The 144,179-nt window shown below is 34.7% G+C and overlaps 6 protein-coding genes, 1 long non-coding RNA gene, 1 other non-coding gene and 3 pseudogenes across 15 annotated transcripts; 6 read left to right on the forward strand and 5 right to left on the reverse strand.

Moving 5' to 3' along the window:
- Window positions 1-1,445: 1,445 nt before the first annotated feature.
- LOC146957770 (uncharacterized) lies at window positions 1,446-2,602 on the forward strand. The gene is made up of 2 exons (XM_085738893.1): window positions 1,446-1,679; window positions 1,762-2,602. The coding sequence occupies exons 1-2, from the start codon at window positions 1,629-1,631 to the stop codon at window positions 2,389-2,391; spliced, it is 681 nt and encodes a 226-aa protein (XP_085595019.1). The 5' UTR covers window positions 1,446-1,628; the 3' UTR covers window positions 2,392-2,602.
- A 9,135-nt stretch (window positions 2,603-11,737) lies between these two features.
- On the forward strand, window positions 11,738-30,675 carry LOC146957771 (monooxygenase 2-like). Of its 2 annotated transcripts, XM_085738905.1 has the most exons (6): window positions 11,738-11,862; window positions 12,443-12,589; window positions 27,110-27,184; window positions 27,881-28,046; window positions 28,613-28,841; window positions 29,965-30,675. In XM_085738905.1, the coding sequence occupies exons 1-6, from the start codon at window positions 11,783-11,785 to the stop codon at window positions 30,492-30,494; spliced, it is 1,227 nt and encodes a 408-aa protein (XP_085595031.1). In that variant the 5' UTR covers window positions 11,738-11,782; the 3' UTR covers window positions 30,495-30,675. The 2 variants fall into 2 exon arrangements, with proteins under 2 accessions (XP_085595031.1, XP_085595039.1); XM_085738913.1 differs by lacking the exon at window positions 27,110-27,184.
- A 1,174-nt stretch (window positions 30,676-31,849) lies between these two features.
- LOC146957772 (protein PHR1-LIKE 3-like) lies at window positions 31,850-35,736 on the forward strand. The gene is made up of 6 exons (XM_085738921.1): window positions 31,850-32,231; window positions 33,816-33,892; window positions 33,999-34,053; window positions 34,271-34,340; window positions 34,443-34,512; window positions 35,139-35,736. Exons 1-6 carry the CDS (start codon window positions 32,009-32,011, stop codon window positions 35,547-35,549), a joined length of 906 nt encoding a protein of 301 aa, XP_085595047.1. The 5' UTR covers window positions 31,850-32,008; the 3' UTR covers window positions 35,550-35,736.
- A 1,648-nt stretch (window positions 35,737-37,384) lies between these two features.
- Window positions 37,385-44,994, forward strand: LOC146957773 (disease resistance protein RPM1-like; annotated as a pseudogene). Its single transcript, XR_015024043.1, has 3 exons — window positions 37,385-41,019; window positions 43,779-44,610; window positions 44,698-44,994. The product of XR_015024043.1 is annotated as a disease resistance protein RPM1-like (transcript).
- Window positions 44,995-49,764: 4,770 nt separating this feature from the next.
- Window positions 49,765-54,854, forward strand: LOC146957774 (uncharacterized). Its single transcript, XM_085738944.1, has 2 exons — window positions 49,765-54,412; window positions 54,505-54,854. Exon 1 carries the CDS (start codon window positions 49,916-49,918, stop codon window positions 53,882-53,884), a length of 3,969 nt encoding a protein of 1,322 aa, XP_085595070.1. The 5' UTR covers window positions 49,765-49,915; the 3' UTR covers window positions 53,885-54,412; window positions 54,505-54,854.
- Window positions 54,855-55,938: 1,084 nt separating this feature from the next.
- On the reverse strand, window positions 55,939-60,225 carry LOC146957775 (uncharacterized). 5 transcript variants are annotated; one of them, XR_015024063.1, is made up of 10 exons: window positions 59,951-60,225; window positions 59,827-59,871; window positions 59,644-59,681; window positions 59,459-59,530; window positions 58,392-58,632; window positions 57,980-58,049; window positions 57,295-57,357; window positions 56,962-57,047; window positions 56,760-56,830; window positions 55,939-56,242 (listed from the first exon to the last, which is right to left on the reverse strand). It is a non-coding gene; the product is annotated as an uncharacterized LOC146957775 (long non-coding RNA). The 5 variants fall into 5 exon arrangements; XR_015024066.1 differs by having other exon boundaries at window positions 57,295-57,379; XR_015024068.1 differs by having other exon boundaries at window positions 59,827-59,876.
- On the forward strand, window positions 58,432-58,504 carry TRNAR-UCU (transfer RNA arginine (anticodon UCU)). Its single transcript has one exon. It is a non-coding gene; the product is annotated as a tRNA-Arg (tRNA).
- A 3,330-nt stretch (window positions 60,226-63,555) lies between the features above and the next one.
- LOC146957777 (uncharacterized) lies at window positions 63,556-66,156 on the reverse strand (annotated as a pseudogene). The gene is made up of 2 exons (XR_015024084.1): window positions 66,035-66,156; window positions 63,556-65,925 (listed from the first exon to the last, which is right to left on the reverse strand). The product of XR_015024084.1 is annotated as an uncharacterized LOC146957777 (transcript).
- Window positions 66,157-71,018: 4,862 nt separating this feature from the next.
- Window positions 71,019-73,753, reverse strand: LOC146957778 (uncharacterized). The gene is made up of 2 exons (XM_085738963.1): window positions 73,554-73,753; window positions 71,019-73,428 (listed from the first exon to the last, which is right to left on the reverse strand). The coding sequence occupies exons 1-2, from the start codon at window positions 73,564-73,566 to the stop codon at window positions 71,267-71,269; spliced, it is 2,175 nt and encodes a 724-aa protein (XP_085595089.1). The 5' UTR covers window positions 73,567-73,753; the 3' UTR covers window positions 71,019-71,266.
- Window positions 73,754-79,600: 5,847 nt separating this feature from the next.
- LOC146957779 (uncharacterized) lies at window positions 79,601-80,549 on the reverse strand (annotated as a pseudogene).
- Window positions 80,550-80,760: 211 nt separating this feature from the next.
- Window positions 80,761-81,249, reverse strand: LOC146957780 (uncharacterized). Its single transcript, XM_085727629.1, has one exon. It carries the CDS (start codon window positions 81,247-81,249, stop codon window positions 80,761-80,763), a length of 489 nt encoding a protein of 162 aa, XP_085583755.1.
- Window positions 81,250-144,179: the final 62,930 nt, after the last annotated feature.

A 144,179-nucleotide genomic window follows, 5' to 3' on the forward strand; every position in this document is an offset into this window, starting at 1 on the left:
TAGTAAGAGGTTAACTCAAAATTGGCTAGAGATTTGAGTTAAAATTAAAGTTGATGTGTCACTATCATTTGACAAGAGAAGCATACAACATTGCATTATAGCGATTTGAGTGAGAACATGGAAATGAATCAATGATGGAGGGAATGATAATTTAGGAGGGAAAGGGAACAACAATATAAATACATATATGCTTTATTTAGTGTACTATTGTATGGTATATGGCGTGATATATAACAACTAATAAAGCCATAACAAAATCCTCTTTTTAGTCAAAAAGAAATCCAAAGCATATACACACAAAGCAAAAGGAATTACGATCGCATGCCTTTAATCATTTCTCAAACTAGACTCTATTTTTTTTATGTTAATTAGTCTTGACCATATATCAGAAAAAAAAATGATGGTTAACATTAATCCCTTATATATACTGTTGGGTTACAAGGGGAGCCAGTTATACTATTGGGTTATAAGGGGAGCCACCAGTTAACATTAATCCCCTCAAACTAGACTCTATTTTTTTTATGTTAATTAGTCTTGACCATATATCAGAAAAAAAAATGATGGTTAACATTAATCCCTTATAAATATATATTATATAAATATAAGTTGGGTTAATAAGGTTGGGTTACAAGGGGAGCCAGGGGGACCATCCACATCCAGGCAGAGCAATCATACAAGCGAGAGAGACACCACACTCTTACCCAAAACCTTAAGGCAATGAGTTTATGGGTCCTCTCACTTATAAAGTACTCAACCTCCACTTTTCTATCCGATGTGGGACATATAACTCACACTTGCACACAACATATACATCAACTTATCAAGATCACTTATTTTTTTTCCTTTCTGATAAATGAAAATATTAATGTGAAACAAAAACTAAACAAGGATACCACAACAGTTAAAAAAAAGATTTGTAAACACAAAAGTATTCATAGCAATGAGCCCTCTCATTAACAAATTTTTGTTAGCTAGATATTCTAGACGTCCAATTATAAAGATTTAATCTTTTAAGTCGTATAGGACTACAATATATGTTAAACTCTCTTGATGATTTTAATTTTGCTTTATTCTCATAATTGAATAAAAAATAAAACATTTGATTAAGGTAGAAGAGACCTAAATTATCTCAAACATTGTTGCTTAAATATACAATTTAATTAAAGTGGATAAACCAAAACCAAATGGAACACACACGAATTAATAATTTTATCATACTCAAATTTACTCTCAGTTTTACAAGTACAAAGTACAAACACACACACACGTGCCATAATACGCCGCTACCTAAAAGGTTTAATATGAAGAGGATTAGGGTACAAGTTGGACCTATATGAAATAAAATCACATTCCCTCTATGATTTAGTCCCTATCCCCACCGAATTATAGTCCTTGTGGAGACATGGTGCATATATTTGTAAAAAGTTAAATGCACTTCACTTACCATTTGGCCTTTGTGCTTTAAGTTTTTTGGCCTTTTGTGTCTTATTTTTCAACTCTTTGTCCCATGAAATAAAGTTAAGGCAAGAATATAAGGAGAGTAGGCACCATGATATACTCTACTGCAATATTATTCCTCACTTGAATATCCAATACAATATTCTTCTCCCATCTCTTGCTAAAACCAAATGGAATATGAATGTAGCCCTCTTACCTGGGAATTCTATAACCATGATGAGGTATTTATTTTCTTGGAAATTTCCCTATATTTTTTATTCACTTATTTGATTAATTTTGTTGTTTTCATTCTTGAAATTGCAGGGATTATTAGAGGACTTGAAGCATTCACTTCTTTACACAACTTTGGAGCTAGAAGCAACTATTGTGTCAACTAAGGAAGAGATTACAAGAAAAGAATGTGAATTGATTCATGCCAATGATCTTTTGAGCAAAGTTATCAAAGAAAGAGATGAAGCTAGAGCAAAATGCCAGAACCTAATGCTTGAAAAACAAGAGTTTCAAATAGACAACAAATCAGGAAGTGAAAATGAGTATTCAACACAAAATGCTTCTTCTGATTGTGAAGAAAATAGTTCAACCACACTTCCAACACCATTTCAAGCAGTGTTAGAATTAGCAGAAAAGAAACCATTGCCAGAGAAAGGGAAACTTTTGAAGGCAGTGGTAGAAGCTGGACCATTGTTGCAGACTCTTCTTCTAGCTGGACCATTACCACAGTGGCAACATCCACCTCCACAACTCAACTCTATTGAGATTCCTCCAATTTCAATTTCATCTCCCAATCCTTCATCTTTAAGCAAGAAAAGGGATCTTGTACTCTCTTCAGGTTCTGACTTTCCTGTTTCAAAGTGTAGAAAAGTTGTTCACCACTCACCAATAACACCTACCACTGCCACAAATCATTTCCTACCACATCCATCGTTTTCATAAAGTAGTGTTAGAACACTTACCCTAACACTCCTTTTCTAATACTCTCGGTGAAATTCAATGATGGAACCTACTTGAATTTCAAATTTTGAATTGTTATGTAATTGTGGTATGGATCTCAAACCAATGATAGAGATCATTAACGTTAATTTACCGATTGTGTAACATGAATGGGTCGGATCTTAAATTAATGGTTAAGTTTGATTATCGCATGTAACTGCATGATAATTTTACGGTAGCAAATCCAAATCTTTGAATTTTAGTATATAAAGAGTGTTGAAAAGAAAATTTTAAAGTTGTCGCTATTACTTTCCTTTTCGAAATGTTTTTATCCTCAAAGCAAATTACGATGAAACATGTGGCCTATGTGTATCACCTCAAACTTTGTCACCATATTAACAAACCCTGACCTACTTCTATGTATGCTGCAAAAGAAAGAATCAATTGTTGACAAACCCTGACCTACTTATATTTGGTCTCATCTCTCTATGTATATATTTGGTCAAATGAGGTTGAATTCTTAGAAAAAAACATTGTTAGGAATTGAAAAATCTCATTTTGAGTTGGTAGGAGGGTGGGGTAACCAAGCTTTTCAATTTAAGGTTATTGTTGTGCTCGTGTTATTTTTCCAAAAGTTGTTTGCTTTCACATGAAGCACACTTTATTTAATGGTAGTCTCTGCCTGCCATTGAAGAGTACATTTAATTAGGATTGCTGTTGACACATTCCATTTGGCTGGGACACACATGTAAAATACGTTTTTGCCCCCTCGGCAGTTAACTGCCGAGGAATTTGAAATCCGGCTGCAGTTAACTGCCGAGGAATTCCTCGGTAGTTAACTGCCGAGGAAAGCATTTATGCAGACAGCAGGTTCTGCATTAATGCTAAGCATTTCCAAGCCATTTTTCGGCCAGTTTTTACCTGTAATTTTACCAGAGCATTTCCATATGCAATTCAAATTATACAACAATGAAACTCGGTCATAAACAAGAAAAATACAATATCTTTTACATATGTCCATAATTAAATCAAACCGACATTTGGTTCAAACCACACAAAAGTTTGAAATTCATCAAAACGGAACATAGTGTCCATAATCAAACAACACATTACAAGTCATTACACATCATTACACATCATTAAATTAAATCCCTACTTACATTCATTACAATTGCATATGGAACGAACATATATATATAATACATTATTTTCCACCATATTCCTAAACATAAATCCGACGTCGCTATCGTCTTTAATAAGCCAAGGCATATAGCTTGCCGTTTTCCATGCGAATTCATCTCTATCTTCTCCTAGGTCTATCATTGGCATTAGAGCAGACAAGTGACGTGTATATTGATTTTCACCAAGATGCTCAAAATAAGTGTTAAGTTGTGTCTTCAAATCATCAATAGAGTCCGTCGGTGTTATCATAACCTTAACCGTCTTTTTAAACGCGCAATACCTAACACGACCTTCAATTCTTGCAACCTCTGACATGTTTCACTTGACAAAAGCTTTAACAAAATAATCATAGATTAGAACAAAATTAAATGGAATGTAATAACGAATAAATCAAATGCGTAAACATTAATAAGCTATAAATAAGTATTGCACTAGTTTCAAGTCAATAAAAGTCATATTATCATATATATCAATATCATTTACATAATGTTACTTATATATTGGCCACAAAAAATTGGCATTACAATTTTGACCCCAAAATATACGTCGGTGTAATTTCTACCAAAAAAAAGGACTAACACCGACAAAAAAATCCCTAGTTAATTGCCAAGTGATTGGAGAAGATCAAGTGACATAAAATCTTCCTCATCTTTCGCAATAACTTCAAATTGTTGCTTTGGTTTTTCGGGAGTGTCCAACAAAATAGGCGCCGCTTTGTTTGATTCCTTTTGTGGTTTCGGCGGTTTGTTTCCACTTTCAATAGCCATGAGCTTTCGGAACAACTCATGTTGATCCAAATACTCATCTTCCCAAGTCACCGCATCTTGTTTCTTGTGATTGTGCCACTCCGTAGATGATGGAGGTAGTGGACAACCATTCCTCAAGTAAATAAGCACAAAGTGATTAGGAATTACCCCAAGGCACATGATGGGAGTTTTTTGCTTACCCGGCGGTGGTGGCCCTCTTAGTGGAAAAAAAGATTCCGAGTTACCAAGTTCAAGATTTGTCAACACAACCACACACCTTTTGTAATAATTGGCAACAATGTGCCCCATGTCCGGAAAAGTCAACCACTTATCAACAAGATGTGCACAACTTTTTGTATTTGCGGGAGGATGTAAGCCATTTAAAATGTAGTTATAACGATCCTCACCCGCAAATACTTCAACATAATCATCTCTATGATCTTTTAATTCTTGAATAAGATGTGTACGAATCATGAGATGATTTTGTTCGGTTAAGCCCATGAACTCGGCTATAGCCCGGAATCCACAATGTCCATCGCCAATAACATCCACCACTTTTTCAATAAATGGAAGCATGAAGCGTGGCATATAATCAATAGGCCTCATAACCGGGATAGCCTTAGGCTTTGGATACCGAGAAGGTGGTGGAAGTGGGGAAATTGGTGCTTTACCAAGACGAGCACCTTTTTTCCTTTTATATGATGATGTTGTTGGTGATGGTGACGGTTGACTATCCGGATTTTGGGAATCAACAACCTCCCAAGAAGAAGGGATCCGGCTAGTGGATGTAATTCTTCCTTTAGACCTCGCAATGTCCACTTTTTTCTTGGCTCCCTTGGTTGTTGCTTTTTGTGGTGGTGGAGACATCATGGTGGTTTCAGGAAATGCCAATTGCCGCAAAGCCTCCTTGACTTCAAGCTTCATTTGGAAAGGGAGTTTCTTGAGACGTTCTACAATACCCTTCAACTCATCATCCACCGAAAAACCAAGTTCATTACTTTCTTCTCCCATGCGTAACCTTTGCCAATGGTGGTGTATCTCATCCAATAAAATTGGCTTTTCTTCAAGGAGTTTAGTTGCAATTTCGCATGCACATGGTAAGCCGTAAGATGTCCTTTGAACACAACCACAAATTTCCTTGTTCATGCACAACGTTTCCCTACAACGTGACTCTTCCATAGCAATGTTGTCCAAAGCATATCTAGACACATGACCACCTAAGCCGGAGTACAAAGTGACATCTTTGAATCTATGTTCCAACACGGTAACGCTCTGACCAAAGGCTGTTTGTATCGCAGTGTGTTGAAGCAACAACATGTTATGTATTTTCTCCCAACAAGTACCCAAATCACCCACACTATTGTCTAAATATTTCTTCACCAAAGCATGAGCCGATTCTACCCTATTGGTGGATCTACAACCAAGATGCAACACACGGTCTGTCCATACCCTCACTATTTTCTCCTTCACTTCATTCAAGGTGGTCATGGCATAGGCTAGGAAAGGTGGGAAATCACTACAAGCATCTTGGAACTCCACTAATGCATTTGCATATAACTCTTGAGTGGACGATTCAACCATATCTTTCCATGCCCTCATGATCTTCTTGACAACATCGCGATTACTCACCTCTTTCCCATCCTTTTTTCCCATAGGATATTTACAATCTAAGACGCACCTTTGTTTAACATTTGCTTGCACATGAAAGTAACAATTCATACCATAACTTTCTGGGAAAACAATTCCAACCGCTTTCATCAAAGACCCATCTCTGTCGGTAACAATCACCTTAGGCATATTCATCTTTGAAGTAAGAAGTTTACGCAACATTTTTAAAACCCAAACAAAGTTTTCCTCTTTCTCATGCATCAAGAATCCAAACCCAACCGAATATGTCAAATCGGTCGAAGTTACCCCAACTACCTCAAACATTGGCATCTTATACAAGTTGGTTTTGTAGGTGGAGTCCATAACCAAAACCGTTGGAAAATTGTTAAACAACTTAACGGATGTTGGATGAGCCCAAAAGATATCTTCGATTGTATTACTTTCACCATGTGTTCTTGAGTAATAAGTATAGTTGTGCTCCTCCAACTTCGAGATTAGATATTGCAACGGCTTCTTGTCACCTCTATTTGCCTTCCATATTTTTTGACGTTCATTGTACACTTGCTTCACATTTGTCATGCAATGTGGTCTTTTGTTCTTCAAGTGTATCAAAATATTTCTTGGAAGCATCTTGCTCTTGGTCAAGTCATGTACAATCTTCTTGTCATCCTCCTTTAATCTACCGGCAAGAATGTGTCCTTCTAAAGCCGGCTCCATCGCATGGTTGTGAACTCCATTAAGAATGTTCAATCCCCATTCCTTTGTTTGCGTACTTTGATATCCACTAATCATGAACAAGCACCCGCATTTTCTTGAGCCCGTTGTCGCATGCTTTGGTTTTTTTTTAGGCACTTTGTGAGCTCCACTCCTTTCACACACTAGGCGCAATATTGGATGGATCAAGCTTGATCTTTGTGTAACAATTGTAAATCCCGCCTTATTTGCTTGACACCGTACCCACCCAAGCAATTCTTCTCTATCTTGAAACTTAATGTCGTCAGAAAAAAACCTAGCCGTGTCCACTTCGTGGGCTTGAAGTGGGACGACACCGGGGCTAACATATTTAGAAGCTTGTTCAATGTTTGGTTTGACTTCAACCTTAGGCGGCTTGACATCTCCGGAAATTTGGACAAAATTATGTTTTGTCTCTTCCGAAACATCTTCCGCGTTCTCGGTCATTACTATAATTAAACAACACATAAATATGAATTAACAACTAACTAATGCATAAACATCAATGCCATAATGAACTAAAACAAAAAAAACAAAAAAAAAAACAAAGAAAAAAAAGTTTGGAAAAAATGGCAGTAGCTGCCATTTTTTCGCACCAAAATTTTTTCCCAAGAGTTCCTCGGTAGTTAACTACCGAAGTTTTCCTCGGCAGTAAGGTACCGAAGATTTCCTCGGCAGTAAACTGCCGAGATTCCCCATGCCAGTGTTACGTGACTGACGTTGTAAACCAACCATGACAGTGTAACATTTCCAAAAAATAAACCGAATAAAATGCACAATACCTGTTTTTTTACGTCAAAAGTGTGTTGAATCATCCTATGCTTGATGCTTGAATCATTTTGGAGCAAGATTTGATGGAAAAAAATTTAGGATTTTGGGTTGGATTGGAGTTGTATGGAAGGTGATGAGAAAATAGTGTGTAGGGGGAGCAGGTGACTGTTTCATCTGATGAAACAGCTTTCCTCGGCAGTTAACTACCGAGGAATTCCTCGGCAGTTAACTGCAGCCGGATTTCAAATTCCTCGGCAGTTAACTGCCGAGGGGGCAAAAGCGTATTTTACATGTGTGTCCCAGCCAAATGGAATGTGTCAACAGCAATTTTCTTTAATTAGACTCCCCATAATGAAGACTAAGAACCAGTTCTATGTGGAAATGATATTGCGGTTATTGTCTTATTGAATTGTTTGCAAATAACTTTTCTAATAAGGAAATAGTTACGCCAAATTGTAGTTGTAAAAAGATCTTCCCTAAAAAGGGTCGTAGAAAAAAAAAACCTTATATGGAGGTCTTCCCTAAAAAGGGTCGTAGAAGAAAAAAAAAATCCTTATACAGAGGTCTTCCTTAAAAATGATCGTAGAAGAAAAAAAAATTCTCATATAGAGGTGTTCCCTAAAAAGGGTCGTAGAAGAGAAAAAACCCTCATATAGAGGTCTTCCCTAAAAAGGGTCGTAGAAGGAAAAAAAAAAAAAAAACTCATATAGAGGTCTTCCATAGAAAGGGTCGTAGAAGGAAAAAAAAAACCTCATATAGAGGTGTTCCCTAAAAAGGGTCGTAGAAGGGAAAAAAAAAACCTCATATAGAGGTCTTCCCTAAACATGGTCATAGAAGAAAAGCCCGTCCGAGAAAAAAGGGCGAAATAACTGAGGAAGAAGTCAACCACAAAATTACGAAGTACAGAAAACTTTAGAAGAAAAAGGAAGAGGAATTCAAACCACTAAAGCAAATCAAAATAAAAACTGCATTGCCTCAAACAATAAATATTCCACCAGAAATTTAGAATGTGATGAGGGCACCTTGAAGGGCTCGCCCTGTTAAGGTTACATCAGAATTAGATCAACAAAGAACCACATTCATGACAAAAAATAAAGTTAAGCTACGAACAAGAGTATTACGACGCCATGAAAAGATCGCCCGATAAAAACATCAAAACAACAAAGGATAAGGCGCCATTAAAAGACATTGCCCACGCTCTATGATCAAGCCCTCAATATGGACCATCAAATTCATAATTAATCACTTCACCTTGTCTCAAGACTCGTGCTTGGGGGGCTGCGGAACGACAATTTCCCAATTCATCACTTCGCCTTGTCCGAAGACTCGTGCTTGGGAGGTTGTGGACCGTCAATTTATCCTTAAGGGCGCACATTCACTCCAGAGGCTCATGCGCCTTTCAGAAGGGCCCATAAGTCCTAGGTGTGTCCCCCTAAGGGCGCCACCTCATCAAGCTTCTAGAACGCTCTAAAGTGACTTAAGGCCCAAGTTGCTTGGGGATTAGAATTCTGCTCTTTACCCATATGGATTTGCTCATTCCCAAAGTAAATGACCAAAATGCCTCTGCGTGAGTTAACTCACGCTAGTGTTAAATTTGTGTTAATTAAGTCACGCTACGTGAGTTAAGTCACGCAGAGATTTACACAAGATTTACACTAGCGTGAGTTAACTCACGCTGAGATTTGCACTAGCGTGAGTTAACTCATGCTGCGGGAGTTAACTCACGCAGGGCCATTTTGGTCATTTACTTTGGGAATGAGCAAATCTATTTGGGTAAAGAGCAGAATTCTGGGGATTAAGTCACAGAATTACAAGCCCACGAAAGGTTATAAATACCCCTCTTGAGAGCATTATCAAGCCATGACCTAAATAATTTTAGACCCTAGTTTCAGATATTGTACTCACTGCAAGTACAATTAATTATAAAAAAAAAAAATCTCGTGCTTGACACGGGTATACACAGTAGTTAAGAAGTTCAAAATAATAAGTTTATTTTGAAACTTGTGTATTTTATATTAAACTAGATCCTGACCCGCACAACATGCGGGTGTTGTTATATTTTGTTTATATATTTGTATTTAGAATTTTTGCATATACATACAAATAAAACTAACAACTAACTTTTCATATATATAATATAGTGACTAACAAAAAAGAGTTAGAGTGCAAGACAACTCGTATCGGAAAAAATTATTATTAGAGATTTATGTGGATGAAAAAGTGAAAAAGAAATGATAAAAATAGCAAGCCTAGAGGAACTGTTATATAAACCAAGCTTGTAAATAAAATAACTAAAGACTTGACCAATAGAATAAAATAAAACACTTAAAAATAAGGGAGTTAATGGTTTTTGAAATTTCAATTCTTTAATTATTAAAAATTATAGATGTCATTGTACCCAAAAAAAATTATAGATGTCATCTAAAGCACAAGATTGATCCAATGGTCCACAACGAATGAAAGGTAGATCGACTTTGACACTAAAATTTTAAAAATAATATTATTTTGTTGTACGTCCTTTAAACACATTTATAAACAACCATTCTATTTCCAGATTCATTAAATAACTAATGTATTTTGAAATATGCAAGGTTCGGGGTTCAACCCCGGCCACCGCCAAAAAAAAAAAACTAATGTATTTTGACTATATTACATGTCATATACATCAATTATTCAATGAATTTTAAAAAACAATATTTGTTTATAAATGTGATCGAATAAATTATATATCTATATCTATCTCTTGTCAAAAAAAACCTATATATCCATCTTTAAATAGAAGTGTGAATTAAATTGAGAGGATCTAGACCTCAAAATGTTTTTTTTAGGTCTTGACCCCAAAATCTTAAACAATTCAGATCTCTTGTATCGGGGATGAGAGATGATTAATGGATTTTTTTTAAAGGTCATACTAAAGTTTAAGATGTTGAATGCATCATTTGATAAATTTTTAAACAAAAAATTATCAAATATTTTAAAAACTCATGTTAGCATTTTTTTAGGTAACATGAATGCAACTTGGAGCAATGTTTATATTACTCTTGTAATTTGTGGGTGCGTTTTATCTACACAAAGTAAATACAGAACATAATAGTACAAGATATAGCAACCCGATAAAACAACACATGATAAATTTTTATGGTATTGAATAATTTCTAATCTTATACGATTTTGGGTGGGCAAACTGTTATTTTTGTATTTTAAACAACTTATACGTGAGATAAAAAATTGTGATGTGGTTTGGTGAGAGACAAGAATTTTTATTTTTGTCATGTCTCTTACCTCTGGTTTGTCCTGTCTCTTAAACAGTTTTACAAATCAAACACTGTGCAACTTAAATTATCCTATCATGTTATTCAATTTTTTAGTAAATCAAGCGCACCATATATGTTTCAACATACATGGTCACTATTTAAGCAAAAATTATCATTTTAAATTCATTCAATAAATAACATGTACACCCTCCGGTCACTATTATAAGCAAAAATCTACTTTTTAGGTTCATTCAATAAATGATGTATGTGGTCCATTAAATAGACCACATACATCATTTATTGAATGAACCTAAAAAGTGAAATTTTGCTTATAATAGTGACCGGATGGTGTGTGTGTGATAAGTACTATAAAATACACATCCTTCTATTATCCTTTATTGTTAAAAAAACTTGCATTTAAAATGTACGCACTGAATAAGTCTGACACTTTTTTTGGCAATCTGGCATGTTCTTTAAAAAAATTAGCCGACAAGCACACGGTGAAACGGATCAAGGCTTAAGCTCACATTCTCACAGGGTAAAGCCGTCAAAAGACTACCAGTTTGTGAATAGAAATTAGAATTTTCAATTTCAACGGGTTTCTATTCGGTTTTTATTATAAGAAATTTTTAATGAGTGTCATAATACAATGTCATAATTTTTAAAGAGTGTCATAATACAATGGTTGTTTTATATACAATGTCATAATTTATACTAAAATACAACTTCAATGTCATAATACAATGTCATTAATTAATAATTTTTAAAGTTGTTATAACCGGTCTAACTTTGATCTAGCTTTTTTTTTTTTTTTTGAGGGAAACTTTGATCTAGCTTATAGTCATACTTTTGAACCTTTAATCTATAACCGAGTCGGTTCAATTATCTGAGCATCGTCATAGCCTTATTTTTTTTATCAGCAAAAATAATATATTAAAATGACTCCCTTTGAAGCACGAAGTGTGCCAAAAGGGTAAAAAAAAAACACAAACAAATCTCGTGATTGTTCGTGATTGTCCTTGCCTATTTAAGATAAGCTTTTGTCCACTCTATTGTAATATAAAAAAAAAACTCAAAGGATAGTGCTCTATATACTTAGTAATGGAGATTGCAGTTGAAGAAGATATTGTGATTGTGGGAGCTGGAATTGCTGGCCTCACAACATCCTTGGCACTTCATAGGTACTCTCTTTATTTCCCTAGATTTATCCTATTTCTATATATTGAACATCTATATTTTCTTTTGATAATCATTTCTTGATGTTAAGTATTTACATATTTTTTAATGGTGACATAATCTCTATGAAAAACCTCAAAGTTAGAGCTGTCCCAGATCGACCCATCTATATATCGATCATCCATATTTTTCTTTTGATAATCATATTCTTGATGTGAAGTATTACATATTTTTTTAAATGATGAATTGATCTCTATAGAAAACCTTATCGTTAGTGCTTTTAAAATAGGTTTTACCCATCAGGTCGACTTATCAAAATGGTTGTAAAAAAAAACATGAAAAAGGGATTGTATTTTTTTGGCCCGACCCACTAAATCTGTATTTAATATGGGTTGGCCCTCCAGATTTTGGTCCGACCTGTTTAAAGTATAAAAACTGAATTTTTTTGGACTGATATGCTTAAATAATAAATGGCGCAAACTAAAAAAAAATTCAAATTCCCATTTCTAAGTTGAGTGTGTGGCCCTCAACTCTTCTTGTTTGCACAAGTGAAATCAATCATTGATAGTGATGTTGAAATTGCAGATTGGGTGTAGGAAGTTTGGTATTAGAATCTTCAGATAGTTTGCGAGTCGGTGGATTTGCTTTAACTTTATGGGAAAATGCTTGGAAGGCCTTGGATGTTGTAGGTGTTGGTCATATCCTCCGCCTCCAACATCTACAACTTCATCGGTAAGTAGAAACTACTATTCCCTCCGTCCCTATATCTATTTAAGTACATCTCTTTCTTATTTTAGTTTTATATATAAATGATAATCTCTTTGTCTTTAATTATAAAATTCTTTTGCCGAAAAAAATTGTCACTAAATATAAACCCATATACAAATTATTAGGTGGTACTTTTTTTTTTTTTGAAAAGGCTAAAATGGAATATATTAACATCACAAATTGTCCTTCCTAGCACAAGGTGTGCCAAGGAAAAACAAAAGAGTCTGAACAATATTTACAAACTGGGAAAAGAAAAAACAACAAAAATAAAACCGAAAGAAATAACAAATTATCCGGTACCCAACATTACGAGGGGACTAAGCCACCAATTATGGTAATTGAGAGAGAACCGAGCAAATTTCTCCTTCAACCACGGGAAAGAACGTGACTTTATTTTGTCCACAATCCACGTAATCGAGCAGTCTTTAGCGTTGAAAATTCTGTTATTTCTTTCTTTCCATATTTCCCACACAGTAGCAAACCAAACGGCGATTAAAATAGTGAGCCGCACCTGAGATCCACCACCACCGAAACAGAATTGAGTAAAATGATCTGATACATCTAACGGGGCGGCGGTGGAAGAGCCAATCCAACGGAGAATACAGTTCCAAACCGTACTAAAGTAAGAGCAATGTAAAAATAAATGATTAACAGTTTCCGGAGAGCCGCACCCAGTAACACACAGGCAAGAATCAGAATTAAGAACACTACGTCGCAGCAAGTTATCTCTGGTTGGCAGTCTATTCCGAAACAGACGCCAAGCAAAAACCACAACCTTCAGAGGCACATTCTTTTGCCATATCATCTTCACATCCACCGGAGCGACAACAGGAAGCTGACAGACTGACAGTTGTAAGCACTACGAACAGTGTAAGCATTAGATTTTTCTAAATTCCATATCCATATGTCCTCCTTGTCAACCTGCAAAGTCACATTTTGAAGTAATAAACATAGTTCCCCCACCTGTTCCTCTTCCCATGCAAACAGCCTCCGCCTCCACTTCCAAGCCTCACCATTCCCACCCCAACCCAACTGAAACAAATCAAACACCGACACCCATTTATCCATCGACAACTCAAACAATCTGCTAAACCTTTCCCTAAAGGACACCCCACCCACCCACACATCCGACCAAAAATAAATATGTTTCCCATTCCCCACTGATCTACTGACATGAGTACTAAACCACGCCTCCCTACGCAAGACAGCAATGGTACGCCACCAAGCTGCGTACTAAAACATAACCCTAATTAATATTACTAACTTATCTTAAAATATGAAAAGTAAAATTAAATACACATTTAAACAAAGAACAATTTAGTAATATTCATATATAAAACAAACACATTAATTACTTACCAAATTTTTTTCTTCTAATATACGTGAAATTGGTCGGATAATAAAGTACGGCTGGAGTATTTTGACATCATAATTCAACAATAGTTTAGATGATTAAAGTAATTTAAATATGAGAAATGCTAACTTGTGATCATAAGGTACAAGTTAAGAAACTAAGGATAGAAACATTTTATTGAAAATTGTGTATTTCATATTTTAGAAATTTAAAATCTTATCTTTTTCAAGACAAAATTTATGTTTAATTTTCATTTTTAGCTTCTAGCATGATTCTTTAAATGTATTAGCTATGTTTTAATTTATGGTTACTAAAAGGAGTTTAAAGGAGATATTCTGACGATGTAAAATAATTTTACTACGTCATCCAATAAAAATTCACCATCTTATCATGTAAGCATATGTGTAACCGCTTTTTAAAATAACCAATATATTACTATATTTTTTATTTGCGTCTGTGTAAAACTAACTAATTTATATTGACAATGCATGTTTTCTTTTTTCCTTTTTTTTTTTGTAAGAGAGAGGGCACAAGCCTAAAAGAAAAAGAAAAAATTAGACAATTAAATGAATATTTCTAGGCATACAAGCCCCAAAGTTGTCATCAAAGAAGGGGCTTTGAGTTCACCTGGAGGGATCTCAAAAATAATAAAATTCCAAGAATCTATGACAAGGCTAAAATTTGCATGCTAATCAACACTTATCTTGCCTTCTCTCCAAGTATTTTGAAGCTATTAAGCCAATTACGATTCAAAATATTTTGAATATGTCGAATGAGCACAAAGGTTGTCTCGTTCATTTTGCAGTTATTTGTAAATATGTCAGTAAGCAATTTTGAATCACTTTCAACACATAAGCCAACTTCAGACCTAGGTGTAACACCCTGTTTTCCCAACTTGAAAATTTCATTTAAAATCAGAGTATTTAAATCATAAACGGGATGTCACATACTTATTGAAAATCATAAAATAGATAATAATAATTATCCTTCAAGTTCAACATCATAAAATCTGAAACTACGCAGCGGAAAATAGTTCAACATGAATAAACTCTTGGCACGCAGGCCTTATCAGAAAATCTCATAATTTGGTTCAATACTTATTCATAAAAAGTTCATAAAAGACACGTAAGGAATAGATATGAAAGCAAGCCCATCCCGTTACGTATCAGAGCACCTAGACACAAGTGAGGAGTCCACTCGCGAACACTCCTAGTCTTTAATACCTGCAAGTTACCCATACAAAGGGCAACATTTTCAAGCAGAAGGGGTGAGATTTCACAGTCAATAAATTAAGCATATAATTCATCAAATGCATTTAACAACATAAACATTATTAACATATCAAACATTTATAACTTAGCATCTTAACAAATCATAATTATTTATTATCATCAAATATCATCATTAGTTCGTAAACAAATATCATTCTTAATTCATAAGCAAAATCATCTTTAAATCATAACCAAGTATCATCATATATTTAACAACTTAAGACATCATAACATCAGCATCAATATTCATTTAGTATCATATTATTATCATCATCAATCATAAACAACGTCATCATCAAACATCATCATCAAAACATAACAACCATCATCATCAAAACATAATCAAACATCATCATCAGACATCATTTATCATCTTATTGTCATCATAACAGCTTCTTAACCAAATTCATCATCGACTTCATAATCAAAATCATAAACAACTTCATAATCGACTCGACTCTTGACTTGACAATGCGACACAACTTGACAATGCAACTCTTAACAACTTAACAACTTAAACCATCGTGAAACTTCTTGATGTGCAAATTCATGTGGTACCATTCAACAACATAAATGAGCGTAATTAGGCTCTTCAACATGTGAGCATAAAGCTGCCGGGCTTAAAGCCCCCCAACGTAGTTTGAGCACAAAGGCTGCCGGGCCTAAAGCCCCCAACTTTAATGAGCACAAGGCTGCCGGGCCTAAAGCCCCCAACTTTAATGAGTATGCAATGGACTCAACCTCTCCTACAACTTAGACAACAACGTGAACATCTTATACAACTCCATAATCATGGACAACTTCTTAAATTCTTGCAACTTAAACCGACTCATGCAACTTCAAGACTTTAACAATCAACAGCAGCAACCAACAACAATTACAGCATATAGTAGTGTTTAAAATAACATATCAACATTAAAGGAAATGAATCATAACAACTTATCATCATAAAGCATCATAAATAATTCTTATACATCATCACTACTAATCTCAGTCACTTAAACAGACTCCTGGAACTTCTGAAAGTATCCCAAACAACCCTCTTATTACTTCTAAGATCAACTCATGAATACACGTGCGAAGGGATCACATGGAAAACAACTTGGGCAACAAACAGTCTAGCTCGCAATGGCGAGTGACTTAGCTCGCAGTGGCGAGCTCAGAGGTCCAGCTCGCTGTGGCGAGCGATGCTGCTCGCAGTTACGAGTTCAGATCTTGCTCGCAGTGGCGAGCGGTCTGGGTTAGCTCGCAGTTGCGAGCGCTCTAGCTCGCAGTTGCGAGCGATGACAGTTCAGGCTCGGGCAGAAACCTAAAAACTTCAAATTTTCATCTCTCTTCATGATTCTAACACCAAAACAGCATCTAATTAACACCCTAATGTATATCTAAGGTCTGTACACTAATTTTGCATTAATCTAACATCTTTTCATGGTTTAATCATCAAATCGGTCGTTTAACCCTAATCCCAATTCTCACCAAAACTCAACCTAATCATGTTAAATTCATTCTACTGAATTATACCCTTAATAATATTGAAAGTTGGTCTCACCCTTACCTGGTTATTGTAGAAATCGACAGCCTCCTCTTGTTCTTCTCTCCTTCTGACTTTTTCTCCCTTTTCCTCCAAAAACGTTTCACGTTCGTTGTAAAACTTATTCTCTCAACCCAACCCTCTATTTATAACACTTGTATTACTCTTCTCACCATTAAACTTACTCATCTCACAACACAGCCCCACTTGTTAGTATTTTATTTTATTTTTCATATCTTATTTTATTTAATAATAAAATAAGTCACCCAACGTAACAACTTCACAAAATCATATACTCCTCATAATTCATTTATAAATCATATAAATCACTCAACTTCATGAATCATATAATTCACACATATCAATCATGTAAATCACTTAAATCATAAATCACATAAGCATATATTTATAAATATATTTAAAACCTCGCTAAATTAATTAAATAATTAAGACGGGCGTTACACTAGGTACATACCCCACATCTCTACATGAAGAGCATCACTAGTGTCAATCTTGCGAACAAAACCTTTGATCCATCCGCCGTTACCATCCCGAAGCATGCCACAATAACCCGAATGATCTCTATTTTTTTTTGCACGCCTCATCACAATTGAGTTTGATCATCCCTTTTGAGGATATTTTCAACCAATATAAATTGTTTTCGTGGGTCGAATATCCGTTTGAAAATGATTATTAGGGCAATCTTCAACATTACTAGTAAACTTTTGGACGATGGTTGTGTGATTATTTGGTATTTGAATAAAAAATTGAAAACTTTGTTGTCCTGCCACTTCCATAAATGGCAACAAGTAGTCATGGAAGTTGTCTTCCAATTGGAGTTGGGTGTAACACCCCGTTTTCCCAACGTAAAAATTTCATAATTAAAAATCAGACTAATTCAACTTTAACGGAATGCTACACTTCTTAAAAATTCATAAACTGAATAAATATCAATTTATTCTTCAAGATCATTTAACATAAGTAATTCAAAACTTCGCAGCGGAATTAGTTCATTTAACATAAAAAGTCTTTGGCACGCAGGCCTCATCATAAAAATCTCAAGTCTTGTTCAACATTTATTCATAAAAATCCATAAGTAATACGTAAGGAATAGAAATAGAAGACATAATCCCATCCCGTTACATATCAGAGCACCTAAGACACACTTGTGAGGAGTCCACTCACGACCGCAACTAATCCTTGTTACCTGCAAGTTACCCATACGAAGAGCAACATTTCCAAGCAGAGGAGTGAGATTTCTTAAACAATAATATTAAGCATATAAATCATATAAAGTACATTCAACAATTTAAACATCTTAATAATTCATTAATCATATCTAACAACTTAAACTTCCTTAGCTAGTGTCATTATTCTTCCTACATTAGTCATATACTTCATATTATATCATCATATAAATACCATCACATATCTACAGATATTAGTCATAAGCATTATCATATATCCTTTTTAATCATAGCATCATACATCAACTTAATCATAATAATAATCATAAGCATCAACATCTAACATCAATAATAATCATAAGCATTAACAGCTAACATCAATAATAATCTTAAGCATCAACAGCTAACATCAAATATAATCATAAGCATCATCATGTAATTCACATAAGTATCATTATCAAAACATCGTCATCAAATCATAAACAAACATCATCATCATCAAAACATCGTCATCAAATCATAAACAAACATCATCATCAAAACATCATAACAACTTCTTAATCAAACTCATAATCAACTTCATAATCATTCATAGACAACATTCTTAATCAAATTCATCATTCACTTCATATTCAATCTTAAACAACTTCATAGTCGACTCGACACTTGACTTGACAATGCGACCCAACTTGACAATGCAACCCAACTTGACAATGCAACTCTTAACAACTTAAATCATCGTAAACTTCTTGATATGCAAATGCATGTGGTACCATTCAGCAACATATATGAGCGTAATTAGGCTCTTCAACAAGTGAGCATAAAGCTGCCGGGCCTAAAGCCCCCAACGTAGTTTGAGCATTAAGCTGCCGGGCCTCAAGCCCCCATCTTTAATGAGTATGCAATGGACTCAATCTCCCTACAACTTGACAACTTAAACAACATCATGAACATCTATGACATCCTAACATCTTGACATCTTGACAACATAACATCTTAACAACTTGATGACTTCATAACGACTCGACGACTTAACAACTCTTATCATCTTAACGCCTTAACATCTTAACATCTTAGCATCTTGACAACATATGGATCACATAAATAATTCATGTCATATCATAATATAACAATATCAAATGATAATAAACAACATCTTAAAACATCATATTCATCAATCATAAACAACTTCATATAACATCGTATTTAAACATCGACAATAATTCACTAAGTATCTTTGTAAAAACATAATAAATTATCCACAACATATTTTCATGTCAAACCAAAGCTACTGGAAAGATATCACAAATATCAACAACTTTCATGTTTGCAACAAAGATCAATTCAAAACAGAAACATATGAACAAAACGCAAAAACATGAAACAGAGAATGCTGTCACCGTACAATTTTGCTAAGACCTCCCTGTAGTATTTTCATCATAACTCACAGACCAAACATTATTTTCACGTCAAACCAAAGCCACTAGAAAGCTAACAAAATTATCTAAAACTTTCATGTTTACGCGTAAGACCAATTCTGTACCGATCAATACCAGTTTTCATTTTAAATTCGGAAAAGTTGTGCTGAAAGTCCATAAAAATTCACTGTGACCTACGTGCAGTAATTAGACCATAACTCAAGTTCTATATATCATTTTGACGTGAGACCAATGGCATTAGAAAGCTAACATCCATACCTACAACTTTCGTGTTTACACCTAAGACCAATTCGGCACCGATCAATTCCAGTTTTAATATCAAAATTCGGGCTGAATGCAGATTTTCTCCAAGTTTCACCTAATCTCATGGTTCTAACCTCAAAACTACTTCCAATAATCATCCTATGGATTATCTAAGGACTGTACATAATTTCTACATCAATTCGACAAGTTTTCATCTTCTAATCATCAAATCACTCTCAAAACCCTAATTCTCAAATTCTCACAAACTCTCCCCAACTTGTTAGATGTAATCTAATGATTTAACAACTTAATATTAATGCAAGATAGTCTCACCCTCACCTTAGATTAATTCCTGAATCAGCAGCAGCGTTCTTCTTTCCTAAGGTATTCTCCTCTTCTCTTGACTTTTCTCTTCTCTTCTCTTCTTTCTTGTTCTCCTCTTTTCCAAAAAGCGGTTTAAGGTAAACTCTTTCCAAAAACCTAACTTCTCTATTTATAACACCTTCTTATTTCTCTTACACCTCAAAACTACTATTTTTCTCATAATCTTATTTATTTCTAAATTAAATATATCTCTCACAAATAACAAATATATTTCTACACCAAATAACAAATATATCTCTAACAAATAACAAATATATTTCTACACCAAATAACAAATATATCTCTAACAAATAACAAATATATTTCTACACCAAATAACAAATATATCTCTAACAAATAACAAATATATTATGCTAGTAAATACCAACATATAACATAACAAAATATCACTCATCAAAATAAATCGACTAAATCATAAAAAGACATCTAATCTCAAAACTACCTCCAAATCTACTTACTCTAATAATTCTCATATTCTTATAAATAATAGAATAATGTCACTTAATAAAATACTAACACCTCACATATTTAAATAAATCACATAAATAGACTCTAACTTAATAAAAATAATTAAATAAAATGAAGGGCGTTACATTGGGCACTCCGTTATAATGCTTGTTGAGGTTGGTAAAAACCCAGTTGCTGCAATCAAAGGGAAAAAAATGACATTTATACAACCATAAGGTATAAGTATGGTCTATACCTAAGTTGAATAAGTGCTGTCTCCGGACACATGAAGGGCAGTCTCATCCTCAGTCCTGCAACAAGGACAGGTTGGGGGTATGCCCATACCCCATCTACTGCGATAATAATTAGTTAAAATAAGATCACGAGCAACAAATCAAATGAATGCTTGAATACGACGAGGACCCTTCCAATTTCACAAATTTTTCCAATTCCCTCTAGTATTAGCATAATTCTCGTCTTTCATGTCATAAACAATTTTGATCGAGAATCGTCGTGTACTCGCGCCTCCTCGGTCAAAAATATCAGTGCATGTTTTCCTTTCTCTAACAAATATCATAAGAGTTTAATTATTGTACACTAACAGTGTAAACATATTTTTTTTTGTCAGGTAGCCTAGTGGCTAGAATTCACCTAATAAAGTGAAAAAGTGGGGTGTCCAGGGTTCGAACCCCGGCCCCTACATATAATAATGGACTGTCCTACCAACTGAGGTATGCTTACAGGACAATGTAAACATATTTTAAACATATATCAAGTGATATGTTGTCACGTCAATTAATAAATATCAAAACCTGTGTGTTTTTATTTATTTGACAACACATAATTGAATACATATATAAAATATAAAATATTATATACTTACAATGTATATTAATTAAAGGGTTAAATATGTTTTTGGTCCCTATAAAATTGCGACCTTCTAAGTTTAGTCCTTACTTAATTTTAATAGCTTTTTTAATCCATACAAAAAAAATTTACTTATAATTTTAGTCCCTGCTAAAATAAATTTTACATATATAAAATATAAAATATTATATACTTACAATGTATATTAATTAAAGGGTTAAATATGTTTTTGGTCCCTATAAAATTGCGACCTTCTAAGTTTAGTCCTTACTTAATTTTAATAGCTTTTTTAATCTATACAAAAAAAAATTACTTATAATTTTAGTCCCTGCTAAAATAAATTTTGTTTAATTATCCTTAAACTCTTAAATTTTTTAACGATTCTTTTTATACAAGTTTAGAGCACTATGAAATGTTCATTTACTATAATCTATAATTTTTTAACATGAAATAAATTAAATATGAATTTTTTAAAACGGCAAAAGTTTAAGATATAAGTAACAAAAATATGGACGTAGAAATCAAATTTTTGCGATATTTTTTCGGAGGACCTTTTAATAACGTTCTTAACACGCCTGTAAAAAATTGTTGAAAAACTTAAGAGTTTAAGCATAAATTAAACAAATTTGGATTGAGTAAGGACTAATATTGAATGCAGAAATTTTTTGTAGGGACTAAAAATGCTATTAAAATTAAGTAAGGACTAAACTTACAAGGTCGCAATTTTGTAGGGACCAAAAACATAATTAACCCTTAATTAAATTCATATAATAAAGTGTCGCAACTCATTGACAATGAAGTCATATACACCTTACAAATTATGTTCAAATATAATTTTTGTTCAAATATACATCCGTGCCTAGTTGCAATTTGAAATGTTTTATTTAATAGGTTTCAATTTAATAATTTGGTCTGACATATACATCCCTGCCCTGTTGCAATTTGAAATGTATTGACTTTTTTCGTTAAGGAAGGCTGTTTTGTTTGATAAGTTTTTTGTTTGATAAGTTACAATTTAATAATATGATCTGACATATATAGATCTGCCTTGTTGCAATTTGAAATATAATATTTGATAAGTTGCAATTTAATAATTTGATCTGACCTTGTTCAAAAAAATAATTTGATCTAACGTATGTATTAAAAAAGAGGTTGTACATTAAATTAGATTTTTATCAATAATTAGTTTCTATTTTAACTTTTTATAGATAGATGAGATAATAAATGATTGGTCCCTGTGAGCTTACCTCAGTTGACAGGGACATGCATTATTATATGCAGGGGTCGGGGTTCGAACCCGGACACCCCACTTATTCACCTTAAAAAAGGTGAATTCTAGTCACTCGGTTTCTTGACAAAAAAAAGACGGTAAATGATTATTAAAATTCACACATATAAGTAGATGAAACAGAGCGTTCGACCTAATAATTGAAGTAATTTAATTTATGATATATATTAAACCGTTTTTTAGGTTAAAACCAATTGATAACTACCACTTGAATCTTCCTCAAAAAAAAAAAAAAACTACCACTTGAATCAATTTTTGGTGTATATTAAATTAGCTTTTGTGCGTATAAATGGTTCGAAACATTTCTTTATTCAATAAATCAACATGTTGTTATAAATCCGTCAATCCTCGTGAGCTTAGCTCAATTGATAAAAACAATGCATAATATATGAATTTGGAGTTCAAACCCGACCATCACAAAAAAAAAAAAATAAGTCCGTCAGTTTTTTGACCGAATCCAACAATTTAGTTCATTCCTTAAAAAAAAGTTGTTCTTTCAAATTCGAAAAAAGGTCCTTTCAAATCAAAATCGAAAACGGTGAACAATGTAGTTTTTCTTACCCTCTTTAAAAAAACTTAGTTTGCTTTTGGTACAATAGTATTTTTTTTCTTTTACAGAACAACTTAGCTAATATTAATATTCAGGCAAATTCTTGATAAAAAAATATTTACGCAAATTTATGACAATTAATGTCTAAGATATTATAATATATATATATATATATATATATATATATATATATATATATATATATATATATATATATATATATATATGGGAACATATCAAGTGAGAATGGTATATTTATGTGAGAATGATAGGAATGATTTTCAGCCCTTGGATCAAAAATAAGTTGTTAGAGATTAAAAGATTATCATGTTCTATTCTCATTTGATTCACATTTCTCTCTCCAGCTGTTGACCCATTGCTCCGTCCAAGTTACATCCTATCATCTTCCTCCTCTCACAAATTCATCTTCTTCCTATCGCCCCAACCTTCCACCTCCGTTGAACCCACCTCTGTCGCCGGTAGTCACCGCCCACCAAACTGGTGCGACTTCGATGGTCCGTCTTTTACTCTCGTCACTCTTTCCATTTTCGTCCCTCTCTCTTACACTTGCTGGCTGCACGACGGAACGCCGACAAGGTGAGGCGGCGCTGCCCAGATCTGTTTCCCATTCTTCTTCCATTTGATAATTTAAAAGAAAACAAAGAATAACCACAAATTAAAACATGCAAATCTGAGCTTAATAAATATAAAATTGGCAATTGATAAAGGCAAGCGAGATTATGCAGGACCAAGATTGAATCAGGGAAGGTCAGGAAGAAGACAAAGGGTTTACACAGAGAAAGGGGGAAAAAAGAAACTGAGTGTGCACGTGAGTCATTTGAAAGTATTTTTTAATCTAAACCACTTATTTTTTATCTAAGGGATGAAAATCATTCTTATCATTCTCACATAAATATATCATTCTCACTTGATATGCTCCCTATATATATATATATATATATATATATATATATATTTGATTGTTAACCCTTTGATTTTTAGGGAAAATGGTCATAGTAATCTGAAGTTAGGTCGAAAGATAAGTAAAATCTGACTAAAAATCGTTCTACATAGGAATCAAACTCGACTCTCCAAAATAATTCTTTATTGATGAAACTTATTAACCATTTAAGACAATCGTTTAATTATAATTTCTATCAACATATAATTTATTTATTAATATTAAATTACTTTTATTAGTATCAACATAGTATGACACATTATATTTAAAATAATGAAGGTAGAAATAGAGAAAAACAATACACCATATGCTTAAACGCTACTAGAGGTGTTATCTTACTAATGATTGTTTTTGGACACTTTTTAAGGATTCATAATGAAGAAATTATTCTTTAAAAAGGTTAAAGATTTACTAATTTCCAATACAATAAACACAAATTTTTATAAAATTTTATCACTTCAGATGCTTAAAGAATGCGTCAGATACACTCGTTAGCATTTCAAAAAAAAAAAATGGTTGGCAAATGGTATGTCTGGTATGGATGAAATGGTGAGGAGGGAAATTGAAGAGATTAGAGATGTCATATTTGAAGAGAAATTGCAAAGAGAGAGAAAAAAATGGGCCCTACAACTTTTTCATTTCTACGTTGATACACGAAATATTCTATCTATCTCTATATCTAAGCACCCTTTTATTAGATGCAAATGGTGCTTACATATAGGAACGGAGGGAGTAAATAAGAAATTAAAGGGGACTAATCGGAGTTAAGATCCCCTTCATTTAAACTTTTTTTCATTTCTTCCACTTAGAGAGATAAAATACAAAAAAATTTAAAATAATTAATGTTGGTATGACTCATTTAATGATAGGACCCACCACTTATTTTATGTGTCTATATCTTTCATAATGACAATCTCCATTTAATTTTATAAATGGAGAGGATCTCAACTCGACTAATCGTGGGGGGAAAGAGAAAAACACTTCTTCCTTTCTATTTTTTTTTGTTCAATATTACATGTAAGACTTTTTTGGTGGTGTCTGGGTTCGAACCCCAGACCTTACATATATTATGCATATATTTCTTCCCTTCTATTTATTTTAGGGTTAAATATGTTTTTGGTCCTTATAAATACATCAACTTTTCGTTTTAGTCTCTCGAAAAAAATTTCTTCAACTTTTAGTCCCTAAAAATTTTTCCATCTCCACTTTTGGTCCATCTTTTAAAGTAAACTCATATGTAGAAATTATATTTTTGAATAAAATTTTGCACACAAATTCATAATATTATAAGAATCTCTCCAAAAAAATAGATATTTTTAACAAAACATGAATTTAATATGAATTTTTATATTTTTTACGGTTAAAAATTCATATTTAATTTTGTTTAGTTAAAAAATTCTATTTTTTTTTGGATTTTTTTTACAATATTCTATACATTTATGCACAATTTCATTAAAAAAAATATATAAAAATTAACTTAAAAATAGGGACCAAGAGTAGTGATTGAAAATTTTATTGGGATTAAAAGTTGAAGGAAAATTTTAGAGGGACTAAAATGAAAAGCTGATATATTTATAGGGACCAAAAACATATTTAACTCTTTCTTTTATAACTCCTTTATTTTCTAGGTCTCAATCCTTTAACCACCACTAAGCTACACCTTAGAAATTTTTTCTACCTCTCGTGCCAAACACCATCACAATTCTACTCTATTTATTTTCAACCTCAATTCTCTCTTAGGGTAATTTTAACTTGGACCAGTGAAACTTTGGGTCCAACTTAGACCAATTTTTTTCAAGCATTGATTAAATGAGACACACAAATTTTATAATAGACCAACTGCACGGAATTGTTCTCTCACTCTTCCATCCTCTCAATGGCATGCACATGCTCTCTCTCTCTCCCTCGGTTTCTTTTCACTCTTTCGTCATTTCTATCTTTTTCACCAACTCAATTTCAAACCCAATCTCCTCCTTTCCTTCATTTTTTATGTTTTTTTGGCAACCTTTTGTTTTAGCTTAATCACGTTCCTTTATTTGGGACAACATTTTCAGAAAAATTATCGATGGAGTTATTTGTTATGTTTTGTGAATTTAACCATCACCAAGAAGATTTTACTTTCATCTCATAGTCTCTGGCTTTTTCCTCTAGAAACAGTGCTAGTTTTTAAACAAAAGGAGGGTTATACAACCATTTTTTCTGCCACGAGATTGAACAATTTTGTCCAGATTATATTTTAAATCAATCAATTTTGAATTGGGTTCTAATTTTCAAACCAAGCTTTAGATCTGGGTATGTTGGAGATTAGCAGCATCGACAATGGCTTCCATTGTTGTATACATTTGTTATTTAATCCATTTCCATCATGTTCTAATTTCAATTTTATGTTCACTGTAACTTTGTATCCAATTACCAAAAAATGTTTGTCTACAATGACAATTTTTTTTTCTAGTTGGCTTGCTGAAACCTTTAGCTTGAAGAGACGATGGTGGAAGATTGAAGAAAAAGAAGATGAATTTTTAATATTAAAGTAAGAAAATGACAAGTTAAAATAATAATAATAATAATAATAATAATTTTTTTATTGTATAAACTACCAAAGCTTGACTAAGACATTCTCTTTTAGTGTGTTTATTTTAATTATTATTATTATTATTATTATTATTATTATTATTATTATTAATAATAAAATAAGCAATGAAAGTTTACGAAAAAGTTAAATAGAGAATGCAGAGAGAGGAGTGGGATGAGAGAGATATAATTGATGGTTGAATTTGGTGTGTATAGACTATGATAAGGTTTTGTGGGTGATATAATCTAAATGGTAGAAAAAATGGTCCAACTTGAACCCATATAGTTGGTGGTGCAAACTAAATGCACCCTCTCTCTTATCATCTTTCTCATGACAAATCATACTCTAAAGAGACCGAAACTAAAAACTTGAATTGGATTTGGAGTGCAGGCTTGTCACTACTACTTTGATTACAGGGCAACAAACTTCAACTACGTCTTTCAAGGACAGAAAATTCGGAAAGCAGTAAGTACATCGTATATTATATTATATTATATTATATTATATTATAATGTTAACCGGTAGCGGAGCCAGAAATTTTGAACAGTGGGGGCACCATTACACGAAATTTGTTGGTAGGAAAAGTTTGTGTGGTTGATTCTACGATTCCATGAAACAAGGAGAAAGGGTTTTCATTTTTCTCATTAAGAGAGAAAGAGATGATCATAGGTGGGTTTAGAAATAAAATCTCACAAAAACGGATACCATGTGAATATAGTCCTCACTTTTAAACATTTATCCATGTCATCTCTCAACTGATGTGAGACATTTTAACATATAGTGAGACGAGGTGTAATAAAAACTACTTATTTTAACTTAAAAATAAATAAATATATGAGAATGTAACATGTTTTGTTTGTGTGGATAAATTGCCTGCAAAATAAAGTGAATAAATTGAGTGAAAAATCTATGCGGGGTATATTCCAATTCATGTATTTAATTTACCTGCAAAATCTAGTAACGATGTATTAGAAGTATGGTGGGGGGAGATATATTTGTGCAGGCAGGAGCCCACACAACCTTGTGTGTGGCTCCGCCACTGATGTTAACATTCACTCCATTGCCTTTATAAATTGCTACTAAAAGTGTTACAAATTTTGTAAATACCCTGCTCAAACTCTATTATTCTTAGTATATATCATGTGTTTTTATGTCATGCAGTGGACCCTATGAGGTTCGTTGTGTTAGAAGGCAGTTATTGTTGGAAGCCCTTGCTAGTGAGCTTCCAAGTGGCACCCTTAGGTACTTGTCAAAGGTTGTTTCTATTCAGGAATCTAGCTTCTTTAAGATACTCCATCTTGCTGATGGAACAACCATCAAAACCAAGGTAAACAATATTAAGTGTGACATATACAACAAGGCAAGATACATATTTCTTGTGGTCTGTTGTCACAAGTATCACATATTCCTCACACTTGGTTTTAAACTAGGAAAATTAACGGAAAATACGAGTTGTTCATTCTTCATCTATTGTAATTAACTAAATGCGTGTCGACTATGTGGTGGCAAAAATTGATCGTGGGTGAATTTGTTTGTGAAGTTTTTAGTCCATTTTAGTTGAAACTTGAAAGCAAATTTAGCAATAAATTTAAAACTAAGTTCACCTTTTGAAAGCAAAAAGTTCAAATCTCAACTTTTAAGTTAGAAATCTTATAGACTATAGTAAATATATTTCTATACTCGAGAACATTCAAAGAATCAATTTTATGTCTCTAAAATTATATCGTGAATCTAAAGATGTACTTATATCGAAATCAATTTACTAATTGTGTGATATTTAGTAAATCAATTACCTTCATTGAATAATATTTACCTGTAAGAAGTAAACAATTTCAATTATGAAATCAAATTATTATAACTTCAATTGTTACGTGGATGCTTGCAATTCAAAAGGTATTGATCGGGTGTGATGGAGTTAACTCTGTGGTGGCAAAGTGGCTAGGCTTCAAGGAGGCCTCTTACACAGGGAGATATGCAGCCAGGGGCTATTCAGAGTGCAAGACCAATCATGAGTTGGAACCAATGTTCATGCAATACTTTGGTAAAGGTTTTAGAGCTGGAGCTCTTCCATGTAATGAGAAGGGTGTTTACTGGTTTTTTACATGGACTCCTACAAGCCAAGGTGAATACTTTCTCCAATCTTATTTCTAAATGAGCATGAATCTCACTCTCTCAAAAGCTAGCTAACACTTTGTTTGGTTGTGAAAATAAAGTGAGAGGAATGATAGTGAAAGGAAAGCTAACTCATAAGATGATGGTTCCCGAGCACTTACTTATACACATCTGACATCCTGAGAACCTTGACAATGTGAGACTCCAATACCTAGCTTCATGCCCAACATGGATTCTATGTGTCTGATTTCCATATTGTTGTCCTAAATTTGAGGGTGTCCTACCACATATATAAATCCTACAATCCAGAAACCTAGACAATGTTAGACTCTGATACAACTTCAATAGTCACACTCACGTATGTGGATCCTTGATCCAACTATCATGTTATCATCATTAACCCGACTTTGATACCATCTTAAATGAACCTGGATCTCACTCTCACAAGTTAGATCTAAGAATGAGGATACCCTGATACATATATATCATCTTGATAATATGAGACTCCAACATAGAACTTTAATACTTTTTTTTTGAAGAAAACTTTAATACTTATATAAGGAAAAAAAAACTAGTTCACACGTTATAAAATTTGTCTCATGGGAATTGTACCTATGAAACCACCGTAACCAACTTCATCTTCTTCATAGAAACCCTAATTTCAGTTTGCTTGCACAACAAGAAACCAACTGCTGCGCTAATATAATTGTGGATAATTTACTCATCAATCAATTAAAATTAATCAAATAAATATGCAAGTGGTGTTGTACCAAAAAATAAATAAATGCAAGTGGTACCCATAAACCAACTTCCACTTTCCTTACAAATTTGCTCAAGTGACTAATTTTAATTTTTTGATGGCTAAATTAGTTTACTCACTATTTGAACGGTAATTTAAAACTAATAACATAGCACTACCAAAAAAAAAAACTAATAACATTAAATATGGATTTTTTTTACTCAATATTAAATATAATTGAAGTAGTTAACATTTGTTTATATTTTAGATTAATACATATTTTTAATGTTGCTTGTATTCAAGAAGGGAGGTAGCACCCTTTTCTTTTGCATATCCAAATTAAATTATTTGTTTGAACCCGTAAAATGAAATATATATTTGACTTGCCTTACAGAAAAGGAGCTACTACAAGACCCGTCTAAACTGAAAGAATATGTGTTAAACAAGTTAGAGAAAATGCCAAGTGATGTTAGATCTTTCATAGAAAACACTGAGGTAGATGCTTTCCATTCAGCTCCATTGAGATATAGAAATCCATGGGAGCTCATAATGGGAAATATTAGCAAAGGAAATGTTTGTGTTGTTGGTGATGCTTTACACTCTATGGCACCTGATCTTGCCCAAGGGGGGTGTTCTGCTTTAGAAGATGGGGTGGTTTTAGCAAGGTGCTTAGCTGAGATATTCTCCAAGAGATTGAAGGAAGAAGATGAATACAAAATGATTGAGGAAGGTTTGAAGAAATATGCAAAGGAGAGAAGATGGAGATCCATTGATCTCATTGCTAGATCTTATATTGTGGGCTCTATTCAGCAAGGTGGTTCAAAATTGGTCAACTTCTTTAGAGATAAAATTTTGGCTACATTCTTAGCCCATCAGTTGTTGAAGAAGTCTGATTTTGACTGTGGACAATTAAAAGAGCTCTAATTAGTGACACAATCATCTTGTAATGATAAGAACCAATGTTATTTACTTTTGAAGATTTTATTTTTCCTTTTCAGCATGGTTTATGTTAATTGAGAATAACACATCAAATTCCATTCATATGTTGTAATGAATGATGGTAATAAGCAAACCGTGAAAGAATAAATCAGAAGCTTCTCATGAATGCCAAGACACCTAAATCAATTATTTGGTATCATATATTAGATTAATATATTGGTTTTATGTTTTAATAATACTTATTAGTTTAATTTTAATATTTTATTTCTATTTCATGTGTTTCAAACATGATTTATTATTATTTTGTAATGTTAATTTTTAGTATATTATATTATATTTTGTATCAAACCTAGTATGAACACTCTCTCTCTCTTATTATATCATTAAGACGAATGTCATGAATACTCTCTTTTTAACATCTATCATTTTATTTGATGAAACTTATGTGTGTTTCATATTTTGACAATAAGTTTCACATAAAACAGTAAGACCCAAATGAGAGTGTTAGAAAGAGAAGATTTTTAGCATTTCTCATATCATTAAATGTAAGTATAAATTATGTAAAAGTAACACATACTATTGTTAAAACAACTTTTCTTAATATCTATGAAATTTACGAGGAATCTTATAACAAGAGACAAAAAGAAAATTGTGTTTTACCGTATATTTATGATATTAATATAATTGTTTACAATTGTAATTTAAATATTTAAAAATAGGTTCCATTTAAATTAGATTATATCATGCAAACCGTACTTCAATCATCTCAATCCGTTCAATCATCTCAATCCGGTAACTAAGTGATTGAGATTAAGTGATTAATGAACTTTCACAAATCGTTCGAGAGAATCTAAATTTGACTCTTTGTAAAAATAACTCTTGGTCATACTTTATTTATTTTTCGATCGAATTCTGGAGTATTTGAACCATTTTTCCTAAGAACTAAATGGTTCACACAAAAACACTTCAACATTATTGTATTCCCTTCAATCTTAAACACAAGAGATTTTTTTTTTCTTTTCAAATTTATTAAACAAATTGTGTATCTAGTTCAGATTCTTAACCAAATATATCATCCATTGAATGAATCTGACAAAATAATCTTCTTTTATAATTCAAAACTATAGGAAATAATTTAAATTTATTACGTAATCCTCAAACACAATAATGAAAAGCCTAAACAAAACCCCACGGGAAAATGATTGGAGGGAAACACAAAGTAAGAAATGAATGTCATTGATTAAAAACTTTGTATTTTTATTATGAAAAAAGCAAAAAGAGAGCAGAAAGTGACAAAATCACAGTAAAGCGTGACAGTGGCAGCTCAATTTGCTTTCTTCCCAAAACCAAAGTCTTGTTCTTTTCACTTCACCACTTTCTCTTCCAAATGGGTCATCTCCATTTCCTTCATTTTCTCCTCTAATACTATAAAAATTTCATCTTTCTTCTTTTTCTTTAACTGGGTTGGTGTTGTTTTTCATCCATAGAAGAAAAATAACATGTTTTCTAGGTTGATACGTCCTCATAGTCATGACCATGAAGGAAGTGTTGTTGTTGTTCAGGAAGATACAAATCATCATCTTCACACTCACCTTGCTGCTGCTGCTGCTGCTGCTGACCCTTGTCTTGTTCTCACTTCTGATCCAAAACCTCGTCTTCGTTGGACTACTGACCTTCACCAACGTTTTGTTGATGCTGTCACTCAACTTGGTGGTCCTACCAGTAACTAACTCATTTCTCTCCATTTTTCTTACAAAATTTTGTTACTTTTCTGGTTTTGATGCACCCCATTTGGTTAATTTATTCATTTATTTTTGCCATTTTTAGTTTGACATTGATAGAGATAAATGGTTTTTGTTTTTGAGGAGTCTTGTTTAATAGTGTAAATTATTGAAGCTAGGAAAGGAATGAACTTTAGATTTTTTTTTAAATTGTGTGAGATTTGTGGTAAATTGCTGTTTGTTTGGGCTTGATTTTCATTAATTTGTAATCATTTTTATTTCATCTTGGATTTGTCAGAATCACGGCGAGCCTCGTAGCTTTTACAACATCACGTTGCTCATTGCGATTATGACAAATCTACGGTGATACCAAAAATGCACTTAAGAAGGTGTTAAATTCATGTATTGTGAATGTTGTATAAACCACTAGTAAATACAACCTCAAGGGTTTAACACAATTAGAATGTGGGAGGTTTGAGGTGTTAAACTTGTATGATGTGAAACTCTTCTGTTTGTCTTCAATTTCATGTTTGTACAATGTTTTGCATCATTCTTGTACTTTGTCACCATGTGAATAATTATGCACTTGTCATTATAATACATGCTTACTATCCATGTACATATGGTACTGTCCTTTCTTAGATAGATTTATTTGTACCTCTGGTCTCTCTATGGTAGCTAATGAGTGATTTTGGTCCCCGTTTTTTTGTTTTGTGAATTATCTCTCAATTTTTATCTGTTACAATTTAGTCTCTCTATAGCCGACCCTACTTAGTGGGATAAGACATGATTGTTGCTGTTGTTGTTGTTAGTATCTCTATAACTTTCCTAGTAAAAAATTTCAAATTTTCATTTTCAATTCAAAATTTTCTCAAATTTAACTGATCAAATTGTATTTTTACCACTTTTTCCACTAAAAACCAACCAACCAAAATATAAAGTTTCACTTAAAATACAAAATCTCAAGGTTTACCCTTTTCAAATTCTAATGTCACTTCATACAAAATCATTCAAATTTAATTGGTTTTCCTCTAAAATTGGTCTAACAGCTTTGCCAGACAGACTTTATTGACTCAATATAATTAAGGGACCAAATCAGTCATAATCCAAAGTCCAAATTAGGGTTTTTAAACGGTACTCCTTTGGTATTTTCTTAGCATGATACCATGGTCTACGATTGAGCCAAGGAGAATGCTATTAGTATTCGACACCTTGATCTTATTAAGTCCCCTGTGGGAGAAGGGTTCTTCATTTGTATGCCTTCAGAATTTTTCTGAAGATCATTGAATTTTATTATAGGGTTTCAGTCCTCATAGCTTTCTTGGTTGAGCTTCTTTTTGTTTAACATTGCCTTTTATTTTTTATGGTAGTTTTACGCTTATTTTCTCACTTTATGGTGGGGGTATGTTATGAATTATGATTTGTGAATATATCTAGCAATTCTAATAAAAACAACTAATATTATGATGTGAATAATATAGGCCTCTCTAACTCTAATTATTGGGAATTCCTCCATCTGATAAACTCTTCTAATGCATCTATTGGTCTTCTCAAATTTATTATAATTTGAAATTATCGTTTGCAGAAGCCACACCAAAAGCGATCATGAGGACCATGAATGTCAAGGGTTTGACACTCTATCATTTAAAGAGTCATCTTCAGGTTCATTTGTGTATCATCATTGTTGCAACCAGTTATAATATTTAGTGCAATAGAAACTTCATGCTGATTTCTTTTTTCATTTATACTATTTTTTGATGTATTGCAGAAGTATAGGCTTGGTAAGCAAGCTGGAAAAGATTTTGACGAGGGATGCAAAGATGGTACATTTATCAATTTGAATTACATGGCACTTATTTGACATTATTAATATGATTTTTGTTTAATTATGTATCACTGGTAAAATCCTTTTCAATAGACTCTGGTTGCATTACATCTTTAGTGTTTATCTATGTTTGTAATTTTAACCTGTTGGTTATTGTCTATGGCTCTATGCTTTAACTAATTGTTTTTTTTTTTTTTTTGTTGTTTTTTTGGAAGGGTCATATCTTCTAGAAAGCCCTGGTACTGAAAACTCATCCCCAAAGTTACCAGCTTCTGATGCAAACGAGTAAGAATTTCATTGTTTCTCTGGAAACAATTTACTTCTCCCTTTATGTCTGAATGACACTTGATGACCGAACTGAGAATTGCAATCTCATGTCATATATAGGGGCCATGAAGTCAAGGAGGCATTAAGAGCACAAATGGAAGTGCAAAGTAAGCTACATTTACTAGTGGAGGTAAATTTCTTTTTCATTGTGTACAGTGTATTATTTTGTTTTGTTTATATTTATTTTAGACCAATTTAATTGGCATCTTAAATTCTAGACGAGACATGTTTATGAGCAAAAGCAATATAACATTATAGAGTTAGGGAACCTATTGTCAAAAAATGATCGAATCTCAACTTAGGTGGTTTGGACATGTGTGGAGGAGTTATATAGATTCTGTAGTATGGAAAGTAGATCAGAGAAGGACAGCCCAATTGCCAAAGACAGAAAAAGGCAAATGAAAAAAAAAAAAAAACTATAAGCAAGTGAAACTGTGAAGAGTTAGAGGTTAATGGTATGCTGTAGACATGATTAATTATGAACTATTATGGTGTTGTTTGATCCGTGTATCCGGCCCATCAAGTGGATAATGCTTGGCTGTTTTTGTTGATTGGTATTGTAAGTAGATTGTGGGCCTGATTGTACAGCAATGATTGATTTTTTTTTTTTTTTACCGTAGTTTGTGGCATAGACTTCATCAACTTTAACAGCTGAGAATGATTAATAGAAGTTAAGAATTATTATGTTGGTAACTGGCAGCGATTGAATTTTCTTATTAGGTCTTGTAGAAGTTAAGAATTATTATGGTATTGCAGGCAGAGAAGCACTTGCAAATTCGCCAAGATGCAGAACGGAGGTATATGGCCATGCTAGAGAGAGCGTGTAAGATGTTGGCTGATCAATTTATCGGTGATACAACTATAGACACAGACATCCAAAAATTTCAAGAACTACCAAGTACCGAGCTAGGTGGAAATGGAATGCATGTTTCAGAAATACCATATATTCTCCAGCCTCAAGGGGCTAACTGTTCCACTGAAAGTTGCCTAACATCACTTGAGAGTCTCAAAGGATTGACACTAGAAGGATCACCTAGTGGGACAAAGAGGATGCTGGGCTTGGACTCCATGGTATCACCTTTGATCTGGAGTGAAACTAACATGAGAACTCAAGGCATTCATTTAACCCAAGTCAATCCTCAAGGAATAGCAAGGTATGGAATGTAGGTAGGACATTGTAAAGAGGGAACATTCTGTTTCACTCCTAGTTTGTAGGATTAATTAAATGCTTAAATCTTGTCTATTCCTGTCTTTTATCTAAGCTGATGGGAATGTAACTGGAATCAACTTGTCTAATTTTGTACATTGAAAATGCTTAGTAGCTTAATTTGGAACATTGCAACGTTTACAATCATTGCTGTGTTTTTTACGGGTTCCTTAATTACACGCCGCAATGCTTTGCAATCTCTTTTTAGATCGGCTAGCAGTTTATATTTGGATCCATTTAGATGTGAACAACTGCATCTTTTTAAAAGAAAAAAGGCCAAAATATTGTAAAAGCACTACCAAGAAACATAAGACATACAGAGGTTGGAAAAACTTATCAAACATAGGATCTTAGAAGAGTTATAACCTACGCCGTGCCCCTTTCCAGATCAACATTTCAAAGATGGCCAATTCTATGGTGCACAAGTGAGATTAGTTTTTAATCATGCACAAATTAGTTTTTACAATTGGATAAATAAATATCACCATATCACCTTTAGATCAAACGAGATACGACAAGACTTATTGATCTAATAGTAACAAATCAAATTTGTACATGGTGCAAAACTATTTTACTCGTGCACGTTACTCAAAGATTTCATGTTATATTATCTAACCGATTCTCCCAAGCTCCATTTCAACCCTCCTTTTGCAGCAGCCATGATAACACATATGTCGGTCTTTTTGGTCGAGTAACATATATGTCTCCTTGCATGTATCCATCGCGAAAGCAATGCCCTCTTGTCTCCTTGCATGCCCAGCCTCCATATTCTTTACACCCCTATGCCATTAGTCCTTCACTCACCACACCACACCCCAAATGATCAGGATATAAATTCCAGACATAGAAATCAGAAAAACTATCATGCTTCTGTTAGCACTCAAGTTTTCGATAACACAATACAACACAATAGAGGAAAATAACTTGTCCCAAAACTAATTACTGTCACAAACTATATTTGAATTCCACAATAAATTGAAGGAAAATAACATGTCCAGGTACTAATTCTGTGCAGAAAACAAGTCTGTATTTAAATGTGACCAGGAAACAAACTTTGAACTACATAACCTTGGACTAAAAACCAAAAGTTACCATCTTTTTATTCATCCACAACGATGATATAAGCAGTAGTTCAATTTACACGTGAAGACATAAATAGTGGAAATCAATGGGAAGACATAAATTTAAAAGTGACTTGTTAATGCCTGACAGAGCAATACTTAAAGGTTTCCTGTCTTATTGAAGTAATTCTGTTGCCAGCTTCATGCATACATCAATATCCTAACTTTTAAAATTTTATATTTAATATGTCGTAACAAAAATGTAATACGTAATTTTGAAAAAATATAACACAAAATGTCATGCCATCTCATTAATGAAAAAGCCAAATGTTCCAAATTATTTGATTTCTAGACTGTTATTAATATGATAGAAATGTTACTTACAAGGTAGCAGTACTGTCCCCTTAAAAAAAAAAAAAAAAAAGTAGCAGTACTGGTATAATTGGTATAATATACAGACACCACCCACAAATATCTCCGTCCATTAACAAAAGGTGCAAAAAGTAGGAATTCATATTACATGAAACAAAACTACGTCCATATGATTTGTGGACTGTTTTATTAGTTGGACCAACATGTTTTATCAAGTGCTTGTTCTTGTCATTTGTCAATTCTACCATCACCCAAAATATCTTCTTCCCAACTCCTGCAGATTAAAAAATACTCATCCTCTTCCAAGTCCAATCAAAGAAACAAACCAAACCAATTTACTTACTTTCATTCATTAAAAAAAGTGTGCAACTTCAAATTACATTCCCAAAGGAAGGTTAGAAGGAGAGCAAGAGTACATTCCTTACTACATTTGGAAAAACAAATAAAAAATATTAGTTAATTAGGCAGAGCTGAAGTCGCATGGCTAGCTTTGCAGTAGATTGGGTGGTATCAGGGGTTGCTAAAATCCTGATTGAAGAGTATGCGGTGTTGGGGGATGCAGCGAGACACGTAGAATGGATTGAGAAAGAGCTGAGGTCAATGATGGGATTGTTAGAGCAGATTGAACAACGCGGGGAAGGCGAACAGGAACAAGCGTTGCGAGAATGGGCAGAGAAGTTGAAAGACGTTGCTTTGGATGCAAAGGATGTGATAGATACGTTTGTGATAAAATCAGTGAAGAGAAGGAGGTGGGGAGTTTTGCATTGGTATGACAAATACAAGGTTGGAAAAGAGCTGGAGAAGATCAGAAAGAGGATGAGAGATATCTCTCAGAAAATAATGAACTTGAATTTGGATGTTAGTATCTCCGTTGAAACTCCAGTTGTAGGAGGAGAAGCACCAACACCTTCCAATCCGCCATCATAGTAGTAGCTATGGAGAAGCTTGATCACATTCTGAGATGTCAAAATTTAATAACCAGTAATAAGGTGATCAAGATGGTGGAGGAAGTAAAAGATGGGCTCAAAGACCTGCAAAATATTGTGTCTAAATTGAAGTCAACAAATGAAAGAGAAACCGTGTGGTTGGAAGAGGTGAATGAAATTTGTAATTACATGGCAGAAGTTGCTGGAAATTTCATTGCAAGAAGAGAAAAATGGTTCAAAATGAGCAGTCGTCGCTTTGGTCTTATGAGGAAGGTCCTTTATCATGATACTTCCTCATGGGAATTTAAGAAGCAGATGAAGCATGTTAGTATTCAAATTGGAGATGCACTTGGCAGAAGTTTGACTTACGAAGTTGTGGGAGTAGGAGACATGAATGAAACAACAAAAAGATCAACACCCGTTCAAGACTTGTCAATGGAGATTTTGATAATATCAGAACTCATCCCTTTCTCTATTGCTTATACTGCTGAATTGTTTCTTCTTAGTCATATTAGTAGTAAAACTGTTGGCTTGGCAGGGGTCGTCTTAATTGTAGTAATATCTCAAGCTTTCGGAATTGTTTCCATACGAGGACCAGTAAGAGCACGTAAACTGAATCAAAAAAGAGGAGCAATATTAAGGCTGCTGACCTCGAGCTTCTTCGTTTACACTTTACTTCTTTTAGTGATTTTCATCTTGTTATTTTTTATCCCGTACCAGATAGCACTCCTATTCCAATTGAGTTCCCCGCTGTATCAAGTTATTGTCTGGATTGTGAAGTTGTGCAGATCTATGGATAATAATTTGAAGTGTGTGCAAAGAGATTTAGATCTAATGCACGTGTTTCTCAGGGATACTGCTGAAAGTGCAGAAAGCATGAATGATAGACAGAGAATATGGGTTGATCAACTGAGAGTCGTGGCTCAAAATGGTCGCTCCCTTGTTGATGCTGCTGGTAATTGTGGTTGTTGGAGCAGAAAAACCAAGTTTGCCAAGGACATCAACTGCATGTTGGAGGAGATTCTTAATATCTCACACAGAAAGACTACTTATAGCATTGCAAATATTATTCAAGGAGCAACACGACAAGAGCTTGTACGTTCTGAGGAACATCCAGAACCAGCTGCCTCGTCCTCCTCATACCGACCTGTCACAGGGCTCAAACAGGAAGTCCAATCAATCAGAAGGGAAATGGAATTGATGGATGCGCTGCATCAAGATACACGAGACATGAGTGAAATAGATAGAAGATCTAGAATCTGGGTGGACCAAATGCAAGGTATTGCCGATGAAATTGCATCTGTCATTCACGACTATGATACCAAATTGAAGCATAGGTCGATTCTTGTTTACACTTTCAAGTACTGGACCTGACATGTTATTAGTAACAAGATCAATGCTATTCGAAACAAAATTGAAGATGCCTCCAGAAGAAGAAGGGCATATGGTTTGGGCAAGTCAATAGAGTCCTCCTCGTCCACCGTTCACATACTACGTGGAACCACACAATTGTCTCTCGTTGCTAAGGAATCCGATGTTGTTGGATTTGATGATGATGAACAAGTTCTGATGGCTCAGTTACTGTCAGATGAGAGACGTCGCTGCATTACTTGGATTGTTGGAATCAAAGGCACGGGCAAGACAACACTAGCCAAGTTGATATTTCAAGACAGCACTGTTATAAGTCATTTTGAGTGTCGCCTATGGGTGTCGCTACCATCAAATTCTAACTCAAATTGTACGGCACAACAACTTCTTGAAGAAATCGCCAAGGAGGCTACCAAGAAAATAAAGGGAAATTTGTCGAGTGATCCCACCGTGCTAGAAACCTTGGCGCGCACAAAGTATTTCATAGTTGTTGATGGCATAAAAGAAACTTCACAAGTGTACTTGTTGGATGCTTTGAAAGAGGCCATACCCGATATGTCAACCGGCAGCAGACTTCTTCTTACCACTCGCAATGCTAATGCAGCCCAACATAAAGCTGATGGTACTATAACATTTGTTCACCCACTACAGTTATTAGATGATGAAAGTAGTTGGGTTCTTTTTACAAGATATTTGAAGGTGGACAGTGCCCCGGAGCTAATCAAGGTTGGAAGAGAAATTGTGATAAAATGTGGTGGCCTGCCATCCCAAATATTAAAAATGAGCCGGTTACTTTCAAATAAAGATCACACCACACATGAGGAGTGGTCAACTGTGCTCAAGGAAGATCAAATACAGATTTGGTCTGAAACGCTTAAAGCAATCAAGAATCACTTACCTCTGTATCTAACAGGATGCCTATTTTACTTTGGGTTATTCCCTGTTGAATTTGGGATTCCCGTTAGAAGACTGGTTGCTTTGTTGGTAGCAGAGGAGCGTGTACATCACGGGGAACATCAAGAGCCCCCAGAGCAAGTGGCAAAACGGTACTTGACAGAGTTGATAGATCAGAACCTCGTTCAAATTGCCGAGAGAAAGCGCAATGGGAACGTCAAAACATGTCGTCTCCCTTATGCTTTGCAACAACTCTGGTGGACAAAAGCTAACGACTCCATATTTCTTAAATCCCAAAGTGCTTCCACCGATCCCAACGCAGACCCAAAAAACTCCATCATACGCTGGGTGACAGATCATCTTAATACCGATCATATCTGGTACGATCATATTCATGGTGAGACTGACAGCACTAGTAGGACTAATTCATCGTCCCTGAGAGCCTACTACAAAGATGTTCTCTCACTTTTGTCCTTCGATACACGAGAGGGAAGTAAACCTGGCCAAGAGATAGGATACTTCATGAAGGAATCTATTTCAAGGGATTGCTTCTTACTCCTACGGGTTCTTGATCTTGAACGCGTTTACAAGCCCAAATTGCCTAAAAGCATAGCAAGACTATCGCAGCTGAGGTACCTTGGTTTAAGATGGACTTACTTAGAGTCACTTCCGTCATTTATAAGTAAGTTGTTGAAGCTACAAACACTTGATCTTAAACATACTTACATACATACTCTACCACACTCCATTTGGGAGATGGAACTAAGACACTTGTTCTTGAGCGAGACTTTCCACAGCAGATTCCCACTGTAACACCCCGTTTTCCCAACATAAAAATTTCATATTAAATCAGAGTATTTAAATCATAAACGGAATGTTACATACTACTCTAAAGTCATAAAATAGATATTAATAAATATCCTTCCAGGTTCAACATCATAAAAGTCTGGAAATACGCAGCGGAAATAGTTCGACATGAATAAAGTCTTGGCACCCAGGCCTTATCAGAAAATCTCATAATTTGGTTCAATACTTATTCATAAAAAGTTCATAAAAGACACGTAAGGATTAGATATGAAAGTAAGTCCCATCCCGTTACGTATCAGAGCACCTAGACACAAGTGAGGAGTCCACTCACGAACACTTCTAATCTTTATTACCTGCAAGTTACCCATACGAAGGGCAACATTTTCAAGCAGAAGGGGTGAGATTTCTCAAACAATAATATTAAACATATAAATCATATAAAGTACATTCAACAACTTAAACATCATTAACATATATTATACTCCATTAACTAGCATCATTAATCTCCTACATTAGTTATACACTTTATCTTATATCATCTTAATTATAGACGTAAACATCATCATATAACATCAATTACTAATTCATAAACATCAGCATACATCATCAAATATTAATTACAAACATCAACACATATATTAATCACAAACATCAACACATATAATGATCATAAGCATCAACATCTAACACCAAATATAATCATAAGCATCATCATGTATTTCACATAAGTATCATTATCAAAGCATATCATTTATCGAAAACAACTTCATAATTAAGTTCGTAATCAACTTCTTAAACAAACATCATCATTAAATCATCATCAAATATAAGTTATGACGACTCTACAATGCAACAACATCTTCAACAACAACTTAGACAACTTCAACAACAACTTAGACAACTTCAATATGCATGTGGTACCACCAGGGCATTAAGCCCCCTTCGCTAAGGTCATATTTGGACCTGTCAGCATTAAGCCCCCATCGCTAAGGTCATAAAGAACTTGTCGGGCATTAAGCCCCCATCGCTAAGGTCATAAAGAACCTGTCGGGCATTAAGCCCCCATCACTGACTATGCAACGACACAATCTTCCTACAACTTGGACAACAACGTGAACATCTTATACAATTCCATTAAAATGGACAACTTCTTAAATCATGACAACTTAGACCGACTTATACATCTTCACTAAGATTCAGCAGCAACAAACAGCAAGAATTGCAGCATATAATAGTGCTAGAATATCATATCATCAATAAGAAATGAATCATATCAACTTAACATCATAGAACATCATAATATTATGTATCATACAATACTCACATAATGTATTCCAACATATCAACAACAATAACCACATATACATTAATCAATTACATTCATATCAAAGTCCAAAACATTCTTCAAAAGCAAATCAAGTTTAATCAATGAGACATTAGCCAAATACTCATAAAACACCTCAACTAAATCCCTAATACTTAAGTTGAAGTTGGGAAACCAACCATAAGTTTTTGGACTAACTTGGGATTAGTTATGCTAAGTTTTCTTAAAGTTTTCTGAAGACCCACTTGGACTATTTTTATCAAAACTCAAAATCTACACATAATTTTCTAGTCACTCCAAAGCCATTAGAAAGCTAACTCAATTATCTACAACTTTCATGTTTACACCGAGAGCTAATTCAACACGGAAACGGGTGAAAAAGACACAAGAACGCAAGAATCGAAGTTTTGACAGCACGCAACGAAAGCACAACAAGCAGTCACCCATGAGGGGCTGCCTTGCTGCGCTCAGGCGTGGAAAACTGCGCCCAGGCGTGGGAAGGCAGTAGCCCACCTGCGACGCAGCCCTGTGCAGTCCCATTTTTTTCGGTTTCACCGTTTCGTCCGTAAAAACCTAACCGTTACTCCGTTTTCGCCTACGCGTTCTATTCGACAAATCCTATCATATTTTACTGAAAAATCATATTTTTAAATCTCCAAAACAGCTTATCCTAGAATCACTTATTTCTTAAAAACACTTAAAATCACTTTTTCTCAGAATCTCAACTTTTCATTCATTCTCATGTTTCTAACCATCAAACTACTTCTAATAACATTCATATATGATATCTAAGGTTTGTTCATGATTCTCTCATCAATTCTACGGTTCTTCATCATCTAATCATCAAAATCGCTCATAAACCCTAATTCTTAAACTCACTGACTTCTCATCTAATCATATGTTTTAAACCTCAAAACTATTCCAATAATCATTCTACGGATTATCTAAGGACTGTTCACAGTTTCTACATCAATCTAACAATTTTCATCCATTAATCCTCAATTCTTCACTCAAACCCTAATCCTCTTAATCTCACAAACTCTCCCCAACTTTGTTAGATGTAATCTAATGATTTACAACTTAATATTAAAACAAGATAGTCTCACCCTTACCTTAATTTTGCAGAAATCGCAGCTCTCTCTTCTTCTCTTCTTCTCTTGGCTTTTCTCCTCTTTTCTCCAAAACTTGAACGTACGTTGTCAACTATTCTCTCAACCTACTTCCTCTATTTATAACCTTTCTATTCTTTCTAAATCTATTTGGGCCCAACAACTTAATCTCCTTTCTATTCTAACCCCCAATTCTACTTACACTAATAATTCTCATATTCTAATAAATAATAGAAATATGCCACGTAATAAAATACTAACACCTCTTATAAATAATTAAATCACATAAATAGATTCTAACTTAATAAAAATAATTAAATAAAAGGAGGGCGTTACACCCACCACAACAAAAAGATCATTTGTCCCACTTCAGATTTCTTTTACCTCAGCTAAGAGATAATTTCCTGTATGATCTCCAAACACTCTGGGGACTGTTTGTAGATGAGGAGACTCCGGTGAAGGATGGCTTGGACACATTGGTCAATATCACAAAATTGGGATTAGCATGCCAATCAATGTCATTACAGCCAGCGGCAATGATAACACAACTTGTGGCTGTGGCTGTGGCTGATTGGATTGCGAAACTAGAACACCTTCAATCACTGAGACTAAAATCAAGGGATGAACAAGGGAAACCTTGGATTTTATACTCGCAGTCCTTCAAGAATAATGTAAATCTCACTGACATGTATTTACTAGGAAGATTTAGTAGTTCATCTATTCTGTCCCAATTTCCGAAAAGCCTTGTTGAGCTTACCCTGTCACATTCCAAACTAGAGGAGGACCCCATGCAACTTTTGAAAGAATTATCGAATCTTCGGATACTATCTCTGCTCGCAGACTCTTACGTAGGACAAACCATGTTTTGCCAATCTCAAATCTTTCCTCAGCTTCATGTATTAAAATTTTGGAATCTGCAGCATTTTGAAGAATGGACTATAGAGCCAGGAGCACTCGCGTGTCTCAGACAACTCGAAATCAGATCATGCCCTCGCCTAATAATGCTTCCTTATGGACTAAAGCATGTCAACACTCTGCTTGAGTTGAAGTTAACAAACATGCCAATGGATATCAATGCTGAGGCGCATAACATCCCACCAAATTGTCTAGTGGTTAAAACTAATCTTCAGTAGAATATATTTCCATCACTGCACAACGTGGTGAGTACTCAGTTTCCTCATTTTTTGGATGTTTGCTTTCTTTCTTTGTCTTTTCAGTAGTTTAATTACGCAAAATATCCTCTGCAGTAAGCTACTGGAATTTATCTATTGTGACTTGTTCTGGAAAAAAAAAGGCTTATACTGTGGTTCAACAAATTCTTGGTCAACTTACCGTGCAAATTGAACTGCTACTCACATGCTGTTGTGGAATAATAAATAAAGGATGGTGGAGTGGTGAGCTTGGTTTTTCGTTTGAAGTGTGTGTGTGTGTGTGTGTGTGTGTGTGTGCGTGTGAAGTTTAAGATTTGTGTATAGACTTACTCTGGAATTTGTATCTTTACATTGTGTTGTGGAATCATAGTTCATCGTATTGTGTGTGAAAAATAGCAAGATTGGGATAAGTTATTCACTTACTATTATGAGTTGAGCAGTTGAAACCATATGGGTTGGTCTGATGATGAATGTTTGAGACTTGGATTGTGCTTCTCTAAAGGTCTCAGATTCGAATCATCCCGATGCCAATTTATAGGACTAATATAAACATAACATTGCCCTGACTTTAAATGGACCCCCGCTAGTGAAAGGTGGGATTGGTCTTCCGGATTAGTCGGTCATTGAGTCAGATACACAATTTTCAAACAAAAAAGAAAAATGGATGGAGCACTTGACAGTTGTTCTGATTTGTTTGTCTAGAGTTTAAATACTGTTGGATGAATGAAGGAAGCCAAACTTTCTGAAATCTTAGTTTTGATTTCCTTAAAATTGATTTTTTTTGCCTTCTTGCTGTCCAAATCTTGAAAGAGAAACGCTGATAGATAGGGAAAAATAATTTTTGGGAGTCTGCTACTAAAAAATAACTCTGCTTATGAAATCAATACTAATAATTCAGAACCAATAGTTATTTTTTATTTTTTTTAAGAAGCTATTTGCTATTGTTCTTGCTTTTCCCATATGAAAATATGCTGTCATTCAATAGTTTCAAGGCGCATGGGCGAGCTTAGCTTATCTCCATGGTGGTAGAGTAAAAAAAAAAGAGCTTATTCATACATCTGTGCAGCATACCCCTCCCTCAGTTAATTATATTTTTTGTTGATAAAATCAATGAATTCTTCTCCCTCACTGCTTCTGAGATGCCTTATTTGACACTTTTTTGTTCCTCCAAATTGTAGATTATACAATGAGAAAATATGTTTTGTAAAATATTAGTCGCACTTCTTTATGCATTATCTTTAGTAGATTTTTGTTTTAGTTATGTAATGTGTATATGAAGATCCAAGAGCATAAGACATAAGAGACAATCTGTAATCTTAGAATTTTTTTAGGGATAGGCACAACAAATGCACATGTGTATTGCTACATTAGGTTGATCAAATTTAATAACATTTTGATGTTAATGTCATTGAAGGAGTAGTGTTATGCAGCTTTTTTTTATCACTTAAGCCCGAAAGTTTTATATAATTAATTCGTCAAAAATACGGGGAACAAGTAGAGTTTTTTCTTTTTTTTGAAAGAAGTAGAGTTTTATGTAGCTCTGATATAACTTGTCCTTCAAGTTACAATCCCTGTAGATCAAAAGAAGGATCAGTAAATTTGGAAGCATACAACTGATGGAGGTTTGTCCTTGAAAAATGCATATAATTTCAAATCTCATTAGCTTCAAGAAATCTCTTGAGCTAAGCACATTTGGTCTAAAAATATTCCTCCAGCTAAATCTATTTTAGCGTAGAGAATAATGCACGGCAAAGTTCCTTGTGACGATAAATTAAAAGAAAGAGGCTGCAATATGGCTTCAATCTGCAATCATTGTTTCATTGCTGAAGAATCATCCTTTCATCTTTTCTTCCTATGCCCTATGCAATTAAGCTTTGGCACTGGTTCGCTTCTGTGCTTGATGTTATGATACAGTTCAATTCTTTCGATGATATTTGAAAGCTTTGTGAAAAGAGTTGGTCTCAGCAATGTAACTTGGTGATCCAAAGCTGCTCTTGTTAATATTTTATTCTCTATTTCGCCCTCTAGGAACAAAGCAATACTTAATAACAATGTAATTCCTTGGAAGTCTGATGTAGCTTACATTATTTCAAATGTTTCTCTTACGGCTAATAACTCAATATTGGTTTAACTTTGAAGAGGTCTTGGTGGTATCCCTTAGATGTTAGAGCAGCTTATGTGCATAGCAAGCCTCTGTTGCTCGCTAGTTTAAAAAAAAAGTTTAAATTTTTTATATTTGTCAATAACATGGGTTTATAAAGTTCTACATTACCTTGATATCATTAAGTCAAAAACATGAAGTCTATAGAGTTTTAAATAGCATTGATATCAATGAGTCCAAAATTTATATTTTTTGAAAATGCAGAGTTATTAAGTTTTATATACCCAGCTATGAATTAAAAAATTTCTTTTTTGGTTATTGTTAACATTTTATGATATGTTCAGAAGGATTTTCACATCACTATGCAGAACATTAGAAATAACTTGACCGACAAGCAATTTTACCCCACTAAAACACCTCAAAATGCGCAGCTTGAAATTGATACAACTCACAAAAAGGATTCAAATGTTGAGAGGCTGGAAACTGATAATGTGATAGTGAACTTGGAGCAGGAAGGAGCCAAGGATGATGAGGCTGGAACAACAATCATACAAGATCTATCTCAAGATCCTACCTTGGTTTTGCATAACTCATTCACTTTTCTTCATGATTAGAATGATATCCCTGATGGGAGTGTTGGCTTATTTCCAATTGGCTGTACTGGGACACCAAAAGTCTTCAAATTTTAAGTGCTTCAAACAACTCAGATGTGGATCCTTTGGTTTCTGTATATGCAAGTGAATAATTCTAGTATGATACATAACAGACCCTTAGTTGTGCCTAACTGCCTATTACTAGTGTGGATGAAGAATTAAGTCTGGATAAGATTTAGCTAATTGATCGTAGTTTTTCTGCTAATATGTTGTAATATGGTTGAGGCCTACTCCTGCTTTGCATTTTAATTTTTCTAGCTTTGATAAAAAAAATGTTATTTAATTTTATATATAAATTATTAAATATAAAGTTTCCTTTGTGTAATTTATATGATCATCCCCGTCCCTCGAAAAAAAGAAAGATAACTCATTCATACCACCCACAAATATCCACGTCCACTTATTCCCAAATCATGTCAATTGTCATGTCTCCCTCAACAAAAGAAAATGTCTATTGTCATGTCATGTCATGTATGCCATTAGCAAAAAGTGCAAAAGGTCGGAATTTACGGTACATGTATCCGGAGAATATTTGAGTGACATAGCATTTGATGACATTGGTCGTCCATAATATCACAAGTGGCTTTCTTTTCTCTCTCTTTCACAAGATTTTTTTTTTTGGCTAATGTTAACTTGTGCCCTCAAGGCACATGTTAAGATACTCATTATATAAATACACATATCAAAAGACGTGCTTTCAACTTCTTAAAAGTTGTTATATTGTGTTTTCCAATGCAAAATTGTTCTATTTAGGTTGCTTAACATGTGCCCTAAGGGCACAAGTTAACATGACCTTTTTTTAACATTTATAACATTGTGGTTGATCAATGTCACTAATTGCTACGTCACTCAAGTGCTACCCCACGTCTACACGAAACAAAACTATGTCCAGCTAGTAACAACATATATTAGACGTCTACGTGAATTGTTGTTTGATTAGCCTTAGAAAAGAAAGGAGGACCACTGTTGAATAAAGTGGAGATGTATGAATGTGGGAGAAGACGTAATACGGGACCTATTTAATGTAAGAACTATGATACATAGACATCCTTAGGTGGTAATACACCTCTTGACACTCACGCAAAAATCTGACACGTGGTTATGTGAACCTCACACAAAAACACTTTCTCTTTCATCTCCTCTTTTCTCTTCCTAGTACATAGGGTGTACAAGGGTGTATGAGAATAAATGGTGTCAATGTAATATTATTCTTAATGTAAACAACAACGTGATTTTGTACAACCATTTTTTAACTATTATGTTTTTATTCTATCTCTTATTTTTTTTTTCTTTCTCTCTGTTGTATTTGATCAATCAAAAGAAAGAAAAAAAATGTCATCAAATGATTGTACAAATATTATTACTCTAATAATGTTGGTCATTTTTCCACTCATGTAACATAAGCGACGCACATAGCATCCACAATCGAGAGATATATTTTTAGATATTTAAATTGATCACACGTGTACACATTGCTCGTTTATAATTTTGTAATAATAGTACTTAATAATCATTCAATCCCTTCAATCCAACATCCCACACAAAATTCTTAAACGAAACCTGTTAATCATCTATCAATAATTTTATATCATTGCATTTTAATATTTTAATATTAAAAGAAGATGACTCTCACTTAAAATTAGAATGCTTAAGTGAGACCTTTGTCCAGTGTACTCAAAATAATTTTTGATCAATAGGGACACATTATAGATACCAAGTCTTAGATACCAAGTCTTAAATAGTTGGATCCTCTCATTTGGATGGTCTTATAGATTCCAAAGGTTAAAATATCTCCTACCTTAGTCCCCTTCCAACTAAGTTCCAAAGAAAGCAAATTAAGATTGAAAAGGAAGAGTAATTCCAAAGGTTTGATTGCTTGATGAGTGGCTTTAGTACTCATGGAGGGATTCATAAATTTTATAAGTAGTCAAACTCGCGAGTATGATTATCAAACTTGTGAGTAGATTCGTACTCATACGAATTTACGAGTTTAAAAGGTAAAAACGTTATAGAATCGTTTTTGTGGTAGATTTGTACATACTCACATAAACAAAATTTAAAAAAATAAATATAAAATCCTCATTTCTTTTTCGTTCTCGCTCTCAATTTAAAAACAAAACTCTCACAGGCAATAGAAGACTTCAGGTCACGCTCACATTCGTCGATTACAATCTATTCTCAGTTAATAATGAATATATTATGAACATCACATTCATTGTAACATTTACTACCTCAATCTAGTTTTAGTTAATTTAGCAATAGTGATACTCGTATAATTTTATTTTTGTCATCTTCTACGAGACAAGAGAAAGTACTTTACTTTGATTTTTGGACTATGTTGATATTAATAATTAGACAAATAGTAGGACATACACGTTTTGTCCTCTTCTTCCTAACTTCATATTCCAAAGTATTTCCTTATGGTTATTATCATACAAAAAAGTGTGCGCAAATAAAATTCAAAAAGGAGGGTTGGAAGCATGAAGAGTAGTTCCTTACTCATTTGGAAAACCAAAAGATAAACAAATTAATTAAGCAGAGCAAGCAGAGAAGAGTTCACATGGCTGCTGGCGTTGCAGTCGATGTTGTGGTATCAGTGGTTGCAAAATTCCTGGTTGAAGAGTATGCGGTTTTGGGGGATACAGCGAGGCACGTAGAATGGATTGAGAAAGAGCTGAGGTCAATGCGGGGATTGTTAGAACAGGTTGAGCAGCGCGGGGATGGAGAACAGGAACAAGAGTTGAAAGAATGGGCGGAGAAGTTGAAGGATGTTGCTCTAGATGCAAAGAATGTGATAGAAACATTCGTGATAAAATCAGTGAAGAGGAGGAGGTGGGGAGTTTTGCATTGGTATGACAAATACAAGGTTGGTAAAGAGCTGGAGGAGATCAGAAAGAGGATGAGAGACATCTCTCAGAAAATAATGAATTTAAACTTGGATGTTAGTGTCTCTGTTGAAACTCCCGTTGTAAGAGGAGAAGCACCGGCACCTTCCTGTTCCACCATCGTAGAAGTAGCTATGGAGAAGCTTGATCAAATTCGGAGTCGTCAAAATTTAATAACCAGTAATAAGGTGATTGAGATTGTGGAAGAAGTAAAAGACCGGCTCAAAGACCTGCAAAAAATTGTGTCTAAATTGAAGTCAACAAATGAAAGAGAAACTGTGTGGTTGGAAGAGGTGAACGAAGTTTGTAATTACTCGGAAAAAGTTGTTGGAAATTTCATTGCAAGAAGAGAAAAATGGTTCAAAATGTATGGTTGGAAGAAGGTCCTTTATCTTTATGAAGGATATGCTTTAGTATGGGAGTTTAAGAGTCAGATGAGGTATATTAGGAGTTGTGAAATTGGAGATACACTTCAAAGAGGGATGACTTACGGAGTTGTGGGAGACATTCATGAAATAAAAACACAAAGATCAACTGTACCCGTTCCAAACTTGTCCGTGGAGAGCTTGATAGTATGGGAACTCATTCCTTTCGCTATTTCTTATGCTGCTTCTTTTTCTGTTCCTGATGACCAAGGATGGAACTTCTTGTATGTATTTCTCTTTCAAACTTTTGAAGTTGTTGCAGAACAAGGAGCAAGAGAGTGTAACATTACCAAAACAAGGCGTAAACTGGAGAAGACCAATGAGAAGACGGGGAGAAAAGGAATAGCAATACTAAGAAGGCTGATCCGGAGCATCATCTATTACACTTATATTAATTTACCGGTTCTCATACTGTCCCTGTTTCTCCCTCTTCAGGTAGTACTCATATTCCAATTGTGTTTTCCACTTCGTCATGTTATTGTCTGGATTGTGAAGTTGTGGAGGTCTATGGACAAGAATTTGAAGTGCACCCAAAGAGATTTAGCTTTAATGCATGCATTTCTTAGGGATATTGCTGCTGAGAGTGAACAAGGCCTGATGAATGAAAGACAGAAAATATGGGTTGAACAACTGAGAATCGTGGCTCAAAATGGCAAGTCCCTTCTTGATACTGCTGCTAAGGGTGGTTGTTGGAGGAGAAGAATTATGTTTCCGAAGGACATCAATTGCTTCTTAGATGAGATTCTTAATCTCTCACACAGGAAGACCATATATGGTATTTCAAATATTATTATTCAACAAGGAACACAGCAAAACACCGTTGTCCGTTCATGCCCAAGCATAAACAACACTGTTGTCCGTTCGTGCCCAAGCATAAACATGCACGAAGAGAGAGTGATTCAAAGGATTGTTGAACAACACGGTTACATTTCTAGAGATACAGAGGGCAATCCAGCACCAGAACCAGCAGCTTCCTCCTCGTACCGACCTGTCACGGGGCTCAAACAGGAAGTCCAATCAATCAGAGAGGAAGAGGAATTGATGTTTGCACTGTTTCAAGATGTATTAGAAATGAGAGACCTAGATAGAAGATCTACAATCTGGGTGGAGCAAATGCATGGTATTGTCAATGAAATTGAATCTGTCATTCAATGTTATGATGCTAAATTGAAGTATAAGTCAATTCTGTTATACACTCTCAAGTTTTGGACCCGGCATGTTATTAGCGAAGAGATCAGTGCTATCAGAAACAAAATTGAAGATGCCTCCAGAAGAAGAAGGGCATATGGTTTGGGCAAGACAATTGAGTCGTCAATGTCCTCCACAGTTCATATACTACGTGGAACGGCGCAGTTGTCTCTCGTTGCTAAAGAATCAAATGTCGTTGGATTTGATGACGACGCACAAGTTCTGATGGCTCAGTTACTGTCAGATGAGAAAAGTCGCTGCATGACATGGATTGTTGGAATCGGAGGCACAGGGAAGACAGCACTGGCAAGGTTGATATTTAAAGACAAGGCTGTTGGAGATCATTTTGAGTGTCGCCTATGGTTGTCAGTATCTTCAACTTCAGAATCAAACTCACATTTAAATTCAAATTGTACGGCACAACAACTTTTTGAAGAAATTGCCAAGGAGGCCTCCAAGCAAATTGAGGGAGCAGACTCGCCAAGTGAACCCGTGCTCAAAACCTTAGCGCGTAAAAGGTATTTAATAGTTGTTGATGGCATAGAAGAAACTTCCCAAGTTTACTTGTTGGATACCTTGAAAGATGTCCTACCCGATATGTCAACGGGCAGCAGACTTCTTCTTACTGCTCGCAATGCAAATATAGCCCGACATGCTGCTGGTACTATAACAACCTTTGTTCACCCGTTACAGTTATTAGATGATGACAGTAGTTGGGTGCTGTTTACAAGACATTTGAAGGTTGATATTCCCAAAGAAGAACTCAAGAAGGTTAGACGAGAAATTGTCAAGTGTGGGGGCTTGCCATCAGAGATACTGAAACTGAGTAATTTGCTTTCACATGAAGAGGAGTGGTCAAGCATGCTCAATCAAGAACAAATACAAAGTCAAATACAGGCTTGGTCTGAAACGGTTAATGAAATCAATAAACACTTACCTCTCTATCTAAGGGGATGTCTATTTTACTTTGGCCTATTCCCTGCTGAATTTGGGATCCCTATTAGAAGATTGGTAGCTTTGTTGGTTGCAGAGGAGCGGGTGCATCATGGAGAAGACCAAGAGCCCCCAGAGCATGTAGCAGAAGGGTACTTGACAAAGTTGATAGATCAAAACCTCGTTCAAATTGCCAAGAGAAAGCGCAATGGCAAGGTCAAAACATGCCGTCTCCCATATGCTTTGCGACAGCTCTGGTGGACAAAAGCTAATGAATCCATATTTCTTAAATCCAAAAGTACTTCCACAGATTCCAATGCAGACCCAAATAACTCCATCATACGGTGGGTGACAGATCATCTTAATACCGATCATATTTGGTACGATCATATTCATGGTGATACTCACAATACTAGGAATAAATCAGTTAATCTGAGAACCTACTACCATGATGTTCGTTCCTTTCTATCCTTCGATACTAGGGAGGGAAGTAAACCTGGCCAAGAAGTAGGCTACTTCTTGAAGGAGTGTATTTTGGGTGATTGTTTTTTACTCCTGCGGGTTCTTGATCTTGAACGCGTTTACAAGCCCAAATTGCCTAAAAGCATAGCAAGACTTTCACAGCTGAGGTACCTCGGTTTAAGATGGACATACTTGGAGTCACTTCCATCATTTATAAGCAGGCTGTTGAAATTACAAACTCTTGATCTCAAATATACTTACATACACACTCTTCCTACCTCCATTTGGGAGATGGACCTAAGACACTTGTTCTTGAGCGACACTTTCCACAGCAGATTCCCTGCTAAACAAAAGGATCATTTTTCTGCCATCAGATTTCTTCTACCTCAGCTAAGAGATAACTTCCTATATGATCTCCAGACATTATGGGGTCTTTTTTTAGATGAGGAGACTCCAGTGAAGGATGGCTTGGACACATTGGTCAATATCACAAAATTGGGATTAGCATGCCAACAAATGTCATTACAAGAAGAAGCAATGACAAAACAACTTGAGGTAGTGGCCGACTGGATTGTGAAACTAGAACACCTTCAATCGCTGAGACTAAAATCAAGAGATGAAGAAGGGAAACCTTGAATTTTACCTTTGAAGTCCTTCGAGAAAAATGAAAATCTCACTGACATGTATTTACTAGGGAGTTTGAGTAGTTCATCTATTGTGTCCCAATTTCCGAAAAGCCTCGTTGAACTTACCCTGTCACATTCAAAACTAAAGGAAGACCCCATGAAACTTTTGAAACACTTTTCAGAGCTTCGGATACTGTGTTTACTTGCAGACTCTTACATGGGACATACTATGATTTGCGAATCTCAAAGCTTTCCCAAGCTTCATGCGTTAAAATTTTGGGTGCTGAAGCAATTAGAGGAATGGAAAATAGAGCAAGGAGCACTTCCCTGTCTGAGACAACTGGAAATCAGATCGTGTCCGAACCTGAAAATGCTTCCTAATGGACTAAAGCATGTCAACACTTTGCTAGAATTGAAGTTAACAGACCTGCAAAGGGAAATCAATGATGAGGCGCAGAACATCCTAACGCTCCTACCCAATTGTCGAGTCATCTAAACTAATATTCAGTAGAAGATATTTCCATCACTGCACAACATGGTGAGTACTCAGTTTCTTAATTTTTTTGGATGTTTTCTTGCTTTCTTTCTTTGTCTTTTCAGTAGTTTAATTACGCAAAATTCCCTTTACAGTGAGCTACTGGAATTTATCTACTGTGGCTTGTTCCGAATGAAGGCTTATATGGGGATTCAACAATCTCCTTGTCAACTTACAGTGCAAATTGAACTGCTTCTCGCATGTTGCTGTGGAATAATAAATAAAGAATGGTGGAGTGGTGAGTTTGGTTCTTGGTTTGAAGAGTGTATGTATGTATAATGTATGCATGTGTGTGTGTGTGTGTGTGTATGAATAAATGAAGTTTAAGATGTGTGTGTATACTTATTTGTTAATTTGTACCTTGACGTTGTGTTGTGGAAACATAATTCATAATATTGTGTGTGCAAAGTATTAGTAATGGGACAAGTTATTTTCCTCGGCTGTATGTTATGAACTAGCGTTTCCACCCGTGCAACGCACGGGCGAACAAAGATTTTTTGCAGCTTAGCCAAATTATTACTTTGAATGTACCACTAAAATAAAAACATATTATGGACTTGTTAGACAAATCAGATTATGTTGTCATCATCAAAATAAATATGTCATCATTTGACATATAGTTCAATTTAATTTAAAGTAATTATACATAACCCTGCCCAATAATGATTAATGACAACATAGGTTATATGTGTCACAAAAAAGTAATCGACACTTGAAAGAGAAATTAATCCAAAAAAAAATCCTTCTTTAAGATAGATGCATCATCGCTTGATAGCTCCAAAGTTATCTACAAAATTAAACAAAGGTTTTTGCGTGTGATTAATGTATATTGGATAATTCAAATTGCCCATGAAGCTTAAATATACCCATATTCATACTTGATAAGCTATTTTCTACAAATTATCAAACACATCCGAATAAACAACATTGATAGTTGAGGTGCATGGATTGCCATCTTCATCCAAAATCAACATTTTCAACCCTGAGTGGAGTTTGTCTTGTAATTTAATTGAGTGGAGTTTGTGATTTTAACATTAATACAATTGTTAATCACAACAATATTTATACCTACAATTTAATAGTAACATAAACTAAATAACTCTAGCCCCCCATGTTTTAAGAATATGAAATTTTGGACTTAAATCAAATACTTATAGCCTCCCATATAAAGAGAAATATAAAATTTCAAACTACCATCAAATACTTATAGCCCCCCATGTATAGGAAATATTGATTTGCTTGAGGGTAACATTGAAATATATGTTTAGAGAATATTCAATATGATTTATGTCATACACAGAGAGAGAAGAAGAAGAAGAAGAAAGAAGGAGTGAGAGATTGAAAGTGTGAATTTTGAGTTTGAATTGTAGGTGAAGTTTGTCATGTAATTTAATTGAATTTTGAAATAATTTAATTCAAACTTAATAAACAAAACACTAAAAGAAATATATAAAAAGAAAAAAAAATGTTACAAAATTCAAAAGGAAACTTAGTAAAAAGTCATTGTCAATAATAGCTTCAACATCAACTTCACAAATAAGTAAGCATCTGTTATGCTTCCCATAAATCATACATCATTTATATCAATTTAATCAGTTTGAGTTACAAATTTGATAAAGAACTTAATACACAATTGTCTAATATTTTTTGCCTTTCAATCAATCTCTATATTTTTTTTTAAATAATTGTCTATTGTTATTGTATGTAACACACTAATGAAGAACTTGATAGACAGTTGTATTCACTCTTATACTTGTTGCAGAAGCTTATAGCAACACTTTCCTATCCATGTAAAATTAGTCACATGCTAGTCTCCCATTGCTCCAATATTGCCTATACCAGCAAATTTATAAGTCAATGATACAGTAAGTAGGGAGATTGTTTTATTAGTCTTCAAATGAGTGCAAGTGAAAACTGTTTACTCTACAATTATTTTATCACTAAATTCTTCATCGCCATTCCAAAAGGGAAAAGGAATTCGAATAAAACTTGATTGAACATTGCATTTAACACAGACAATATCAATTTTAATGTGTTCTTGTCATTCAAAACAGAAACGTAACTTGGTTTATTGCAGTCATTTGGTAAAAAAAATGACTATGCCTCTTTAGTATCAATTTTTTAACAATTATTTATGATCATTTAGGTAAAAATCTTAATTCAGCACTATGAAATGGCTCTGCAAATTCAATAGTGAATTTTGTAACAAACAAAAATGAATATTCTTTAAAGGAATTACAGTAGGGAGATTGAAATTAAATAAGAAGGTGATAAAAGCAAATGCAACCTAGCTGAGAAAACATAGTCTAACACATGGCTGAAGATAGGAAGGGTAGAATTAATTAGATACCTTGAAGGAGAAACTCTCAAATGTGTAATTGGTTGTGATATCTTCCACACTAAGATTAAGAAGAGGTAAGCCTATTTAAAAAAAAAAAAAAAAATCAAAAGTCAATCTCAGGGTAAATTTAATATTGTTAAATTGCATATACCTATTTAATCTTAACCGTCAAATGCAGGAAAGGAATAAAAACATGTTCTTATCCATGTACCTCATCATAACTGTTCCAGTTTTGTATCATAGTGAACTCAAATCCACCCTTACTTATTGTTTCATCTCTGTAACCTTCCATTGATCCTAACATATCGTTCTCTCTCATCAAACTGATTATAAGTTTAAAAATGACGATAATCTACTAAAAGTATTTAATTACTTAAGTGTATCATCCTAAAATATTTCATTGATCATAAAGCATAAGCAAGACAGTTATCCATGTTTGGGTACAATAGTTTGAGAACTAAAGTTTAAGATCTTATAAAGCATAAGCAAGACAGTTATCCATGTTTGGGTACAATAGTTTGAGAACTAAAGTTTAGGATCTTACCTTAGTTCATAGAACCACAACAGCCAAAAAGCAAGGGCATCATGAAATTAATCAAAACAGGTCCTGGTTCAATAGATAAATGAACCTATAAGTTGTAACACTAACAATTAGATTTCCAAACAGTGTCAAAAGGAGTCAAAAGACTTTTACGAATTACAAAGGCCTTCAATATAAATCTACATGTTAACTTGTTAAGTGAATTAGTAAAGAAATTGCCATGGGAAAAAATGCCAAGCATTTCAAAACCTCGTTTAGATTCGTTAACTATTTGGAAATTAGATAGCATGGCATATTCATAAAACTTAGTGTCAACTTAACACTACATGCAAGCTGGCAAAATAATAAAGTAAAGGTTAAAAGCTCAATGATATGAACAACAAATTGATATACCTCCTGGCAGGAATTTTGTCTTGTGGCCCATCAACTCAAAATGACAGTAAATTTGTACAAAATATTTCAGCTAACAATTAGTATCTTCAAAGACATGGACTTTTCACAAAATTTCATATAGAAGAATATGATAGCTAGTTTAAGACTATGATCAGAAAAATATGATAATCCTTTTACTCCTAGAATTGAAATACCACAAAAAACTTTGCCATAGGGTGTATGGAAAGAGCATTAGGATCAACAATTGAGTTTATAGTAAAAACCCAGAATAGCGAAGGATCAAAAAAATAATTACCATAGTTTGACACCAAGGAGCAATCAGTGAGGCCACATCCATAGATATTGCAAAAGGTGAAAGTCCAACACTGTCAGCCACAAATATAGGGATCAGAAAATATTTTGGAGGGATTTGAATTTGAAAACTTGATTGAAAAAGGAGAAAATTGCAGATGGAATGGGACTGGTCATGTGTACAACAGATCATCTTTTTTTAGGGGACCAACAAAGCATCTTGTGTTTAAAGAAAATTGCAGATGGAATGGGACTGGTCATTTGTAGAAAAAGCTTTCAACATCATAAGCTTTTACTTATATAACAAAAATTATAATTCATAACCAAAACATGAATCTATTTGAAATATGTGATGAATTTTGCGAACACAAAGAATATTACACCTTTAAAATAATTGTATTAATTTAAGAAGATACCTGCAAAATAACTTTCATGTGCCATTTCAGTTGAAACAAAGCGCCCATGCCCTAATGGATAAGGCGCTTGACTTCTAATCAAGCGATTGTGGGTTCGAGTCCCACTGGGCGTGCTTTTCTATTTTAGCCGACCCCACTTAGTGGGATAAGACTTGATTGTTGTTGTTGTTGGTTGTTGTTGTGCCATTTCAGTTGAACAAATAATCAAATACCTAGTCTTCACACCATGTATTCTTCAAACCTGCAATTGAAAGGAAAAGGAAAATGAAGTTGGTGTCAATTCAAAATGTCAACAGAAAGTCACTAATAAGTCATGTCTCAAACATGTATCTAGTGTGTTTACAAACATTTGAATAACCAAAAAGATAGAATGAAATCCACTATTAAAATCATGAAATAAGAACTAACACAAATAATAGCATCAAAAGATGATGAAATAAGATACTAACTCTTGTAATTTGAATTTGTGTGAACTAATTATGAAATAAGAACTAACACCAATAATAGCATCAAAATGAATCTGTGTATCAATGTGTAAACTAATTAGCTTGTGCAACAAATGAACAACTATCTCTCTCAAAAATAAAATAAAAATGAACAACTATCTTGAATTAATTATGAAGTTGATTCAATTTAAACTCCAAAGATCATTCAATTGTTTCAGTCGATATGACTTTAAACCTCAAAATTACATTTGAGTGAACAATTTAAAAATAAGTACTAATTGAGTTCATTGGTTCTAATTGATAATATGTCATTGATAAGTATCTTTCAATGCTTGAATATAATAAAACAGTCCAAACATTGTATCATTGCGCTCAAATCACAACATGGCAGCACTTGTTAAAAGTGAAAAAACCTCCACAACATAAATCACAACATGTAAACAGTATATTTAAATTCCCATTTTAGATGGCATATGACTTGGATTTTTTGCTGCACAATAGTTTAATTGAAGGACTAATCTAAAAATTATAAAATTACACATTCAACAAAACCTTAATCTAAAGGAAATATAAAAAGAATTTTTTTTGTTAAAACTATAAACTGGTCAGAAAACCACTAACCAAGGAAAAGAAAGATATGGATCACAACATGTTGCAGTTGTTCAAATTCCTCTAATTTTTCTTCACCTATTGCTGCACAAAAAAAATCAAAACAGAAAATCATTTATCATTATTGCAAGTGGTTGAATGAGAAATAGAAAATGTATCCAAAAAGAGAAAAAAAACAAACAAAATTAACAAATAACCTTTGAAGAGATTATCGTTACAAAAAGTGACAATAAATCTGCAAAATGAAATGAAGAAAAAGGATTATCGTTCCATTGAACCAAACAGAATCAAAAGCAGAAAACATTAATCGAAATTTCTAACAAAGAGGATTTGAATTAAAAATTAAACCATAAACCCTAATTTCTATGAACACAAATTACCTTCGCATGAGATGATTCATGTTGAAAACGGAGATTCGTGTCTGCCTGAACTAAAGGAGAAGAAAAAATTACGATAGCGTGAATTTTAGGGTTGAAAGGAAAGTGATTGAAGGAGAAAACTTACAAAATCGTGATTGAGCATTACGCCGGAAAATGAAGGAGGCGATGGGAAAGGCAGTGAAAGAAGAGAGAGAGAGAGAGAGTGAGAGAGAGATTACAATCTCAATTTTTAGGGTTGAGCGATTGTGGGCGGGAGAGAGTTTTGAAATTGTAATTTGAATTTGAATTCTGATTGTACAGAGGAGACAATTTTCTGGTTTCAAAGCAGAGTGGTGGTGTCATGGTGTATGTCGTGTTTTACATATGAGGGTTGAAAAGTTTTCTTCTCAGCGTGAGAATGGGGGAAAGCGTTCCTCTTTTTTGCTTTTGCATTTATTGTTTCTGATGGTAGAGTGTTGGGCTTGGGCTTTTTTGAATATTTGTTTGTTTTTTACTTAAAAATAGACCCAAATTTCCTTTTTCTTGGAGGGAAATCAACAAATTCAAATATTAATGCCATAAAATGAATTTGATGATTTTAAAAATGTGAAAAAATGTGGATTACATCATTTTCAGCTCCTACTTACTATTTTTGATGATAAAATGAGCTTTATAGAAGTGATGATTTGGCATTGGGTGCTTAAGAAGTTGACACATTGGATTGAGGATGTGCCACATTGGATTGGTGTAAAAAAAGTTGCTATTTGTTGCTTCATGTTTGTATATTATTAAGATGGAGTAGCTGTTCTGATTTGTTTGTTTGGAGTTCATCAAATACTGATGGATGAATGTAATTTTTTTTACAAGCAATTGAATTGTCAAATAATTTGTTCTAAATTGGAAAGTATTTTTATACAATTTTATAAGTTTCAAATTGATTGTGAACCAACTTTAGATTAATTATTGCTTTGTTCATGTGAGCATAACTCGGTTGGCAGGGATATTGCAATATACAAGTCAGAGTTCGAATCTAGGATTCCTCATTTATTCACCTTTGGAAGGTGAAATTACGACAACTAAGTTACTTAACAATTTGCACGTGAAACCCTACAGCTAAGGTAGAAATAAGTTAGATTGACTTAGGTTGTGTTTGGTAACACAAATAAGATAGCTTATCCCTTATCAAACTAGCTTATAAGCTTGTTTTGGATAGGTAATACATGTTTGGTAACACAAAAAAGCATTTCTCACTAGCTTATTGAGGATGATTGAGGAAGATTGGATGGAATCAAGATGAAGAAGAAAGAGTAGGATTAGGGATTTGATGAAGGGATAATTGAAACTGGGATTCTACTAATTGAAAAAGTATCCAGATGTGTTTTTCTTTCATTTTTGTCCCTAATGCTACATGTGTTACTTGTCAGCGAAAAAAAGGTCAGTTCAGTTTTGTGTGTGGAGTTAATGGTCAAATCTAATGCCGGAGATCAAAGTGGTTAACGGATTTTGGATTGAGGGACTGTTCCGCATTTTTCTTTGAGTCAAAGACCAACAACGGATGCACAAGGACCAAAATGGTTGTTTCCCCTTCTTTCATCTACACAACGACAAAGAGAAATGAAACACACCGGAGCCGATTCAGTAAAAAAAAAAAAAAGAACAATTTAGCAATACAAATTCCAAGTAATGAATAAATATAAAATTCAATTTCCCAAATTTATGGTTGATTTTACCTCTTCTTTTTATGCAATTAACCTCTTCTTAAGCTATGTTTGGATTGATGAGATGAAATGGAATGGTAAGTGATTAGATTTCATTGTTTAGATTTGCATAAAACGAATGGAATTGAATACAATGGAACACATTCCATTGTTTAGTTTTGAATAAGATAAGATTTTAGTAAAGCTTGATTTTACACAATAATATTTTTAAATTAAGGGTAAAAATGAAATAAAAAAATTATAATTTGTTCCACTCCATCCACTTTCCAAACAATGGAGTGGAAACATTATGCGTCATAAAATATCCAAACAATAGAATAACTCTCTATTTCATTCCATTTCATTGACTTCCATTCCGCTAGGCTCTGTTGTGTTTCATCGATCCAAACATAGCCTTAATGTTTTTTTGAGGGGAATCTCTTCTTAATTTTGACTCTGATTAGTTAAAACCATGTATGAAATGCATATAAGGGATTCCGATAACTATTTATTCACGTCCTTAATTTTATTCGAAGATGATTTTATCTTTTCTAAAAGTTTGCTATAAGGGATGTTTTTTTGAATACAGAAATCATAATCATCTAGGTCACCTTTGAAAAACATGTATATTCCTTAAGCACTAAAATTAAAATTTAGACAAGGCTTTATACTATTTTCCAAAGGCAACCTAGAATTTTAGTGAAGATGGATTTTTCTTGGTGTTCCCTCTGGTTTGATGTGAAAATCTCATTGAAACGAGTAAATGCCGAAAAAATCGAATGCTGGTTTATACCGAAATGGTTGCTCAATTGTGTGGTTTGTTTGATTCTGTACAAAGAGTAGATAATAGTTAAAGGTAATATGTGTTCTTTGTGTTTGGCTGTATTCTCGTATGTTTACCAATCACGACTGACAACTCATATTTTTCTTTTTACTTTTGGAAACTTGATTTCTAATCTTTGTTTTTTTAAGCATTAATCTAATATTTGCGATGTAACACGTTCTTGAGTATACTGATTTGAATCGTCTTATGTTATCGGACTTAACTACTCTGATAGATACATTGATACTGAAAGGCATCTATGCAAGTAATCCAAATGGTCCAAGCCGTAGAATTGAGTTTCGTAAGATGGCTCAGGTATAATTTCAATGTTTTTGCAACCCCATTTTAAATTCATGGATCTCTTTTTGTAGTTAATTTTGTAATGTGGAAGAGTAATGACATTGTCATTGTTGGTTAAATAAAATCTTTTGTTGTTCTGTTTTGTTAGCGAGCTAGATGTACCAAAATTTGAAGTGTATTCTAGAAGAAAGTTGGTTAGCATGTTACTTTTAACAGTGGAGTTTGTTGTAACTATTTCTAACTGAATAAATTGTTCAGTAGGATTAATGAGAGTGGAATGAGACAACCAATCGTTCATAATCCAGAGCTTAAATCATCAGTTCATAAAAGACCTAATAAACTATAATCAGGCAAGGAAAATAAGGCAGTGTGACATTCATTTTCAGAACTCACAGTAAACAAAGTCTAACAAATCACCATTTTACAGTATGGACAGAACCAAGTTTTACATATAGAACAAAATACTAACCAAATTTCAATATTACATTATTACGTTAGTTAAACACAAAATAGGAAGGCACACTCCTATGCTTTGTAATTTGCGACACTGTAAAAAAACATATCTTTGAGTTAGAGAAAAAGCGCAAGAAATTAATAGAGCACGCTGGCGATGGAAGTACTAGGAACTCTTAACTACTGCCGTGCCGAACATTTTATGAGAGCGTCAACTTTGCCCATACATGACCTTTAGAAATCTGAAATTGTTCGGTTATACCTAAATGAGCCATCAAAAGCTAGACATGCGTAAGAAACTCGCCACCCTGGCTAAGATGCTTAGCATGATGAAGTACTCTACATTAGCTAGCTGCATGACACAATATCTCCACCCAAACATGACTTATCATTTCCCATTTCTGTTCTTTAGACCAATTCTCTTGGGGGGTTTGGTAGCTCAACTTGTTTGAGCTAAGAGATTTAAGGAATTGATGAGTTAAAAGATATAATAGATTCTAGCCAGGTAAGGCAGTAGTAACATTCATTTTCAAAATTCAGTCAGTAGACACAAACAGTTCATCATTTTAAAGTGTCTTACACGACCAGGTTTTACATATGCAACAAACCACTAACCAAATTTATATTACATCATTACATTAGTTGAAGGCAAAATGGGAAGGCACACAAAAAAGACATAAGTAACAAGAACGCTTAATTACTCACCAAACATTTTATGAGAGCTTCAACTTTGCCCTTACATGACCCTTAGAAATCTGAAATTGTTCAGTTATGCCTAAATGAGCCATCAAAAGCCAGACATGGGTAAGCAACTCACCACCCTGGCTAAGTTGCCTAGCATGATGAAGCCCTCTACATTGACTTGCTGCATGACACAGCATCTCCACCCAAACATGACTTATCATTTCCCATTTCTGGTCTTTAGACCAATTCTCCTCCGTTTCTAAAGATTGCAGTGATTTAGCAAGCCTACACGCATCAAACAGCACAGACTTGCTTCTGTCACCTTTAACCTCTGATGGCGGAATATATGTATTCACTCTAAGTATCATCTTGCAAACTTGACTTCTTTCTTTTATGTATTTTCTCTCTTTCAAAAGTTCACCCACCTCCGCACATGTGTCTTCAAATCTGATCTGCCCTATTCCATTGGGCAACAAAAAAGGACATATAACAAGAAGATATATCATATAATCCGACAACAGTTGACTTGTATAGCGACTTTGGAGAGTAGCGGGGTTTAAGTTTTGAGGTTCATTATCATCGGAAGAATTACAAAGATCTGTAGCAATATGCCAAAGCAGAATGCTCTGGTCAAACTCTACTTCTCTAATGCTCCGGTTAATGTCTTGAACATGACAGTTCCATTTGTCAAGAACCTGATCACCCTTTTGAGAGCATAACTTTTTACATGCTCTAACATCTGTTGCTTCCTTAGACTTCTCCATTAGTTGGTCAAAAATGAGTTTTCTCAATTCGGGACAGACCTCGTGTGTTTTTTTGTAGTAAAATTTCTCGAAGAAGTTATAGATGCGAAGGAATTTCTGGATTTCAATACATTTGACTGGCTCGTTTTTCAAGCAAAATCTAACGAGGTTGAATTGTGACATAAGATTAGACCACGTGACAGTGTGTGAAAGTTTAAAAAAAAATTGAAAGCATGAGATGAATTTGTAGAGAAGATTAATTCTCCGACTATTATGGTTGCTGAACCAAAACATTGCCCGACTTGAAGAAAGTAAAACAATGACTGCATATATCTCCAAAATAATAGCCCCAGTAAAAAGCAAAATGGTGATAATGTGGTCATAATTTAAGTGTAGGTTGTGTTGGTTTACGTCTCCTTTATATATCAGAAAAGAAAAGCTAATCAGTGCAAAGAGCGTACAGAAAAAGCTCACAGATTTAAGGAAGATTCCGCGTTTGGAGTATGTTAACACTGCCTTTGTATATAGCATATCATACACCAATCCTAGCTCAACCGCAATTACTTCAAAAGCATGTTTCCAATCCATGTTCTGAAAAAACAATTGGCTGGTTTTGTGGTCTTGAAAACTAAGGATGAGATCTGCAAAGAGGCACTCAGGAATTTTGTAGAATTTTAATCCATCGTGTAAAGCTCGAGCATGTGGAATATTTGGATTGGTATTTTGGTTTCCCCTTGATAATTATGTTCCAATAATGAGGGAATTGTTTCATCAACTTCCTCTAATGTAACATGATATCCTTCATCTTTTTTAGCAGTGTAATCGTCCATGAACTTGGCATAATTTGGTCCTGGGTCCGGAGGAGGTAGAATGGATTCCCTGAATCCCTTGCTGCTTCCAGACCACAAAGACCAACTCCTTTCACCATATTTGACTATTCCGGCCACAAAAATTGGAATGTTGACATAATTAAGGGGGCTTCCGTTCCATGACCGGTAAACAACATAAACTGCAACTGTTAGCTGAGAGAGTAACACAAGCATATGTCGATACCAAAGCTCATTGTCTTCAAGAGAGTAGGCAGTGATTGTGTCAGGACCACCAAGATGCACAAGAAGGAATGGTGCCCAAATGGCCATAATTACGAAGTTAGGGTCTGTCTTATGATCTTTGGAAAGAACACCAAGAGCAAGGGTAGCAGTCCAATCAGCTGACAAATAGGTGAGCCAGTTCAACAATTGTAGCCATATATTAGCTATATACTTCCTTCTGTTTCCCAAAAAGATGAGTACCATTTGCATGTAGAGACTAAGGGCAACCAGAATCCGAACTTCCAATACATTCCATACTTTTGTAAAACTTTGAGTATTCTGATTATCTGGTACTGTTTCTCTTGAATATACAATCAAACTAGCAACAACTGAAGAAAACAAAAAACATATCTATGTCAATTGTTTGCTTAGAAAGGAAAGTAGGACAAATATTGAAATGAATAAATAAATAAATACTGAAACAAACATCTGTCTTACCAGCGAGTAACATTGCTTGATTTTGTACTTCTACTTGATTGCTATTTTGTTTGAGCAATGCCAAAACTATATGATTGCGAAATAGTGGAAATAATGGGAAGACATTAATTTAAAAGTGACTTCCTTCAAAAAAAAAAAAAAAATTAAAAGTGACTTGTTAATGCCTGACAGAGCAATACCTTCAGGTTTTGAAAGATAGGATTGCTTTGACTATGTTACCCTACCCAACCCAAGGTGAACTTTATGCCTGCATATTTTGTTATGTTCACAACAAAGAAGTAACATATCATATGTTAAAAGTGAAAAATCAATAATAAGAATTTAAAAGTCACTTTCTTTTATTTTGTAATACTTATCTGGTCTTTCCATAAAGTAAGTCAAATGCTTAGTGGAAAAAATATGAATCACTATGCAAGGGTATATTTATATGACTACTGAGTTATGGCAAATGAGTTGGTGTTTTTATTGGCTCTAGGTTGCAATAACACTATATACTCTCTTAATGGGATCCCTTCCTTGTTTGAGTTAAATCTTAAGCATGCTTTCTTTGATAAACCTTTAAACTCTCACTTTATTTGTCATTTTGTTGCTTTAGAGGATAACATGACCTAAAGCATCACATAGATCTCATATGATATCACAGTGAGGAAGATATTATATTTTTCCTCTTTTTTTCACCTTTTGCTCTTCAAGTTACTTAATATTAAGTCATAATTATGGGAATAAAACTAGGAAATTAGTTAATCCACTTGGGTTTGCTTGATGATGTTGGCTTGACGCGAGTGAGAAAGTCTAAAATTTACATACTTTTTGAAAAATATAAATGGTTATAGAGTTTTATGTAGCAAACTCTGAATTAAAAAAAAAAAAATTATAAGTGTTAACATTTTTTTTTTTGAAGAAGCATAAGTGTTAACATTTTATAATTATATTCCTTCGAACAAAAACATTTTATATTGTATTTCCATTAATATTCGTATGTTATTTAAAATTTCATATTTGTGTAAGGTGTTAAAACTATTAGTATACAAAGAGTTTTGCTAACGAGTGTCCTAAAAACATTGTTTAAGGATTCTACTAAAAGAAATTTTGTCTTGAAAATGCAACTTATTCCTTTTGTCAATGTAATAATTACATAAATTTTTATATAAACTTATCATTTTTAGTACTCTAACCAATGTCCTAAAGACACTCGTTAGTCTTCCCCATATACGAACACCACCCACAAATATCTCCGTCCACTTATTCCTAAATCATATCAATTGTCAGGTCATGCCATTACCAAAAAGTGCAAAAATTATAGCACACGAAACAAAACGACGTTCATATGATTTGTGGATTGTCTCATTAGTAGGACATACATGTTCTACATGTAGTTGTTCTGGTCAATAATAGAGATAATATCGGGACAAGCTAGAACCATACAAAACAACAAAATAACACAAGATAATTTTTTTTTAAATAACTTGTACTTAGAACAAAACGTTTTAGTGAAGAACATAAATTTCAATTTCTGTCATGTCCTTGCCCCTTCCCCATTTGTCATGTTTGTGATACAGTTTTACAATCAACTAGAGTTGTCATGTCCTTTATTTTGAAGCGGATCAAACACACTTTCATATTTTTATTGTATTTTCACTTTCTCTTCTTTTTTCTCTTTCTATTCTTTTTGATCAATAAAAAGAGAAAAAAAAAGTTATCTAAAAAATTGTGACAGAAGAAAGAGTGATCTATTTGATTGTATTTTTGTTGTACATTTAATGAACCTTTTTTTATAAAAAAAAAAGTGAACACATAATCAACCTGGCATGTTGAGTTGTGTCCCATGTCATGATTGAAAAATGCCAAACAACAAGAACTCATCTTGTACGAAACATTTATGCCCATATGATTTCTCAAACTATTAATTAATGATATTTATATAATTATTTAGTGACAATTTTTTAGACAAATTTTTTCTTCTATCTTTTTATTAATAAAAATAATAAAAAAATCAAAAACAATAAATAGAAAACGAAAGAAAAGAATAAAAACACAATAAAAATATAAAAGATAGAATTATTTAAAAAGATGTTAAAAAATAGTCTCAAAATAGTTGTAGGTACGTATCATTTTTGTTTTTGAATTGTGGTACTAGTAATTTCACACCCATTAGCTTTACTGGTCATACTATACTACCACCAATAATAGTTTTGTGTCAATCTGCGCTGACTCGCCAATGTCAGTAGCGAGTCATACATTTTTTTTTGTAGTTATTTTGATGTCTCACCACTGTCATTGACAAGACAATTTTTTTTTTTAGTTTGTGGGTGGGACAATTGGGGTTGAGAAACTTGTGTTTGGTGGTTTGCTTAAGAGGGTGGAAGGTCATGTGTGCTGAGTTTGGTCTGTTATATATTGCAAATGGCTGAGAATTTTGGCTGCAATATTTCTGTTGTACCTAATTGTTCGGTGTGTGTTCTAATATTTTTGGCACTGATTGGTGAAGTCTAGTTTATTGGTGTAGTACTGGTTTATTGGCATGGAAATAATTATAGAATTTTTTTTATCTGTATGAACTTCACCAAATTATAGTGGCCGACTTTGATTTGGTGGTGCCTGAGAGGAAAATCCTCATTGGAACAACCTATGATACTAGTTAAATCCATACTTTTCTTAATGATTAAGCCTGTGGTTTTTTTTAGTCTCCCTTCACTTGTAAGTTGTAACCATGAGACTGTCCTCTATAATTTATGTTATTTACAAGTGCTTCTTTCTATTCTATGGACCTTCAATATATGTTCATACCATTTAAGACATTCTCATCATATCTCTTTAAAGTTAGCTATATATTATTAGCTCTTTAATGTCCAACTTTCAATATCATACAATGATCAGTTTCGTTTAAAGTTCATTGATACTCACAAATCACACCAGAAGAATTCCTCTATTCTCCACTAAATTGATCAGAGAACCATGTCTGTAGCAGCATATGACTTGGTCTCCTTCCAATGTTGGAACAAAGATCATCCTCAACGCAGGAGGCTTAACTCCATTAGCCTTGGTGCTTAATAGATACCCCATTGGGGATTACGCTGATTACAAACAACTTTAATATAAATATTAACTTTCTTAATTTTCTTTATTTTTTCAAAAGGGTCTTATATTCTGGGACGAATGTAGTAGTGCAAATAGTGTGTTTATTTTGTGTGTGACTATTACTAAATTGTCATTTGTTTATATGTACATTAAATTTGACTTTTTCCTATTTCAAAAGAAGTTGGTAGTATTAATTAGGGATATGTTTAAGAAAAAAATAATAAATATATCTAGTAATTTGCATAAGAGTTTATATTTAGGGAAAAAAAAATCTCAAAACGTGCTTTTGATTAAGGATGGAGGGAGTATTGAAATAAAATAAAATAAAATAAAATAAAATAAAATAAAATGTAATGATATATTAAAATTAGAACATTTGTTAAAAAGAAAAAGTAAATTTTGTATTGAAAATAATATTTTGTTACACTTATAAGATACATTCACTACACAAGTTAGAAAATAGTTATACTATTTAAATGCATATTTTTCTTAAAGTTAGCATTTTCTATAAAATTATTAGTGGATTTAATTTAAGAAATTTGTGTGAAATATTTCATTATAGGGATTGAATATTTATTTGGTATTTACTATTAAAAATTATAAATCAGTGATGATGGAATCTACCAAAAGAATGGATTGATACATTGTGATGCTCTAATGGGGGATTAATTGAAAAGGGTTTTGACTTCTTGTGAGTGATTGATATTTTCATAAGAGGCATGCATGTGGTGTACATTCTCTCTTTCATCCACAACAACGACTAGAAGAGAAATGGAAGTATCTGTTCACTCGCTTATCTAAGCAGACTTCTTTTTCTGTATTTAACCAGACTTTCATCAGGCGAGCTTTTCAGCTTAATCTTGTTTCATATATAAGCATACATGAAATGCATACAAGATATTCAGATAACTATTTATTCAAATCTTTAATTTTATTCAAAGACACTGATGATACATACATACATACATACATACATACATACATACATACATACATACATACATACAATATATTCCCATTCTATTTCTTTTGCTTGTGATACTCATATGTCATCATATCTTTTCATATGTATCTCTGTGAATATATGTGTTCTTTGTGTCTGCCTTCTCATTTTTTACCAATCACAACTGACATCTCATATTTTTCTTTTTACTTTTGGAAAATTGATTTCTAATCTCTTTGTTTTGAAGCTTTTATCTAAGATATGTGATATAACACGTTCTTGATTACATTGATGCTGAAAAGGTTGCCACCTGATTCAGACCAGCAACAAGCACTTGTTACAACCATCCAAAACATTGATGGATACAAATGAGGCTAAGTTTATAATTACCACAGTGATGGACAATTCGGACATTCCTATACGGTATAGTTTACTAAAGGCAGGTATGCAAGTAATCCAAATGGTCCACATCGTACAACTGAATTTCGGAAAATGGTTCAGGTATGATTTCAATGTTTTTTTAACCCCTTTTTAAATTCACGGATCTGTTTTTGTAGTTAATTTTGTAATGTGGAAGACTAATGGCATTGTCAAGTGTCGTTAAATAAAATCTTTTGCTGTTCGGTCTAGTTTGGGAGCTAGAAGTCCCAAAATTTGAAGTGTTTTCTAGAAGAAAGTTAGTTAGTTAGGATGTTACTTTTAACAGTGGAGTTTGTTGTAACTATTTCTAACTGATGTAGTCAAAAGGAAGTGAATTGTAGATATCTTTTTGAATAAATTGTTTCAGTAGGATTTGAATTCTTGAATATGATTAATGAGAGTGGAATGAGACAATCAATGGTTCATAATCCACAGCTTAAATCATCAGTTCATAAAAGACATAATAAACTCTAATCAGGTAAGGGAAATACGGCAGTGTGACATTCATTTTCAGAACTCACATTAAAAATATAACAAACAAATCACCATTTTACAGTATCGTACAGAACGAAGTTTTACATATTGAACAAAATACTAACCAAATTTCAAGATTACATCATTACATTAGTTAAACACAAAATAGGAAGGCATACTCCTATGCTTCATTGCTTTGTCATTAGAGACACTGTAAAAGGACATATGTTTGAGTTAGAGAAAAAGCGCAAGAAACCAAATGTGCAAGCTAATGATGGAAGTAAGAGGAACTCTAAACTACTCGCTTACCAGACATTTTATGAGAGCTTCAACTTTGCCCTTACATGACCTTTAGAAATCTGAAATTGTTCCGTTATACCTAAATGAGCCATCAAAAGCCAGACATGGGTAAGCAACTCGCCACCCTGGCTAAGCTGCTTAGCATGATGAAGCCCTCTACATTGACTTGCTGCATGAGACAGCATCTCCACCCAAACATGACTTATCATTTCCCATTTCTGTTCTTTAGACCAATTCTCCTCCGTCTCTAAAGACTGCAGCGATTTGGCAAGCCTACACGCATCAAACAACACGGACTTGCTTCTATCACCTTTAACCTCTGATGGTGGAATATCTGTATTCACTCTAAGTATCACCTTGAAAACTTCACTTCTTTTTTTTATGTATTTTCTGTCTTTCAAAAGTTCATCCACCTCTGCACATGTGTCTTCAAATCTGATCTGTCCTATTCCATTGGGCAACAAAAAAGGACATATAACAAGAAGATATAACATATAATCCGACAACAATTTGCTTGTATCGCAACTTTGGAGAGAATTGGGATTTAAGTTTCGAGGCTCATTATCATCTGAAGAATAACAAAGGTCTGTAGCAATATGCCAAAGCAGAATGCTCTGGTCAAACTCAACCTCTCTAATGCTCTGGTTAATGTCTTGAACATGACAGTTCCATTTGTCAAGAACCCGATCACCCTTTTGAGAGCATAACTTTTTACAAGCTCTAATATCTGTTGCTTCCTCAGACTTCTCCATGAGTTGGTCAAATATGAGTTTTCTCAATTTGGGACAAACCTCTTGTGTTTTTTGATAGTAAAACTTCTCGAAGAATTTATAGATGCAAAGGAATTTCTGGATTTCAATACATTTGACTGGCTCATCTTTCAAGCAAAAACTAATAAGGTTGAATTGTGACATAAGATTAGACCATGTGACAGTGTGTGAAAGTTTAAGAAAAAATTGAAAGCATGAGATTAGTTTGTAGAGAAGATTAACCCTCCGACTATTATGGTTGCTGAACCAAAACATTGCCCGACTTGAAGAAAGTAAAACAATGACTGCATATATCTCCAAAATAATAGCCCCAGTAAAAAGCAAAATGGTGATAATGTAGTCATAATTTAAGTGTTTGGGTCCTTTGATGTGTAGGTCGTGTTGGTTTATTTCTCCTTTATATATTAGAAAAGAAAAGATAATCAATGCAAATAGTGTACAGAAAATGCTCACAGATTTAAGGAAGATGCCACGTTTGGAGTATGTTAACACTGCCTTTGTATAGAGCATATCATACACCAACCCTAGCTCAACCGCAATTACTTCAAAAGCGTGTTGCCAATCCATTTTCTGAAAAAAAAATTGGCTGGTTTTGTGGTCTTGGAAACTAAGGATGAGATCCGCAAACAGGCACTCGGGAATTTTGTAGAATTTGAATCCATCTTGTAAAGCTCTAGCATATGGAATATTTGGATTTTGTATTTGGGTTTCCCGTTGATAATTATGATCTAACAATGAGGGAGTAGTTTCGTTAACTTCATCTAAGGTAACATGATATCCTTCATCTTTTTTAGCAGTGTAATCATCCATGAACTTGGCATAATTTGGTCCAGGGTCCGGAGGAGGGAGAATTGATTCTCTGAATCCTTTGCTGCTTCCGGACCACAAAGACCAACTCCTTTCACCATATTTGACTATTCCAGCCACAAGAATAGGAATGGTGACATAATTTAGGGAGCTTCCGTTCCAAGACCGGTAAACAACATAAACTGCAACTATTAGCTGAGAGAGTAACACAAGCATATGTCGATACCAAAGCTCATTGTCCTCAAGAGAGTAGGCAGTGATTGTGTCAGGACCACCAAGATGAACAAGAAGGAATGGTGCCCAAATGGCCATAATTACGAAGTTGGGGTCTGCCTTATGATCTTTGGTGTTTTTGGAAAGAATTCCTAGAGCAAGGGTAGCAATCCAATCAGCTGACAGATAGATTAACCATATGGGCAATTGTAGCCATATTTTAGCTATATACTTCCTCCGGTTTCCCAAAAAAATGAGTACTATTTGCAAGAAGAGGCTAAGCGCAACCAGAATCCGAAGTTCCAAAACATTCCACACATTTGCCTGACTTAGAGTACTCTGGCGATCTGATACTGATTCTCTTGAATATACAATCAAACTGGCGACAACTGAAAAAAGGAACATATCTATGTCAAGTTTTTTTTGCTACCTTAAACTTAGAAAGGAAAGTATATGGCCACATACTACTGAGTAATAAATTATAAATACTGAAACAAACATTTGTATGTCTTACCTGCGAGTAACATTGCTTGCTTTTGTGCTTCAACTTTTGATTGCTATTTTCTTTCGATGCAATGCACATAAGAACTAGTTGAATTGGAAAGCCATTGACATCATCTTGTTAATTCCTGCCGAGCAACGCTTTCAGCTGTCCTTGTTTATCCAAGTAGTCTATTTTGTTGTTACCATCATGCATACCATATCAATACAAAAATATTTCATGAAACACAACTCGTGCATACACTGCGGCCGCAAACTTTGGTTAATCACGTAAAAAATATAGTTAAATTTTTTGAGTAGATAGTTAATTAAAATTTTTTGACTCTACTAAATCGATCACATTTTTAGACGCGATTAACTAGATGTCGCACGAAAAGTGAGTGTCGTTAATATCAATTATCATACTAACACTTTTAAAATTTAGACCATTACTTTTCTCATCCTATCCATTTCTCACACGCCCTATTTTTTCAAAAATTTCCTTGAAATTTTCGGATTTTAAAATCCGAACTGGTGTCTTCCTTTGTTATAGGGTGAAAAAAATGAGTTTTTCACCAATTCGGATTTTGTAATCCGAAAATCTCAACAAAAAAAAATAGGGCGCACTATTTGATTTTTTCGGATTATAGAATCCGAACACCCCTAAACACCATTTTTTCATGGTGCTTATGCAGTTCGGATTACGTAGTCCGGACAACACCAGCATCAATTCTGAACATGTTTGTAACATGGATAGTCATTTTAAGGACAATATTAATCTTCTTAGCTTTCATCCTTGTGTTTTTATGATCAAGACTCCCTTAGAAGGAACTTCTTACGAGACTCCGCCCTCAAAATCCAAAATTTCATCGTTTAGACCCTTTTTTCATGGTGCTAGTACAGTTTGGATTACGTAATCCAAATTGCTTCAGCACCAATTCCAAACATGTTTGTAACATGGATAGTCATTTTACGGACAATATTAATCTTCCCAACTCTCATCCTTGTGTTTTTATGATTTTATTTGACATGAATAGACCCTTTTTTTGGTTGTTTTTAAAAGCAAAATTCAAAATTGCTGAAATGAGAGAAATTATGATCGCTGATTATACATAAGCATAGTCCGGATTATGAAATCCGAATTGCAAAGGGGCATTTTTGAAAATTTTACAGGGTGCATGAGACTGCCTTGGGGTGGGAAAAGTAATAGTCTAAAATTTATTGTTAAAAAAACTCTTTTAAAATTTCGTTATAGTTAATTTAATTTATTTTGGGGTTCATTTTATTTAATTTAAAATTATTTCATACGAATATTTACATTTAATTTAATGTATATTGTATTAAGGTATTTACTCTATCCGTCACTTACCGTGATTGTCTTTTATTTTAATCAAATAATATAGTGATCGGATTCACACACTTTAAATGTAAAAATGTGGGGAAATCAAGATTTGTATCCTAAAAAATGAAAAGTTTAATATTCAAATCCCAACTCTTGCATATTATTGTTGAGCGTGTTGGTTTAAACCTACAACACTCCCTAACCTTGTTTATTTGTGTATTTAGCCATTAGGCCGTTAATTAACAAAATATTACCATGACCCATTCCATCCTTGCTAATCAAGGAATTCAGGGACGGATGCATGTTGGAGCTATATGGGACTATAGCTCCACATGCTTTTTCCTATTTTTTTTTTTTATTTTTAATAGATAAAACACATATAGCACACACGCACGGTAGCAACTGCAAGTGTTGAACGTGTTTTTTTAGCTATGAAAGTTGGGAAGAGTAACCTATGTAATAAAATGGGTAATCAGTGGCTAAGAAATGTTCTATTAACAATTAGCAATGATGTCATTTTATCTCATTTTCAACAAATGGATAGGTGATGATTTTCATTGTAATGTATTGTATCAAACAATAAAGTAATAATATTTGTGGATTAAAAAAAATAGTTTGTATTACTCCATCCGTCCCGGATTAACTGAGCCAAAAGCTCATTTCACATGTATTAAGAAAAATGTATAAATGAAGGAGAGAGAAAAATAATTTTAAGTGCACTTGTTAAGTATTGGTGTATTTTCCACTATCATAAATGTAAAGTGGAATATACTCCCTCGGTCCCATAAAGGATGTTAACTTTCTTTTTTAAAGATCTATCATGTTATCCGAATTATCATCGGTTGCATAAAACGCATGTGATTTTTTTTTTGTCGTTGTTTAGCACAAAGCATGTGATGTGATCTATCCGATGTAAAACAGAGCTTTTCATCTTTTTCCATTTTTCAAATTTCAAGAACACGAGAAAGACATATTCAAAATATGGATCTTGTTATTTGTAATACAAATTCAATATTTTAAAGGGAAAAGCTATCTTGAGACCTTAAGACACAAGTTAATTAATTTTTTGTTGGAATATGCATTAAATTTAATTTTTGAATTTGTAATAAATATACCACACAAAATTTAAAGGAATATTTTTACTTTTACGTTCCTTAACATGTGCCTTAAGGACACAAGTTAACATAACCGTATTTTAAAATGAATGTCTCTTTATAATAAAAAAAAATTATTCAAAATATTTTCATGTTCACTTTTCAATGTAAACTTTTATAATTATATCCTCTAACCAATGTTGCTTACTTCCAAAGTAATATGGAGTATACTTTTATGAGAAAGACATCAATAGTTATTAAGATAGTTTTTTTTTTTTTTTTTGGTTATTGGTGTATTGGGCTCAAATGGCCACTAGTTATTAAGATAGTTTAGTAAAAGGACTATTATTTTTTCCACCCTATTCATTTCCTCGTGCGCCCTTTTTTTTTTCTCGAAATTGCCCTTGATATTTTTGGATTTCATAATCCAAATTCAGTTTTTCCTTTGTTGTAAGGTGAAAAAATGAGTTTCGGATTTTGTAATCCAAAAACCTCAAAAATAGGGTGTGTTACATGATTTTTTTCGAATTACATAATTCGAACACCCCTTAAACACCTTTTTTCATGGGAAAAACAGTTCGTATTATATAATCTGAACTGTATCAGCACAAATTCTAAACATGTTTGTAACATGAATAGTCATTTTATGGACAATATTAATCTTTCTAACTCGCATCCTTCTGTTTTGGGTCATTGTTAACTATTCATAGTCAAAAATCTGGTTTTCAGGCTACTTGATCTAAATTTCCATCGTTTAGACCCATTTTTAATTTTTTTAAATTTTTCATATTCTCAGAAAAATCCGAAATTTTTTGCATTAGTTGAATTTAATTTTTAAAATTTTTTTATGGTACTTTTATATTTTTATGATTTTATTTGACAGATTTTTAGCATTTTTTTTACTTTGTTTTTTGTTGTTTTTAAAAGCAAAATTCAAAACTGCTGAAATGTGAGGGATTCTGATTGCTGATTATACATAAACATAGTACGAATTATAAAATTTGAATTGCACAAGGGCATTTTTGAAAAATTTTCAAGGTGCGTGAGAATACAATAGGGTGGAAAAAGTAATAGTCTAATAAAAAGGTTATCTCTTTTGATATCTGTTTTTCATGCATTTCTTATTATGTATGCGGAAACTTTAAACACCATTCATTATAAAATAGAATGAGTAAATAATAATTTTTATACTTTTAAAAATTTAATTACATAAATTTTGATACATAATTCTATACGTCCTTTCTTGACACGTGCCAACATTTTCATTAAAAGGAATGCTAGCAGCACAAATTTTAACACATAATTTTCAAAACGCTCTCTTTGATTGGTTAAAATTCATGTGAAACCTACCAAATTTATATGGGACCCACATGCTTTGGTGGATTCCATGTTAGTTTTAACCAATCAAAGAGAATGTGTTGAAAAATACTATATGTTAAAATGTGTTTTGTTAGCATTTCTCGTTTCCTTTTCCTTAAATGTATGAAGGGTTATATTAACCGGTGCCCCCGGGGCACTGGTTAAGGAAACCAAAAAAAGAAAGTTTTAAATTACTCCCTCCGTCCCTTAATGTAACATCCCTTTTCTTTTTTCACATTTCTTAAGAAAAGATGTCAGTGTAATTATTATGTCTGTTTTGTGTGTTAATATTACTATATTGCCCTTTGTTTGTATATGTATTAAATTTGACTTTTTAAATTTCAAGATAAGTTAGTAGTATTAATTAGGGGTACGTTTAGAAAAATAATACTCCATCCGTTTCAAAATGAGTGTCGCTTTAGCCAGAAAAATTTGTTTCAAAATGAATGTCACTTTCAGTTTCCAATGCAATAATAACTTTTTCTTTTCAATTGTACCCTCCAATTAATACTTAGCACACTACTTCCAAAATATTACTTTTAAAACTAACCAATAGTTAATAAGGATAATTTGGTAAAATAACCATTCTTTTTCTTTTAATCATTGTATTTCTTAATATGTGTGTAAACACCTAAAACGACATTCATTTTGAAACGAAGGGAGTAATAAATGCATCTATTAATTTGAAAAGGAGTTTAGATTTAAGGACAAAAATAAAGTCAAATGGGTGATTAGATATAGGGACGGAGGGAGTAAAAATAAAATTATATATATATATATATATATATATATATATATATATATATATATATATATATGCTACCTTAACCAATGTCTCAGGGCACTGGTTAACATTACCCATATATGAAGCATGTCCCACTACAACTCACGAATTACCCGATGCAACTCAACCACTTGTGTTACATCTTCCAATACCATTTGTTTGGTAAAAAAATTGAAAATGATGAAACATTTTTGTTTGACCAGGGTTTAGGTTTTGGTAGAATACTGAATACGTCAAAAATTGAAACCAATTTCAACGTTCCTAAAATTAAAATAATGAATTTATGAACAACTCATAACAACTAAATTAATAACATAAAACAATAAAATGCAAACATTTAAAAAGAATGCAAAGAAATGTGATAAAATTAAAGTATCTGACATATCCATACATCCAAATTTGCAACATGGACACCTAAATTATTGGTTGAGTATGTAATAAATCGAAATTATATTTCAATCTGAATGAAACGAACACCACAATATTAAAAATCAAACACCAAGATGATGAATAAAACAACGCCACACAAAAGATATGCGTGTCTGGATGGGAGAGGGTATATATATGCGTACATTGCTTATACAAAAAGAGCGAAAATGCGACATTGAACAGTGATTGAAGGGTGAATTAGGAGAATGAAGAGAAGCGTACACAACAGGTTGCTAGAGAGACAACTCTAGGATTACATAACATTCTCTCTCTCTTTTTTTTTTTTTTGAAGGATACATGACATTCTCTTAAAAGTCAATAATGTTTTGTTAATAAGAAGCTAAATTATCTCACTTAAATTGGCGTCAATACCACCAGCTTATCCAAATGGGTTAAAAATCAATAAAGTTACTAGTGTAGTGACCCGTGCCAAGCACGGGGAAATAAAAAACTTTTTTGATCAAATGTATAGATTTTATATTATGTTATCTTAAAGTTATAAGTGTGGTTATAATTTAAATTTGATATGGAAAAAATATCATCATAATTTTGTATATATTTGAAATATCTAAACATTGCACATAATGATTAAAGTATTGGGATTTATAATTATAAAATATAGTTGTAGTTTAAGGGTTGTTCATTGTTAGACTTAGCACATGTAATATTTTTGCAAAAAATACGCCGACGTATTATATATTATTATTTGTTGACATAATGTATTATATTAATCATAAAAACTAAAATATTTGTATTTTTTTTTATAAAATAGTCAGTGTCAGATGTAGAGATCCAGTATATGAATGCAAATGTTAGATTTTTTACGGGTGTGTATAAACATAGTTTGTGCTACACAAATGCCGATTGTTCTTTGTTTTTATTTTTACAAAACCAATGGTCTAATGTAAATATTGTATTTTAGGGTAACAACGATGTAAAATAAAAAGTCCAATGGTTGTTATACCTGAAAAGTGCATCAATTAAAAGTCAATTGCAGGAGGATCTGCTTATATAGAAATTGCATGTCCTGTAATGACCAGTACGCCTTACAACGAAATAAAAAAAAATACGACTTACAAACAGTACGCAACTTTAGTTTTCTCAATTATAGCAACAACAATTCTAAAACATAATCAATGATCATACTTTTTGAAAAACTTCACGATACACAACATTTGTGGTCTCCTTGCAAACATTATTATCTTCGTCCAATATGAGCAGCTTAAAACCTTTTCTAGAAGTAACTCGAGAGACAACGACATAGAGTTGTCCATGCGTGATCACGGGCCTAAGAAGATAAACTCCCACTCAAGATAAAGATTGACCCTGACTTTTATTTATCGTCATTGCAAAACAAAGCGTCAATGGAAATTGCATGCGTCTGAATTTGAAGGGTAGTCCTGGATCACTCGGAATAAGATTCATCTTGGAAATGGATATCCTGGTACCTGCCCTTTTTCCTGTAATGACGGTAGCAACTATCGTGCTCTTCCCTAGATGAGTAACTGTCAGCCTCGTACCATTACACAGTCCATTGGCCTGATCGATGTTTCTCATCAACATAACTGGACATCCTACCCTTAGTTTCAACCGGTGATTTGGAATTCCAGAGCTCTTAATACCATTAAGAAATTCTGTTGTGAACCACTCGCTCTAGACATCAGAATTTTCGCTCGATCGACAAACAGAATCAGAGCTTAAATACTCTTTCTCCTCACCTGGAATCAGTGACATCATATATTTGTTAACATGCTCAATTGAATCAAGCGTTGGTGCGAGTATTCCCCCTTTCTTGGAAAAGAGTGGGTCACCAATTTTATCATTCAAACCGGGATATACAAAGTCTATTAGTGACATCAACGAATTTGTTGTGTCGGATATGAGCAAATTTTCAGGAATTTCTTCCTTCATTTCACCATTCTCATCCGAAGCGTCGTTGCCGTCTCCAATTGAGAGTATCCACTTGCCAAAATTAGCAATTTCTTCCTGCTCTGCAGGTACCGAAGATGCACCCAATCTCATATTAATAGTGAGCCTCAACACATTACAATAAGCTCATATCTTTGATGAATTGATTGATGCATCAACAATATCCTGCATCAATCCTTTTCGGACAATAGGAAATGTATGCCTGAAATCACCACCTAAAACTACTGTCATTCCACCAAAAGGTCTAAACTCGTTAACGGGATCATTCTTGGACATGATAGCACGCATCGATTGGTCAACTGCATCAAAACACCGTCGGTGCATCATTAGCAGCACACACCAGGTCTGCCCTAGGATTATTCTTATCCATGGTCAGAGATGATGCCTCATTAATCTCAACAGGGACTGTCAGCGTTGAGTGTGTGGTTCTTCCACCTGGTAATAGAAGAGCCGTTATACCACTGGATGCAGCATTCAATACAATTAACCCCTTTGATCTAACAGCAGTCGACAATGTTTTCCATATAAAGGTTTTTCCAGTACCATCGTAACCATATAAGAAAAAGAAACCACCGTCGTCAGAACCAACGGAGTCCATGATCTTGTCATGCACACATCTTTGTTCATCAGTCAGCATCAATAACATGTCAGCGTGTGTCTTTGCCAGTTCATCCTTGTTGTAATTTAGCTCATCAACGATAAGCTTGTTTGTGAAGGTTGACATGTCTGCTGCATTTGGACTTGGCATAGATTTGAATTCAGTAAGCGACCATCCATTTTCCTGAAGCAGCATTTCAATTTGAATCAAACACAGGTTCTTTAAGTCATCTTCACTGATACATAGATCTGCATATTAAATGTAAAGTTACAAAATTAATATTAACATCTTTGCATGCATCTGTGTGCACGTTGAAGAGAAAGAAAAAATATTAGCTTTATATGAGAAGCCTTTATATTTAAACGTATCATTATGTGTTGAAACATGCCTATTTTCACTTCTGTCTTTGACATAAAAACTAAAAATGATAGGGTAAATTGTAGCCTCTTGTGGGTAGACAGCGTAAGTTCTTAGAATTATATGCAATGCAATGTACAGAAGAAATAGATATAGGAACTTCTACAAAATGATGTCATGAGTGGAAACTAATGTAGATAATGTGAAAAGTTAATCAATTAACGAACAGATAATGTGAACAAATTAATCAAGATATACATAGTGGAAAGCTATATACCTACTTTCTTTGGTAGCCTGGAATTTATCTTTGTTTTACTTAAGCTTATGTTTTCTTACTTGCATACACTCATATTTAACTTATTTCTTTCTATTATATATATATATATATATATATATATATATATATATATATATATAGAGAGAGAGACAGGATCCGTTAACACCAGGTGTCAACGGATTCGTTGACACCAAATCTCATCCATTGATTTGATTTAATCCAAAGGCTAATTTAAAAGTGCACGGTGAAACCAATTTTTTTTTCCACCTTCGTACTTCTTTTTTCCCAAACCCTCAATTGCCTATGCAGTCTGTTCATCGCTTCTCTCTCCCATTGCTGCCCCATCGATGGTTTTTGCTCTATCCAATTAATGTCAGGTAGCATAATTAAACCAATTGAGTGATTTATGATGGAGGATTGAAAGCAATTCAATTGGGCGTTTAGGGAAAAAGGTACATGATTTGGTAAAAATTCCAACATTCAAATTCTCAGAGGTACAATCCAAAATCTTCCATGAATCACTACTTTCTTCCAATGGAAAAAGTTTATTTGGAATAACTTGTCCCTGCAACAAGAGCGTGTGGCAGTGGAAGAAAACAAGGAGGAGTTTCATGATCTTTGTCTTTAATAATTGGAAAAAAATAATAGTATGTGATTGAGACAAAGTACACTCATCCAATAGAGACGTGAATTAAATATGAACCTTTGGATTAAATCAAATCAATGGATGAGATTTGGTGTCAACGAATCCGTTGACACCTGGTGTCAACGGATCCTGTCTCATACAACAATATATATATATATGAGTCAGGATCCGTTGACACCAGGTGTCAACGAATTCGTTGACACCAAATCCTAACCATTTATTTATTTTAATCCAATGATCCAAATTTATTCACTTATAATCTCACGTGACTGAATCCACTTGCATCTTCTCCTTGATTCAAACATCTTCTCCTTGCATCTTACTGAATCCAATTGTTCTTCTCGCTCTCCATTGTCACGGATTCATGGTTAATTCTTTTGTCCCGTCCAAATAAAATCAAACGGTGCTAATTAATTAATTAAGCTTTTTGATTGACAACACCCTTTGGCTCTATTTCTCCATTACCCTTTTCGATAATGCTTTTGAGCATGAATATTTTTCAATTACTGTAAGATGGAAAGAAAATAGTTGCCGCATATTGAATGTTAAATTAAATTATTCACACATCTTCAATAATAATTTTATAAGCAGAAATAATGCAGTGCCCTGATTTTGAATGATGATCGTCATCATCATGATTGATTACAAAAAGTGAAAAACCTTCTTATCGTTATAGAGATCTTATGGGTTAAACAAATAAAAGAAAGCAAGGTGCATCAAGAGTGCTGAGAACGTGCAGAAGAGAGCGAGAACGATAAATTGGGGAAAATGCAGTGACCTAGATGGTGTGATCAAACTCACGTGATGTTTTTAAGTAAATAAATCTGGACCATTAGATGAAAATAAATAAATGGTTAAGATTTGGTGTTAACGAATCCGTTGACACCTGGTGTCAACGGATCCTGACTCTTGTTGTATAAACTTATTCTCATCAAATCAAAAATATTTAATAATGTATTTGTTTATTTTTTTTGAAAGACTATTGGGTTTGTTTATTATTACTACTTAAATAGATAAATATATTTATGGAGATAGGCATACAATACTTTGAGCATGAGTATGTTAACCATTTTTCTAAAATGTGCCTTTTTAGCCTGAGAAAAAAATGCATAAATCAGATCTTACACAAAACAAAATGGTACATAGATTTCGAAATAAGTACAATAAATATTACCCAGAGCATTCAGATGCCTCCTACGTTCAAATAAGATACCATCGGACAGCAACTGCCATGTCACATCCCATACAATATTAGGGCTCATCATTGTGCTAGTGGTTAAGAGATGCACAAACAACCAACGTAGTTGTTGACCCGAACCTAACTCACCATTTTCCGTTATACAATCTATAAACTTTCTGTCGTCATCAGGTTATCCCAAAGCAGAACATGCTTCCTGGAACGTGTCATAGGTATGTTCATTAACTGTTTTTATGCAACTATATCCCATGCAACCCTTCTGAATGGTCAACATTATCCTCATGAAGTACAGCTCCCCTATACCAGGCGGCGTGCAATGAAGCCTTCCAATGCAAGCCGTATAAACACTCTAAAAACTCTCCTTACATGACCATTTGGATCCCTTCCTAAAATCTTTTCTCCTAATCGTATATCCTGCACTAAGTATTATAAATCCTCCCAAAACTTTACTCTAAGGTTTTCTTCTAACCCTACATGAGGTGCATAAGCACTAATAACATTAAAGGTATCTTATTCCACTACAAAATTTAGGACTATGATCCTATCTCCCAACCTTTTTATATCAATAACATCCTTATTCTACTCTTTACCCACAATAATGCTTTCCCCATTTCTCGTTCCAACTTTGCAGTATACCAAAAGTTAAATTCTGAAATATCTAATTTGTTCTCCTTTCCACACACCGATATATTTTTATGTAGACACATAAAATTATTCATCCTCCTAGCGAGTGTGCACTATTTTCATAATTTTTTTTGTTAAGAGTTTCTATAGTCCACGTTTCAAAATGAGAATCCTACTTTCATGAACTAACTTCTGTACCCATGTTCGTTCGCGAGGATTTGGCTAAAGAAGTTACTTCGCGATTATTCTAAAAAATAAATAAAATTTAATTAACATAAATTATAAGGAAATGTTAAAGTGTGCCCTTAGGACATTGGTCAAGAAGATAAAAATAGAAATATTGCATTGGAAAATGAGTTAAAATATTATTCTTTTAAAAAAAAGTTAAAAAATTGTTGAATCTAATGCAAACCTACTGCATAACACTACGTGCCTAGATATTTGAATGAAGTTATAATATTAATCTCACTTGGGAGGTTTCTCATATAGTCTAATACGATGATACACCCCAATGTAAGCTCCATGAGAAGTACCAACATTATAATGATTTATTTTGTTATTTTTTGAATGTCATTTGTTTAACTTTTTTATCTTAAATTTTATACTTTTGATTTATTCACTTTCGTGCAATTTTTTTATCATGACAATATTTTTTTTAACATCTATTATTTCAAATTTCTTCGCCTTTTTTAGAGTGTGAGCAAAGAAGAAAGTTAGTTATCAAGTACCAATCTAGTTGAGACGTCATGCCTTTCTCTTTATGCTGTTGCATTCTATTCATTTATTAAAAAAATCTTCACCTTTGATCTTTTGATCTTTTGCGGGATCTCACAAAAGAAAAACGTAGATGTGTTATACTAAGTTAACAAAATAAATGTTTAATATACATTTAAAATTGACATGGAATTTTTTTAATAAGTGTAATATTATGGCAGTATAGTTACCCAGTAATCTCCAAATCCTTAAACAAACCCATAAAATTAACAACAAGTTATTATTTTTCCTTATTATTTCTCTATGTTCAAATTCCTTTTTCATTTTTTTTTTTGAAGAAGCTAAATTAGCTCACCTAAATTGACTTATTTTTTTCTAATTTACTTTCTCTCTTCTCATAAATGAAATAAAAAAACATCCCTCTTTGAAACCGCTACCAACCCACCTTTTTTACGATGTTGCGCCTCTGAACTTATTAGACTATCTCACCAAGTCACAAATACAAAGAATCTCACACTGAAAAGGGAGAAGTTAATGTGTCATGTGTGAGTTAAACATCTATGTTGGATCATGTGCCTAATGTCTTAAGATTTTGGGTCAAAATATGGTGTTATGTCATTTTTGAGGATTATCTTAACAAAATGTGATGATCCAACTCATTGTATACTCCATCAAAACTCTGAACATTATGATGATCTTTCTTATCTTTTTTTATGTCATTTGTTTAATTTTTTATATTAATTAAAAAAATTAAATTTTTTATTTTATTTCAAATTCCTTCACTTTTGGTCTTTGGTGGGGAACAAACCATGGAAAAACGCCAATGTGTTATGATTAGTTGACAAAATAAAAATAAAAGCGCCTTTTAATTTTCTCTCTATTTATCTCTTCCTCCCAATACTTTTCGTACAATTTATTATATTCTTCTTCCCAAAAAATTTTGTACTATTTCGTTTTATGTGCTCGTATGACACTTCAATAACTGAAAATGAAGACAAACATGTGTACTAATCGAATACACAGTGACAATAGATGTCTAGTAAAAATAGATGCTTAGAGCATCCCCAACGGTGAGATCTTCACCATTTAAGATCCGGTAACTAATAGGTATCCCATGGGGAATTTTTTTTTACGGTCTTCTAATACCGAGAGTCTCACTTGAGACCCCCAATTCATAAGTGGACCCGACAATACTTTTTATTAAAATAATATGTTACTGCTGAAATTTAAATGATGAAGAGTTATTGGTGGGAACCATTTATACTTTTTGTTAGAGGATCTCCATTGGAGTGATTGAGTACTTATTATGTACTTTTACTAAAAAATTATAAAAGAATGATGTGTACATGTGGGACCCGTTTAAAAACTCAAAATTGGGGGTCTCCATTAGGGATGCTCTTACAATTTGATACATCAAAATCAAGCAAAAGACGAACAACTAAACTCTAAGATTAATGGTTTCGGACCCACTGAAAAATGAGAGTAGTAATTTTTTATTTTTTACAAATAGTGAGTATTGTTTTTTGAAATAACTATACTCACTGTTTGTAAAAAATAGTGAGTATTGTTGAAAACTAAAAAATACAATAAAATTGAAAAGAATTTTGAATTCTTTGGTTCAATATCGGAATTGTGTGAAGAATGGTGAAATTAGAATCAATATCTAGAAAAAATTCAAGAAAATCACTACATTAACATATGGATCCAAAATTTACTGCAAAAATAATTAATAATATATTTTATAAAAAATTACATCATGTGAAAATGAAAAAAAAAAGTATTAAGTTGTTTTTAAAAACATATGAGTAGATAAAAAAGTATGAGTAATTTATTTTTTTCTCATCACAAATGTTTTTATTTTTTTTCATAAATAATATGAACTTAAATAATGTTTTTTCTGTACCATTAATTTAATCATTCCTTATATACAAAGGAAAAAAACGTTTTTCTTTGACCCTTCTTATCACCCTTGTTTTTTATTTTCTTGCTTCTACAAATAATATGAACTTTTTTATGGAAAGAAATAATATGAACTTAATCAATGTTTTTTATACACCACCAAATCATTCCTTATAGAGAAAAACAAAAATGTTTTGCTTTGAATGATGTTTCCTATGTGAAATATAGACATTGATTCTACTAATTTTTGCTCCCTTATTAAATTATAGCTACTATGTTGGTACATGTAATCCTTCAAAAAAAAAAAAAGTTGGTACATGTTATATTTGTTTTTTTATCTCTTTTTTGCATATCTTGTGCCTAGTTTAGATACTATCAATATTTTTTAATTTTAATTTTTTTATTTTATAGAGAGAAAAAACATTAATTTTCGCACATAAATTTTTCAAATCACATGAAAAAATACAGACGAAATTTTATATCAATTCTAATGATGCAAAACAAAAAATATGTAAACTATAATTAGTTATGATAGTGCTACGTATAAGAAATTTTTATACTGAGTTGAAAAATGTCAATAAAGTTTAAGGCATTATTGCATACATATAAATTTTCATCGCAAATTAATTTCATTTCATGTCCATTAAGTGTAAAGTTAATTTGATTAAATGTCATAACATTTTTAAATGAAATTTAAGGTGACAGTAAAGATAATTGGGACAAAGACAATCATTGAAATTAATGGAAAAGATTGTGCTGCCTCTTTCTTTGAATTCGGTTTATGTCCATAATTGTTTATTTGGCTAGGTTTATGTCCTTTAATTTTTTTTATTTGTCATTTTTTTCTTAATAAATTTTTAGCCTAAAAAGCTCGTTAAAAAATATGCTTAAAATATCTATAATTTGCTATTTTTTTTTACAAATATAATTTGCTATTTTAAATACAAAAACTATCTTGAATACTATTTACAAATGATTGACATAATATTTTATTTATTATCATAGTTGAAAAGTGATATCTTTAATATATTGAATTGATAAAAAAAAAATCATATAAAACAAATGATTTTTTTAATGACAAATGTTAGTAATTAGTTGCAAAAAGAAACCATTAATTACATTAATTGGAACATTCCTTTAGAGTTAGAAGTCGCGATTATGTGTCTCGAGAAACCATGTCTATTGGTCAATGGCTGATTGAAGCTTTTGATACATTCTATTGAAGAAACTGTGATAAATGAAAAGCCGTCATAGTAAATCATGATGAAGTTAAAATATGTTCTTATTATAAAAGGTTTGTCCAAATTAGATGATCTGAACCAATTACATGCAACCATTAGTATGATGTGTAACATATCGGGAGATGTGTTAAGAATTTATCAAATAAGAGTTCATGTGTAATACAAACTCTAAGCTAAATATTTATAAAATAAGAGTTCATGCAAGATAAATATTTATAAAATAGTTATAGATAAAAGCTAAATCAATATGTTTTTTTAGGGAAAGCTAAATCAATCTATTGAGATTAGTTTTTCGACAGATCAATACATTAAGTAATATTCAACCAACATAACGTATCTAAACTCTAACATCTTGATTCTATATCAAATGCAAAACATTGCTTCGACTTAAAATTATATTGCTGATTTTGAACGCCTTGAAGTCGAAGAATGAAGATACATGCTCTCCAATGGGACCCTGAGAAAATAGAATTAGCAATTAACAATTAGATACAAATAAAAATTAAAATCAACCCCATAATCTACAACAAAGTGATTCAACATTCATGCTTTTTTTTTTGACAAAAAACTTCCATGCTTTAAAAACATAGAAAATTCTTTTCTTTTATGAATTCTTTTATGGGGGGAAGAAATGGGGGAAGAGACATATGAAAATAATGGAAAAAAATTATCTATATATAGGGGAAAAAATCATGGAATGATCAATTTTGATTGGTCTATGAAAACTAAATGCGTCATGATTCATTTTGATTGGCTAATAAAAAAGAAATGAGTCATGATTCAATTTGATTGGATTATAAGAAAGCATTAAATGAGATGAAGAATGTGATTTACATTTTTTTTTAGGGAAGGTTTAACGTTTATTTTAGCAAGTCCTTAAATACAATCATAAGTTTTCATATTTTTTATATTCTTTGCCAATCACCCATTTATGTGCGGTTGTCCATACTTAAAAATAAACATATCTAAACTTTTTCTTTTACCGATACTTAAATATGAATTTGAAAAGAAAAAAAAGTATTTGTTTTTGGAAAAAAATAGTTATTTAATAATTTTAGTTTTATTTTGAATTTTGAGTTTTTAACTGGGGTATTTCGAAATCGTCTGTATTTTTTATTATAACTTTTAACTCGGTTCAAACAAAATAGAGGTATATGTTTCTTTATTTTTTTATTACATTTTCTAACTCGGTTTTTAAAAAATAAATAAACATAGGTCATGTAAAAAAAAAGATATCATGTTAAAATTATTTAAATGCATAATTCTTTGACCAAATCATATCAATAATATTTTAATCAATATGAAATATATATTGCCATTTTTGGTTCATGTCATATTAATAATAGTATTATTTTTGGAAAAACAATGCATCAATTTAGAATATTTCATAAAAAAAATAAACATAAAATAATAGCAATAAATATCAAATGCATAAGAATGCTTGGTTTAGTTTATGGTGCCATGTGTCGTAACCATACTTTGAGGGGTTCATTAGTTTATGATGCCACATGTCATAACCAAAAGAAGAGAAAATAACTTCCATAATGGGACATGAAATAGGTCCTAAATTTATATTATATAGATTATTACTCTATTGTTATTTCTTTTTAGGAAAAAGTTATGTGTAGCAAAACCTTGTCTCGCAACTGTACTGCATTCAAGCCTCATATTTATTCACACACCCATGTATTTTGCCAACCATACATGAATTGTGCCAAAACACAGATCTAACGGTGCTAATGCTTTCGTGGGTTAGTCGTGAATTTGGCTTCGCTATATATAGCAAAGCTCTTCTTTTTAATTGTGAGATTTTTTTTCAGATTCATTAAATAACTGATGTATCTAGTCAATATTATAAATCAGAAACATCAATTATTCAAGAGATAGGATCTATTGACACCAGATGTCAAACTTTATATTGACACCAAATCTCAACCATCTATTTAGGTTTAATCAAAGGCTCATAATTACTCATTTAAAGCCTAAAAAAATCCTCAATTCTTTTGGTGCATGTGAATCTCGCTCTTTAATTTCTTGAAGAATGTTAACCAGTGCCCCGGGGGCATTGGATAAGTAGCCAAAAGAAGTACTCCCTCCGTTTCAAAATGAGTGTCGTTTTAGGTGTTTACACACATATTAAGAAATGCAATGATTAAAAGAAAGAGAATGGTTATTTTACCAAATTATCCTTATTAACTATTGGTTAGTTTTAAAAGTAATACTTTGGAAGTAGTGTGCAGAATATTAATTGGAGGGTATAATTGAAAAGAAAAAGTTATTATTGCATTGGAAACTGAAAGCGACATTCATTTTGAAACAAATTTGTTTGGCTAAAGCGACACTCATTTTGAAACGGAGGGAGTAAGATTTTATTAAAAAGTTGTGTAATAATTAGTTGGTCAAAAGTAATAGTTTATATTTCCAAGACAATTTTTCTACTTTTGGATTCCTTAACAAGACTTTCTTTTATGGTAAACAAAACTAGTTCTTTAATTATATATTCAAGTGCTGAAAAAGATTTATTTCAAACAAAAAGCTTCCACTACCCTCTTCGTGGTAGTTATTTTATGATAAAAAAATGAAAAATGTTAACGAGTGCCTCCGGGGCACTCGTTAAGCACTTTAAATATTAAGTTTTTAATGAAAAAAATGTGTATTGAATGCATTGGTAATTGTAATAGTTGACTTTTTAAAAGAATAATTATTAAATATGGAATGCTTAAAGAGTGCCCCAGGAGCACTCGTTAACAAGACCCTAAAAAAATTACATAATGTTTGTTGAAAACAGGATAAATGGCGCAATGATGTTGGATTGCCATTTGATTTCGGTTTATGAGAAACAATAGTGTTACAATGGTGTTGGTTTTGTTTGGTTTATTTGGACTGTGGTTATATGTGTTGTGGTTCGGATTGATATGGGGGTTGTATGGTGAGCTTTTCCATAGATAACTTGCAAAACAAGTCACTAAAATGCCTAAACTAACACATGAAATATATCATTTTTGAGCACTTATGACTAACATCATTCTTTACATGCCTGAAGTCAAGGCCAGACCAGACTGAAGATTTCTACCATCTAATTTATTACGGACCCTGGTTTGAGAGCTGAGACCCACTTCAAAGGCTTGCAAACTATCATTTTCTTTAAATCCATCAAACTTTGATGTGGCCCTCTGATAAGTCTTAATTTAGGATTTTTTAGCATTTGAATTCAATATATTTTATGGAATTTTAGTTCTATTTTAGTTCTATTTTGCTACAAAGCATTAGTTTTAGTTTTAGTTTTAGTTTTCAAAATCAAATTATTGAAGAACAATGAAGTTGAATCAAGAGCGAGGATTAAGAGCCAACAATGAGGAGAAAAATCTATGTAAAGGTCAGAAACTCATGCACGGGTCGTGTGTGGTTCCATCTGGATCCTGCACATCTTAACATATTAGAATTTCAAAAATCTAAAGTACAAGCATGACCGTGCGCCCTTTAGGATTTCAACTAGTAAAAAGTTCAAGCACGATTGTGCATCCTGTGCAGAGCAAAAATATCTGCTACAAACTCTTGGAACTCTTTGGTTTATGAGTTGTAACTCGTTTTTAATGTATTGTCTGAGATTCTAGGCTATAAATAGACCTCGCTTCAAAGGCAAAGGATCATCTTGGACACTTGTAATCTTGTTCCAAAGTAAAAATCAAAGTTCTTGCATTTTTCTTAAGCTTTTGTTCTTTACTTGCATTTCTTTACTTTCTTGCCTTTTATTTTTCTGTTCTTTACATTTTCAGTCATTTACTTTCATGTATTTATTTTATAATCTCTTGTCTTTAATGATCATGTGTGAGTAGACTTTTCTAGTCTTGGGATTGTTGGAATAATCTAATGATTGAATCCTAATCAAACCTAAGTCTAAACTCTATTTTATAGGAATTTATGTTCTAATCTAATCTCAACGTTATTAAATTAGATATCAAATATCAAACGAAGTACCAAGAGGTGAAGTTTGATATTGTTATTTAATCATATCTCAAATATCAAACGAAGTACCGAAATGTGAAGTTTGATATTGGATCAAATGAGATTAGCCAAGATAATCAAAATATGATAATAGTTTTGAGAGTTTTTGGACAATAAGGTTGCACTCAAGGGTCTTAATGATGATCAGATCAACCATGATAATAAGTTTGATTATTATTTTGAGATACATTTATGTATTCTGAGAGGAAACATGAAATACCAAATGAACACATTGTCCTTATGAATGAACTCATTATAAAATAGAGAAATAGATGAGAAATGTTAAGGGTTTGTCATTATGATTAAAACCACAATCCTAATATAGTTTATAATTTCTGAATTTTAATCAAACAAACATTCCTCTTTACAAAATTATTCCCTTTCAGCTAATCAAAAGTAAATATTAGACTGGTAATCACATAAACTCCATGTGGGATCAATATTTTTTACTACTCGTAGAATCGTGCACTTTCGAAAAACTATCACCTTCTCAGCTGATGGAATTTTGTATACAAAGACCTCATCAATATTAATAAATTTACTTGCATTTACGATTTACCTCTTTCTTTCTTTTTTTCTTTCCATCGTATCTTCACGGTTTTTTCTCTTGAAATTTTGATAGAGATGTACCACTGAGTTGCTTTTGTCTATTATGTCTTTTGACCAGCATCCATGGATGAAACTATGATGAAATATCTTTTCCGATTCTTTTGCAAAAAAAAAAAAATCATGAACTAAAGGAATCCTCGTATATATGTATGTATATGTGTGTCTATATATTATCTATATTATATATAAAGAAAATAACTCATTTAAGCTCTTTTGGGTTTTTTTTTTTTTGAAGAATCAAAAATGAAATATATTACCACCGGCGATGGATCCTCTAAAGTACAAGGTGTACTAAAGGGGCCACCTCAAAGAGACAAACAATCACAAAATAATTACAAAAGAGAGGTTAGTCGATACCCAGACATTTTAACGGGTCTGACCACCAATTATGAGTGCCATAAACAAAATTGGCATTGTGAGCTTTAAGCCACCAAAGAGAGTTATATTTAACCTTTTCTACAAGATCTAACATGGTAGTTTGAATGTTCTTGAATATTCTGTTGTTGCGTTCATTCCAAACTATCCACACAGACAGAAGCCACAAAAGCTACATAAAAGAGCGTCGTTTACTAGACATTCCAATAGAGTTAGTAAAATGAAAGAAATGATCATGTAAATTAAACGGATCCACTCCTGAAGCTCCAAGCCACTTCCTTATATGCTGCAATATCGAATCAAAAAATGCACAGTGGAGGAACAAATGTGACGCTGATTCATCCAGCCCACACCCCACCACACACGAGACAGCCCCGTGATGTATTATGTCGCGTCTGAGGAGATTAGTTTTCATCGGCAGCCTGTCTTGAAGTAGTTTCCAAGCAAGAATAGAGACCTTCAATGGTACCTGTTTATGCCAAACAAGCTCTCCCGTTGCATCGGTCAAGGGGTCAACCTGATGATTGATGAAATTTACGGTGTTTTAAACAGGTATAGACACAAAACATGGCATATTGAATGAATAGAAAATTATCGATAAAGCATATAAACATGTACCTGTCATTGTTGGATCCATTGATTGTTCTTGAACGGTTGATAGAGAAGTCGTAACTGCCCTCTTGCTGATGGAATAACGGCTGAGTGATAACTGACCTAATGGGATAGTCAGGTTATATATATCCACCAGATGAGGGTAGAGACCTCTCAACAGGCTAACGTAAAGAATGGCCCAACCCATCACGGGTCATTCACAATTAAGCCCAATACAAATATTCATTATATTTATTTAACCAAGTGCATTAACAATTAATAATAATTGATATTATATTTTATATATCAACGTAATTAAAGTTATTCATAAAATCCAACAATTCTCCCACTTGGATGACTTTAATTAATCATTAATATATAAAATTATAAAACGAGTATATCAACTATTTTATATCAGCACTAGTCACAAAACAACTTAAGAATGCAAGATTTCACAATGCAGAAATTGAATCCGATAGGGAAAACAAATCATACATGTTAAATACCTACATTCCACATAACAATAATGAATATGGATTAACACAACAATAAGAAATATGTAATCCTTAATGGTCCAAGCATAAAAGATGCTACAAAAGAGATATGTTTATTAAGTGACGTCATTTCAGAAATATCTCATCAAAGTTATATCAAAATATAACAATCAGACTCCCACTAATCCAGAATATCAAAAGACTTAACTAAACCCATATGAGTCACATGCCTTTGAAAAGCTCCAACAGTTAAGCCCTTGGTTAGTGGATCTGCTAACATGTTCTCCGTAGCAAGATGTTCAATTCGAGTCTGAAATTCAAGAATTTTCTCTCTCACAAATAAATATTTAATGTCAAAATGCTTTGACCGAGAAGAGCTTTTAGTGTTTTGAGAGAAATGCACAGCAGCAGTATTATCGCAATATATCACAAGTGGCCTAGATATGCTTTCAACAACTTTGAAACGGGATATCAAATTCTTTAACCACATAGCTTGACAAGTAGCTTCATAGCAAGCGACATACTCTGCCTCCATGGTAGAGGTAGCTGTAAGAGTCTGTTTAACACTCTTCCAAGAAATGGCTCCTCCAGCCATCATAAAAATTAAGCCGGAAGTAGACTTTCGGTCGTCAGGGCAACCTGCAAAATCAGAGTCAGAATAACCAATGACCTCGAGTTGATCAGACTTCTTATAGGTCAACATATAATCTTTGGTTCCCTGCAAATATCGCAAGACCTTCTTAACGGCTTTCCAATGACCCAAACCTGGGTTGCTCAAATATCTCCCTAAAGCATTAACTGCAAAAGCAATATCGGGACGAGTACAAACTTGAGCATACATTAAGCTACCAACAGCGGAAGCATATGGGACTTTTTCCATTTCAACAATTTCTTTATCATTTTGAGGACATAGAGAATTAGAGAGCTTATCACCTTTTTGAACAGGCGTAGTGCATGGGGAGCAAGAATGCATATTAAACCGCTTAAGGATTTTTTCAATATATCCTTTCTGAGACAATCCAAGAATACCACGTGACCTATCACGAAAAATCTGGATGCCTAAAACAACTGAAGCATCACCAAGGTCCTTCATATCAAAGTGGCTACTCAACATTAATCTTGTCTCATTCAAAAGGTTAATGCAACTGCTAGCAAGAAGAATATCGTCGACGTATAGCACAAGAATAATAAAATTGCTCCCACTAGTCTTTAAATAAATGCACTGATCTGAGGCGTTTTCATTAAAACCAAAAGAAGTGACAACTTGGTCAAACTTCAAATACCATTGCCTAGAAGCCTGTTTTAATCCGTAAATGGATTTCTTTAGTCTACACACTAAGTTTTCTTTTCCCGCTTCAACAAAACCTTCAGGTTGAACCATGTAAACATCTTCAACAAGATCTCCATTTAAGAAGGCAGTCTTCACGTCCATCTGGTGAAGTTCCAAATTAAAATGTGCAACCAAAGCCATAACAACTCGAAAAGCATCCTTGGTGGAGACAGGCGAGAAAGTCTCTTTATAATCAATCCCTTCTCTTTGACTGTAGCCTTTTGCTACTAATCTGGCTTTGTATCTTTCAATGTTACCATCTGGATGACGTTTGGTTTTGAAGACCCATTTGCATCCAACAGCCTTGCAACCAACTGGTAACTCTGTTAGATCCCAAACATCATTGTGAGACATAGAAGATAATTCATCATGCATGGCCTTTAACCAATCAGATGCATGAGAGCAAGAGATTGCTTCATTAAAAGTAGTAGGATCATCATCATTATGAAGATCAAACTCGTGCTCTTGAAGATATACAACAAAATCATCTGATATTGGAGACTTACGTACTCTCTGAGATCGTCTCAATGGAACTACTTCAGCTAAATCACCCGGTTCATCAACATCAATAGGCTCTGGAATATCATTATGGTTTTCAACCTGCAGTGGTGGTATAACATCTCCTTGAGTAACTGGAACCACGTTATCTATAGGAAGAGAAAAGACTGGTGTGGGAAGAAAAGAACGATCTTCTTCAAGAGTAACTGGTCGTGGCGTAGAGACCCCACTATCCAAGTTATCCTCAAAGAAAAATGCTCGGTCAGATTCAATAACTCGTGTAGAATGAGAAGGACAATAAAATCTGCAACCTCTGGAACCCACACTATAACCAATAAAGAAACCACTAATAGTCTTCAGATCAAGTTTCTTTTGTTCAGGATTATAAGGTCTAACTTCTGCTTTACAACCCCACACATGAAAATGTTTTAAACTTGGCTTCTTACCCATCAAAAGCTCATAAGGAGTTTTCAGCACAGACTTGCTAGGAACTTGATTAAGAATATAGACAGCAGTCCTTAAGGCATCTCCCCAAAGAAAATCAGGCAATGAAGAATGGCTAAGCATGCACCTTACCATGTCCATAAGAGTGCGGTTACGTCTCTCTGCAACTCCATTTTGTTGAGGAGTGCCTGGCATAGTGTATTGAGCTTCAATCCCACATTCATCTAAAAATCTAGCAACAGTATCCAGGAGCCACTGCCACCTGTCAGAAACATCAGATTGCACTACAAAATTGTTAAGTAAAAGACAACACTCGCCTAACAACTCCTCCTTCCACGCCCACAACCGTCTTCTCCATCTCCACGCATCTCCCCTACCTCCCAACCAAGCGTGACCATTTCAGACACCGTAAACTGCTTACTCAAAGCTAAACCATATAAACGGTCAAAACGCCTATAAAACGGCACATCACCTAACCATCTATCATGTCAAAATAACGTATTCGAACCATCTCCTACCCTCCTCGCCACCCTATCCGCGAACCAGCCCCCTCCAACACCAATACCTTCCCTAATCTTCGCTATCTCCCTCCACCAAATAGAAACACTCCGGCCCCCTACCTCCAACCTACCTGCCTCCTCTCCATATCTCGCCACCAAGACCCTATACCATAACCCACCTCTATCAACTAGCATCCTCTAGCACCACTTACCTAGCAAAGCAAGATTAAACTCCCTCAATTGTAACACCCCGTTTTCCCAACGTAAAATTTTCATAAATAAAATCAGAGTTTTTCATCATAAAACGGAATGTCACATTTCTTAAAAATCATAAATGGAATAAATAATAATTTATCCTTCAAAACGTTCAACAACATAATATTTAAAACTTCGCAGCGGAATAGTTTGACAACTTAAATAATCTTATTTATTTCTAAATTAAATATATATCTCTCCCACTTAATAATATTAATACACCAAATAACACATAATAACATATTTCATCAAAATATATATGTATATAATATTTTAACACCAAATAACAAATATACCTCTTCACTGAATAACAAATATATTTCTACACCAGATAACATATATATTTCCACACAAAATAACAAATATATTTCTAAACTAAATAACATATATGATCGTACCTGACCAGAAGGTGACTGCCGGTGCTCTGGATGCGGTGGTTGCTACGGTGGTAGAATGTGTTGGTATGCTTGTTGGAGCGGATGGGGGGGTGTACCTGCAGGCACTCCGACGCTCAAGTCAGTAGAGGTTCAGAGAGTGAGGGTTTGAGAGGAAGAAAGAGTTCTACCTTGGGGACTGCATTGAGTCCCCTATTTATAGAGGCGGAGGGCTGCAGTGCCGTTGAGGAGGCACACCTGGCTATGGCGGTTACGAAATCGTAGGAAGTGTAACCGCCAGAGAGTTTATTGCGGGAACGTGCAGAATGTGCAAAGAGACGTTGAGGGTTGTTTGAACCGTCTCGTTTGCTTCGTGCACCCCCCCTCATGGAGAGAGGGTATGTTGCAAGCAATGATGCCAAACGTGGAGTTTGGGCTTTGGATTATATTGGGCCTAAGTTAATGGGCCAAAGATCTTTTGGGCCGGTCCAGAACAATAGCCCTCCAAGTCGTCGCTCTTGACTAAGAGTGATGACTTAAGGGCGGGCGTTTGATCATTGGTGACCGACCGTTGGAGGATATTATCTTGTCAAGCATCTTTCACGTTGAAGGGTAAAAAGAGTCTTGCTTGCCAGACCTGGAGTCTTTTGATTCAGAGTGTAGTTTGTGTGGGCGGTCCAGAGCGTTAGTAGGGCGAGACGAGCGGATTCGTTCTTCCCTAGTGTTATACCCTAATTTTGGACCTAAAAATACTTGTTCAATTTTTCTTTTCTTGCATTTCAAGTCATTTGAACTGTCTATGATCAATTACATCCTTCTCTGCATTTTATTTCAATATTATTTGCAAAATTCATAAAAAAGGGTATTTTAGTCATTTCCTATGTTAAAATTTCTTTCAGTGTTTGAAAAATTGTTTGAGTCCTCTCAATTAGTTTGAATAAGTCTTTGTTTCAATTCCATGTCAAAATCCATTTCAAAAATTGCATTTGAAGTCATTTTGAGTCAGTTTTGCCCCTAGGGGGCATTTTAGTCTTTTCATGTGTCAAAACCCTGTTTAAATTCTAAAAATTTGTCTCTGAGTCTTTTAATTTTGCTTGTATAAGCTCTTGCTTTAATTTCCTGTTAAAAATCCATTTTAAAATTGCATTTGAGTCGTTTCGAGTCATTTTAGTCCCTAGGGGCATTTTGGTCATTTCACATAAAATCTCTGATTCATTTTAATCTGCTTTGTTGCTTTTAATCGTCTCGCTTTACGTTAATTTTCAATTTACTTTTTCAGTTCAATTTTAGTTTAATTTTCATTTTGGTCCTCGTACTTTTGTTATTTGCATTTTAATCCTTTTTAAGTTTGTTAGAGTCAAAGTCAAGGTTTGTTACAAGTCAAGTGTCACGTGGCATCACATCATTGGTCAAAGCATTCCCACATCACCTATAAATAGATGAGTCATGGTCAAAGTCACACAACTAATCATTTTTATTTTTTCACCAATTATTTCCCATCATTTTTCACAAAAATACACAAAATCACAACAAAAATCAATTTCTTTTTCCCCTTTTTTCTCTAAACCGTAACTAACTCTCACCTCCACCTTGAACCACCATAACAACTTTCCTCCACCACCTCTAACCTCCATAACCACCTTCAATCTTCATCCCTAACCACCACATTCATCACCAAAAAACCTCCATAACAAAAAGCTTCAATCCATATTCATCTTCAACCTCTCCAATTCGTCATCCACACGTTCATCACCACATCAACCTTCGCCAATTCACCAAACAAAAACTCACCAATTCCAGAATTTTTCTTCGCCGATTCACACAATCCTCAAGAGCCGAAACAACACGTTCTCAACCGTTTATAAGCTGCCACCAACACTTCAATTTTGGAATTCGTCACCGCCAACACAAAACAAGTCTAAACCGAAATGAAAAAGAAAGAAGAGTAGAAACTGAACTTGAGCAGGAGCAATTTCAGCCATACAAAATCCAGCAACTAAACCGGTTCAAGAAGCAAGGGACGGAAGCAGATTCAAAGAGCAAAGTCGACTCACCTTTCCTCCGATTCGAACAGCGGTAACGTGTTTCAAGCTTTTAATCTTGTTCATATGTTTGTGGTAATTGTTGACTGATGTTAATTGAAAAGTGTTATGAAAATCTTGTTGTAGTTTGTAGATCTAGGGTGTGTGCCGCGATTTAACTGATTTGAGTTTGGATCCGAAAAGAGGAGAAAAAAGGATTTCTAAATATGTAATTACTTTTGAAAACGGTGGAGGTTTGAGGTTTCGACGTGGTGGTGCCACCACCGGCCACCACGTCGGAATGTTCATCTCGCCGGAGAAGATAACATGAAGGGGGCGGTGTGTTCTTTGTTTGTAACGTGAAAGAAGAGAAGAAGAAGGCATTTTCATGCCTCTGTTTCAACGTTTCTTTTTAACAACTCTTTCCTTTCCATTTTATCCTGTGCGTGCCTGTGTACACTATCGCCATGCTCCCTCTCTATCTTGGTTGTATGATGCTAATCAAGGGGTTCCTGAAGCTTCTCTACGGGCTTGGGCCTTGTTTTGTTAGGGCCTAGGTTCTATTCTTGCCAATGGCTGCATTTTTGCTATCTCTTTGCTATCTGCACACTATTTTCTTGTCGAAGTAAATCTCTGCTTGCCTCAAATTGCTTGATAAAATTACTAATTTTTTTTTCTAGTTGTTCTTCTTGATATTTTTGTTAATTCTTGATGTGTTTTATATGTTAAAATTGCTTAGAAAAATATAGGTGAAAATATTGATTGCTTGTTTAGTTTAGTGTTTTTTTGCTTTGGTAAAAAATCGTGAAAAAAAAAACTTTCAAAATTGCACGAACATTCTTGTGGCTGGTATTGATATATGAGACTTGGTTCTTGTGTTTTTTCTTGCATGTTAAAAATTGATAAGGGTTTATGTAAAATTCTCTTGGGATTTTGTGTTACTTCTTGTCAATTTTTTTGTGAAGATTTTTGCATGCTTTTGATTCCAATATTTTGCCACATCATGTCGACACTTAATATGCAAACGTGTGATGTGTTTACTTCTAAAATTTGTGTTTGTTTGGCTGTTTTGAAAGTACAAGTTGTGAATTTCTTGTTTCGTAAGTAATGTGTATTGTTACCATAAGAAATAACGTGTAAAATGGATTTGAAAATACACTATAGGTCTCGGCTCATTTTTTGTCCTTATGATTCTCATAATGTGGCTGAAATAAACCATTTGAAAATTACCATTGATATGAGAATTTTAAGTCCTAAATTTGCTTTGATGCTATGGTAATTCTTCAAGTCCATTTTCCCATTTTCTTGGCTAAAGTTTTGTTACTCTTTGGTTAAGCTTTGCTCATTTTGTTATGCAATTTCTACTTGCTTTATTCTCCATATCATATCTTGTATTGCTAATCTCTTTGTTTCATGTTTCATACATCATGAGCATTCCATACTTCATCTCCTCCTTCATTTTATTTCTTGCACTTTAAATTTTACCAAGAGTTAGAATGTAACATTTAGGAATTCTTGTACTTTACTTTCATGCAATTTAAATTCTTGCAAGACCATAGAATGTATCTAGGCCAATGATGTAATATGGACAATGGACTCTAATAATGTACACCGACACAAGCACCGACACATGCACACACCTCACTTTAGATATATGCTTAGAATATGCATGTTTAGATGTATGTTTAGGATTGTATGTTTAGATGAATGCTTAGGATTTACACTTAGAAAAAATCAATTTCCCAAAAAATATGAACAAAATCACTCAAATATTTTTTCTTAATAAACCTTGGGATTAAAATCCCATTGATTTTCCTTTTATTTTCTTAATCAAACTTTAATGGATTTTAACCATACTTAGACCACATTTTGCAAAGTAACTAATTCCACCTCACCTTTTTCCAATCTTATGCCCTTGAGGCCTCTTTTCTCATTCTTCAAAATTCCAATTTTCAAACTTAAAATCAACCAACAAGAACAAAAACATTTTTGGAAGAGAACTACGGTGGATTTGATCCCTTAAACGGGTACGTAGGCAAGGAAACAAAATTCCTTCAATTCAAATAAAATAAAAATCCAAAAACATTCTTCTCCCTCCAATTCTTCACTTAGTATACTCTTAGGCTTAATATCATCTTTCAAAATAGCATTTAAAAATAAAGCGCGCGCGTAGAAAGTAAAGACGGTTCCTATAGGATACTATAGTCGTTATGGGTGCCTAACACCTCCCCGTAGCGAAAACAACTCCCGGACCTCGATTCTCAAGGGTTTTGCTTACTTTTTCCCTTCCCAAGAAAAAATAAGATATCACCGGTTAAAAAGGTTCAAACGTAATCAATGTTTGACACCCGAAAACCAAGATAAAACAGCTGGCGACTTCACTGGGGAATTCGAGAGTTACGCCTAGTCTTTATTTCCACGCTTGCGCTCTTTTTTGCTTGTCTCTTTTACTTGTTTTCCTATGTGAATAAATGTTTAAATTCTTGCAAACGTGTGGGGTGAGAATATCAAAAGTCCTGCACCCGGGCTGAGTGAACTTAGGATTTAGGAGGGATATAATCGACAAATCATTCCGGGGGTTGCCTCGTGTTTTGGATTATGCGATCAATCCCACATAGCTAAGGCATTTTGGAGGTGATGTTGTCGGCGCGTGTTGTCGCGTTTAGGCACTTTACTTCTAATTGTTCTATGACGCTATGAACCGTAGATAACCAAACCCATCCATGGCCATTTTCTAGGATGTAGTGCGGAGGCTAAACCGAGTGTTGTCTCGAGTTTTAGTCGTCACGCAATACTACACTCAAGTTAGACCTTCTTATGTATAATCATGGAGCGAGTGTTGTCTCGTGGCACCATGATATACGTCGGAGAGGTTGCAACTTGGGAACCTTTTTTAGAACCCGGTTACTATTATCCTAAAGCCCTAGTTTCACCGGACACCGTGTCCACCCATGACTCCTTGACTTTGAATTTCAACCCACCATGTTTTCTCCAAACTTGAACATAATCATGCATTCATGCATACATGCATAAACTTTTTCCATGCATTGTTATCGAAGGGCTTAGACAAATTGAATTTGTAAACATTGTAGGAATGGGGAAGACTAAGTCCTACAAGTTCAAGGAAGTGGATTTGGCTAGTTTGAGAGATTTGGCACTCAAGGTCGAGGATCCGACTGGTTTCCGACATCGTTACAGGGCTTTACTTACTCTTCTCCAGACTAATGTGGATGAGAAGCTTGTGCACACTCTAGTGCAATTCTATGATCGGGACTATCGGTGCTTCACTTTTCCGGACTTTCAGTTGGTGCCTACTTTAGAGGCTTATTCTTGCTTGATGGGTCTATCTATTGCTAAGGGGGTACCCTTCGCGGGACCTGAAAATCCTCCTACTCCATTGGTTATTGCTAAAGATCTCTATCTCAAGACCACCGATGTCTCCAAGAATCTTGTCACTAAGGCTCGCATCCGAGGGTTCACTTCAAAGTATCTACTTGAGAAAGCCAACCTTAATACCACTTGTCAGGACACTCTCGAGGCTATTCTTGCACTTCTCATCTATGGGCTTATTCTCTTTCCAAATCTTGATGACTTCGTGGACATGAATGCTATTATGATCTTCCATTCCAAGAATCCGGTTCCTACCTTGCTAGCTGACACATACCATGCTATTCACGATCGTTCCGGCAAGGGTCGTGGATACATTCTTTGTTGTGTGCCTCTCCTCTATATGTGGTTTATTTCGCACCTTCCGAAGTCTTTCCACGACAATCCGGAGAATTGGTCTATTTCACAGAGGATTATGGCTCTCACTCCTAATGAAGTGGTTTGGCTCACTCCCGCTTCTAGAGTCAAGGAAATTATCTTTGGTGGTGGGAAGTTTCTTAATGTACCTCTTCTTGGTACCCGGGGTGGAATCAACTATAACCCGGAGCTCGCTTTGCGACAATTTGGTTTCCCGATGAAGGGAAAGCCCATCAATCTTGCTACATCTCCTTACTTCTTCCACTACTCCAATGCTCCCACGGGAATAAGAGAGGATTTCATGGAAGCTTGGTCTAAACTTCAAAAGAAAGAGGTGAAGCATATGGGTGTAAGGTCCGGTGTTGCTCATGAGGCCTATACACAGTGGGTGATAAACCAAGCTGTAGAGATTGGTATGCCTTACCCCTCTATGAGATATGTGTCTGCATCTGTTCCTACCATGCCTTTGCCTCTACTCCCACCTACCCAGGAGATGTATCAGGAGCATCTAGCTATGGAGAGTCGGGAGAAACATCAGTGGAAGACTAGATATTATGAGGCTGAGAACTTGATCATGACTTTGGATGGAAAGGATGAGCAGAAGACTCATGAGGTCTTGACACTGAAGAAAGAGCTAGCTAAGGCTAGGAGAGAGATTGAAGAGAAAGATAGGTTGCTTATGAGAGACTCTAAGAGGGCTAGGGGTGCCCGTGACTTCTATGCACGATACTGCAGCTATGAGTCTGAGTCTGAGGATGATGCTTCCACTTCCTATACTTGAGGATCTCCATTTCTTGTTGTTATTTCCATTTGTTTATGTTGTGTTACATTTCAAAGTCTATCCCTTGGCTTAGCATTTCAAAGGGAATCGTCTTGTAAAACTATATGTTGGTTGTTTGTTTCCCGTTAATTGTTGTTTAGTAATGCTTACAAACTTCTAACTTGTCTGAAACCCTTCGATAACACAAAAAGAGTCTTTTTGCATATGCATTAACACATTTCATGCATCATATGCATTCATTGGTCACAAAAAAGCTTCTCTCGTGCTCATTGTCTCCTGGTTTTGTCCGCCGCAGTCTGAAAGGTGGCTCGTGTTCGCAAGGTTTACCAACCAGATAGAGTTCATCAAACAAGATTTCACAAGAGAAGAATCATGGCTAACTTTGAAGAAGAAAATGCTCAGCTCCGTGCCGAATTGGCTGCTATGAAAGAAGACTTGGCTAAGGCTCATGACACTATGTCTGCTCTGATGGCTGCACAAGAACAACCAGCCACATCTGTTCCAGCTTCTACTGAAGCAATTCCATCTATCCCACTGTCTACTGTGGCTACCGATGCTCGTTTTGTTATGCCCAATGGGCGTCCTTATGGACTCTCGGCTTACTATTCTCCTAATACTGCTGCTGGTATCTCTGGTTTTGCTGGTCAAGGACAGATTCCCATATCCACTGCTATGCCTCAAGTGACCACCGTTGTTACCGATCCTATTGTCCACACTATGCAACAGGTGATTGATGTCGATACTCCGCGTGGACAAGACCCTGTAATGGAAGCTATGAAACGACAGTTAAGAGAGTTGGCTGGAGAACTCCGTGAGGTCAAAGCTAGCCGTGGAAACAATGTCTCTGCTAAGGCTCGTGATCTATGCTTGGTATCCCGATTTGAGATTCCTAAGAAGTTTAAGGTGCCAGATTTTGACAAATACAATGGATATTCCTGTCCACATAGCCATGTCATTCGGTACGTCCGAAAGATGGCCAATTATGCAGATAATGATGCACTGATGATACACTGCTTCCAAGACAGCCTAGCAGAGGATGCGGCAGATTGGTACACTGGTTTGAGCAAAGATAATATCCATACTTTCGAGGATCTTGCTGCTGCTTTTGAAAGTCATTACGAGTTCAATACCCGCTTGAAGCCAAATAGGGACTCTCTTAAGTCCTTGTCTCAGAAGTCAGATGAAACTTTCCGTGAATATGCTCAGAGGTGGAGAGGGGCAGCTACCCGTGTTTCTCCTCGACTCGATGAGGAAGAATTAACACAGACATTCCTGAAGACTCTGAAGAAGGAATATAAGGAAAGAATGATAGTCTCTGCTCCAAACAACTTCTCCGACATGGTTACCATGGGAACTCGTCTAGAAGAGGCCGTCAGAGAAGGTATCATTGTTCTTGAGAAGGGTGAATCTTCAGCCAGTGCACCAAAGAAGTATGGTAATGGCCACCATAAGAGGAAAGAATCCGAAGTAGGGATGGTATCTGGTAATCAGTCTACACCTGGTAACGCTACTCAATTACCTCTGCCCTACTAGTACATGCAGTACTCTCAACATCCTTTCTTCCCGCCATTCTACCAACAATATCCTCTGCCACCGGGTCAACCGCCAGTGCCCGTTAATGCCATTGCTCAACAAGTACAACAGCCACCTGCTCAACAGCAACAGCAGCAACAACAGGGTCCTCGGCCCAAGACTTATTTTCCACCAATACCAATGCGGTATGCTGAGCTGCTCCCAACTCTACTTGCTAAGGGCCACTGTGTCACTAGACCAGGCAAGCCTCCGCCTAATCCTTTGCCTCCTAGGTTCCGATAGGATCTTACATGTGAATTCCATCAGGGTGCTCAAGGCCACGATGTTGAAGGTTGCTATGCTCTGAAATATATTGTGAAAGACCTGATAGAAAAAGGACGGTTGACTTTTGAAAATAGTGTTCCTCATGTTCTTGACAATCCACTTCCAAACCATGCTGCTGTTAACATGATCGAGGCTTTCGAAAGAATCCCCGTTCCTCAAGAGGATCCCATTGGATGTCCGCAATGTTGTTACTCCTTTGGTGCCACTACATGTCAAACTCTGCCAGGCTTCTTTGTTCAATCACGATCATGCTTCTTGTTCAGAATGTCTGCAAAATCCCATGGGTTGTTGTGTGGTGCAAGATGATATACAGAGTTTGATGGATGACAAACACTTGATTGCCAGTGATGTATGTGTGATTGTGCCAGTGTTTCATGATTCTCCTGTTGAAACGGTATCTCAGACGAGAAATGTTGAACCTCTGGTGATCAGGTTACCTGGTCTTGTGTCTTATGCCTCTACCAAAGCAATTCCTTACAAATACAATGCAACCATGATTAAGAACGGAGTAGAAGTGCCTCTGGTATCCCCAGCTACAGTTGATAACGTTGCTAGTGAAATTACAGTCTTGAGGAGCGGAAAAGTCCGCCCACCCTTGTTTCAAAAGAAGGTGGTTACACCCATTGCCACAGTGACTCCAGCAATTGCTCCTCCTATTGACAAGAGCCCCGGCCCAACAGGCCAATCTATTGATGAGTCTAATCTGGATAAAATTCTGAGGCTTGTTAAAAAGAGTGACTATAAGATTGTTGACCAGCTGCTACAAACTCCATCAAAGATATCCATTTTGTCTCTGCTCTTGAGCTCAGAGGCTCACAGGAAAGTGTTAATGAAGGTACTAGAACAGGCCTATGTTGATCATGAAGTCTCTGTGGATCAGTTTAACGGAATAGTGGGTAACATTACTGCTTGCAATAACTTGGGGTTTGGTGACGATGAACTCCCCGAAGCAGGGAAACACCACAACTTGGCTCTGCATATCTCGGTACACTGCAAGTCTGACATGATATCTAATGTGTTGGTGGACACTGGATCATCCTTGAATGTAATGCCTGAATCTACACTAAGACAGTTGAGTCATCATGGAATCTCTCTGAGGGGAAGCAGCTATTTGGTTAAGGCTTTCGACGGATCTCGCAAAGATGTTCTTGGGGAAGTAGACTTACCAATTACCATTGGTCCCGAGACATTTCAGATTACTTTCCAGGTCATGGACATCAATGCTTCTTACAGTTGTCTCCTCGGAAGACCGTGGATTCACGACGCTGGGGCAGTAACTTCTACTTTGCATCAGAAACTCAAGTTCGTAAGGAATGGTAAGATTGTCACTATACATGGTGAAGAAGCATATCTGGTTAGCCAAGTGTCATCTTTCTCTTGTGTTGAAGCAGGGTCCGCTGAAGGGACGTCATTTCAAGGCTTGACTGTTGAAGGTGCAGAACCCCGAAGAGCTAGTACTGCTATGGCTTCATTGAAAGACGCCCAGAAGGTTGTTCAAGAAGGGCAAGCTGCTGGCTGGGGCAAAGTGATTCAGATTCTGGAAAACAAGCGTAAAAAGGGCCTTGGATTCTCCCTGACCTCAGGCGTTTCAACTGGAAATTTCTACAGTGCTGGGTTTATCAATGCTATTGCTGAAGATGCTGCGGAGAGTAGTTATGTGCTTGCATTTGTTGTACCAGGAGGCACTGTGAGAAATTGGGAGGCCATTGATGTTCCTTTAGTCATGCATGCTTCCATGTAATGTGTCTTGTTGCTCATGTTTTCTTTGTTTTCGAAATAACAATCCTTTCGCTCTGCCCAAGGCGAAAGTGATATCATTGTAAGGGCATGTTTGTTTCGGCATTGCCGTTATTAATAAAAGTTGTCGTCTTTTTCACGACTCTTTGTTTTTTACTTTTTAGTGCCTTTTTTCTTGGAAATAATGGTAATGCCAGAAAAAACCAAAACATTTGTTATTTTCTTATTAATTTCAAAAATCTGCATGAAAAACATTTTTCTAAAATCATCCCAATCATATTATGCAGATTGAACCATAATAAGCCCGTTGAACACAGTGACCCTATGGTTCCTCCAAATTTTGAATTCCCTGTATATGAAGCTGAAGATGAAGGAGATGATGAAGAGATACCGTATGAGATCACTCGACCGCTAGAGCAAGAAAGAAGAGCCATTCAGCCTCACCAGGAAGAGATTGAGCTCATCAACCTGGGTACTGAAGAAAACAAGCGAGAGATCAAGATTGGTGTTGCACTCGAGCCAGAAGTGAAAAAGAAGATCACTCAGCTTCTCTATGATTATCCAGATATCTTTGCATGGTCCTATGAAGATATGCCGGGTCTAGATCCCAAGATTGTGGAACATCGGATACCGACAAGACCTGAATGTCCTCCTGTCAAACAGAAATTGAGAAGGTCTCGTCCAGACATGGCTCTTAAGATCAAGGCTGAAGTGCAGAAGCAAATTGATGCGGGTTTCCTCATGACAGCTGAATATCCTGAGTGGATTGCCAACATCGTACCAGTACCAAAGAAAGATGGGAAAGTTCGAATGTGTGTTGATTACAGAGATCTGAATAAAGCCAGTCCAAAAGACAACTTCCCATTGCCTCATATTGATGTGCTTGTTGACAGTACTGCTCAATCCAAAGTGTTCTCTTTTATGGATGGTTTCTCTGGCTATAACCAGATACGGATGTCTCCTGAAGATAGGGAAAAGACGTCCTTCATCACTCCGTGGGGAACGTTCTGTTATAAAGTGATGCCATTTGGCTTGATAAATGCTGGTGCTACCTACCAAAGGGGTATGACAACTCTGTTTCATGATATGATTCACAAAGAGATTGAAGTATATGTTGATGACATGATTGTGAAGTCAAGTGATGAAGAGCAGCATGTTGTGTATTTGAAAAAGATGTTTGAAAGACTGAGAAAGTACCAGCTGCGGTTAAATCCTAACAAGTGCACATTCAGTGTACGATCTGGAAAGTTGCTAGGCTTCATTGTCAGTCAGAGAGGCATTGAAGTTGACCCTGACAAAGTCCAAGCCATCAGAGAGATGCCGGCCCCTTAAATAGAAAAGCAAGTCAGGGGTTTTCTTGGACGTCTAAATTATATTTCAAGATTCATATCTCACATGACTACTACATGTGGTCCAATTTTCAAATTGCTTAGAAAGAACCAGCCTATTGTGTGGAATGATGAATGCCAGGAAGCTTTCGACAGCATTAAAGAATACCTGTTGGAACCACCTATCCTTGTCCCACCAGTGGAAGGAAGGCCTTTGATTATGTACCTGTCAGTGTTAGATGATTCTGTGGGTTGTGTCCTCGGTCAACAAGACGAGACTGGAAAGAAAGAACATGCTATCTACTATCTGAGCAAGAAGTTCACCGACTGTGAGACTCGGTATACAATGCTTGAAAAGACTTGTTGTGCTTTAGCCTGGGCTGCCAAACGCCTGCGTCATTATATGGTGAATCATACAACTTGGTTGATATCCCGAATGGATCCAATCAAGTACATCTTTGAGAAGTCTGCTGTTACTGGAAAGATTGCACGTTGGCAAATGTTGTTGTCTGAATATGATATTGTGTACAAAGCTCAGAAAGCAATCAAAGGAAGTATCCTTGCTGAGCATCTTGCTTGTCAGCCTCTTGATGATTACCAGCCGATTAAGTTTGATTTCCCTGATGAAGAGATTATGTATTTGAAAGCGAAAGATTGTGAAGAACCACTAATCAATGAAGGGTCGGACCCCAACAGCAAATGGGGATTGGTGTTTGATGGTGCTGTTAATGCTTATGGTAAAGGAATTGGAGCCATCATTGTAACTCCGCAGGGGCACCACATTCCTTTCACTGCTCGAATAACTTTTGAATGCACAAACAACATAGCTGAATATGAAGCATGCATCTTGGGCATTGAAGAAGCCCTTGATCTGAGAATTAAGCACCTTGACATCTATGGAGATTCCGCACTTGTTATTAATCAGATAAAGGGTGAATGGGAGACTCATCATGAGAAGCTGATCCCTTACCGTGACTATGCCAGACGTCTGTTGACATACTTTACCAAGGTTGAGCTGCACCATATCCCTCGGGATGAAAACCAGATGGCTGATGCTCTCGCTACTTTGTCTTCCATGTTTCGTGTGAACCATTGGAATGACGTGCCCGTAATCAAGGTGCAGCGTCTTGATAGACCCGCTCATGTGTTTACTATTGAAAATATGCCAGATCAAGCTGATAAAGATGTGAATAATGGAAAGCCTTGGTATTACAACATCAAACAATTCTTGCAGAATCATGAATATCCACCTGGTGCTTCCAACAGGGATAAGAAGACTTTGAGACGATGGGCTAGCAGATTCCTTCTGGACGGAGAAATCCTATACAAGAGGAACTATGACATGGTCTTATTGAGATGTGTTAACAGGCAAGAAGCTGAGAAATTGATGCATGATGTACATGACGGTACCTTTGGGACCCTTGCTTCGGGTCACACCATGTCAAGGAAACTATTAAGAGCCGGCTATTACTGGATAACTATGGAACGTGACTGCCACAAACATGCTAAGAGATGCCACAAATGACAAATTTATGCTGACAAGATTCATGTGCCTCCACATGCCCTCAATGTTATCTCTTCCCCATGGCCTTTCTCTATGTGGGGCATTGACATGATCGGAAGAATTGAACCAAAGGCTTCCAATGGACATCGTTTCATTCTAGTGGCAATTGACTACTTCACCAAGTGGGTTGAAGCTGCCTCCTATGCAAATGTGACCAAACAAGTGGTAGTGAAGTTTATCAAGAATAACATCATCTGTCGATATGGTGTTCCCAACAAGATCATCACTGACAATGGTTCCAATCTGAACAATAGTATGATGCAGGCTTTATGTGAAGAATTCAAAATTGAACATCACAACTCTTCTCCTTATAGACCTCAGATGAATGGTGCAGTTGAGGCCGCTAACAAGAACATCAAGAAGATTGTTCAGAAGATGGTCACTACTTACAAAGACTGGCATGAGATGCTACCGTTTGCATTGCATGGTTACCGTACTACGGTGCGCAGTTCAACCAGGGCAACCCCTTTCTCTTTGGTATATGGTATGGAAGCAGTTCTCCCTCTGGAAGTGGAGATTCCATCCCTTCGAGTGATAATGGAAGCAAAATTAACTGAGGCTGAATGGTGCCAAAGTCGGTATGATCAATTGAATCTGATTGAGGAGAAACGTATGGATGCTATGGCTCATGGACAGTTGTATCAAGTACGAATGAAGAATACTTTTGACAAGAAAGTCCGACCTCGAGAATTCAAGGAAGGCGAACTTGTATTGAAAAGAAGGATAAGTCAACAACCCGACCCAAGGGGCAAGTGGACACCTAACTATGAAGGTCCTTATGTTGTCAAGAAGGCTTTCTCTGGTGGTGCTTTGATTCTTACACACATGGATGGTGTTGAACTCCCAAATCCTGTTAATGCCGATATAGTCAAGAAATACTTTGTCTAAAAAGAAAAGAACAGCGTGGTAGGTCGAAAACCCGAAAGGGCGGCCTAGGCAAAAATGCGCTTCCCGGTGGATCGAAAACCCGAAAGGGCGGTCCAGGCAAAAGTTAGGGACAAAAAAATGAATATGAAAAAAGCTCGCTGAGATTGTACGCAACTCAGGCAAGAATGAGCGCCTCGATGAGCCGAAAACCCGAAAGGGCGGTTCATGCAAAAATGAGGTTGACAATAAAAGACAAGTAACTATATCTGGCAAATCACCATCACCCCTTGGGGCATCTACAACTGTCAATGGTCATCTTCATCAGAAGCTTCTGTACGTGTGAATTCAAGATTTCTATGAAATGTAGCGGTCATCGTGTTCAATGTATCACCAACCAATAAAATTACCATTTTCCAAGCCTTGTAAATCCGTGAAGTCATGCCTTTGGCTGACCCTCACTCTTCTACATCAATTTGAGCCTGTGCTTTTGTTTGAAATTCTATCTTTCTTTCTACTTTCAATGCTATATACAAAATATTTTCTTTCTGTTTGATAATGTCAATGTCTGAAACAAACATTTTTGAAAATTGAAAATCTTTTCCTGTCTATTTTGAAAGCAAACCTGAGCAATAGGGTACATTTCAATGAAACATGCATGAATAAATGAGTGTCAATGTCTATTTCAATACATGTTATGAGCAGGTTACTCCCCAGGATGATCTGTGGTCAATGGCAAGAATGAAAAAACAGAATGAAAATGAAAAATTGAAAAAAAAAATGCAAATGAAAAGTTCGCTAAGTTGAAAACCCGAAAGGGCGGCTTAGGCAAAAATGAGCACCCCGCTGATTGACAACCTATGAAGGCAATTCAGGCAAAAATGGGGCAATGAAAAGAATTTTTACTCCCCGGTGAATCGAAAACCCGAAAGGGCGGTTAAGGCAAAAATGGGATTGAAAAAGGGAAGAATGAAAGAATGAAAATGATATAAAAGCATTGACCACAGATGCGAACATCCAATGTTTACCCAGCACTGACACGCCTAACAACGGCGACCTGTATCCAAGAATCGTCCAAGGATCCCTCCTTTACAAGTTTTATTGCCCTCAGCCATGGTTTTGATACGTCTCTCAACGACGATCTCTCCAAAGAGGATTTCTATGTGAATATGTTGCGGCACGAGCCACTACGTGCCCAATCTTCGAATGTTTCCTCTATCTCTGTGAAACTTCTCTATCAAACTACAAACCAATCATGCATTTCAAGCATTCATACATGCATAATCATGCATTCTACGTGCTCATACATTCAATAATCCTGTTATACCACGCATACATATTGCATTTCCAATTGCAACTTTCAATCCAACTCAGTGTCCACTTTCAACTCAGTTCAATTTCCACTTTCAATTTGATTCAACATTCAATCTTCAAAATTCAACTCAAATTCCAATTTCAATTCAATCTCAATTTCAATTCAATCCAAATTTCAACTGTCAAACTCAATTTCAATCTCCAATTTCAATCCAATCTCAATTTCAATTTCAACTGCCAAATTCAAATTCAATCTCAACTTCCAATTCAATCCAATTTCAATCTCCAATTCAATTCAATCTCAATTTCCAATTCAACTTCAATTTTCAATTCAATTCAATTTCAACTTTCAATTCAATGTCTATGTCTATGTCTCTGGCCAATCTCAACTTTCAATCTCTCTTTCAATCTCAAACTTTCAATTCAATGTCTGTGTCAATGTTAATCCACTCTCAATTTGCTGTTGGGCCAACAAAAATGGTCATGTCTATCTTCAAGTCAATATCAACTTACTCTCAATTTGTATCTTTCTAAATCCAACTTCCAATTTGTATCTTGTTATCGGTCAAGTGACTAGTTCGATCCAAAGAACAACTTGTACCTGCTTATATACCTATACTTCCGGAAAAACGACAAGTTCGATCCAAAGAACAGTTTGTACCCAGCTTATGCTTTGTTCTCAGTCAAACGACAAGTTCGATCCAAAGAACAGTTTGCAACTACCTACATGATGTGGTGATGATCCATCGGCAAGTTCGACCCAAAGAACAGTTCGTATCTACCCTTTTGTCTATATCTCCAGCCAAACCGCCAGTTCGATCCAAAGAACAGTTTGTGCCTGTCTATCTGTTTGTATCTTCGATCAAGTGTCAAGTTCGATCCAAAGAACAGCTTGTATCTACCTATATGTCTATGTTTCCGGTCAAGTGCCAAGTTCGATCCCAAGAACAGCTTGCACCTATCTCTTGTTTTGTATTCCTTGGTCAAGTGGCTAGTTTGATCCAAAGAACAGCTTGTACCTTATTTTCTATCCCCTGGTTTGTCTACCCTGTCAATGTCCACCTGAATCCCCAGTGACATGACATGTTCCATAGACTCCAGTTGTTTGTCTTGCATTCATAATCAAAATATTGCATGGCATTCATATCTTTGAAAATCTGAAAACGTATTTTTATGTCCAAAAACAGTGCAAATGGTAATATTTAAGTATCTTCGTCCCGTCAACCCAAAGACTTCGTCTCTTAACTCTCCGGACAAAGAAACTTAAATAGGGGCAGCTGTTATACCCTAATTTTGGACCTAAAAATACATGTTCAATTTTTCTTTTCTTGCATTTCAAGTCATTTGAACTGTCTCTGATCAATTACATCCTTCTCTGCATTTTATTTCAATATTATTTGCAAAATTCATAAAAAAGGGTATTTTAGTCATTTCCTATGTTAAAATTTCTTTCAGTGTTTGAAAAATTGTTTGAGTCCTCTCAATTAGTTTGAATAAGTCTTTGTTTCAATTCCATGTCAAAATCCATTTCAAAAATTGCATTTGAAGTCATTTTGAGTCAGTTTTGCCCCTAGGGGGCATTTTAGTCTTTTCATGTGTCAAAACCCTGTTTAAATTCTAAAAATTTGTCTCTGAGTCTTTTAATTTTGCTTGTATAAGCTCTTGCTTTAATTTCCTGTTAAAAATCCATTTTAAAATTGCATTTGAGTCGTTTCGAGTCATTTTAGTCCCTAGGGGCATTTTGGTCATTTCACATAAAATCTCTGATTCATTTTAATCTGCTTTGTTGCTTTTAATCGTCTCGCTTTACGTTAATTTTCAATTTACTTTTTCAGTTCAATTTTAGTTTAATTTTCATTTTGGTCCTCGTACTTTTGTTATTTGCATTTTAATCCTTTTTAAGTTTGTTAGAGTCAAAGTCAAGGTTTGTTACAAGTCAAGTGTCACGTGGCATCACATCATTGGTCAAAGCATTCCCACATCACCTATAAATAGATGAGTCATGGTCAAAGTCACACAACTAATCATTTTTATTTTTTCACCAATTATTTCCCATCATTTTTCACAAAAATACACAAAATCACAACAAAAATCAATTTCTTTTTCCCCTTTTTTCTCTAAACCGTAACTAACTCTCACCTCCACCTTGAACCACCATAACAACTTTCCTCCACCACCTCTAACCTCCATAACCACCTTCAATCTTCATCCCTAACCACCACATTCATCACCAAAAAACCTCCATAACAAAAAGCTTCAATCCATATTCATCTTCAACCTCTCCAATTCGTCATCCACACGTTCATCACCACATCAACCTTCGCCAATTCACCAAACAAAAACTCACCAATTCCAGAATTTTTCTTCGCCGATTCACACAATCCTCAAGAGCCGAAACAACACGTTCTCAACCGTTTATAAGCTGCCACCAACACTTCAATTTTGGAATTCGTCACCGCCAACACAAAACAAGTCTAAACCGAAATGAAAAAGAAAGAAGAGTAGAAACTGAACTTGAGCAGGAGCAATTTCAGCCATACAAAATCCAGCAACTAAACCGGTTCAAGAAGCAAGGGACGGAAGCAGATTCAAAGAGCAAAGTCGACTCACCTTTCCTCCGATTCGAACAGCGGTAACGTGTTTCAAGCTTTTAATCTTGTTCATATGTTTGTGGTAATTGTTGACTGATGTTAATTGAAAAGTGTTATGAAAATCTTGTTGTAGTTTGTAGATCTAGGGTGTGTGCCGCGATTTAACTGATTTGAGTTTGGATCCGAAAAGAGGAGAAAAAAGGATTTCTAAATATGTAATTACTTTTGAAAACGGTGGAGGTTTGAGGTTTCGACGTGGTGGTGCCACCACCGGCCACCACGTCGGAATGTTCATCTCGCCGGAGAAGATAACATGAAGGGGGCGGTGTGTTCTTTGTTTGTAACGTGAAAGAAGAGAAGAAGAAGGCATTTTCATGCCTCTGTTTCAACGTTTCTTTTTAACAACTCTTTCCTTTCCATTTTATCCTGTGCGTGCCTGTGTACACTATCGCCATGCTCCCTCTCTATCTTGGTTGTATGATGCTAATCAAGGGGTTCCTGAAGCTTCTCTACGGGCTTGGGCCTTGTTTTGTTAGGGCCTAGGTTCTATTCTTGCCAATGGCTGCATTTTTGCTATCTCTTTGCTATCTGCACACTATTTTCTTGTCGAAGTAAATCTCTGCTTGCCTCAAATTGCTTGATAAAATTACTAATTTTTTTTTCTAGTTGTTCTTCTTGATATTTTTGTTAATTCTTGATGTGTTTTATATGTTAAAATTGCTTAGAAAAATATAGGTGAAAATATTGATTGCTTGTTTAGTTTAGTGTTTTTTTGCTTTGGTAAAAAATCGTGAAAAAAAAAACTTTCAAAATTGCACGAACATTCTTGTGGCTGGTATTGATATATGAGACTTGGTTCTTGTGTTTTTTCTTGCATGTTAAAAATTGATAAGGGTTTATGTAAAATTCTCTTGGGATTTTGTGTTACTTCTTGTCAATTTTTTTGTGAAGATTTTTGCATGCTTTTGATTCCAATATTTTGCCACATCATGTCGACACTTAATATGCAAACGTGTGATGTGTTTACTTCTAAAATTTGTGTTTGTTTGGCTGTTTTGAAAGTGCAAGTTGTGAATTTCTTGTTTCGTAAGTAATGTGTATTGTTACCATAAGAAATAACGTGTAAAATGGATTTGAAAATACACTATAGGTCTCGGCTCATTTTTTGTCCTTATGATTCTCATAATGTGGCTGAAATAAACCATTTGAAAATTACCATTGATATGAGAATTTTAAGTCCTAAATTTGCTTTGATGCTATGGTAATTCTTCAAGTCCATTTTCCCATTTTCTTGGCTAAAGTTTTGTTACTCTTTGGTTAAGCTTTGCTCATTTTGTTATGCAATTTCTACTTGCTTTATTCTCCATATCATATCTTGTATTGCTAATCTCTTTGTTTCATGTTTCATACATCATGAGCATTCCATACTTCATCTCCTCCTTCATTTTATTTCTTGCACTTTAAATTTTACCAAGAGTTAGAATGTAACATTTAGGAATTCTTGTACTTTACTTTCATGCAATTTAAATTCTTGCAAGACCATAGAATGTATCTAGGCCAATGATGTAATATGGACAATGGACTCTAATAATGTACACCGACACAAGCACCGACACATGCACACACCTCACTTTAGATATATGCTTAGAATATGCATGTTTAGATGTATGTTTAGGATTGTATGTTTAGATGAATGCTTAGGATTTACACTTAGAAAAAATCAATTTCCCAAAAAATATGAACAACATCACTCAAATATTTTTTCTTAATAAACCTTGGGATTAAAATCCCATTGATTTTCCTTTTATTTTCTTAATCAAACTTTAATGGATTTTAACCATACTTAGACCACATTTTGCAAAGTAACTAATTCCACCTCACCTTTTTCCAATCTTATGCCCTTGAGGCCTCTTTTCTCATTCTTCAAAATTCCAATTTTCAAACTTAAAATCAACCAACAAGAACAAAAACATTTTTGGAAGAGAACTACGGTGGATTTGATCCCTTAAACGGGTACGTAGGCAAGGAAACAAAATTCCTTCAATTCAAATAAAATAAAAATCCAAAAACATTCTTCTCCCTCCAATTCTTCACTTAGTATACTCTTAGGCTTAATATCATCTTTCAAAATAGCATTTAAAAATAAAGCGCGCGCGTAGAAAGTAAAGACGGTTCCTATAGGATACTATAGTCGTTATGGGTGCCTAACACCCCGTAGCGAAAACAACTCCCGGACCTCGATTCTCAAGGGTTTTGCTTACTTTTTCCCTTCCCAAGAAAAAATAAGATATCACCGGTTAAAAAGGTTCAAACGTAATCAATGTTTGACACCCGAAAACCAAGATAAAACACCTAGCCCTGTTCGCCTTGTGCTTGAATGAGTTTGCCAGTTTTGATGAGTCGTGCTCGGCATCCTGATGTTCGGAACGGAGATCGGATGGAAAGATTCCCTTGCTAGAGAGTTTGGTCGAATGTCATTCCGCAATTAATGCTCCCGTTTCGAGGGAAAAATTGAAGAGACATGACCTTTGGTTTCTGTATGACACGTGTAAAGGCTATTGTAGTACTTGAGTACCTATAGTCTGTAGAGTGTTCTCGGCTTGTGTTTCCGAGGTGTCATCATAACCGTTGATTCAATCCTGAGGTTCCATGAACCGCTACCAACAATCAGAGCCCTTGGATGAATGGTTTGATTAGATCTGGATCGTAGGAATGCTACGGGGAAGTAGAGTAGTACGTGAAGGGCTGTATTGGATAGAAAGTCGCGACTTTTGAGTGGTTTATGAAACGAGTATAAATAGCCCAAACGTTTGTTTGGAATACCACTTCGTTTCATTTTCTCAGAGAGTTAGAAGTTTTCTCCGGAGTTTCTCAAAGGCACAATCTTTCCAGTCTTTCAACTTTCTACTTCAAGTCCAAACCATCCATCGTAACAGGTAACCCTCTGATACTCATCTTTTCGTTTTTGCATTTGTGTTTCCTTTAGTTTATGCTTCTTTTTAGAAACTGTAGGAACGTATGCTCTTAGGGCAAGTGTTTCCGACTCGGAGGTTTCCGCCGTTGGATATGGCGGTTTCCGCCATGCATCGGGAGTCTTTACAAGTATGCTGTCTGTTTTCTATTAGCATTTAGAAGAACATTGGCGACAGGCTTGGGCTTTGTCTATAAGCCTTTGGGTCTGTTCGCCGGGATTTGATCTCCCGATGCGTGAGTTGGACTTGTCGTCCCTCTTGTTTCCTAGTGGTAGTGTTTTGATCCCTTCCTTGCCGTAGACGACCTGATGGGTGAAGGAAGGATGGATCTGAATGTTGGATTCACTTTTTCCCTTGCTTTTTCAGGTTTTTCATGGCAGAAGAAGGAAAGTCTACTACTTCCTGGCTAGGAGAGGAACCTCTAGAAACAGAGTCTGTCTTCGCTATTGATGGCGTGGGTGAGATCCCTTTTGGGGCTATAGGCGATACTAGAGATTGGGAGCTGATTCCTCCGAGCACGTCTGATCGGGTGTGTTTGGAGTACGAGAATCATGTCTTTCCCATGTATGAGGTGGTTTTCAAAGACATGGGTTTCCAGCTTCCTTTCTCCAATTTCCAGCGGGATATGCTTCGCTGGACCAAGTTGTCCCCTTCTCAGATCCATCCCAATTCTTATGCCTTCATGAGGGCTTTTGAGCTGCTGTGCGATTATCTCCGCATCCCAGCTTCTAAGAATGTTTTCTTCTCCTTCTTCACCGTACAAAGAGGCGCAGACTGGGTTTCCTTTCGCCAAACCCAGAAGATGTTTGAGATTTTTGCCGGAAAGGTCCGGAGCTTTAAAGAGCGTTTCTTTTTGGTCCAGCCGCTAAGGATGGCGAGCAGGAGCGCCGTCCTTTCTTCCACTTATGCTGGTCTCAGGATCACTTTGCCTATGAACCGAGGGACTTTGGTCAAACCATCGCCAACCTTACTGATGAAGAGAGAAGCCTGCGTCAACAACTTTGGGCTTTTGTTCAGTCTCTCCCGCAGAGGGTTAAGACTGACAAACGGGGTAACCCATTGATGAGTGCAGACGGGACCCCAGTAACAGAGCCCCGCCTCATCAATACCTACCAGTTGCTGACTTCCGAGAACTTTGAGGATTGCCTCGGTAGTTTATATTTCCTTCCGTCTTTCAATTGTTTGCTTTTTTGCTACCTTCTTATTTTGTTCCCCTAATCTGACGAAGCTTCTTTATCTTTGTGTTGCAGAAAAAATGAAGAAGGATTTAGGGGCCCTCGTGAATGCGGCGAGCAAGAAGATATCGACCAAGAAGAAGCGGAAAAATGTTCAATCTCTTGAGCATCTTATTGCTGGTTCTGCTCCTGGCTCGTCCTCTGAAGCTGTGGTGGACTTGGGAGGGGAGGAGCCTTCTGAGGAGTTGGTGCAGGATTCTGCAAAGAGGCAGAGGGTGAGGGTGCCTTCCAAGGATCCACTCACGTCGATCAAGGCCGTCCCTGTCTGCTCTGAAAAAGGAGACTTCCTCCAGCTTCTGAAGGTGTGGACCGAACCGGAGCTGTGTGGCCCTCGGTCGACCCTTTTCTTGGATGATCCTGAGCTGAAGATCATCCAGGATCTGGGTCCAGCTGGTCAGAGTAAAGCGATAACTGATGGGGTTATTGCCACTATGAAGGCTTTGGAGGTCCCTACTGCCCTGAACAACGCTTCGCTGGAGGGTGAAGTTCGGGTTGATGCTTTGTACGGGAGAGGGATGCTTTGACCGCCAAGGTTGCTGCTCTTGAGGAGGATCAAAGGAGCAAGAGGTCTGTCACTGAAGCTGTCAACTGGCTTCTTTGAAGGAGCAGTTATCTAGGGCTCAGGCTGCTCTTGAGCAAGCAACCGACTCCTCCCGGAAGCTGGCCGAGGAGAAGGCGTCTTTGGAGGAGGTTCTGAAGAAGACAGACCTCCCTGGAGAGGATGAGGCAGAAGACCTTCCTGTCCTGCGGTGCGCCGGACTTGTGGACAGGATTGGTGAGCTGTAACGAAGCTTGGTGGACCCCGTCAAGCTTGGTTTTGACCGGGCGGTGGCTCAGCTGAAGGTGGTGAACCCGGGCATCGAGCTGAACGTTGAAGGAATTCATCCCCTCAGTGAAGTGGAAGATGGGGTGATCACTCCTCCCCCCGATCTCGAGGAAGACAATGGGCATGTTGATGAAGCCCAGGCCTGATAAGGCCTTGTAATTAATTTCTTCAATGATTAAGCTTGTAATGACATTGTGCGCCCTTCGTGGTTTTAGCACTTTTTATAATATAATTGTTTCATTCTCAATTACACTTGTCCGAAATGTATGTTTTACTTTCAAGTATAATGTTTTGAATTTGAATGCTCGTTGTGTGAGGCTTTTTAATACTGTTTGAAGTATTTGTTGAGGGCGAATTATCTATCTTGTGTGTTTGACAGATTGCAATAATTCGTATGCCCTTAATTGTTCGACTTGTATTTGTTGTTCGCTTCTGAAATGCGGAGCTCTTAAGCTGGAGTGTGTTTTGCTGCGGTGGGATGGACTACCCCCCGCAGTCATTATTTCGACGAAGTGATTTAATGACTGGAGAGTTTAGCATGTATGCCTAGCTTTTGTTACTTTGACTTGATGAAATCAAAGTTTTGCCCTTTTCTTCCCAGGTAACTTCGTTTGGAAAGTTTTTACCTTTGCGTTGTTTTGCAAGGAAGGGTTTGGGCAGGAGGTTTCCAACTGTTTACGCGGAGTATTAGTTAGAAGTACTGCACATCCAAGAGATCGTTTATCTGAATGTGTATCCAAAGTTATGGACGGGTAACAACGGATGAACGAAGAAACCATTCTAAGTTCAACGCACTGAGGCGTGAATCACCCATTGCGAGCTGGGGTTCTACCTAACATGCCGAGCAGTGATGTCGTAGCGGTAAGCGTACATACTGAGGAGTGAAAGAACTTGTTGTGTAAATTCCTCTCATCCTTTTTCTTTTTGGATTTGGAGTGGCACGACTTTCCTCCCTTGTTTATTTGCTCATTTGAGAGCGAAGAGTTTGCTGCATCGAACTGAGTATGTACACTACAGTGAATTGGCGTTGTCTGCCATCTAAGTGTAATACCTTTTGAGTTTTTCTGCATTCCAAGTCCTTGGAATTGCGTTTTGGTGGAGATCTTCGAGTCCGTAAGCCCTCGTTCCGGTCTTCATTCGGATCCTGTAGGGGCCGTCCTAGTTGGCGGCGAGTTTCCCTTCTTCAGAATCCTTCTGGTTTCTCCGGAGAATGAGGTCGCCCACTTCGAATTCTCTTTTTATGATCCTTTTTCTGTGGCGATCGGCTATTTTTTGTTTTAGTGCTGCCTCTCGTAGGGTTGCCCCGATCCTGACTCCGTCAACGAATTCGAGCTCTTCACGTAGATTTGCCATATTGGCTGGGAAGTCAGTGCGGGCGTCGGTACGCCATGTGAGTTCAGTTAGCTCATTGGGTAAGACTGTCTCTGTCCCGTACGTGAGCCGAAAAGGTGACTCGCCAGTCGTGGAATGGGGAGTAGTTTTGTAGGCCCAGAGGACCGTGTGTAACTCTTCAATCCACTGAGTTTTGGCCGTGTCTAGCCTTCTTCATATCCTTCGTAAAATGACCCTGTTTGCAGCCTGGACGAGGCCATTGGCTTGAGGGTGTTCGACGGATGTGAAGCTTTGTTTGATGTCGATATTCCTTAGGTAGCCCTGGAACCTTTGGTTCGTGAACTGTGTATCATTGTCGGATATGACTAGAGCAGGTACTCCGAACCTTGCTAGGATGTTTCTCTTGAAGAAACGGAGTACATTTTTAGCTGTGATTTTAGCCAGTGGTTCAGCTTCGATCCACTTTGTTGAGTAGTCGATGGCGACTACGAGGTATTTTAGCTGCCCGACGGCTTTAGGGAACGGTCCCAGAAGGTCGATGCTCCACCAAGCAAAAGGCCAAGGAGAAACCAAAGATGTTAGCTCAGCGGGAGGTGCTAGATGCATGTCCCCATGTCGCTGGCATTTATCGCAGAGATTTACGTAATCTTGGGCGTCTTTTAACATGGTGGGCCAATAGTACCCTGCTCGTAGGACCTTTTTTTGCGAGAGCTTTGGCACCAAGGTGTTGTCCGCATATACCGTCATGAACGTCGGCAAGGACTTCTTGGGCCTCGTCGGGTCCTAAACACTTGATTAGGGGAATGGTGAAGCCTCTTTTGTATAGAGTTCCTTCCACCAAAGTGAATGAGCAGGACCTTCGCCTCAATCTTGTTCTTTCTTGCGGGTCAGAAGGTAGTTCCTCGTTCTCTATGTATCGAGTGATGGGTCCCCTCCAGTCTTCCATTCTGATGATCGTATTGATCTCTTGAGGGAGAGTTCCTCTATCCTGGATGCTCGGTTCGCTGAGAACCTCCTGTATGACTGTTTTGTTTCCCTTCGCAGTTCGTGTACTTGCGAGTTTTGAAAGAATGTTCGCCCGAGTATTCTGTTCGCGAGGAACGTGGGTTACTTCGACGGTTTCAAACTCTTTCATTTTCTCTAGTACCAACTGGACGTACTTTTGGAGGTGGTCCTCTTTTACCTGGAACTCTCCGGTGACTTGGGAAGCCACGAGTTGCGAGTCGGTGAAGATTTTCACCTTTCGGGCTCCCATGTCTTTGGCAGTTCGCAAGCCAGCTAAGAAGGCCTCATACTCTACAGTGTTACTGGTAACAAGAAAAGATAAAGCGAGGGAAATTTCGACAACGATACCTTTGTTGTCTTCTACAATTATTCCGGCTCCGCTTCCCTTGGAGTTGGATGATCCGTCTACGAAGACGGTCCATTCTTCGTAACTATCCTCAGCTGGGAAAGTCATCTCGACGAGGAAGTCGGCGAACACTTGTGCCTTCAGTGCCTTTCTGGATTCGTAGCGAATGACGAACTCGGACAATTCGAGTGACCATTTCATCATCCGGCCGGCTACGTCTGGGTGACTCAAGATTTGTCTGAAGGGTTGGTCCGTCCTGACTATTATTGTGTGCGTTAGGAAATACTGCCTCAATCTTTGGGCTGCTGTGAGGAGTGCGAGAGCTACCTTTTCAATTCTCTGGTACCTCGTTTCAAGTCCTAACAATGCTTTGCTGGTGAAGTATACTGGTTTCTGTCCCTCCGTTGTTTCTCTAATGAGGACGGCGCTGACCGCGTCAGAGGAAACGGAGAGATATAGGTACAGTACTTCACCTTGATCGGGCCGTGAGAGCACTGGTGGCGTGGAGAGGGTTTCTTTGAGATGCTTCAAGGCGGTCTCACACTCGTCCGTCCATTCGAACTTCGTTTCTTTCCTCAAGAGTTTGAAGAAAGGAAGTGCGTGCTGAGCGGATTTAGCCACGAATCTGGAGAGAGCGGTCAACATTCCGTTGAGTGTTTGGATGCACTTCTTGGAATGGGGCGTTGGAAGCTCAGTAAATGTGTGGCATTTATCTGGATTTGCTTCGATTCCTCTTTCGGTTAGGTAGAAACCAAGGAATTTTCCCGCTTGAACTCCAAAAGTGCATTTTTCTGAGTTAAGTCGCATGTTGTACTTCCGAGTTTGTTCGAACACTCTTTTGAGATGAGCTGCATGATCCACCTCTTGTTGGGATTTTACAATCATGTCGTCCATGTAAACCTCGAGAATGTCGCCCAGAAGTGTCTTGTCATAGGCTTTGTTCATCATACGTTGATAAGTAGCCCCCGCATTTCGCAGACCGAAGGGCATTACATTGTAGTAATAGTTCCCTGATTCGGTCATGAAGGCTGTTTTCATTTTATCTTCTTCAGCCATGGGTATCTGGTTGTACCCAGAATAGGCATCCATGAAGGATAAAAGTCAATAGCCGGAGGAGTTATCTACGAGTTTATCGATGTTAGAAAGAGGATATGCGTCTTTAGGGCAGGCCCTATTAAGATCGGTATAGTCAACACACATACGCCATTTTCCATTAGATTTCTTGACAAAGTACAACATTGGAGAGCCAAGTAGTGTATTTGGCCTCATAAATAAAATTTGCCTCGATGAGGTCTTTTACAGCTTTTTCTGCAGCCTCTGATTTTACAGGAGACTGCTTTCTACGTCGCTGGGCTACATCGCTAACTCCGGGATCTACTGTCAGCTGGTGACAGGCGACGCTAGGTTCGATTCCGGGAATGTCGGCCGCGCTCCATGCAAACAGGTCGGCGTTCTCCCTGAGGCAGGTGATCAGCTGGTTCTTGACAAGTTCGGGGAGATCTTTGCCAATTTTGAAATTTTTCGAGGGGTCGCTTCCGAAAGGGACCAGCTCGAACTCACCATCAGGAACAGGTCTAAGAAGTTTCGCGTTGAGCGGATCCTTCTTCTCCCGTTTTTGTTCCTTCAGGTCTTCCTTGGTGAACCTGGGGTCAAGTTCGACCAGGTTGGCTTCCAGAGGGCTCGCAACAGCTTTCCCTTTGTCTTCAGCAGGCTTGCTGGATTGGGAAACCGAGCTTTGGGATTTGTTGGCTTGGAGGAAACATCTTCTTGCAGCTTCGATGTCTCCGCTGAGGGAGGCGATGATGCCATCCTTTGCATGGTACTTCAACTTCAGATGAGCGGTTGAACATGCGGCCCCCAGCTGGGCAAGCCCGGTTCTCCCTATAATGCAATTGTAGAGAGAAGGGCAGTTAATCACCAAGAATGGGATCTTTATTGTTTTCTTGGCCTCCTCTTTGCCGAAGGTGACCAGTAGCTCCACATACCCCCATGGTTGAGTGGACGAGCCGTTGAAGCCGTAGAGTTCATCCCCAACGTAGGGAGAAAGGTTTTTCTCCGTTAGTTGGAGAGTTTTGAACAGGCTGGTGTACATGATGTCGCAAGAGGCCCCTGTGTCTATCAGGACTCGTCGGACATCCGCATTGGCCATCGATGCTCGCACGAGCAAAGGAATGGCGGAATTTGAAGCCCCACCAGGTAGTTCGGAGTCGTAGAACGCCAAAGGTGGCCTTCCTCCCCGACTAGAGGGAGCCATCGTATTGACGCTCATGAGCTCTTCAAATTTCCTCTTCATGCTTCCCATGGAGATGTTCAACGTTCCTCCAAAGATGATGTTGGCGGTGGGGGAACTGCTCCCAGGTGCAAGAGTAGGGGGTGATTTCCATGTTGTCGGGGAAATCGCCGAGGTGTTCTACGGACATGACGATGGTTCTTCCATGTTCAGAACCGTCACCGATGAGCTCGACGGCTTTCCTTTCTGCTTCTGGATTTTTCAAGTACTGCTTGAGTTGTCCCCTCTGGATGAGGAGTTCAATGGCATCCTTCAGATGGATGCAGTCATCGGTGGTGTGTCCGTGGCACTTGTGGAACCGACAGTATTTTGATTTGTCGATCCCCTTCCTCTCCTGAGATGGAGCCTTTGGTGGCTTGATGCCTACTTCTGCCAAATCGGCTACAACGATCTCAGCGAGGATTTTCTCCCTTGATATGGCCAAAAGAGTGTACTTGGTGAAGTGGCCGTTGGGCCTCTTGCTTTCCCGAGTAGCTTTGCCTTCCTTCTTTTTCTCGTGGAAGGGCTTTTTGGAGGATTCGGCAGCAGGCTCCTCCTTTCTGACTTTGTTGAGGTTGTCCGCGTATAGAGCCTCTTCGTAGGCGATGTAGATCTTTACGATCGCTAGGAACTCGTTGAGGGTCCTTGGGTGATCTAAGAGGATAGCTTTCTTCACGTCGGTCTCTTCGCGCAAACCTTTGGCGATGAGGTATAGCTTCATTGTCTCGTTGGCGCCTCGCACCTGGAAGGCCTCTTTGTTGAACCTCTCGATGTAGTCTCATAGGGGTTCGCTTCTTCCTTGAACAATGGCTTCAAGGGATGCTACCGTTTTTGGCTGCGTCCTCAAAGCCGTGAAGTGGGTTGTGAACTCGTTGCAGAGGTCGCTCCATGAATCTATGGAGTTTCTCCTTAAGTTCTTGAACCATGTGACCGCTCCTCGTCTCAGAGTGGTGACGAAGAGCTTACATTTGACGGTGCCTCGCACCGACCTGTAAGTGAGAACTGCCTCGATGTCCTCATCCGGATCAGTCGTCCCGTCGTATGAGTCCATTTGCAGAGGCTTCTCCAGTCCGCGAGGAATAAGAGCTTCTTGGATGCGTCGCGTGAACGGACCGTAAGCGTTACGGTCATAGCGGGTATCACGAGTGTCCTCAGAATCGGAAGGAGACCAAGAGCTTCTGCCTCGCCTAGGCGGGGATCTTCGCGGGGGAGATCTCCTTGGGGGAGATCGTCTTGGCGGTGACCGCCTAGGGGGAGATCGTCTTGGTGATCTCCTTGATAATCTCTTGGTGTAGCTCGGAGATCTGATGCTTACGGAGCGCCGAGGGGATCTAGAACGGGGCCTGTGAGGGCTCGTTCCCCTTCTGCTATGCGTTGGGGAAGGAGTTCTCCTGGTGGGGACGATGTGTCGCGCCTGCTCTAGATCCATCAAGCGTCGGTTCTGTTCCTCGATTAACGACGTTAACGTTGAACCGTGCGAATCAGGTTGCCGAAGACGGCGCCACTGATCGTACCTGACCAGAAGGTGATTGCCGGTGCTCTAGATACGGTGGTTGCTACGGTGGTAGAATGTGTTGGTATGTTTGTTGGAGCGGATGGGGGGTGTGTACCTGCAGGCACTCCGACGCTCAAGTCAGTAGAGATTCAGAGAGTGAGGGTTTGAGAGGAAGAAAGAGTTCTACCGGGGATTGCATTGAGTCCCCTATTTATAGAGGCGGAGGGCTGCAGAGCATTTGAGGAGGCACACCTGGCTCTGGCGGTTACGAAATCGTAGGAAGTGTAACCGCCAGAGAGTTTATTGCGGGAACGTGCAGAATGTGCAAAGAGACGTTGAGGGTTGTTTGAACCGGTCTCGTTTGCTTCGTGCACCCCCTCATGGAGAGAGGGTATGTTGCAAGCAATGATGTCAAACGTGGAGTTTGGGCTTTGGATTGTATTGGGCCTAAGTTAATGGGCCAAACATCTTTTTGGTCGGTCCAGAACAATATATATTTCTACACAAAATAACAAATATATTTCTACACCAAATAACATATATATTTCTACACAAAATAACAAATATATCTCTACATCAAATAACAAATATATTTCTACACAAAATAACCCCACAACTTAATATTTATTTTATTTTCGAATCTTATTTTATTAAACAATAAAATAAGTCACAACGTCTCATAAATTTCTCTAAAATCATATAAATCACATAAATCTTATAAATCACACTAATCATATAAATATATTCTAAAACTCATTAAAATAATTAAATAATCGAAACGGGCGTTACAACTTTACCCCCTTAAAAGAATTTCGTCCTCGAAATTCAAAGCACAAGAGGAAAATGAATTTAATTATTACTTAAATATCTTAAACAAAATAGTAACTTCAAACATTACACAAAAACCACATTAAGGTTAGTCAGTCAAACATGATCACATAATGTAACTTCAAACATTACACAAAAACCACATTAAGGTTAGTCTGTCAAACATGATCACATAATAAAACATAACCATTAAAGAGAAAACACAACGAAAGTATTCTACCATCACACGACACAACGACTCATCTACTTGGCCGGACGGACCGACCTGCTCTGATACCAATTGTAACACCCCGTTTTACCAACATAAAAATTTCTTAATAAAAATCAGAGTTTAACAACTTAAACGGAATATTACACTTCTTAAAAATCATAAATGGAATAAATAATAATTTATCCTTCAAAATCCAACAATGTAATATCTAAAACTTCGCAGCGGAAATTATTTCAACATCTTAAATGATCTTTGGCACAAGGGCCTCAACATAAAATCTCAAAGCAACTTAGTTCGATAATAATTCATGAAAACTTCTTAAATAATACGTAAGGAACAGAAAGCAATAACAAATTCCCATCCTGTTACGTATCAGAGCACCTAAGACACACTTGTGAGGAGCTCACTCACGACCGCAACTAATCTTGGTTACCTGCAAGTTACCCATACGAAGAGCAACATTTTTCGAGCAGAAGGGGTGAGATTTCACAAGCAACAATATTAAGCATATAACTCATCAATTAAATTTAACAACATAAACTTCATATAATTCAACAATTATATTCAAATACATCGTTATCATCAATTCATCTTAGCAATGTATATCTAACACCTTAACTTCATTGATTAGGATCACTATTCATCATATGACAGTCTTAATCATCATCACATATCATCAATAACATCATCACATATCATCATTATTAATCATAATATCATCACATATCATCATTAATAATCATAACATCATCACATATCATCATTAATAATCATAACACCATAAACATCATATATCATCTTAATCATAACATCATATATCATCGTATATCATAACCTCATATATCATTGTATATCATAACATCATATAGCAGCCACAATCATCGTCACATATCATCATACTAAAAGATATCACAAGGTAATTTGTAGAACATCACAACTTAACAACTTGACTTGACAATGCATCTAGACTCGACTATGCAACTCTTAACGTCTGAAACCATCTCGAATCATCATGAAATGCAAATGCATGTGGTACCATTCTATGGCATAAGCCCTCATCGTCGTTGAGCATAAATATACTCCTAGGGCATAAGCCCTCATCGTCGTTCAGCAAAAGCTCCTAGGGCATGAGCCCTCGTCGTCGTTGAGCAAAAGCTCCAGGGCATGATGATTCGAGCGTAAAAAGGCTCCAGGGCATCAAGCCCCCAAAGAGAAGAGAGAAGAGGGCTCATGCCCTGGAGCTTTTGCTCAACGACGACGAGGGCTCATGCCTTAGGAGCTTTTGCTCAATGACGATGAGGGCTTATGCCCTAGGAGTATATTTATGCTCAACGACGATGAGGGCTTATGCCATAGAATTGTACCACATGCATTTGCATCTCATGATGATTCGAGATGGTTTAAGACGTTAAGAGTTGCATAGTCGAGTCTAGATGCATTGTCAAGTCAAGTTCTTAAGTTGTGATGTTCTACAAATTACCTTGTGATGTCTTTTAGTATGATGATATGTGACGATGATTGTGACTGCTATATGATGTTATGATATACGATGATATATGAGGTTATGATATACGATGATATATGATGTTATGATTAAGATGATATATGATGTTTATGGTGTTATGATTATTAATGATGATATGTGATGATGTTATGATTAATAATGATGATATGTGATGTTATTGATGATATGTGATGATGATTAAGACTGCATATGATGAATAGTGATCCTAATCAATGAAGTTAAGGTGTTAGATATACATTGCTAAGATGAATTGATGATAACGATGTATTTGAATATAATTGTTGAATTATATGAAGTTTATGTTGTTAAATGTAATTGATGAGTTATATGCTTAATATTGTTGCTTGTGAAATCTCACCCCTTCTGCTTGAAAATGTTGCTCTTCATATGGGTAACTTGCAGGTAACCAAGATTAGTTGCGGTCGTGAGTGAGCTCTTCACAAGTGTGTCTTAGGTGCTCTGATACGTAACGGGATGGAAATTTGTTATTGCTTTCTGTTCCTTACGTATTATTTAAGAAGTTTTCATGAATTATTATCGAACTAAGTTGCTTTGAGATTTTATGTTGAGGCCCTTGTGCCAAAGATCATTTAAGATGTTGAAATAATTTCCGCTGCGAAGTTTTAGATATTACATTGTTGGATTTTGAAGGATAAATTATTATTTATTCCATTTATGATTTTTAAGAAGTGTAGCATTACGTTTAAGATGTTAAACTCTGATTTTTATTAAGAAATTTTTATGTTGGGAAAACAGGGTGTTACATCAACTGCCTCACACCCAGACCCCCATACTCTTTTCGAGAACATATATAGCTCCAAGCGATCCAGGAAATTTTCCTGTTATCCTCACTCCCTTAAGCTCTTTTGGGTTGACTTTTTCTTATTCCAAAAATACCTTCAATTTTCAATACAAATAACACATGTAACAAATAGTCTATACTACATATAAAGACAATAACCTCTTTCAACTCTTTTAGGCTGACTTTTTCTTATTCCAAAAATACCCTCAATTTTCAATACAAATAACACATGTAGCAAATAGATAAGAATAAATTTAAACATTAAAATAAAAGTGTAATAAACATAAATGTTCAGTTTTCCGTTATCATTTAAAAAGTGTAACAAATTAGATGAATGTATCTATACTTACTTTTTCATTATCCCAGTTATACCCTTAAACAACAATTTTCTCTATAATAAAGATTGTTCTTTGTGTCATTAAAAAAATAAGAATTTAGATTATATTTTTTTTTTGTAAAATTGTTGGTTTCATTGAAATAGATAATCATAGTTAATTTGATTTGTTATAATTTGAAAGCAAAAAACATTTATATTTTTACTTTTAACCAAAATTAAAATTTCATAAAAAAAGCACCGTTCATAATTTTCAAACGTAAGCGCAATAAAAAGAGCGGAAAGACGGGCACCTGAGTGTCCATCTTTTCTCTAGTATATATAAAGAAATAAATGATTTTGGTGTATTACCTTTCTTCTAACTATATCTTTTATTTAAACTATTGTAATTATAATTATAATTTATTTTATAATATTATTTAAAACTTTAATTAGAAAATTAGTTAAATCTATTTTTATTGGGAACAATTCCACTATAATATATTTAAATTTTTATTTGATTGTGGTATATTTTAAAAAATTATATCCAAATGTGATATGTAAACGTACAATTAAATTAAATGCAATAGAAAAATGAAAAGAACATGCACGTCTTTACGTTAATAATAAATATATAAAAGGGATAACATTTTTTTTTTGGTTGGAAAAAGAGGGCTAAAAGCCTCGAGTGAAAAAAACTACAAAGTTATATGAATATTTCTAGGCATACAAGCTCCGGAAATCTCTATTATATACATTTACCTTATTTTTTATTGATGGTACACATGGCATACTTATACTCTTAGGTGCATTTAATGTTTTATTTGATTTCCACAACAAATTGTAAAATGCTAGAATTCTAAGGTGCATTTAATATTTTTTTATTTATACAACAAAATGACGTGAATTTTTTTTTTAAGAAAAAATGACGTGAATTTTGGTAACTGGAAATTTGATAATAGGAAGATACTTATTTTGGCAACCGTGATTGAAACTACAGTAGAAACTCTATAAATTAATAATGTCAGGACCGGAGAAATTTATTAATTTAGAGAGTTATTAATTTATCGATAAATTAATAATTATTAATTTAAAGAGTTTTTAAGTAATTATACTGTACATACCAAACAAAAAGGCAAATTAGTCTGTGCCTCTTAGAATTACGTTGTAGCGAACCTTGCGACTCAACGTAAATTAGTAACTACTGTGTTCATATGCATTGGAAATCAATAATGACTTTTGAACTTTAAAGGAAAATAGACAACTATTGAATCATATTTCAATAGAGTGTAATATATTTATTTCAGTTTTTATGAATTATTAATTTATGATTTTCTTGGGACCGAAAATTATAAAGGGATCTCCCGAAAAATTATTATCTTATTATTTTATCGAGTTTTTCAATTTTTTACATTGGCCCAAGTCGGGACCGGACAAATTTATTATTTTAGAGAGTTTATTAATTTACCGAGTATTAATTTAAAGAGTTTCTACTGTAGAAATTTGCCAACCAAATGGTAACGTACTCTGTCATTATTTTGTTTTAATAAATATGGTGTTCTTATTGTGAATAATCAAGTAAAAATTCTTTGTCAAAAAAAAAATCAACTTAAACAATTACTTTTTTGTTATCGGAAAATTTTAGTATTTATAAAATTATAAAATTGTTGTTTCGTTGTTGAAATTTTTTAGTGTTTATAGATTTTAGTATTGATGATAAAAATTTTAAATTAATTTGAACACACGTTAATTAAAATTGGTAATCAGGATTTCAATCGTAAATAATTTGCTATAGTAACACATATATATATCAATGGTTTTTTAAAAACTTTTTTTTGAAGGATGGTTTTTTAAAAACTTGCTTTCTTACATATTATTAATACTTATTATTTGATTGCTAATCCAATGATTATTTGACAAGTGTCATTTTTATTTTGTTGGCCAATCTGATTGCACTATTTTGTTTTATTGCATCATAATTTTAAATTCCTTTTATTCTTTTTTTGCATAACATTTTTTTATTATAATTAAGGAAAATGTTTCTTTTTATTACTTAACGTTTTCTATTTATTTTTTTTTTTTTTGCATTCACGTTTTCTATTATATATTGGGAAAATGATTAATTGTGCTTAAAAGACAATGATCAAGCAAACCGTTTTTTTATTATATATTAGGAAATGTTTAACTGGGCATAAAACAAATTGATTAAGTTCCACACACACGTATATGAATATAGCAAACGGATTGTACAGTAATCATAACTTTCCCCTTAAAAACCCTCTCTCTTCTCTCCTTCTCAAACCCTAACCGTCACCCCTTTCTTCTTCTTCTTTTTAGAGGGGCGATTTAGGGTCAATTTTGACCCAAAAATCATCTCTTCGAATTGATTTTCCTGCTATCCTAATTGAATAAGTGATTTCACATATTTTCTGTTTTCTTTCGTTTGTTTTTGTGATTTCTTCGTCTCTAAACGACTCTGTTTATTTTGATTTCCCGTCTTTGTGCGATGTGTTTTTGATTTCCCGTCTTAATGTGGTGTATTATTTGATTCAGGTTGAAAGATTAACTTTGAGCAAGTGCAGATCCGATCAATGACAATGACTTTGGCGGCGTCAACGTTGCAGATCCAGAGACATGAGTATTCTGGAGACATAAATATAGTCATATTAGTCATATTTGTAGGCATAGATACTTTGTCGTTTCATGCTATTAACATGGATGCTGTGAGTTTGTTCACAGATTCATCCTTTTTGTTTTTAGCGAATTTGGATTTGTATTGTATCCATGTACTCTATCAATTTGAATGAATGAATATCGTTTATTTTTGTCAAAAAAAAAATAATAACTTTCCCCTTAAAAAAATTACTCATACGTCTGTTTTTTCTTTTTTTTTTCTTTCTATTTTTTTCCATTTTGGACGCATGTAATAAATCAGTGCCACAGATTGAGGATCTATACGATAGAATCGATGTCATTGAATTTTACCCTATAAATAACTATTCTACTTTCATCATCTCTATTATATATATTTGCACTATTTTTTTTAAAAAGTACACGTGGCAACCTATTAGTGAAAGACTCATTTAATGTTTTTTTTTTTTTTGAAGAAAAAGGCTCATTTAATGTTATTTCTCATGTACACACAAGATATGAAAGAGTTTATAATAGAAAAAAAAAACAGAATTGGAATTGGATGAGTTAACCGAAAATGTTGTGTGCAAAAAGTCAGAATTTGAGAGGAGTATTTAATGCACCAATGTTTTATTTTATGTACACAATGAATATGAAAAAGTTTATAATAGAAACAACAATCATAATTTGGTGAATTAACATAAAATGTTATCTCTATTTGATAGGAGTATTTAATGCACCATGATTTCAATCAAAAGTTTACATATGAAATTATTGTTTTGTTATTACATCATTTTTGTATTGTTACGTCTTATTTTTTATTTTTAATTGGAACTTCAAATTTTGGTCTTACTAAAAATCCAAGAAAAAGATTAGAATGCAACGTCTTTGTAATCTAAATAATATGTGATTCACGTCATTTGAACAAATTCCTTCCATAATATATTAACATATGTGATATTATTTTGTTGAACCAATCATATTGCATCAATTTGATCTTTTACTAAAAAGTGTTGAAACGATTTTTCTTTAATTTTAAATGGTCAACAAATCATAGCCATACTATTATTGAAAATATGTATTTTATTATCTTAAATGCATTGTAAATTAACCGTTATAATTTGACACGAAGATATCTGATGATCACAATAACCATTTTTTTAAGGAATATTTATTTGCCTTAACTACTAAGAAAATTCTAAGCCTATAGTGGTATTCCCGTAACAGAAAACAAGGGATGCGTTTACAGAAAAAATAAAAAAAATAATTGGAATTCATTAATATGTTTAATTTACGTCAGTTGTAAGAATTCTTCCAATATTACATTAACATGTGTCGATGTCATTTTCTTGAACCAATCATATTGCAATAATTTGATCTTATTTGAGAATCTGTACATTAAAATGTAATTTAAATGCGTTTTATTTTGTGTCTTCAAAAAAAAATGTAAGTCAACACATCAATACATTCAAATAGAAAAAATTCATTTTAATGTTTGTCCATAAATAAAATAAAAATCATAATGACTAAACTACCACACAAAATAAGTCTATAAATTAGACATCCAGATCAACACCATTGCACGTCACACATTTCTTTCCCACTTTTTTGTCCCTTCTTTTTTTCTTTGTTTTTCGTTGTTGTTTGTTGTTTGTTGCTTTGTACAATCATATGACACCAAATACGATTATGTTCTCATATATATCCACTTTTAAAGAAAATTGGAATATATAGTTCAATTCGTTCACCTATGATTTGTGAGAGCGTTCGCCTATGATTTGTGAGAGACATGAACAAGACAAACTTTCTTATTCTTTGATAATAGAATTTTGATGTATAACAAGTTTAATTTCTGATTTTTCAACACCTTAAGTATTTTATGTAACGTTAATCATATTTATTCTATTATTTTAAACAAAATCATTTTTTTAATTCACGTTTTCGAAAACAAATGTATTTGGTATAGGTGTATTTGTCATTTTTTTAGGGATTGTGTCATTTTTTAACTTCCACTGGAATTTTATGGCTATTTTGTAATATAAACTATGACTATGCGATTTTTTGTATATTTTCAGTCCGGGGTTCAAACCCCGGTCACTGTAAAAAAAAATACGTACTCAAATATATAAATATTTAAATGTTTTTTAATTGTATATTTTCAAAATTATAAGCAATAAAAATATGGTTTCTCATGATAACCCCCATTTTTTTTTCATGATGATAAGCATCCTTGATGGAAATTTTAATGATACATTTAATATGTAAATTTGGTTAACTGATTGAATCTCGAAAATGTACAGAAAAAATGAATTTTAACAAGTAATAAAAAAATCAAAATATGGTTATTTAAAAAATTACAATTTTTAGTGAAAACAAAATTTTTTCTACAGTAGAAAAATGAAAGCATTTTTTTCTTTTCTCAACGGTACTAACTATACAAATAACATAACAAATAAATATAATCAACGTAAAAATAAAAAATATAATCAACGTAAAAATAAAAAATTTCTTTGCCATTACTAATTTTCTATATTTTTATTTTCAAAAATACGCTTTTTTTTTCTTATACCACACTCAATTCTATCTGACATTCAAAACTCATCTTTATATAATACAAAAGCTTACTTCTATGGGCAAAAGTACATGTGGCATCTTCACATTCTTCATCACATTTAATGTTTTCTTATCATCCAATCAAATTGAATTATGACTCATTTGTTTTTTTATTAGCCAATCAAGATGGACAATGACTCATTTAATTTTCATCAACCAATCAAAATTGATCATGCCATGATTTTTTTCCCTATATATAGACAATTTGTTTTTCATTATTTTCATGTGTCTCTTCCCCCATCAACAAATCATTATTTTTTTCATTATTTTTTATGTGTTTTGAAATCATAAAAGTTTAATCACTTGGTCGTAGATTATGAGGTTGATTTTCTTTTTTATTTGTATCTAATTGTTAATTGATAATGTTACTTTTCCAGAATCTCATTGGAGAGCATGTGTCTACATTCTACGACTTCAAGATGTTCAACATCAACAATATAATTTTTAGTCGAGACAATGTCTTGCATTTGATATAGAATCAAGATGTTAGAGACATCAACCGATATAATTTTTAGCCAAGAAAATGTTTTGTATTTGATATAGAATCAAGATGTTAGAGTTTAGATACCTTAGGTTTATTGAATATTATTTAATGAATTTATATGTCGATAAACTAATCTCAATAAATTGATTTAGCCTTTATATATATCTATTTTATGAATCTTTGTCTTGCACAAAAACGTATATTACACATGAACTCTTATTTGATGAATCCTACAATTGAACTCTTATTTGATGAATCCTAATTGATGATTTTAAACACATCTCCGGACATGTTAAACATCATCATAAAGGTTGCATACAATTGGTTCACATCATCTAATTTGGACAAATCTTTTCTAATAAGAAGACATCTTAAATCATCATGTTTTACTATGACGGCTTTTCACTTATCATAGTTTCTTCAATAGAATGTATCAAAAGCTTCAATCAACCATTGAGCAATATACATGGTTTCTTTTTTATTTCTTTTGACCATATATGAGATAATACACAATCCTTTAAGTGTCATTTCATCTTATTTATTTGACAATCAATATATGACTTTTTTCTCTTTTAATTTGTCAATTAGATAGTTACTATTAAATAATTTTTTTGTGGGGACTATTAAATAATATTGTTAATTTTGTTATCTACCCTTTATTATAAATATCATCCATTTGCAAGCAATTTCACCCACCATGTCAATCAAAAATTGTATTATTTTCAATCTTTTGTCGCAATGTCATGCCTTTTTTCTTTTTTTTTTCCTTTCTAAGTTTCACGTATTTTGTATTTTTAACAAGCCAAAATGATTTTTTTTTTGAGAAAAAAAAAACCATTTAATATAGTTCTCAAATATAACACAAAATGAATTATATTAACACAAAATTTTCATGTATTTTTGTATACTTAATAATTTAATATAGTTCTCAAATATAATTATTTTCGCATTTATTAAGGATAATATAATGATAAAGCAATTTAAGAATAATTAATATGTCATTTAAATTAGAATGATTATATAAAGGTTAAAATGTGTCATTTAATTATTTAGAATGAAAATGCCTCATTTGATGGATCAGACAGGAAACAGAAAAAAAAATTAAATGATAGCGTTAATTATAACCCTTAATTAAAGGAAACAACTAAACACTACCAAAAAAAAAGGAAACAACTAAACCAAAAAAAAAGGATGGAAACAAACAAATATTGAAGTAGTATATTATAACAAATAAATGGAAGACATTTAAAATTCAAATAGTTCGATTTTCCTATCTGTATAAAAAAAAAATGAATTATTTGAATCTTTTAACCTTTTAATTAATGTTTTATATTCATTTGTTTTAAGGGGATATTTAATTTACATAAAAAAGTTTTTGACAAATTCACAAAAAAAAATTCATTAAATTTTGATTTTTTTAATGGATTAAATTTTGAAATTTATATTTTTATAATTTAAAATAATTATATTTTATGTGTCATTTTAATTGGGTTGATCCAATAAATATTAAATTGTGTCGTTTAATAGGCCAGGCAAATAATAGACTAAAAAATAAATGGTTCTTTAAATAATAGTCATTAATGTGGTAATTTAAATTAAAATGATTCTGTTAAATGTCTCATTTATTTAGTCAGATGAAAAAATGTTATTTAAATGATATCATTATATGATATCATGTTTTGATTCACTATTTTTGCTACTAATACTTAGGGGTGTTCAAACCCGAACCAATCCAAAAGAAAAACCACTGATCGAATCAATCCAAACCGAAACCGTAAAAAACCGCTTTTGGTTCGGATGTATTCGGATCATGTTTTTTACCTAACCGCAAGGTTTGGTTCGGTTTGCGGTTTTGATTTTACCAACCGAACCGAACCAAACCAAACCAAACCACAATATAAGAAAAAAAAACTAATTAAATATATATCATCTAGATCAATACTCATAGAAATTCAATGGAAACTTTAATAAAAGAACATATTTTTTCTCTTATTAAGTTTCTACTTTGCTGCTTTTTCTATCAAAAATGTATTTATGTGCTACTTGAACTCTTAGAGAATGATTAAAATTTTAGTCTTTTGTATTTCTTACAAAATAGGATTACTTTTTGTCCACGTTTTAATTTGGTCTACGTAGTTGAAAACATTGTTGGATGAAAATAAAATTATAATGTTGGATGAAATTTAAAACATTGCTGAAAATATGTTGTGTTTTAGCTTTTTAATTTGATTTTAAAGTTGAAAACAAAAAAAAATATTATTGTCTAAAAAAACCGCATCAACCGATCTAATCCAAACCAGATTGGTTTGGTTTTGTTTGGTTTGGATTTTATTTTAAAAGTCAACCGAACCAAACCAAACCGCGTACTTATTTATCTTGCGGTTCAGATGACTTTTACCCTTAAAACCGAACCAAACCGCACCCGCGAACACCCCTACTAATACTAATAATAGCATTCCTAATCAAGATTGGTTTTGCTAATAATGAGTTGACTCAATTTCAAGGGTGTGGATTCAATCTCCGCTATTAGCGTGAAGATCTTTTTGACAAGGGATCTCTAAAAAATTTGTAAGTGCTTATTGAGTCATGAGACATGTCCTGACCTTGATGTGTCCTCAATTTTTTTTATGTAAAATTAAAGTCTATTTGCCAGATTCTAAAGGAATTATTTTAGTCAAATAATAATAACAAAGATAATTTAAAAGGAGAATTGAATGATATCTAAAATTAAATTTTACCAATAACTCGGTAATTTTTCAAATTTCAATTTCACGAATTTCCTGCAATGTTTATCTTGATTTTTTTTTTAAATTATGTCATATGTTTTAATAACAAATGCACGTAATTGTAAAAAAAAAAAAAAATAACAAATGCAAGTAAATGTGTTTTAATATATAAAAAAAAAACTTTCTCTATTATAAAGATTTGGCTTCAGAAAATGCAAAAGTACATGTGTACATATATGGTGCTTAAGCTCATTAAATGTTATCAAACTAATCCACATCAGCATGTACATTTTCAGTTTTTAGTGAGAAAGGAATGCATTAATATGATATTCAAGATTAGACATTTATCATATCATTAGTCAACTATGCATTTATCCTATAAGATATCCATACATTGATCATATCACAAAATTAAAGGGGTAATTGATGTTTTTCTTTTTTGAAGGAAAGGGGTAATTGAGGTTATTTAATTGATTTTTATTTTATAAAATATTGTTTCTAACTTTCAACATTTTCACACTGTTTCAAAATTTAACGTTCATTCTAAAATTTGAAATTCTTCTCGAATTCTCAAATCCCTTTTTCGTTGAGTGGAGAGTTTGGTTTTCGATTGTGTCCTCCTTCAATATACGTTGACATCTAAATGTAAATTTTACATATCATATTTGTAATTTTTTTTCTAAATTAAAAGCACAATTTAAAGAGAATATATGATGTCTCAACTAGACTTTATTTATTTGTGCTTATATATATTATATTATTAAAAAAGGGGGAGATACAAATACAAATTAGGGGGACGTAAACCTAACCCAGTAAATCCACGCAAAAGTGTAGGTCGACCCTAAACGGATAATACAAAAAATTAAAACAACACAGGTGGGTCAGCTTCTAATTAATCCTAAAACTAATCAAAGGTTTTGCGTATATATGTAACTCATCAAATTATTTCCCTAATTTATCTATCATATATTTTTTCAATAAGCATGTATTTTGTCAACTCAACATATCACATTAGCGTTTTTCCATTTTTAGATTCCTCCAAAGACCAAAAATGAAGGAATTTAAAATAACGCAAAAAAATAATATGATTTTTTTATATTTAATATAAAAAATTAAGCTAATGATATTAAAAAACTAACAAAATATTTCATCATAATGTTTGAAGTTATGAGGGAGTCTTCAATGGGTTGGATCTTCATATTTGGCTAAGAGAAACCCCACAAATGAGATTGACACACCCCTAAAAAAAAAAAAAGAGATTGACACCACATCTCACTTATATGTTGCTCAATATGTACTTTTGCATCTAATGTGTAGAAGTTTAACTCACACACGACACATTAACATCTCTCCCTTAAGCGTGAGACTCTTTGTATCTATGATATGGTGAAATAACCAAATAAGGCCATTTCGTAGAGAGATGTTTTCACTCATTTATTTCATGAGAAGAGAAAAAATAAAGTAGAAAAAGAAATCAGATGAAAAAAGAATTTGAACATGAGAGAAAAAGTAAGGGAGAATAGTGAGTTGTTGGTAATTTTATGGGTTTGTTACGTTGAAGAAAATTGAGATAATTTAGTAATTATGCTATCAAAGTATCAAACTCATTAAAAAGTCGACATCAATTTAAAATGTCTAATAAACATCTACAATTTTCCTTTTTCAGATTCCACCAAAGACCAATAGTGAAGGAATTTGAAATAATAGATGTTGAATAAAAATATATATTGCCTTGACAAAAAAAATTGCATGAAAATGAATGACGTCCAACATCTAAATGTTAAGATTAAAAATATTAAAAAAAATAACACGCAAAAACTAACAAAACAAATTATCATAATGTTGGAATTACCGGTGTAGCCTACATTAGGTTATATCGTAACATTATGCTAAGAGAAACCACAAAAATTAGATTGATACCACATTTTCATACAATTTTTTTAGTTCATATCACTTTTTAGTTCATATCACTTATATGTTATTCAACATCTTCTCTTTTCTCCATTATAATTTTAACTCACATTTGACATATTAACATCTCTCTCTCAAGTGTGCGAGTCTCCACGTCTGTAATTATGTGACATAGGTAAATAAGGTCAAATGAAGGCACAACATGGTCATAAAGATGGGATGGTAGTAATTAAATAGAAGGAGGTTTATATTTCTTACTTTTATGAGAAGAGAGAAAGGAAATTGAAAAAGAAAGAAGATGAAAAATAAATTTGAGATTGAGATAAATGATACAGGTAAAAAAAATAATAAAGAATTGTGTATTTGTCGATGAGGTTATAAGAAATAAAGTGAGTTGCTGGTAATTTTATAGGTCTATCGAAGAAGTTTGATATTTTTGGGTAATTGATTTGCCAAAAAATTATACCTAATTAAAAAACACCACAACATTTAAATCTTTTTAATAAGCACGAATTATGTCAACTCAACATTCTACATGAGAATTTTTCTATAGTTAAATCCAACCAATGATCAAAAGTGAAGAAATTTGAAATAATAGAGATTGATTAAAAAATAGTGCATGAAAATGAATAACATCCAAAAACTTATATTTAATATAAAAATGAAATAAATGACATCAAAAAACTAACAAAATAGTTAATCATAATGTTCGGAGTTTTGAAGAAGACTAAAATAGGTTAGAACAACACATTAAGCTAAGTGCGACTATAAAAGTGAGATTGACACCACATCATCGCCAAAATCTTAACACATTAATTATATTGATCATCTCACGTATCTGTTTCTTAACAATTGACACATTAACATATCTTCGTTAAATGTGAGACTCTCTTCGTTTGAGATCTGGTCACATAGCCAAATAAAGCTAGACGAAGGCAAAACATAGTAAAAAAGGTTGGTTGATGGTGGTTTCATGGAAGGAGATTTATGTTTCCACATTTAATGAAAAATAGAGAAAGAAAAATAGAAAAAGAAATAATATGAAAAAGAAATTTGAACATGAGAGAAATGATAACGGAAAAAAAGTAGTCTGTGTTTTGTCCGTGGAAATATTAAGAAAAGAGTGTGTTAGTGATAATTTGATGGGTTATTTGAAGGAGTAAGAGATTTATGAGTAATTATTTCACCAAAAAATAGACTCAATAAAAAAAACTCCACATCATTTTAAAATGTCTAATAAACATGTACACATGTACTTTATCAACTCATCATAACATATATGTAGTTTTCTATTGTTCAATCTCATCAAAGATCAAAAGTGAAAATATTTGAAATATAGAGGTTGGATAAAAAATTGAATGAAATCAAATGACATCCAAAAATATATATTGAATATTAAAAAATTAAGATATTATATTAAAAAAATAAAAAATTTAATAATTCATCATAATATTTGTAGTTATAAGGGAGCCTACAATGAATTGAATCATCACATTTGACTAATAAAACTCCAGAAGTGAGATTGACGCCACATCTTCACCTAAAACCTCAAGACATTAGGTATATTATCAACTCATTCATATGTTGCTCAATATATATTATTGCATCCAAAATAGAAGTTTAACTCACTTGACACATTAACATATCTCCCTTAAGGTTAGGAATCTTTGTATATGTGATATAATGAGATAGCGAAATCAGATCAAAGATACAACATCGTAAAAAAATTTGGTTGGTGGTGGTTTCATAGAGGAGTGTTTTTGTTTGTTTCTTTCATGTGAAGAAAGAAAGTAAATTAAAAAAAAGAAAGAAGATGAACAAGGAATTCGAACATGAGAGAAATTACGAGGGAACAAACTAAGGAAAGTATGTTTTACCCATGTGAGTATAGGTAATATAGTGAGTTACTGATAGTTTATGGATTTGCTGAAGGCGTTGGCGATTGTTGGTTATTATGCTACCAAAATATTAGACCCATTAAAAAAATACCACATCAATTTAAACTGTCTAATAAACATGTATTTTGTGACCTAACACATCTATATTTTCCACTATGATTCCACCAAACACCAAAAGTAAAGAAATTTATAGTAACAAAGGTCGAATAAAAAAAATTGCATGAAAGCGAATGACATCTAAAAATTAAAATTTAAGGCTAAAAATTCAACAAATGACAGCCAAAAACTGAAACAAAAAAATCATCATAATATTATGTCTTCTGTGGAAGCCTACAATGGGTTTTATCATCACATTAGACTAAGACCAATCATAAAAGTGAAATTGATATTGCACCAATCATAAGATATTAGATATATGAGTCATCGTACTTATATATTGCTCAACATCTATTCTTGCATATAATGTGAAATTGTTACTCACAGTTGACAAATTAACATCTCTCCACTAAGTATCATAGTCACTGTATACGTGACCCACCACCAAGAACCGCTCCCCCACAATGTTGAACTGGGATATGATACCGTCGTTGGACCTTCAAGGGGAGACATCACTGGTGTGGATCGGCACATTGGAGAAAGAACAACCACACAGGTGAGAATGATACCACATCTTCATTCAAAACTTTAAGGTTTAAGTATGAGTTTTTTTTTCCATTTGTTTGTTGTTCATCCTCCACTATTTTATCAAATCTTTAGCTTTAATCGATACATGATACATAATAATATTCTCTACGTCAAGTATAACCAAATTCTAGCCCGTGCTTGGCACGGGTGTCCAAACTAGTTTCTTACACCATTTCAACATTCAGTCAAAGAATTCTAATTGAAGAATTCTAATTCTATCAAAATTTAGTGTTTTTAATGTTTTCATCTAATTCAATTGTTCTCTTTTGTTTTTTGTCAAGAAATCATTCTCCCTTTTTTAATGACTCCAATTTTCTATCAAAATTTACTGTTTTTAATGTTTTCAACTAATTCAATTGTTCTCTTTTTTTTTTTTGTCAAGAAATTGTTCTCCCTTTTTAATGACTCCAATACCAAAATCTGCTTTATTTTTTAGATTAATCCTATAAGAGAATCTTGGAGTTGATTATTTGTAGTTTTCACTTTTGGATTTTTATTCATCTATTAAATTGCAAGTTTCCGTTCTCCTACTTTCATCATTTTTACACCATTTCAACATTCAGTCAAAGAATTCTAAATTCTATCAAAATTTATTGTTTTTCATGTTTTCAACTAATTCAATTGTTCTATCTTTTTTGGTCAAGAAATTGTTCTCTTTTTTTTAATGACGCCAAAACCAAAATCTGCTTTATTTTTTAGATTAATCCTATAAGACAATCTTGGAGTTTGATTATTTGTATTTTTCGCATTTGGTTTTTTCTTCATCTATTAAATTGCAAGTTTACAT

This window comes from Medicago sativa, chromosome 1 (genome assembly GCF_051527215.1).
Source record: "Medicago sativa cultivar Bolivia chromosome 1, Bolivia_mono, whole genome shotgun sequence".
Lineage (NCBI taxonomy): Eukaryota > Viridiplantae > Streptophyta > Magnoliopsida > Fabales > Fabaceae > Medicago > Medicago sativa.

Coding starts and splice junctions, on each gene's coding strand:
- LOC146957770 (XM_085738893.1), top strand. CDS start 1,629: ATGGAATATGAATGTAGCCCTCTTACCTGGGAATTCTATAACCATGAT. Junction 1,680..1,761: donor AATTCTATAACCATGATGAG/GTATTTATTTTC, acceptor TTGAAATTGCAG/GGATTATTAGAGGACTTGAA.
- LOC146957771 (XM_085738905.1), top strand. CDS start 11,783: ATGGAGATTGCAGTTGAAGAAGATATTGTGATTGTGGGAGCTGGAATT. Junction 11,863..12,442: donor ACATCCTTGGCACTTCATAG/GTACTCTCTTTA, acceptor TTGAAATTGCAG/ATTGGGTGTAGGAAGTTTGG. Junction 28,047..28,612: donor GAACAACCATCAAAACCAAG/GTAAACAATATT, acceptor GCAATTCAAAAG/GTATTGATCGGGTGTGATGG.
- LOC146957772 (XM_085738921.1), top strand. CDS start 32,009: ATGTTTTCTAGGTTGATACGTCCTCATAGTCATGACCATGAAGGAAGT. Junction 32,232..33,815: donor TCAACTTGGTGGTCCTACCA/GTAACTAACTCA, acceptor TATCGTTTGCAG/AAGCCACACCAAAAGCGATC. Junction 34,054..34,270: donor TGACGAGGGATGCAAAGATG/GTACATTTATCA, acceptor TTTTTTTGGAAG/GGTCATATCTTCTAGAAAGC.
- LOC146957774 (XM_085738944.1), top strand. CDS start 49,916: ATGGCTGCTGGCGTTGCAGTCGATGTTGTGGTATCAGTGGTTGCAAAA.
- LOC146957780 (XM_085727629.1), bottom strand. CDS start 81,249: ATGCTGCTTCAGGAAAATGGATGGTCGCTTACTGAATTCAAATCTATG.